Raw genomic sequence first — 127,150 nt, forward strand, 5'->3', positions numbered from 1 at the left:
CCAACTCTGATTTGTCGAATAGGTCCGTATTTCCCAAATAAATCATACATTTCCTCCGCTGTGATTTTATACGGCAGGTTCCGAATATAAAGGATCCGATTGACCTCTGGGGGCAGCCAGATGTTAGCTCGCTTGGCCGCTTGCATTGCCATGGCGCCGATCGGAGGGCGGGGGGTGGAGGGGGGGTGCCGCCTTGGAGAGAAACCGCGGCCGGGACGGGGCCTGCCGGGCCGCACGCCACCGCTCGCCGCTTGTTCCTTTTCAGGACACCAGGGTGGTAATTGCGCGACCATACCCCGTACAGCTCGATACGTGCGAGCCAAAGTCTTTACCCCCTTAGTCCCAACTTGCACAGATTCCCATAAGTCCTCTCCTACTTTCTTCCATGTTTCATTATTATATATATCTTGCGTAGAAGCAAGGTAACCACGGCGGCGACTCCAACATAGCAGATCAACTACTGCCTGCCGTGAGACTGGCGTTTCAGTTTTTTCTGCCAGTTTCATCAAACTGTCTACGATTGCTTTTTCCACCACTGATGCAGTGATTCCCATCCTGCTTAAATTTCCTGACTCACCGGTCAGCCGTGCACGTTCCGCCTTTCTTCGGGCGCCCAGCTCTCTCTCCGCTGGCAGCAGGATCCTCGCCGGCTCCGCAGCTTGTAACACGATCCTTAATGAATCTTCCTGACTTTTAACCGATCCTGTCGACCCTCATCGGATCACGTCGGGGGTCACCAGATGCTGCGGGCATTTCGGGCGAGCGGGAGTCAGATTCAAATACTCACAGAGTTCAAGATCTGATCCTTTTATTGTACAAACCAGGTAGACTTTTATAAGGCATTCTATAAGCGTGCAATAATGTGGTTGGCTATTTTACAAGCGTATAATAATATGATTGGTTAACAATTGTTTACTGGGAAGATTTCTGTTTCTGCTTTCTCTGGCACGTAGGCTCCTTTCTGCGGTTTCCCAGCTCCTCTTATCACGTCCCGTTGGCCTTGCTTTTGAGCAAACATCTGCAATTTGCTCCTTTTTCTTCATCCCACTGTTCTGGCCGTAACCTCGTCTTATTTCTTCAGTATTTTTCCACTTGCTTCAGAGTTCAGTATAATCATTCAATACAGCAAGAGCCCCAACACTCCTGCTTGAAAATCGTGTACTGGGTTTTCTAAAGACAGGTCTGTTCCACACAATCACACTGCGAAGCGCAGTTAGAGTATTTCCTAGAGAAAGCAGATAGTTATATACATCTTGATTCCCTTTTAAATGCATGTTTACATTTGGTTCAGGAGATTCATAAGGTTTTCCATATAATAGCTCATAAGGACTAATTGATGTCTCACTTTTTGGTTGAACCTGAATCCGTAAAAGGGCCAATGAAAGAACTTGAGGCCATTTTAAATTGGTTTCTTGACATATTTTATTAATTTGCCTCTTCAGTGTTTGATTCATTCTTTCTACCTTCCCACTAGATTGTGGCCTCCAAGGTATATGTAAATCCCAAGTAATTCCCAACACCTTATTAATATTCTGTACTACTTCTGTAATAAAATGTTGACCTCTGATGAAATTCCATTAGGTACTCCAAATCTCGGAATGATTTCTTGTAACAAGCATTTAATAACTTCTTTTGCTTGATTTGTCCGACAGGGAAAGGTTTCTGGCCATCCTGAAAAATTATTAACCCCTACCAGAATGTATCAATACCCATTTTGTCTGGGTAATTCTGAAAAATCTATTTGCCAATAATCCCCTGGTTCTGTTCTTGATCTCAGTGTTCCCATCTGTGGGTTTTTTCTTCATTAATGGATTATTTTTTTTAAACCAATTTCACGTTTTGCAGTTGTTTTCTTTGCCATTTCTAGCATCTTTACTGATACAATTTGCCTTTTCAGGAAGGTGATTAATGCTTCTGCTCCCCAATGACATTCCCTATGTTTTGTCTGTATAATTTCTCTCATTAAAAGTGGTGGGATCACTACTTGTCCTGTTGTTGTCACCAACTATCCTGTTAAATTCTTTTTTGCATTTAGTAATTTTCCTAATTTTTCATCTTCCTCTGAATACTTAGGTTTTTCTCTGGGTAGAGTAACAGTCTTAGCAGAAATTAATGCCATTTGAAAGGCATCTTTCTTTGTTACCCTTTTAGCTACTCTATCTGTTAGTTTGTTTCCCAATATTTCTTTTGTATTTCCTGTCTGATGTGCTTTACAGTGCATGATTGCCACATTAGTTGTCTTTTGAACTGCTTGTATTAATTTCAAAATTTCTTCCTTATATTTAATAATTTCCTTGTTCCCTGGAAAGATAGTAATCTTTCTTTCCCCAGAATTCTATGGACATGTATTACACCAAAGGCGTATTTTGAATCAGTCCAAATATTTACTCTTTTTCTTTGCTCAGTTCTAGTGTCCTTCTTAAGGCTATCAGTTCTGCCTTTTGAGCTGAAGTTGTGCAAGGTAAAGAATTTGCTTCTATGACAGAGTTTTCAGTTGTCACTGCATATCCTGCATATCGAATTCCATTCTCCACAAAGCTGCTGCCATCTGTATACAGCTCCCAGTCAGGATCCTCCAATGGTGTATCCTTTAGGTCAGGGGTCCTCAAACTACAGCCCGCGGGCCAGATACGGCCCCCCGGGGTCCTCAATCTGGCCCCCGGTATTTACAGAACCCCCCTGCCCCCTCCCCCACCCCCCCGCCAGGGGTTGGGGGGGGAAACCAAGCAGCCACAGATGACTTCCTGCCACTTAATCTGTGCACCAGCCCCCTGTTTAAAAAGTTTGAGGACCCCTGCTTTAGGTCCTCCCAACTGGAGTACACATGTTCGATGGTCGCTAGACAGTCGTGTTCTAGTTGTTCTTCTTCCTGTATAGAACTCAAAAATACTGCAGGATTGGTCAGGTTAGTTGTTTTCAGAATCACATCATCCTGTTCTGTCAGGACTACTTGATATTTCATCATTCTGCTAGGGGATAGCCAGTGACCCCCCTTTTGTTCTAAAATGGTGATTACCATATGAGGTACATATACTGTTATCATCCTTCCCAGGGTTAATTTTCGAGCTTCTTGTATCAATATTATTGTAGCAGCAACCGCTCAAAGGCAACTAGGCCACCTTTTACTTACAACGTCCAGCTGTTTGGAACTTCTAACTTCCCATCTTCTGGGTTAGCACCCCAAGTGCAAGATGCTGTCTTTCATGAACAAACAACTGAAAGTCTTTGGTTAGGTCCAGAAGTCCCAATGCTGGTGCTGTCATCAAAGCCTGTTTTAAGTCCCAAAAGGCCCTTTGTTGTTCTGGGCCCCACACAAATGGTATAATCTTTTGTACTTCATATAATGGCTTTGCTAACAAACCATAATTAATTATCCAAAGTTGACACCACCCCACCATTCTTAGAAAAGCTCTCAATTCATGTACATTTTTAGGTTAATGGATACCACATATTGCCTCCTTTCAGTCTGTTCCCAATTGACATTGTCCCTTAGAAATCTCAAAGCCCAAGTATGTTACAGTTTGGCTCGCTATTTGAGCCTTATCTCTAGATACTTTATAACCACTTAGTCCAAGAGAGTTTAAAAGGTCTATTGTTACCTTCACACAAGTAAATCTTGTTTCTGTAGTAATCAGGATGTCATCCACATATTGTAGAAGTAAATGTCCAGGCTTCAGTTCTGACTCATTTTGTTTCCACTGTTCAAGTTCCTTTGCTAACTGGTTACCCAAGATTGTCAGACTGTTTTTAAATCCTTGGGATAAGTTTGTCCATGTCAGTTGCATCTTCTGTCCTGTCTGTGGATTTTCCCATTCAAAAGCAAACAGTTTTCAACTTTCCTTCTCCAAGGGTATGCAAAATAAAGTATCTTTTAAATCAAGCACTGTAAACCATTGATAATTTTCTCTTAATGCAGTTAAGAGTGTATATGGGTTTGCAACAACAGGATGTATATCTTTAACTAATTGGTTTATAGCTCTTAAATCCTGAACTAGTCTGTATTCACCTGAAGGTTTCTTTACTGGCAAGACTGGAGTATTATATCCTGGGCGAATCTCACCTTAACAAAGGTATCGGACAATCTGGTATATATAAAAACTTATATGTAATTATTTTACTTCAAAATTTTAAATCTAAGGGTTGAAGGAATGGCCTGTTTTCCTCTTTCCCTGTTGTTCAATTATTCTTACAGTTTTATTTCCCAATTTTCCTTTATAAACATTTAAAACAGAATATGTTGCTCCAGTATCAACCAGAAATTTGACTCCTTCATTTCCCAGCTTAAAATCGTCTTTATATCTGGTGTTGATTGTCCCATGAACATTAAAGCCAATTGTTCTGCTTCTGACTCTAATTTCAAATCAGTAAACTTTCTGGCTGTTTCTTTTAGTTTCCCTAAAACCACTGAGGGTGATTAATTTTTGTCTTGTTTCACTTCATATAATTAAGACCAATTTAAAGCTCTTGGCATTGCATGCTTCATCCCATACAGCACCCACTTTTGGTACTGACTTAATCTCCTCCTGTTCTCTGGTACATTTGGATCCCATTGAGGGTCTCCTGTGGGAAAATTTTGCTCCATTGTTCTGGCAAGTAAACCATTGGTATGTGCAGTTTCTGCCTGTGTCTTTTCAGTTTTTCCTCCCTATACATTCCTGTTGTCTGTTTCCATACCATCAAATCCATAACAGAAAACGGCACTTTCATATATGCTGGCCCCTGCTGCCCTACTCCCTGTCTTAAAGGAGCTATTAATTGGGATTGTTGTCTAGTTCTTCAAGATCCTTGTGAATAAATTCCCGAAGGTCCTGCCTCTGATAAATCTTCTGCCTCTCTTTCCCTTCAACCACTACTATCTGGTTCAGCTATCCTTAATTCTGGTTCTTTCTGATTTCTCCCTGGGGGGCTACTTCAAGTTCCAATTCCATTTCATCCTCCCTCGGTACTGTACATCTAATACATCTCTTGCCAATGTCACAAGCAGAACAACAAGTTTTCCTTTTCCTGTTCTCTGAGGTTAATGTCATAACTAGATCATCCCAATTGATCAATTTACATTCCTTTTGCCAATCTGTTTGTTACCTCAGATAAAAGAACAAATCCACATATGGTACTTTATTCCATTTTCCTTCTCTCCTACAAGACAACATCAATTGCAATATGGTATTATAACTTAGTGTTCCATTAGTTGGCCACTTTTCCTGATCTTCTAAAACATACAATGGCCACCAATTATTACAATATTCTATCACTTGACGTTTTTGTAAATCTTCATGTAATTCACCCCAATGTGTTAACAAACATCCTAACGGCAAGTTTTCGGTATCTTTTCATCCAATGTTAAATTCCCCACAATTTTACTCTTAAATAATTTTACAAGTCTTGTTGCCATGTTACCAATTTTTTTATTATTTTATTATTATTATTATTACCTTATATATATAATGACCAAATCAAACACTTCATCATTCTCCAACGAAATCTCTCATGGGTCGTTAGAACAGCAGACTGGGACTCCACATTTGCTTTGTGCATGTCTCAATCGCCCACTCACACACTCAACAGAACAAATAATATTCAAATGGATATTGGCCTTGCCAAGCTGTCCAGTAACTCATCCTATACACAATAGAACCTAGGTGCTCTGGTTATGGTCTAGAGAATAAGGACTAAGGGTATTATGGTCTATAGCATAGGGACTTCAAGTAACAGTCTCGGATAACAAGCAGCACAGCGATTCATACGTCATTGGTTAAAAAGTGCTAACATAATTCTAACATGGAGGTTAACTTCTTAAAATCAAAATTCTCCTAGCTAACTGTTTCACATACACAAAATATAGAAGGATTCAGTAAAACCTTAAGATAATCTGCAACAATGAGAGTAGTAAAACACTGAAACACGGGCCCAGAGAGTTTGTGGAATATCTACCCTCAGAGATGTTCATGACTTGACTGGACAAAGCCCTGAGCAACCTGATCTAATTAGACTTTCTTTGAGCAGGGAGTTGGACTACAGACCTCCAGAGGTCCCTTCTACTCTAAATAATTCTAAGATTTAAGGAAGTACCAAACCCTTATTTTTACTGTCATAGTAGTTGAGTTTACATCCAGGCTAGAATCTATATTCTGTCCTAGACAATTTGCTAATTGCTAGCATCTCTTCACAGTTTTCTTAATGAATCTCTCTGATGTCATGTTTGCCACTGGCTGAGCTCTGTAGTTCATTGTATTTATATGCTAAAATACCACTAGATCTCATCTGAGCAAATATATAGAAGAGCGAGCAAGGGAGAAAGTAACATTGTGTGACTTTCAAGATAATATCATGTCATGGTGGATATTATTTCGCAAGTGTTCAAATGGAGTGAAGTACCTATGTACTTCTCTCTTCTGCACATTCCTGGTGGAATACGAGTGAAGAAAGCACCTATTCCATGGAAGATTATCAACCGTGACCCAAAGACTTTAAAATTGACTTTAAAACATGTCTAATTTTTTATATCATATTATAATTGTTTTTGGGATTTTATGTTGGTTGATAGTGTTGACAGTATCGTGGGCTGACTTGGTGGACAGGAACAAAAGACAAATAGAGACAGAACAAGTAATTGAAATTGCCAAACAAACGGCTGAGGAAAATTTGATGGTAGGATTGATTAAAGAATTTGCCAATTTACAAAATGTTACGCAAATCACTGCTTGTTTACCAGTACCGAGGGCAGCAGGTGAATCTATTCCATGGGGAATCTTAACCATGAATTTGACCAAATTAGAATATGGAAATGAGACTGTGGATTGTAAACAAGAACCTAGGGAAACTTGGAAATTGTAAAAGGTTAAAGTTGGAGAAGAATCACCAGTATATTCAACCATGTGGGAATGTAAAGGACGATTTGTAGCTAAACCGGGATTAGAGGGAGATTTAGGGAACAAGGGATGGTGTTATTATCCTAAAATGGCTACAACAAACACCAGTGTATGGGTAACCGAGATAAAATGTGAGAAAAAGAATCAAACCCTACAGGAAAAGGAAGTAGTTTGGGATTCAGTTTGGTCTATGACCTTATATTCCCATTTTCAGTATATGGCAAAAACTCCTTGGTGTTTTACATGGGAGGGAAAAGTGTTTTCAGTATTACCCTGGGTCAATGACAGATCAACTTCATTAGGAGAAAAAGAGAATAAAATAGTACCATGGTGGAAATGTGAAAAAGTATATGATTGCAACAATGTAGACTTAATAATTCAAAGAATCCCTCCTTTGGCTGCTGCTTTAAAATATGGTTGTTTTTGTCGAGGTCTAAAGAATACTCTCAATTTAACCAGCACTTTTACAGTTAGAAGAGGAACTTTGTTTAGTTGCAGAAAAGCTACTATTCAAAGTCCTGGACATTTAATTTGGGCATTGAGCGATGGAACCTGGACAACTCATCTACCATTAGATGGTAAAGTGAAACAAATTACTTTAGGCATGCCAACATTGTGTCCGATTTGGAAGAAATCACCATTTAGAGGATCCCTAGAAAATTTAGAACTGAAACGAATAAAGAGATCTGAGACAAATGATGATAATTGGAATGAACCATCTACAGGAGTGAAAATTGGCTGGGCACTTGAATCACTTTTAAATCCTATAGCATCATACAGGAACAGAGCATGGCTTTATAAGTTAACTGGTCAAGTGGAAAAATTAGCAAACGTTACTAAAAAGGGGTTTAAGGAATTGAACATACAATTACAGGTGACCTCTAGAATGACTTTACAAAATAGAATGGCATTAGATATGCTCTTACTTAAAGAGCATGGAGTATGTGGGTATCTCAAGGATAAATTGGACCACTGTTGTATCCACATTCCAAATGTCACTCAGGATGTGGAACATGATCTAGACCTATTAGGAAAAATTGAAAAAGAAACTGAAACAATTCAAAAGGATATGTCAGAAGATTGGCTTGGGAAAATTTTTAACAAACTGGGATGGAATTTGAGCTCTTGGATACAATCTATAATTAAAACTTTGTTTCTGTTACTAATTGTTTTTTTGATGAGCATGCTAGTATATGCATGTTTGAAGAAACAGTTTACCAATAGAATTGCAGTCAATCGTATGATTATGAGAGAAGTACCAACTATTTTATCAAGACATGATCCATCACCAAAATATGTTGAAACAAAAGATATATGTATAATGTGAAAGTATTGAAATAATGATTTTCAACACTTTCAAAGTGGGGAAATGTTACCGATTTGTTAATAAGTTAAGATTGATTTACTTTATTTAATTGATTAATTGATTTTATAAAATCATTTTATAAAATTGAAAAATAGAAGGATAAGAAATATTTTTAATGAAACTTATAGTTGCACAGTAAAAGCTGCTATGAGATCTTCTGTACATCTTGTACCAAGGCTAGAAGAAGGGGCTAGAACCATTGTTAAAACTTAGGTAATAACTTTAGGGTTTGAAAGGTTTCTTTGTATTTGACCAGTCTTCTGCATGTAGAAGTGTATTGAGATGTCAGAATATGAGATTAATGGAAACCGGGGAGAGTCGACTGGAACAGCTTGTAGTTACCTGCCAAGAAATCGTGAACTTTAGTAAAAGGTAATTCCGGCAGGGGGAGATCGCGACCACCGACTCATATACCACCTACCCAAATCGTACCCCAGACCCATTTCTGGACCTTTCTAAGCTCTACTGCGCAGAATCGGATATAGGAGGAGAATATGTTAATGATTTACGGGAAATATCATGGCTATGCATGAATACTTAATGAATATGTATGAATAAGTTCTATATATGGTGTCTGATTCTGAGACCTGGCGTGCGTTGATCGTAAGAGGACTCGCTCACGCACCCGGCCGTTAATAAAGAAGTGTCTGCTTATCTACATCACATTGGTGTCGATAAGTTCTTCATTCCGAGATTTCAGTAACATGATCATCTTCATGGCCCTCCTCTGGACTCGTTCCAACAAGTCCATGTCCTCCTTATGTTGGCAGCTCCAGAGCTGAAAGCAGTACTCCAGGTGGAGTCTCACAAAAATGGAGTAGAGGGGGAGAATCACCTCCCTTGACCTGCTGGCCATGCTTCTTTTGATGCAGCCCAGGATACAGTTGGCTTTCTGGGCTGCAAGTGCATTGACAGGCCATGTTGAGCTTTTCATCCACCAGCACCCTCAAGTCCTTCTCCTCAGGACTGCTCTCAATCCATTCTCCACCGAGACTGTATTGATACTGGGGGTTGCCCCAACCCAGGTGAAGGACTTTGCACTTGGCTTTGTTGAACTTCATGAAGTTTGCACATGCCCACCTCTCAAGCCTGTCAAGGCCCCGCTGGAAGGCATCCCTTCCCTCAGGCATGTCAACTGCATCACTCAGCTTGGTGTCATTGGCAAACTTGATGAGGGTGCACTTGATCCCACTGTCCATGTAGCTGCCAAAGATTTTGAACAGTGCTGGTCCCAGTATCGACCACTGAGGAACACCACTCATCACCAGTCTCCACTTGGACACTGAGCTGTTGACCACAACTCTTTGAGTGTGAACATTCAGCCAATTCCTTATCCACTGAGTTGTCCATCCATCAAATCCATGTCTTTTCAGTTTAGAGACAAGGATGTTGTGCGGAACAACGTCAAAAGCTTTGCACAAGTCCAGGTCGATGGAGTTAGTTGCTTGTCCCTTATCTGTCAATGCTGTAACCCCATCATAGAAGTCCATCAAATTTTTCAGGCATGATTTGCCCTTAGTGAAGCCATGTTGGTTGTCAACAATGACCTCCTTGTTTTCCATGTACCTCAGCATAGTTCTCAGGAGGATCTGCTCCATGATCTTGCCAGGCACAGAGGGGAGACTGACTAGCCAGTAGTTTATTGATTCTTCCTTATTTCCCTTTTTAAAAATGGGAGTTAAGTTTCCCCTTCTCCATTCCGTGGGAACTTCACCAGACTGCCACGACTTCTCAAATATGATGGAGAGTGGCTTAGCCACTTCATATCATATGCCAGTTCCTTCAGGACCCGCAGATGTCTCTCATAGGGTCCTATGGACTTGTGCACCTTCAGGTTCCATAGATGGTCTTGAACCTGATCTTCTTCTACAGTGGGTGATTCTTCATTCTCCCAGTCCCTGCCTTTGACTTCTGTGACTTGGGTAGTGTAGCTGGAGCACTTGCTGGTGAAGACCAAGGCAAAAAAGTCAGTGAGTACCTCAGCCAGAATTCTCCATGTCCCAGGTAACCAGGTCTCCCGTTTCCTTCCGGAGAGGGTCCATGTTTTCCCTAGTCTGTCTTTTATCACTGACATACCTATAGAAGCTTTTCTTGTTGCCCTTGACATCTCTGGCCAGATTCAATTCTATCAGGGCTTTAGCTTTCCTAACCTCATCCCTGGATGCTTGCACAGTTTCTCTGTATTCCTCCTAGGCTACCTGTTCCTGCTTCCACCCCCTGGAAGCTACCTTTTTGTGTTTGATTTTGTCCAGGAGCTCCTTGTTCATCCATGCAGGCCTCCTGGCTTTTTTGCCCAACTTCATCTTTGTTGGGAGGCATCGCTGATCCTTGAATATTAACCAGCTTTCTTGGGCACTTCTTCCCTCCAGGGCTCTATTTCACGGTACTCTACCAAGCAGATTCCTGAAGAGGCAAAAATCTGGTCTCCTGAAGTCCAGGGTAGTGATCTTGCTGTGCACCATCCTTGCTGCCCTAAGGATCTTGAACTCCATCATTTCATGGTCCCTGCAGTCAAGGCTGCCCTTGAGCTTCACATTCCCCACCAGCCCCTCCTTGCTGGTGAGAACAAGTTCCAGCATAGCAACTCTCCTCGTTGACTCCTCTAGCACTGGGAAAAGGAAGTTATCATCAATGCATTACAAGAACTTCCTGGATTGCTTATGCCCTGCTGTGTTCTCCCTCCAACAGATATTGTGATGGTTGAAGTCCCCCATGAGGACCAGGGCTTGTGAACATGAGGCTGCTCCTGTCTGCCTGTAAAGGGCATCATCTTCATGGTCTTCCTGGTCGGGTGGTCTGTAACAGATCCCCACTATAATGTCACCTGTCCCTGCCCCTGCCCTCCCTTTAATCCTGACCCATACGCTCTCAGTTGGCTTCTCATCCATGCCCAGGCAGAGCTCCATGCACTCTAGCTGGTTCTTGACATAGAAGGTGACACCCCCTCCTTGTCTCCCCTGCCTCTGCTTCCTAAAGAGCATATATCCTTCCATCTCAACACTCCAGTCATAAAAGTCATCCCACCATGTCTCTGTGATGCCAATCAGATCGTAGCCCTGCAGACGTGTGCACATCTCTAACTCCTCTTGTTTGTTTCTCATGCTACATGCATTTGCATAGAGGTATTTGAGTTGGGCCCCTGATGAAGCTGACTTACTGGCTGGAGTGGCTGGAATTTCTTTGTGCTGCTCTTCAGGTGCTCTCCTGCTGCCCTGCAATTCCTCTCTGGGCTCTGGGCATCTCTTGCTGGCACTGGTATCAAACTCATAGGAGTGAGATGGATTAAGGCTCCCATCTCCTGGCAACTTTAGTTTAAAGCCCTCTTCACCGGCTTGGCAAACTTATGACCAAAGATGCTCTTCCCCTTCTCTGACAGATGGACCCCATCATCCCCCAGTAGACCAGGTTTCTCAAAGCAAGTCCCATGGTCTAAGTAGCCAAACCTCTGGCTGTGGCACCAGTCTTGTAACCATTTGTTGATTTGCCAGATTCAGATGGTCCTTGGAAACTCCTTCCCTTTGACTGGGAGGACTCATGAAAAAACTACCTGTGCTCCAGAGTCCCTTACTGCCACTCCCAGAGCTCAGTAAACCTTCTTGATGTTCCTCAGACTACTCGTGGCTGTATCATTGGTGCCCACATGAACCAACAGCAGTAGATAATAGTCAGTGGATTGTACGAGACTTGGTAATCTCTCAGTAACATCCCTGATATGAGCTCCTGGTGAGCAGCACACCTCTCTAGAGAGCACATCAGGTCGGCAAAGAGGTGCCTCCATACCTCTCAGAAAAGAGCCACCTATTACTCTCGCCTTTTCTTAGTTGAGCTGGTTGTTATATGAAAGGCAGATTGGCCTGCCTTACTCAGCTCCAGCCTCTCTCCTGATGTGATGGGTCTTTCCTATTCAGTCTGCAGAGCAGCAAAGCAGTTCTGCAAGGGAACCTTCTATTTGTTTCTGCATGGGATAACGGTATTAACTGCCATTGTAATCTTTTTAATGATATTGGGCTGTGTGTGGAATTGCTTTGTGAGAATTATGAACAGAATAATAAAATGGGTCTGGATCACTCAAAAACAAAAAGGGGGATTTGTGGAATAGCTGGAAGACAACGGACATATTATGAGCAATCCAGACTAAGTAACTTTGTTGCAATAGCAGGCCGAGCAGGCCAAAGCTGTAACAAGCTGCAGCTGTTGTGAAGGACATATGCAAGGCCAAGAGAGACAAAGAAAGTGTGTACTGGCAGAAAGATAAGAAAGTTGGACTATTAAGGAACTGTATGTGGGAAAGAGATAGAGGAGTTGGGCTGAAAAATAAGAAAATAGAATGTCAAAACAGAATGTAGGTGAGGAGCATGGATACCACGCCGTGAGCAATCATAGAGTGCAGGAGAGTGAATAGACAAGCAGCTTTAGCCTATTAGCAATCTAGAAGCAATGCGTATGCTTTGTGCTAGTGTATAAATTGCTGTGTATGCCTTAATAAAGTGGCACTAATTTAATCACATTGGTCATATAAGTTGTGTCCGAGCCTTCTGCGTCCACTGGTGCACCATTGCTGTTTTCAAAATGTTCCCAGGCACAGCACAGTAAGATGATAAGCAGTATAGCAAGCAGCGGAAGCAAGAAGCAGCCACTAACAAGCAGTAGACTCTAATATACAGTAAGGCAAGGAAGCCCCATGTTAAGCACAGAAACATGCCCCTTAATAGCTAAACAGCAATAACAATTATAAATTCAAACTAACACATTCCAATCAAATCTATTGTTATCTTGAACCCTTCGTGCCCCACGTTGTGTGCCAAAAAAGTCTGTCGTGGTTTAACCCCAGCCAGAACCAAGCACCACGCAGCTGTTTGCTCACTCCCCCCCCCCAGAGGGATGGGAAGGAGGATCGGAAAAGAATGTAAAACTCAAGGGTTGAGATAAGAACAATAGGTAAAACAAAAGCTGCACACACAAGTAAAGCAAAGCAAGGAATTCATTCACCAGTTCCCAGGGGCAGGCAGGTGTTTGGCCATCCCCAGGAAAGCAGGGCTCCATCATGCGTAACGGTTACTCAGGAAGACAAACACCATAATGCCAAATGTCCCCCCATTCCATCTTCTTCCCCCAGTTTATATACTCAGCATGACGTCATATGGTATGGAATACCTCTTTGGCTAGTTCAGGTCAGCTGTCCTGGCTGTGTCCCCTCCCAGTTTCCCATGCCCCTCCAGCCCACTGGCTGGCAGGGCCCAAGGAACTGAAAAGTTCTTGACTTAGTATAGATATTTACCCAGTAACAACTAAAAACATCAGTGTCCTATCAACATTGTTCTTCACTTCTGAGCCAAAACACAGCACTGTACTAACTACTAAGAAGAAAATTTATCCCAGCTGAAACAAGGACACTGGGATAGAGTTTATTTTCTTCATAGGAGCTTGTATGGTTCTATGTTTTTGAATTGTGATGAAAACAGTGTTGATAACATACCATTGATTTAGCTATTGCTGAACAGTGCTTACACAGGGTCAAGGCCTTTTCAGTTTCTTATGCTGCCTCTGGGGGTGCCCAAGAATTTAGGAGGGGACAGAGCCCAGAGAGCTGACCCCAACCGACTAAGGTATATTCCATACTATATGACATCATTCTCAGTAATAAAAAATGTAAGGGGAAGTTTACCAGGGCTGCCATTGCTCAGGGACTGGCTGGGTGGTAAGTAATTGTTAGAGGGTTTTTTGTATCACTTGTTTTCTTGGTTCAGTTTTTTTCTTGTTTCTTTTTTTCCTAATTAAACTTGTTTTCCATTTTCTTTATTTATTAAACTGAATATCTTTATCTCAGCTCATGAGTTTTCCTGCTTTTGGCCTTCCAATTCTGTTTCCCACCCTGCTTTGGGGGGGAGGGAGTGAGCAGATGTGGGGTGCTTAGCTGCCTACCAGACTTAAACCACAACAGTTCTTTTTGGTGCCCAACATGGGGCTTGAAGGGTTTCAGATAATGACAGCTTTGACTAGAGTGTATTAGAAGGAACTTATAATTATTCTATCTGTTTAACAGTTGCTAGTCATGATGTTGACTTATTTATTCTCAACACTGGTTTTCTGTTTCCTTATCTGATCCGTGCCACCCTCCCTTTTTTTCTGTACATGAAATGTGAGATCTTGCTAAAGGCTTTTTTTGACTTTTGCATTTTGCTGTGCTGTTTCGCACTTGGTTGTTTTTTGCCTGGAAGATCTATGATAAAAGCACTGACCTTGAGCCTAACCTGGTATTTGGGGCCTTGTTGTCATTTAACTACAGCCAGCAACTAAGTACCACCCAGCTGATCACTCATTCCCTGATGCCCAGAGGGATGGGGAGGAGAATTAGGAAAAGGGTAAAAACTTGTCGTTTCAGATAAGAACAATTTAATAACTTAAATAAAATAAAATATACTACTAGTAATAACAGCAACAACACTTATAATGAAAAGGAGAGAGGGAATGAGTACTAAAGTCCAAAACGTAAAAAACTCCAAGTGATGCACAATACAGTTACTCACCACCCACTGACATATGCCAAGCCAGTCCCAGAGCAATGATCGACCAGCCCCAGCCAACTCCCCTCAGTTTATATACTGAGCATGACATCACATGTTATGGAATACCTCTTTGGCTAGTTCAGGTCAGCTGTCCTGGCTGTGTCCCCTCCCAATTTCTTGTGCCTCTCCAGCCTTCTCGCTGGCAGGACCAAAGAAACTGAAAAGCCCTTGACTTAGTATAAACATTACCCAGCATCAACCAAAAACATCAGTGTGTCATCAACATTATTCTCATACTAAATCCAAAACACAGCATTGTACCAGCTACTGAAAAGAAAATTAACACTAGCCCAGCAGAAATCAGGGCGATATCCACCCCTTATTCCATATCATTTATGTTAGGCCACACTTCCCAATACACTATCACCTTTCCTGTCTTTTGATATAAATACACAGATATCGTTCCCTTAGTCTATGGGCCATCCCTCTAAAAGTCCATTGAGTTCATTTAGTCCATGACATTGGGCTTCATCTGTCATAACAGTCCTTCAAGGCAAGAAAGGTGTTGGATTGCTGCATGTGGAAGCCAGTTCTGATTCTATTACTGCTGCATTGGTGTGGTTTCATAAAAGTTTGTTCTTCATTAATGTGGTGATCAGAAGGAAGTCAGGTTCAGCTCTCCAGACCCAGAATGGCAGAGATGGGTGCCACAAGCATATAGAAGTGACAATATACAGTGCTGAATAGCAATTAAGTTAATACAATTTGATTCATTGTCTATTTTCAGCCAAAATCAAATCCCCTTGAGGCACACATTGAACTTCCCCATGCTCCCACATTACCCACCAAGTACATCCAGGTTCTTGAGCAAAAGCAATCCCAGGAATGGGTTTGCCTTTGCCTGAGTGTGGGGAGATTAATTTGGGGGGGGGGGGGAATTAGAGAAAACTGGGACCTAACAGAAGCATAGTATTACAGAAAGCTTTCTAGGGTAAAAGACAGCTATCACTTTCAGGGTGGTTGGCATGCATGGAATCTACTTTACCATGGCTCCCTAAGCAACACATCCTGCCAGCTCAGCACATGCTCATAGGAGTAATGGCGAGTGTGTGGAGAGCTTTGTGGCAGGTGCTGGAGGCTGCAATGCCTGTGAAGGACCTTGAAGGCTAAAGAAGAAAGAAAGTAAGAAAATCTGAAAAGGCTGAATGCCTGGAAGAAAAACCGGATATGAGTGAGGCTGGAGTGGATGCACGATGCCACATCGGCAGCTGGCTGAGAACATGAAATTCACAGAGATAAGAAAGAAGAGAGAAAAAAAAAAAATGCAACAAGTTCAGTGTGTTTGTAACTCAGTAATTAACAAATTATATGTAGCCAAGAAGTGTGTGAACAGTATTGATTAACCAATGATATTTTAGTACGTTGCACGTGATCAACAAACGAGGATATATAAGCATGGATTTTGGACTAATAAAGGGTCTTCTGGGCAAATTCAGGAGTCCGTGCCTCAATCTCCTAAAGGGTGGAGCAGAGTGAAGACACCACGGTCAGGCTCTGTTGTACTCCCTTCAGGAAGGGGAACTTGATGATACCACACAGCTGATAAGCTGTATAGTAGTTGTCACATGAAGAATCCATGAGATGTCCGTGGCTGAGCCAACCATTGTGGCAAAATTACTTTCCTCAGATGAACTAATCTCACTGTAATACCAATGCACACCTCCATCCCACAGTTACCTGCCTTCAAGGTACTACCACACCTCACTGGGCACGTGATACCAATCAGTAACAAAAAATACATATGACTAGAGTCACTCAAGCTCCACCTAAATGTAAAGAAAATTAACTAGTCCTGGACTGAAATAAGTCCAAAGGGGGTGGGAGTGGGGGTGTGTTGTTGTCTAAACTCCCAGATTACCAAAACGATTTAGTGTTTAGCTATATGTTAAACACATCTGTGCACAAATTTAAGTCAAGCTGACTCACTCTCTACAAATGAAGGGACTTCTAATCAAGGGAGTCAGCCATGGGGAGGATGAGAAACAAAGAACAGATGATAAAAAGAACACCATTATCTAAGAAAGGAACATTCAAGTGAGGAAAGTTCTGGCTGCAAGAGGAAGCAGAATGATAAGGTGTTGCAATCCATTGACATCAACAGAAAATTAGTTGAAAATAGGACAAAGATAATTGTGGTAGTGGGAGATGGTGACCTCCGACTCAAATAGCTCCCTTGAAAGAGGGCAAAACCCTGCTTGGAGAGCATGCGTAGTTAGGAAAAAACTTCAGCAGTGCTATCGGAGGATGTGTGCTAATATACATTATAAGCAAGAAAATTGTAACCAATCCTGTGTATGATGAATGAATATGCAATGTACTATGAAGTATAAAAAGTGGACAGATGAGGGGAGAAGTTAGGGGAGACTCCATTGTAACTTCTGGGATCAGTCGATGGGCTGAACCTGTCTTCTCCCCCATAGGGATGCTTATTGGGTAAGAAATTTATTCTATGACTAATTCATGCTAGCTCTTATTAAGTGTATTGTTTTAAGCTTGCTTTGCAATCAGTGTATTATCACTGGCAATCTTTGAACCTTACTCTGTCACAAACTTGTATTTTGTATAATAAAATTTTTCAGCTGAAGTTTATTTTGTATAAGTCTCCAGAAATTTGAGTAATTATTTTAAGGGATTTGATTCAGTGATGCTGTCAGCGGGGGTCCTTGAATAGGTTAGTCAAATCACCCTCCGATACAGTGGGCTGTCAAAATGCAGGTAGCAGACAGGCTGGTCAGACACAAGGGTCTCATCTTTCTTGGGAAACTGACAGGCTGATCAAACATAAAGGGTTTGAGGAAAACCCCCTTCTTAACATGACATGTGAGGCATGAATAACCTGGACTGTTTTCCCAAGCATATTTTTAATGTGCACTACAGGAAATTTATCTCCTTATACAGTACATAAAAGCTTTGATTGAGCAATGATAGCGCGACTGGAAGATTCTCTAGTGTTGACTAACCAGGTGGCTTTTGCTAAATATGTATCCCAATGTTTGAAGGTCCCACCACCCATTGCTTTCAGTGTAGTCTTTAACAGTCCGTTACATCATTCGATTTTCCCAGAGGCTGGTGCATGATAGGGAATGTGATTTATCCACTCAGTGCCATGCTCTTTGGCCCAAGTGTCTATGAGGTTGTTTCAGAAATTAGTCCCATTCTCTGACCTTGGTTGGATGCCAGGTGCCCACCAAGCTGCTCTATCACTCCCCTCCTCTGCAGAATGGGGGTGGGGGGTAAGAAAATAAGATGGAAAAAAAAGTTGTGAGTCAAGATAAAGGCAGTTTAATGAAGTAATAACAAAAGTCACACGCGCAGAAGCAAAGGGAAACAAAAGATGTTAGTCTCTACTTCCCATCAGCAGGTGATGTTTGGCCACTTCCAAGGAAGCAGGGCTTAAGTATGCATAGCGGTTGCTCCGGAAGACAAACGTAATAAATAATAAATGCCCCACTTCCTCCTCCTTTCTCTTAGCTTTTTATATCTGAGCAGATGTCATATGCTATGGAATATTCCATTGGTCACTTTGGCTCAGCTTTCCTGGCTATGACCCCTCCCAAGATCTTGTCCACCCGCATCCTATTGCTGAGGTGGCGGGGGGGGGAAGGCTGGGGAGTTATCCTTGATGCTGTGTGAGCACTGCTTAGCAGTAGCCAAAACACTGGTGTGTTATCACCACCTCTATAGCTACCAATAAAAGCACAGCACTATGAAGGCTGCTATGGGGCTCAGTCAGACCCAATACACCCTATTTTGCTAAGCTTCGGAACATGTTAATAGAAATAATGGCTATGTGCTTTGCCCTGGCATTGATGGCTTTGCTGTACTGGGGGAGCTATGTTGTGGAGAAGATGAGGGAATACATCTCCCTCTCCCTGCCCAGGACTGATGTGAATGGTTTTGTTATGCAGGCTCCTGAGGTCCTTGTTCACCCTTATGTGAGCTGTTTAGTACTGTTAATTAATACTTTTGGCATATTATGGTGTTTGTGGAATTTGGTCTCATCCTGATGTAAGATGAGACAGCTTTTGGGTGAGGCAATACTGAAATGCACCTTGAGGTGGCTGGTCCCTGGGTGGCAGGGTGTGTGGAAGGATTTGGACAGATTCCTAGGATGGTTATCATCTCCCATAGCCTGGGACTTTACACCTGAACAGGCAAGCAACCCTGGCACACTGACAGAAGGGTGCCTTGCCTACCCCAATGAAAACCAACAGCTTCTAGCACTGTACTGGGGCCTGGCCTGTACCTATCAAGCCACAGTTAAGCACTCTCAGAGAACTGTGGTTGAGGCAGGGACCCAAACTGCATCTGAGGACACCATGGTTAAGTTAGGGATACAAACAACAACTAGAGTAATTGACCCAGTAGTGAAAAAGAAACAGTGGACAAGAACAATGGGGCCATATCATCGATTAGTAAGGGAGAAGGAAGAAGAAGAAAGTTTTGATCAAGAGACCAGTCCTTTGACAAAGAAACTGGAGGAAGGAGTCAAAGAATTTAGACAGGAAGCAGAAACTACCCAGTCCCTGACCTCATCAGAGCTTCAAGATATGTAGAAAAATTACAGCTGCCAGCCAGGTGAGCAGATTGCTGCCTGTCCGCTCCTATGGTGGGATAACAGGGCCAATAGTCAGCAACTCGAAGGCAAGGAAGCCCAACAGCTGGGATCCCTTGCTAGCAACCAGGGAACTGAGAGAGGAATTGGAAAAGTTGCAGCAATCTGCGGTCTCTGGAGATGGCTCCTCTCAAATGTGAGGGTGAGATATTCGTTCAAGGATGATCTTGTGAACTCCTCAGGAAAGTGGACCACTGCAGACAAAGGCATCCAGTACCTGAGAGAACTAGTGGTACTGGAAGTCATCTACATTGATCTAGACGATGGTGAGGTCTCCAAAGATCCAGAGGATGCCCTGTGCACATGGGCCATGGGGAGGAAGGTGATTCAAAGTGCCCCAACATCATATTCTAACATCTTGGCAGCGATGTAGTATTGCTAAGATATGGATACACCAACTGTGGAGAAAACATCTTCTTGGCTCCAAAACTTTGAAGAAAATCTCTGTACTCCCTTATCCCTATGGGCCAGCACCTTGGCTATCAGGGGCGCCCCAAGAAAACAGTCCTCTCCTGCTCCAGTCTGAGGGAAAGGGAGCCCCAGGACATGCCGCATGGTGCACTGTGGTTCTTCCTGAGTGACCAGGGGGAGGACATGAGAGAGTGGGATGGTGAACCCACCTTTAAACTGTAATCCCATGTACGTGAACTGAGAGGGAAGACAGCTGTTAAGAATGGGTCATCTAAAAAGTTTGTCAGCGTAGTGGCTGTAGAGACACAAGAAGGCAATCAATACTCTCCCAGACACAGAAGAACTGAAATCGCCTCCCTTGATCCTGGTGAGGGGACTTCTGGTCAGACAGTGAATACTCTGACCAGGAACAGGAATAGAGGCTCCCTGCCTTCAGCCAGGAAGACAAAAGGGATGATTAGGTATGCTGGACCATGTGGATTCGATGGCCTGACACATCAGACCCACAGAAGTATAAGGCTTTGGTAGACACTGGTGCACAGTGTGTGCTGGTGCCATCAGGGTATAGGGGCACAGAACCCATCTACATCTCTGGAGTGACAGGGGGATGCCAAGAATTGTCTGTATTGGAGGCTGAGGTGAGCTTAACAATGGACAAGTGGGAAAAGCACCCCATTGTGACTGGCCCAGAGGCCCTTCGTGTCTTTAGCATAGCCTACTTCAGGAGAGGGCACTTCAAGGACCCAAAGGGGTACTGATGGGCTTTTGGTGTAGCCACTGTGAATACAGAGAAGATCAAGCAGCTATCTACCCTGCCTGGCCTCTCAGAAGATCCCTTCCTTGTGAGGCTGTTGCAAGTTGAAAACCAGCAGGGGCCAATTGCTACCAGGACGGTGCACTGGCGGCAATATTGTACAAACCGAGACTCCCTGGATCCCTTCCATGAGCTGATGCATCAACTGGAGAGCCAATGAGTGATCAGCAAGACTCACTCACCTTTTAATAGTCCCATATGGCCAGGGTAAAAGTCTGACAGAGGGTGGAGGCTAACAATAGACTATTGTGGCCTGAATGAAGTGGCACCACCACTGAGTGCTGCTGTACTCAGACATGTTAGAGCTCCAACATGAACTGGAGTCAAAGGCAGCCAAGTGGTATGCTACAATTGACATTGCCAATGCATTTTTCTCAATCCCTTTGGCAGCAGAGTGCCAGCCACAGTTTGCTTTCACCCAGAGGGATGTCTAATACACCTGGAATCGACTGCCCCAGGGGTGGATGCGGCGAATGAAGAGACCGGACGCAGACTGATGCAAGCAAATGTCAATTTATTGTACAGAAGCACGAGTTTTTATTCGCTTTCAGAAGCTGCGCGTTTTAAACTAATTGGTTCTTGAAGCTAAGCCTTGCATACTAGGCAATCCCTGATTGGTGGTTAACTACCATCAATTAACAGCAAGGTGTTACCTTTCCTTGGCGCCATCCTTGGCGCCATCCATCTCCCACTCCCCTGTGCTCTGTAAACACATCTCATCATGTTAATTGTTGTCTAGACAAGCTCAAGCACATTCCCCTCAGCTGATTGCCATGCATGGTCCTAGTTTCCAGCCCGATCCTGCATCTCCCCCTTCCTGTTGCACAAAAAGAACCTTTGAAACCGAATGAGTAAAAACAAGGTATAAGTAATAGAACAAATAAAAAACCAACTGAGACATATTATTAGTCAAAATAACCCACAGTCTTTGTTCCGTAAAATTTTACAATTTCCCCTTTTTGTTTTTGAACAGCTAGTACCAGGTTTGCCATGTTCTGCAGGGCCCTTGCAAACATGACAGCAACCAAGGTAATACCAAACAAACAATACTGCCAATTGAGTGAATGGATGCCAAAAAGGCTGACATTTTCTCAGATTTTGATAACATGTTGCTGCAATGGGGCGCCTAAAATCCATTCAGCACATACCATCAAAATCCTCACAGCCATGTCCTTGAACCAACAACAAAAAGCAGTGGCAATTTTGACTCACATTCTGAACTACCTACCAAACAAGGTGATTTAACTCTTTAATGCTTTCCCTGCTGTTACTCTGGATAAGAGAAGAACCGCTGCGACAGGTTCCCATCATAGCCTCCTACTACATTAGCATCTACAGAAAGACAATTATCGACATTCAAAGTGTAAACAATATCATCTTTTGGATTAACATTATACATAGGTGGAAGGGCACACCAAACAACAACTGGTTCAGTCAAAAAGTTCCAAACATCACATGCCTTCTCTGAACATACCTCTGGGGTAATTCCCTTCATTCCCTCTTTTTTTGTGCAAAGAGAAACACTTTTACCGTAACAAAGAAGCCCCTATTTACATCTCTGAGCCCAGACACAAACCGCAGCTGTATGCTCCACCAGGCTCAGGGCAGAAATCATTCATGTAGTTACATAGCTATATATCACTACAAGCATGCAGACACCTATTAAACACTAGATAACCATGTTTATCTTTCCTATTCTCCTTCACAATACCTAGCTGCTCTCTCATCTCTTGTTAGGTCAAATATTCTCCAGCTTCCTCTCCTATCTCTCTTCAGACATTCTCTACCCTCTTCTTTGCTTGTTAATTGCGACGAGGCAAAGGGTGTGTGTAGCTGGGTGACCATGACCTGCTTTATGTTACAATAAACTAAACACTGAATACAGGAAAAAAAAAAAGGCATGGGAGACATAAGGCAAACATCAATAAGGTGGTTAAAGATAATTATAATAAATCCTGTAATACTTTTGAGTCATGGCCCAAAGTTTCCCAGCCATGAGAAGAGACCAAAGGCATCCCGCCCCTGGCTCTGCTGCAGGTCTTTGTTTAAGGCCTTTAAGTTTTGTATGCTTTTGTGAATTAATTCAGAGTGGTCACTCAGATTCACATAACGCATCCTATCAAAGTCTTCACACTTGTGTCCCTGTGCTAATAATAAAAATCAATAGCAACTCGGTTCTGTAGCAACATATGATGGACAGAATCAACATCTGTTAATAAGCCAGAAAAAAAAAGAACAGTATTTGTAGTATTACTTTGTTTAGCAAGCTAGCAGCCTAATTTACTATGATGTACGGAATTAGACTCTATAACTCGAAAGTTATAAAGTAGGTATGTTTATTGCGCACAGATGCACGGGGGATTGCTCCTCCACAAGCGTGCATCCCCGAAGTGGCGAACCATCTCACATTTATACAATAAAACAAATGAATTGGATGGTACCACTATACGACCATCCCTTAAATAAGTCCACTTACTTAATTTTATTTTATCATTCATGTCCTGAATTACCTTTAAGTTTTCTTTAGAATAGTTTGGCTCTTGATCTGTACTTACAGTTTGGATATTATCGTCTGTTATTAAGGATAATTCCTCCTTTCCTACCTCCTCTGTCACTCGTCTGGCCTCATGGTCGGCCAGGCAGTTTCCAATTTCCAAATCAGTGCCTCAGAGTGGGCCATTCCTCACATCAAGGTCTGGCATGGCATATGTTCCCACCGCTCAACACCTACTGGGTTGCAGCCAACAGCGGAGCTCAAGATTCTTCTTGGTGGTGTTATAAATTGAGACCACAATAGATCATAATCCAATTAAAATTTTTATTAATTACAGCAAGTAGAATACGAGCAAAGACAGCGCTGGACGGCAGGGGAGTCTGCGCTTCGCCAACTGCCGTACTGAGCAGTTCAAACAGTCCCTTTTTATACTTTTTTTTACTTTCGTGTTCATGAAGTAGTGGAGGTGTTGACCCTTCACTCAAATGTCCTTATATGGGGTTGTCTGTCCTGTTTCTGTCGGTTCCTGGACATCTGGCGGCATCCTGGACACCTGGCGGTTATCTTATCTTTCACAAGCGGCATCCTGGACACCTGGCGGTTATCTTATCTTTTGTTGCCTAATCTTTACATTGGGCTTAACATAAATCTTAATAAACAATACCCTAGTCCATAGTTTCTTACAATCCCCCCTTTTTTCTTTTTATCCTATTATTGTTTATTAGACGCTGCTTTCATTCTCGGCACTGCGAACAAACCTTTTTCCACAATCCCAACATTTATCATAACACTCACAAGGTAATACCTCACAATTACAATAGGCATAGTTTTCACGTGGCATAACGCATTCGCAACAATCTTCATCCTCATTAATAGATACAGTCTTATATTTTGCCCTAGACCTCGTAGTTAAAATAAGCAATTTAGCTATGTCAAACCGTTTTCTAATAAAGTGTAAAATATAGCGTAATATACAAGGCCCAAATATAAGTCCCAGAATCAACATAATAAGTGGTCCTGCTAAAGCAGACAACAAAGTGGTTAGCCAAGGTGAGATATTAAACCAGTTTTCATACCATGACCTGCCCGCCTCACGATCTTTCTTACGTTGATCTAACCTTTTCCGGAGTTCAGACATGGTGTCCTGGACTACTCCTGTATGGTCAGCAAAAGAACAACATTCTTCATTGAGAGCTGCACATAACCCTCCTTCCTTTAAGAACAATAGATCTAATCCTCTTCTATTTTGCAGCACTACTTCTGATAGAGACTTTACTGAAGTGGCTAAATTTTGGATAGATTGTTCTATTTTTGCTAAATCCTCATCTACAGCCATCTGCAAACTTTGTAATTCCTGACCTTTTACTAGGGAGGCTATGCCTGTACCTGCTCCAACTCTGCCCGCTATCAGCAGTGTAGCTAGGGTTACCACTGTAATTGGCTCTCGTTTTTGTCTATTCAGGTCTCCTTCAAAGTGGCGTAACACCTCCTCAGAGGTGTGATAGATCAGACGAGGAACAATAATCACCTGTACGCAAAACTGAGATTGATTAAACACGTTTAGGGATAGGCAAGGCGTTACTCCGATGTCTGAACAAACCCATTTAGCTCCTGGTGTCGGGATAGCCCATTTGTCATTTTGATTCTTGTGTTTCTCTATATTGGTGTTAGTGACTGTTCGGTTGCACAAAGGCTGATACTTTTCGGGCACTGTACCTATACATTTTCCTTGACCTGTTACTAATTGAATAGTAATTCCTTGCGTATGGTTCCTCTGGTCATCCCATGGGCATTCTCGTGGGTTTGAACCATTAGACCATTGAATCCTACCTGGTTTTCCAATTGCCTCAAAATATGGTGGTCTAACATTATAACATAACCAGCATTCCTTAGTTAAATTTGGTTTGCTTTCATTAAGGGCACGATAAGAGGCTTGCATGAGATTCCATAAGGGGTCTTTGGATTCTGACAACTCTAGATCCCTGGATAAGGAGAATTCAGTCACAGTGTCATTAGTTTTTTTTTCGAAAGGGAGTCTGGAGAAAGGGTTACGACAATTATGGGGGCAACCTTTTCTTCAGATGAAGTGGGTGGATTCAGGACCAGATTTGGTCCTACTGGTAAAGGATCGTGAGGTATCGGTTCCTTTTTGATAAGGAAATGTGCTCCCCTATCGGTTCCTGATTCCCAAAGTCTAGCCCCCCATGTTTTTCCTATCAACCAACCTGCATCTTCTGGGTGTGTCACATTAATGTAGATTTTGTCACATGTACCCTCATTCAAAAAACCTCCATTTCTTCCATGTTTCGGTGGGTCACATCCGAAAGGACCCCACCCTACACATAAATACTTGTCTTGGTCAACCTCCCAGTCTGAGGCTACTGTTTCACAACCCCAGTAGGCACAATAATAAAGTCTTGGGTAATTACAGTATCCTTTCTCATGGTTCGAACTAGGGCAAAAATAAAATCCATGTTTGTTCAGGCAGGGTTTTACCGGTATGAGATCACACAGCGCACAGAGAAAACTAGGGGCTCCTGGAGTAACTTGAGTCTGAATGGTTACTTGTCCTTCCCACCTGATTAAGGTCCATTTAAAAGGTTCATGAGGGTTTCCATTTGCTTGGGTTATTATCAATAACAAAACTAACGGTATACCAGGAAAAAGGGTGTCTGTCAATTTTGTCAATCCAAATATATTTTTACCAGTCCTGGGGAAGTTCGGCCATTGCTGCTTTTGCATCCCATTGTTCTGGTTCTTTTCTCCGCAGTATGTTCCTCCTCTGCCTTGCCCGTCGACTCGGTTGCTTCGAGCCACGAGGTGTACCATCTTCTCGGCAGCAAGGGAATTCTTCAGGAGAACAGCTGCTTTGGGCTTTCTGCCTGTTTACATAGGCTTCCCACTTTGCAGCTTTAACTAATGGGGCAAAGCAAGACACGGTTAATACTTCCCTTTTGCACTTTATAGCCAAGATTTCAGCTACAAAGGGGACTGGTTCGGTGGAGTGGTAACAATAATATTGAGGGTTTATTCCTTTGGCAAAAATTTCCCACCACTCATGGGATTCTCGAATAATTTCTTGTTTAGACTCTAATTGTTTTAATTTCCACCCAGTAAGAGTTCTTTGGATTTTCCAACACTGTGTGCAAACTCCTGTCGGAGGGTATCCGAATTCACAGTGTGTCCACCATTTATCCTGGCATACCTTACATTTAAAACAAGCAAATGGATAATAATTGCAGTTCAAATTATTACACCTAATTCGTATATCCAAAATGCATATATCATTAACATCAGCATATTTTCTATATTCAATATTGTGTGGCTGCATGAGCTTAGCAATTACACTTCTTACACTTCCATATATAATAGATAAAAAGCGAGATAACTATAGCAAATGTAAACAATAATACACACTTTATACCAAAAGGTAATGCGTCAAAATAATCAAATAAAATCTCTATCATAACTTTATCTTCTCAATGTTATCTTGGTGTCACCTGGTGTACTGATTACTTTCCAGTGGGGTCTCGTCACTGGGCCTTTAATGCGACTGGCATGAGTCCATCCACGCTCAGCAGTCCGGACAGCTGTTTCTGTTGTAAGCAAAACAAGATAAGGTCCCTCCCAATTGGGTTTTAGGGTTTCTTCTTTCCACGTTTTAACCAATACCCAGTCCCCAGGTTTAAGATTATGAATTTTTAAGTCCAACAGTGGTCGTTGTACAATCAGTCCATGTTCCCAAAGCTTGTTACGATATTTTGCTAATTGTGAAACATATTCATTAATCACACGGTCTCAAATTAAAACATTTGTTTGTGGACTTTCAATTCTATAGGACATTCCATACACCATTTCAAACGCTGATATTCCTACATCTGCTTGGGGTCTGGTTCTGAGAATTAATAGTGCCATGGGTAGGCACTTAATCCATGATAATTTGGTTTCTATCATTAATTTAGTCAAAATAGTTTTGATTTCTCCATTCATCCTTTCAACTTTTCCCGAACTTTGTGGATGCCATGGCGTATGGTATTCCCACTTAATACCCAAGCTTTCTGTTAGATCTCTAACAATTTTTGACACAAAGTGTGTTCCTCTGTCCGAGTCGATTACTTCAGGTACTCCATATCGAGGTATAATGTGTTCAAGTAACACTTTAGTAACTTGGTTAGCAGTTGCCTTGGAGGTAGGAAAAGCCTCAACATAATGTGTTAAATGATCCACCATTACTAATAAATATTTGTAACGCCCTACCCTGGGTAGTTCAGTAAAATCCACTTGTATGTGTGAGAAAGGTCTGTATGCTGGGGAACGTCCTCCAAGAGGCTTTTGTCTCATGTTGTTTCGATTAACCTTTTTACAGGTCTCGCAGGCTGCCGTGACTGTCTTTGCTATGTTATATACGCCTATACAGGCAAACTGTTGATTGAAATGATCAACTAACGCCTGGGTTCCCCAGTGTGTTTTACTATGTATTTTTGAAAATATTTCAAGTGCTATGCCCTTCGGCAAAACTTCTCTCCCATCTGGCAATATGTACTTACCATCCTGTTCCTTAGCTCCCATTTGTTCTAGTTTTTCCTTTTCTGCAGACTCAAAACTCAAATTTTTACTAACAGGTATTTGTTGTATAGTTAAAATCATACTATAATTGCCTGCCACTCGTTTTGCTTCTGTATCAGCTGCATTATTTCCCCTAACTTGGTAACTTGTACCTCGCTGGTGTCCCTTTATATGTACAACTGCTATTTTATTCGGCATTTTTAATGCCTCCAGAACTCACCGAATTAATTCCGGGTGTATCAGTTCTTTTCCCTGTGAGTTAACGAATCCTCTTTCTTCCCATATTTTCCCAAAAGTGTGTACTACTCCGAACGCATAGCGTGAGTCTGTATATATAGTTCCATCCTTTCCCTTCAGTGACACTAATGCTTTCCACAATGCATACAGTTCACAGGCTTGAGCCGACCAGCTGGCACTCAGGGGGCCTGATTCTATTGTCTTAAATTCTCCTTTTTCCAACTTAACGATGGCATATCCGGACAATCGTTTACCTTCCACTATTCGTGATGACCCATCTATAAATAATACTTCTCCACATTGTAGTTCTTCTTCTTCTAAGTCTGGCCTAATGCGTGTCTGCTGTTCAATTGTTTGAAAACAATTGTGCAATAGTTCATTACCTTCTCCTGGGTACAAAAATTCAGCGGGGTTAACTGCTCCAATAGTTTTCAAAGATAGTTTAGGGGATTCTATAAGTATTCCCTCATACTTTAATAATCGGCTATCTGTAAGCCATTTTTCTGCTTTTTGTTGTAACACTCCCCTGATATTATGAGGCGCATATAAGACAACTTCTCCATTAAAGGTAATGCGATTTGTTTCCTCAAGTAATAAGGCAGCAGCAACAATGATTTGTAAACAACTCGGCCAACCCCTGCTCACAGGGTCCAACAGCTTTGATAGGTATGCCACCGGTTTCTTTTGTCCGGCCCATTCCTGAGTTAATACTCCGAATGCCGTTCCTTCATGTATGTTAACAAATAAATGGAATGGCCGCTTAAAATCTGGGAGGCTTAAAACCGGTGCTTGGCTTAGCTCCCTTTTGAGACTGGCAAACTGCTCTTGATCCTGGGGGGTCCACTTGGGCATTTTGTCTTTAGACAGTTGTTCATATAAGAATTTAACTTCAAAGCTGTAGTTCTCTATCCATTGCCTACAATACCCAAATAGCCCTAATGCCTGCCGAATTTGCCTCTTAGTGACAGGCATAGGTAATTCCAGAATTCCTTTAATGCGCTCTGGATCCAATATCTTCTTGCCGTTAAACAAATAATGCCCCAAGTATTTCACTTTTTCCTCCACAAATTGTAACTTTTCTTGTGATACCCGTAGTCCCTTTTGTGCAAGAAAGTTTAGGAGTCGAATGCTTTCTTTCCTTACATCCTCCTTATTATTCCCTGCTATGAGCAGATCATCTACATACTGTAACAGCACGTTTCCCGTTTGTACCTGGTATTCTTTTAAGAGCTCTTCCAGGGCCTGTCCAAACAGATTAGGGGACTCAGTGAACCCTTGGGGGAGCACGGTCCATCTCAATTGCTGCCTACGGCCTGTCTCTATGTCTTCCCATTCAAAGGCAAAATAATCACGGCATTCTTCTGCCAGTGGACAGGCCCAAAAGGCATCTTTTAAATCAGCCACACTATACCAGGAGTTATGGGGTCCTAGCTTGCTTAGCAGTGTGTATGGATTTGCTACTACAGGGAACCGGGTGATAGTTCTTTTGTTTATTTCCCTTAAATCATGTACGAGCCGATATTTCCCATTTGGTTTCTTTACAGGCAGAATGGGGGTGTTAAAGGGTGACATACAAGGCTCTAAGATTCCTTGTGCTAACAATCGATCAATTTCTGGTTTTAATCCTCTCCGTCCTTCTAGGGATATAGGATATTGCCTTACCCTCACAGGTATGTGGGGTTCGGAAATTTGAATTTTAATCGGTGGGATTTCCAGTCTACTAATTGTGTCTGGAGAGTACCAGACATCGGGGTTAATTTGTTTTTGATCATCCACGGTCAAAGGATAAGCAGACACCGTTAGTTCTTGATTTTTTACTTTAATTTCTAATTGCAATTCAACAATTAAATCTCGTCCTAACAGATTAAATTCTGCTTCAGGGACGAGCAAGAGTTCACCCATTCCAAATTTATTTTCAGTTTCGAATACCACATTTTTGATTTTGCTTACTTTAAAGGGTTCTCCTTTTGCCCCAATTACTTGTACTTTTTCAGGGGAAACTTTACATCCCTCAGGTATTTGCTTAATAGTTGATTTTTCAGCCCCAGTGTCTACTAAAAAGGTGAACTCTTGTTTATGGGGACCTATTTTTAATTTTATCAAGGGCTCATGATGACTCCGGTCCCCTAAGATATAGAGCCCCTGACTCTCCTATTCCGTTTTCAATATTTCCTCATCCCTGATCCTTTCTCTGCAATTCTTCTTTATATGTCCCTTCTTTCCACAGTAAAAACAACATCTCTGTTCCTTCTTTACTACTACGTTCCCTTGTTTCGTTCTAGCAGACCTGTGTTCACCAGTTTGCCCTTTGCGATCCTCTCTGACCGCTGCTACCATCATTTTTACTTGTCGCTTGCTGCTCTCTTCTTCCCGCCTTACGTAGACTTTCTGAGCTTCCCTCAATAATTCATCCAACCCTCTATTCTGCCAGTCTTCTAACTTTTCAATCTTCTTTCTGATATCTTCCCATGATTTTGCCACAAACTGAGTTTTGAGGAGCGCTTGCCCTAAAAGGTCGTCTGGATTTACCCCAGAGTACAGCTGAAGGGCTTTCCTCAGTCGTTCCAGCCACTCAGTAGGGCTTTCATCTTTCTTTTGCATTTCATTAAATGCTTTATTGATATTCTGGCCACGGGGTACTGCTTCCCTAATCCCCTGAATTACTATAGTTCTCAGGTCCTGCATATGAGTTCTACGCACTGGATCCTGATTATCCCAATTAGGTCTTTGGAGTGGCCATTTAATATCTGCTTGGGGTCCCTGGGCATGCTGAGCATCCCACAGTCTCATTCCTGCTCGTCTAATCATATCTCTTTCCTCGGTAGTAAATAATTGACCAAGGATAGATTGCATCTCATCCCAAGTATAAAGGTTTGGTCCCAAAAATTGATTTAATCTTTCTGCCACTCCGAGTGGGTCCTCAATTAAGTTTCCCATCTCGGTTCTTTTAAAATCTCGTAGGTCAGCCGAGTTTAGGGGTACGGAAATATATCCGATCACAGGTTGAGGTCCCCCCATGGGTATTTCCCTTAGGGGGCACATCTGAGCTGCACCTTTCTGATTTCTAGTTACGTGTCTAGGAAGAGGGGGAGACCCTTGTTCCGACTCTGGTGGGGGAGTGGGCGCTCTGGGGACCTCTGCGGGAGCAGGAGGAGGAATGTAAGGAGGGGGGGTTAGAAGGGTTTCGTCCAACTCTTCCTGCTTTTTCTTTTGTTTAGTTTTTATTTCATTCAGTGGGTAAAGTCTAGCTCCCGGTCTTTCTAGCCACACTTCCGCATATTGAGTCTCCTCCGGGTTAAGGGGTTTTTTATTATTAACCCAGAGGTTTAATTGCTGTCTTACCCAATCTTCTTCTGACCCATAGACTGGCCAAAAGACATTTTTAGAAATTTTCTTCCCTCCCCATATCTTAGTACAATATTCTATCATCTTCTGCTTATCTTTCCCTAGAGTTCCAGGGAAATATCTCCAATTGTCTAAGATATATGCCAGAGGGGTATTCTTAGGTACAATGGGTACCCTTCCCATGGGAGTCGAAGGCTTGCTGCCCTTCGCCCCCATCTTCTGGAATATCCACAAACATACACTCACTCGCTCCCCTTGTTCCTGGCCCAGTCCCTCGCGGGAGATGGGAAACGCAGTACTTAACAGTCCGCACTCGCTTGGTTCAGTATATCAAACCTCTCACTCTTTATATTCCAGGAAACCCAATCCCACCCGAACGGCAAACCCGCGAACAAATTCGCAATATACTTACGCGTCCTGCGTCTTCGTCCGGACTCCCGTGCACAGAATTTTATGGGATTTTACCGGTTTCTCCTTTGCTCATTGTTCTAGAATTTAGGTTCGTCGGTAAGGTTGGAGTAAGCTGTTGGTCGCGGGGCCGCGAAATGTCGCGGGGCGCCTCCCCAGAGGACCAAAGCCCACCGTTCCTTATCCGAGTCACGGCACCAGAATTGTTATAAATTGAGACCACAATAGATCATAATCCAATTAAAATTTTTATTAATTACAGCAAGTAGAATACGAGCAAAGACAGCGCTGGACGGCAGGGGAGTCTGCGCTTCGCCAACTGCCGTACTGAGCAGTTCAAACAGTCCCTTTTTATACTTTTTTTTACTTTCGTGTTCATGAAGTAGTGGAGGTGTTGACCCTTCACTCATATGTCCTTATATGGGGTTGTCTGTCCTGTTTCTGTCGGTTCCTGGACATCTGGTGGCATCCTGGACACCTGGCGGTTATCTTATCTTTTGTTGCCTAATCTTTACATTGGGCTTAACATAAATCTTAATAAACAATACCCTAGTCCATAGTTTCTTACAGTGGCAAACACAGAGGCCAACCCAGTCTTGCCCTTGACTATGGTAGGAGGCACCTGACCAACCTTATTCCTTGTACTTCGTTGTCAATGCAGTTTCATCTGCACATCCCATAACAAGTCACTGTCATGGCAAAACACAGAGATTTACATTAGTAGATCTACTACAGAGTATACTTTATTTCACTTTTTCTGCCAATATCCCCACAGCCTTGCTGACCAAGGGATATTGTTTTATCTGAACTGGGCAAGCCTCCCCCTTATCATTTTTACTGTAACAGGTAAAGCATTTTTCACCTTTCCTGGAATTTATTTTCAGATACACCTGGTTAAAAATTTCTTTTACTTCAGGGAGGTCCTCTTTTCCTCTTTTCTGTTCAATTAAAGATAAGCTCAATATTTCAATTACTTGATCATATTTAACTTTTAATTTCATTTCCCCTTCTTTAAACGTCTAGATGTTCTAATAAATCTCATCCCAACAAAGATTTTGGTGAATTTGGCATTCTTATTTTATTTTTTTTTTAGTTTGTACTTTAAAGGTTGCAGGATGTTTTCCTGGTGGCCAGCAGCTCCCACAACTGTAACATTTTTTTTTATTTATTTATTTTTTTTTTACTGAAGTTTAACAAATAAGTTGTTTTTGTATTCACTAAAATTCCACCTCATACCCATTGCCTGCCCTAAAGGGGCCGTTACCGGTCCTGTTGTACTGCAAATGCTGCAGCAATTGGGGTGACATTGTCAGGTCCTTCTGCTCAATTGTCAGCAACAGCAACCCCCTCCTCCTTACCAGCAGAAGGGTTCGGGGCAGGAGATGCTCTTCCTGCTCTGCTGGTTACACAAGCCTGCCTCTGCAACAGCACTTCTGTTTTAACTCTTTCTTACCCTGAATGCAAATCTGCTCCTTGTTGCTTTAAGTCTGTGTTCTTACATATCATGCCTTTGCAGGCAAACAGAGAACATCCTGCCATGCATCCCAGCATGATTCAGTCGCACCTTCGAGGGGGTACGGGGGTTTGTACAAACTCACCCCAACACTTTCACAAGGTCTTTGATTCTCCACACACACACACACGCGCGCGCGCGCCTCAGGTTTTACATACGTTAGTACAAGTTTTTATCTTACAACGTGTTTCATTCTGGTTGCTCCACAGAAGGAACCACAACCCGAGCTTTTGAACACAAAAATTTCAACAAGAACATCTTTCTAGTTTAGGTCTCAGGGTTTTTTCCTATCCTTTTCTAGAGCCATAATCAAAGATCAGGTGATGTTAATCCCGCACTCTTTCTAGTGCTACTACCATAGGATCCCGAGGGGGTACTAATCCACAGTCCTTTTGCCACTCAGGTTTGTCCCGGAGGACGAAGAACATGTCTGCATATGATACTTCGTCCCATTTTCCCTCTCTTCTCAGAAACAACATTAATTGCAGGAGAGTGTTATAATCTAACGTTCCTCCCTCCTGAGGCCATTTCGCATCACTCCCCACTTTATACAAAGGCCACCACTGATTACAATATTTAATCAATTTCCTTCTATTTTCAGTACCACCCTGTCCTACGATATCCCTCCAATGTTTTAATATACAGCCCAAGGGCGATTTTTCACAGGGCTTAGTCCTTCCATTTCCTATTTTGCAATTTTAATTACTTTGCTTTTCTCCGGCTGCCTTAGCCACCCAAGGTCGGAAACGCGGATAGAGCTCCTTACTCGCTTTGCACTCAAACCCGCGTCTCAAGCACTCTTGCACTCACATTCAGTCAAAATAATTAAGCTATACACGGAAAATCAAAATGCGCATCTCAATCACACCATTCACACTCTCCGGGCAGCCCTCAGTCACACAAGCAATATGTTATACGGTACCATGCACTTATGTACAACTTTTAGGAACGCTGACAGTTCACAAAGTATGCATTTCAATGAGCAATTGCCAAAAAACAAACAACAAACAAAAAAACAAATTTTTCCTGGTCTTATGCAGAGTGTTAAGTTTTCCGCTATTTGCCTAGAATTACCAGAATATTATTATCTTTCAACATACATTTCATAACTCCAAGTTTGAACATGTAACAAGACAACACATAGAACAAACAAGACACAGAGCGCTATTTCAGTTGTTACATTCTAGGAATTCCCCAGTTCTTAAGACAACCTAAAGGAAGTTTTTAGCTCCCCCCCCCCCTTTTTTTTTTTTTCCTTTTTTTTCCTACACAAAAGTTTCCCTTTTGCTATGAGGTCCCTCTTGCTACTGTGAGATTCCGCCTTATTACGTCCCGCCCCCCGCTTTCCGTCACGAGGCCTCCGGGCTTTTAGGAATGGCAGTAACCTCGGGTTTGCTCGATCTGCCCTCAAGATCGCTAGCGGCCACCCCTTGGTCAGAAATCCCCCTCCCAAGGTACCTTTCCTCCTGGGGACTACGCTGCGCGCCGGACGTCTCCGTGCGTCTCACCAGCCGCCCTGTTACTAAACATACCGTTTTATCCGTGGATCCAGGGGTTTCTCTTCTGCTCCCGGGTGAACAGCTGAGAAGAGGAGGCTCCTCCGAGGAAATCTCCCAGGGCGCGCCTAGGAGTGTCCGCTCTGCAGCTGGTCCCTCAGCTGAGCAGAAATCCTCCTGCCTGGCTCGCCAAAATGACGTACGGAATTAGACTCTATAACTCGAAAGTTATAAAGTAGGTATGTTTATTGCGCGCAGATGCACGGGGGATCGCTCCTCCACAAGCGTGCATGCCCGAAGTGACGAACCATCTCACATTTATACAATAAAACAAATGAATATTCAATTAACGCCTATACATATTTGCTACCTAAACCGCTTACTCTCGCTTCGTATGTTAATTAGCTTATCAGTCCTTTGCCTGGAATGTGGTGGTCTTGCAGGTTTGTAGGTGATTCATGTTCTTGTGACCATCCGATCGTCTCCAGCGAGGAGACTTAGCACTCCCTTCCTCTAGATAGCCTTGGAATGTCTCTCATCCTTTTCTCATTCTTTTTTAAATAGCCCCTTTGTTAGAGGAAGAAGGGCAGGCGTCTCCTCAAAACTAGTTGTCTCCTCAAAGCTGTGTGCCTATGTGACCAGACACCGCACCCATGACCAGTCACCATACCCACATTCCCGAGCAGACGTATACAATCACAGTCTGTGTCCATTGTCCCCATTTCACACTATTTCTCCATATCAGCTAAGCAAGTTAAAAGCGTGTACTATTCTTACAGAAGAGATTAGAGAAGCAAAAATCTGTTATGCTGCATTCCAGAACTCAGCCTGAGAATTACAGTCTGCTGTGAGTTCTGCATTACAATCATTTGACACATGTTGGTGTTGCGATTGTGAAAGTTGCCCGTTTACAATTTTCATTGACATTATCACAGCTAGTTGTTTTAAAAGCAACCCTTGAGCTTCCTTATGTTCGACTTGTTGCAAAATATTCTGAAGCCAATCAATAAAGTTAGTATTAAAGTGAGTGACTCTCTAGGACCCTGCAAGACTGTGGCAAGACTCCCGCATCCTGACTGCTTTAATAGCCATCTCATTCATTTGCAAACAGTTGTCCCTGGGATACCTTGCCTGAGTCACAGAATCGGCACAATTATTTTCTCCAGCCAACTGCTCATAGTTAACAGCAATTCCCCGATTAAGGTTTTCAGTCAAGGCCACTACACATAGCTCACAAAAATCAAATAACCACATCATATACTGTATCAGTTAGTACCATACAAAGCAATGACTTCCAATCATGCAGTGTGAGCGTATAAGGCTCTGCCATCACTTCAAGAAGGGACATAGCAAATGTATTATGAATCCTCCCTTCCCACTTGCATTCCTGCCACCAATCCCTCAGACTCCCTTTCACCCGCCCCAAAAATACAATCAATGCATCAGGAGAGACGAGGGGGTGGGGAAAAGGTCTAGCTCCTTTTCCAGATCTATAGGACCTGGATCAAAAGGTTTATCAGTGTCAATGGAATCATTGTCCGAGTTGTCCTGTTCCCGTGCTTGGTCCTGTGTTGTGAGGGTCGCTGCAATCAGTGACAGAAGCTTTGGGGGCAGAGGAGGTGTGGACGGAATCGCCATCACTGACGGTGTCTTGAGAAGAGTGCGCGCTGTTGGTGGAATTTACAGCCTCCTCTGGTTTAGCACCGTTAGTAGAATTAGTCCACACTTGGCAAAGAGTAGTCAGAATTTGCCACCATGATGTTAAATGCATTCCCGACACGGAGTTCCCCTCCGCAGCAGCATCATACAATTGGCTGCTGTATGTACACACTTTCATTCTTTCAAAGTCTCTAAAGTTTCTTGGCTGCTCACCTGTCTCGATGAATACAGGTGTTATCCTCGGGGTTTAGGTTGTCCGCCTGGTCCAGACAGCAAGACGATCGTTCAGCCAAGACGTCTCCTCCGGAACACAGCCCTCTTCCACGAGCTGTCTTTTTTATCGACCAGTTCCGTCCTTATTCTTCCAAGGCTTCGGAACACCACCATAGGGGTCATCATTTGAGGAGATTGAGGCACGGACTCCCTGATCTGACTAGAAGACCCTTCATGAGTCCATATACGTCTCTTTCTGGGGACAAAGCCTGATTTCCCGTTACGGATTTCCCACAGCTCACCTCTCAACTCCAGAGGGATTTAAGGCCGGCTCCTGCTTCCTTTCAGCAGATCATTCAAAGTTCTGTGGGATTCGCTGCATGTCGCTCAGATAGGCGATTCAAGAGCCCTTCACGTTAGATCCTTAAACGCATCACGTCGGGGTCACCAATTTGCGGCGAATGAAGAGACGGGACGCAGCTTGATGCAAGCAAATGTCAATTTATTGTACAGAAGCACGCGTTTTTATACACTTTCAGAAGCTGCACGTTTTAAACAGATTGGTTCTTGAAGCTAAGCATTGCATACTAGGCAATCCCTGATTGGTGGTTAACTACCAGCAATTAACAACAAGGTGTTACCTTTCCTTGGCGCCATCCCTCTCCCACTCCCCTGTGCTCTGCAAACAATCCTCATCATGTTAATTGTTGTCTAGACAAGCTCGAGCACATTCCCCTCAGCTAACTGATTGCCATGCATGGTCCTAGTTTCCAGCCCGCTCCTGCAGGTGGAAGCACAGCCCTACCATTTGTCATGGACTAATCCAAACTACACTGGGAAAGGGTGATGCCCCTGAACATCTACAATACATCGACGATATCATTGTGTGGGGCAACAAGGCAGAAGAAGCATTTGAGAAAGGAAAAAGAGTAATTCAGATTCTTCTGAAAGCAGGTTTTGCCATAAAGAAAAGCAAGGTCAAGGGACCTTCACAGGAGATTCAGTTCTTGGGAATAAAATGGCAGGATGGATGTCATTATGTGCCTATGGATGTGGTCAACATGATAGCAACTATATCTCCAGCAGCTAACAAGAAGGAAACACAAACTTTCCTAGGCTTTGTGGGGTTCTGGAGAATGCATATTCCAGGTTATAGTCAGCTTGTGAGCCCTCTCTATCGAGTAACCCAAAAGAAGAACTATTTTGAGTGGGGCCCTGAGCAACAACAAGCCTTTGAGCAGATCAAACAGGAGATAGCTAATGTGGTAGCACTTGGGCCTGTCAGAACAGGACCAGCTGTGGAAAATATACTCTACACTGCAGCTGGGGAGCATGGTCTCACCTGGAGCCTCTGGTAGAAAACATCAGGAGAAACCCAAGGTCAACCATTAGGGTTTTGGAGCTGGGGGCATCAAGGATCAGAAACCCACTACATCCCAACTGAAAAAAAGATACTTTCAGCATATGAGGGGGCTCGAGCCACTTCAGAAGTTGTTGGTACAGAAGCACATCTCCTTTTTGGCAGTGCAATTGCCTGTGCTACACTGGATGTTCAAGGAAAACATCCCCTCTACTCATCATGCAACCAGTGCTACATGGGGTAAGTAGGCAGCGTTGATCACACAATGAGATCAACTGGGGAAACCCAACTGCCCAGGAATCTTGGAAGAGATCATGGACTGGCCAGAAGGGAGAGATTTTGGAACATTGCCTGAGGAGGTGGCTCATGCCCAAGAGGTACCACCATATCATGAGTTATCAGAAGATGAAAAGTGTTATGCTTTGTTTACTGATGAATCCTGTTGTGTTGTAGGAAACCATTGTGTTGTGATTTAACCCTAGCTGGTAATTAAGTAGATAATAGATAGGAGGCTGCTGCTGTTTCATTTCCAGGCCCAGGCACTTAGCAAGACTGGGTGTACAGGGCAAGGTTTTGGTATTTGGGGGTGGGATGTAGGGCTGCAGGGATGGCCTCTGTGGGAAGAGGTCAGGGGCTGCCCTGTGCCAGGGACAGCCAGTTTCAGTCAGCTCCACAAGAGACTCACTGTGGGACAAAGCTAAACCTATCAGCAAAGTTGGTGGTGCCTCTGTGAAAACATATTGAAGAAAGGGGAGAAAATGGTGGACAGGCAGAAGAGGGGGGGGAAAAAGTGTGCGAAACAACAGAGGGAACACCAAGGTGAGAAGGAGGAGGACCATGGAGCACTTCCCGCACATCCTGCAGCCCATGAAGGACCCATGCTGGAGCAGATGGATATTCCTGAAGGAACTGCTGCCCATGGAGAACCCACACTGGAAGAGATTTTCCTGACAGGACTGTGGCCCATGGAGAACACACAGTGGAGCAGAGGAAAGGCATGAGAAAAGGAGCGTCAGAGAGAAACTACTGTTACATACTGTTACATACTGACCATAAACAGCCCCCATTCCCCCGGTCTGCTTGGGGGGGGGGAGTGTAGAGGAGTCTGAAGTGAGGGAGTGAAGTTGAACCTGGGAAAGGGGGGAGGAAAGGTGGTGTTCTAATTTTTGTCTTTGTTTCTCATGATCCAAATATATTTTAATTGGCAATAAATTAAAATATTTTTCCACAAGTCAAGTCTGGTTTGCTTGCAACAGTAATTGGCAAGTGATCTCCCTGTCTTGATCTTAACCCATGAGCTTTTTTCATTCCTGTTCTTCCTATTTCCTTTCCCCCCCATCCCACTGGAGGCTGGGGAAGTGAGTGGCTAGGTGGGAGCTTGGCTGTTAGCCAAGGCTAACACACACAAAGGAATCATTCAAAAAATGCAATATATACACACAAACAAAGTATAGACACAACCAACCACACAGAGACCACAACAAGCAGACAGCAAATGCTTTACCAGCACCCACATAAGCACCAGCAGCACTCACATAAACAACACGGATCACTCCATCCTGTTCCTCCTTTCCAGTGTCAGAGAGGAGCAAGGGCCGTCAGTTCCATAAGGAATAGGGCACAGAAAACAGTAACAGCCAGCAGAGCAGGGGCCTCACCAGTTAGGGAACAGCCCCATAGTATGCAAGCAAAGTGAGCAGGGCAGACCTGGAGATGGAATCCAGATAAAACCAAGAGTCCAGATCATCAGGCAAGTTCGTGTTGATGAGCCAGATCCAAAGTACACCCAAAAGGTTAATCTACAGGCCAGGATCAGAATCAGGTTTGGTGAGGGTAAACAGGGTTAGATACAGCCCGATGATTACCAGGCAGGTCCACAGCAATAATATGTCTGATGCCAAACAAAGAAATCAGTCCACAAGTCAGGGTCCAGATTGATCCCAATGGATAGCCAGGCACAAGCAAAGCTGTAGTTGAGCTAGAGACCACTACTCCTGCAACATAGCTCAAACAGAAAGCAAGGGGCCCAGGCCTGAGCTTAAATGCAGCTCCTGGGGTCATAGACAGAGGCTGTAGGTGGAGGCAAATGGCGAGGCTGCTCGGGGCCCTGACAGGATTGATCAGGATTAAAGTTCAGTAGTGGAACCCTCATACTTTCATTTGCAGATCCCTTGAACAGTGGCTTGGACTTGAGGTCCACCCAGTAGCCATGCCCAGACCCTGGGCCCTTTACTTAGTCACGGGCCATGGGTATTTCCAGATGTTGTTCTCCTACTTGCTGGCTAAGCCCAACTTGAAATTTGCTAGCAGAACATATACGTATGCTTACAGACATACACAGAATAGAGGGTGAGCTCACACAGAAAACAGTTAGGAATAGAGTTTAGTAAGAAGATAGGACAGACTGCAGTGATTGGATGCAGGACTTGCTCACATAAGCATACAGAGCAGCAGCTTGCTCCTTTTATTCTTCCCTTCTCCATTTTCCAATGCTTGTTCATCCTCCACCCACCTTGATATCATGCCCCTGCTTCTGCTGCCTGTGCATTTCCTTCTTGACCTTTAGTTTGACCAGGAGGTCCTTACTCAGCCATGCTGGTCTCCTGCCTTCCTTGACTGATTTCTTACATACAGGAATCAATAGTTCTTGTGCTCTGAGAATAATGTTCTTGAAGAGATGCCAGCTCTGTTCAGCTCCTTTATCCGAGGGCAGTTTCCCAGGGGGTCCCATCCACTAATTCCTTAAACAACTAGACGTTTGCTCTCCTAAAATTCAGGGTCCTGACTCTACTCTTCACCTGGCCCTACTCTTCACCTGGCCCATATCCCTTAGGATCATGAACTCCACCAGGGCATGAGGCATGATTACTGCAGCCATAGCTGCCACCAGTCTTGACCTCTCCAATTAAATCATCTATGTTGGTAAGCAACAGGTCCAGTAACTCTTCTCCTCCAGTCAAGCTGTCTATCACCTTGATTAAGAAATTGTCCGCAACACACTCCAAGAGTCTCCTGGACTGCGTACAGCAGATGTCAGGGTGATTGAAGTCCCCCAGCAGGATCAGAGCCTGCGAGCGTGATGCTTCCCATAGTTGAAGTTAGCACGCTTTGTCAACAGGCTCCCCTTGATCAGGCGGCCTGTAGTAAACACCAGCCACAAGGTTTCCTTTGTTGGCTTGGGCCCTAATTTTTACCCGTAAGCTCTCAACCTGTTTGTTGCTGTTTTTCAAAGACAGCTCTGTGCCGTCACTCCATTCCTTTACATAGAGGGCAAACCCCCCACCCCTCATTCCTTGCCTTTCCCTTCTGAACAGTTTATAGTCATCGATTCCAGCTCTCCAGTCGTGCAATTCGTCCCACCACATTTCAGTGGCAACAATCAGATCATAGCTTTCTAGCCGCACAGTGGCTTCCAGCTCTTCCTGCTTGTTACCCATGCTGTGTGCATTGGTATTGAGGCACTTCAGCTGGGCTACCTACCTTGTCACCTTTTTAGTGTAACAAGCCCTAATTCCTTTGAGGTGTTCCCCTGTTGGTTCCTAATACATCAAAAGCCCCTGGCTCTTCTCTGCTGCTCAAAACCACACCCCCTCCCCCCACTAAATCTAGTCTAAAGCTCTCCTTATAAATCTGGCCAGCTTGTTGGCAAAGACCTTCTTGCCCCACTTGGTCAGGTGAATTCCATCAGCTCCCAACAGAGCCAGCTTCTGAAAGGTAGATCCATGATCATGGAAGCCAAAACCTTAAGTATGGCAACAGCCACACAGCCAGGCATTCACCTGTTAAATTCATCTCCTCCTTCCTGAACCCTTACTCTTACTGGGAGGATAGAGGAGAACACCACCTGTGCTCCTGATCCTTTTAACATTGTTCCGAGGGACATATAGTCTCCTTTGATGGTTCTAAGTTGCCTCGTCGCAGTATCATTAGACCCTACTTGGAATAGTAGGAGCAGATGATAATACGTAGGGTTCACCAGGCTCGGCAGCCTCTCAGCGACATCATGAATGAGGGCTCCCGGTAGGCAGCAAACTTCTCACACTGTTATCTGTCATGTCCAGCAATTTCTCATGTCACATTATTTTTCCATGTCCTGTTCAGTTAGCTGAACCTCAGGCCAGGGCCTAGTCATCTGCCTGCATACTTTAACATCTTATTTTATGTACAGAGTTTCTGCTCAACCTGAACAGAGAGGATGGAAAGAAAGCTTCCCAGAAACAACTGCTAACCCCCAGATATTTCAGAAGAACGTCATCAATGTAAAACGGGAATAAAGAAGTGATTGATCAGGCCCAGCATTCTCAGAACATTGTGTTGTTGCTAGTGCATTCTGTTATTTCACTAGCCTGTTTTTTTGGCCAATAAAGGCCAAATTTTCTTATAGGACTTGTTTACTTTATAGGTCTGCATTGACTCACAAATGTATAGGGTTTGTACTGAATTTGAAAGCAGCAAATTTGTTCCAGGAAGGCACTGCTCAATCTACTGTACTGGACAAGACCTAGGTCCTATCTGAAGCTGTAGAGTTGCGTCTAGTAGCAGCTGACACCATACTTGGGAAACAAAAAGTGAAATACCCTAACCATAAAATCAGAAGTGGCGTAAGGCAAATGCTTTCTGTCCTTGCTTTTTATTTTTCTCAAATTACAGTTTTATTACTTGTTTTAATACTGAAAACATTGTTTCAAAATTTGTTGAGCTTGGATGACCAGGATTGCTTCGGCATTTTCAATAAATTCTGTTTCTTTGTCAGTACTGCTCTCCTTAACCAACATCCTAGGCACTTGGAATGTCAGACATTAATACATTCCTACATGCACGTCTTTCAGTCTTACCACACGTTGCTCTGTATGGACAGTCTCTCCTCCCCTCCCTTCCCATCTTCTGGTCATATGCAAATCCCTCAGCCTTTACCAGACGTTCCTAGTCAATGATGAAAGAAGCAACAAGGAAGCTAGTGAAATAATGCACACTTCCTGCAAACTGCCGCGCTTCTGAGCAATTTCAGTGCTATTTCTACACTCTTGTCTTACCATATCTCTGATGCCTCAGTGTTTTGCACCAGGAGGTGCTGGTCCATTATCATCCCAGTAAGAAAGGCACTCAGATTCTGTAAAATATCATTTAAAATGCTATTTATTAGAGCTAACACTCTAAGGAGAGAACAGCACAGACACTCTTACGTCCCTCTACATGCTGGGAACCCTGAGCAGCGTAGCACTGAATGGGCTTCCAGCCCACGTGCAGCATTACTGGACAGACCCCATCCATAGAAGAGATTCTCCCCTTTCCGTCATTCACACTATTATAGGATTTTCTTGCAAGAAAACAGCTCTGTTTATCGTTTCTGCTGTCAAACAAAAAGAAGTTCTCATGAGAACGTCTTGCTGCACTGTTAAAGGCAAGGACACGCAGGTGGCTGAATCACCAGTACCAAGCCTGAGCTGCTTGCAGGCCCCTGTTACAATGAGCTGGCTGAGTTTATCCTGCGGCCAAAGGATTTGTGCAGCACAACACAGGCCTGAAAGCCATGCTGTATGTGTAGTATAGCAAGGTGCGGCGCAGCACAGACCTGGGCCTAATCAGGTTAGCTGTACTGTGGGTCACTAACTCCTCAATATACAATGTTCTTCTGGTCAGGATCACTACATTCCACCCCTTGATTCACATACAGTTTACCCTTCCCAAAGATATTAGAAGTTACAGAATATATTAGTAAACCGTTCAGCTAAGAAAGTTTTGTTTTGTTTTGTTTTGTTTTGTTTTTATTATACTGTAACCGCTTTTGGTAAGAGCCCTATGTAATCTATTTGCCATGTACGGCCAGGAACAGGGCCTCGTTGCATCTGCCCATAAAGCTGATGAGGCAACTTTTAAGCTTACAGACTGTACACCGCTGTACTAGTTCCCAAACAGCTTCTCAGGTACACGGGATCCCCTGGCTTCAAGTCCATCTATGTATGCCATAGACACCCAGGTGCTCAGATTTTTCATGGGCCCATTGAGCAAGGGCTTCCTCATCAGGAGACACAGCATCAAGGAACAGGGGATCAGGAAGTAAAGTAGTGCTAATAATTTGAGCTAAGTGATCAACTGTGGCATTGTGCTCCCTCTATTCCCCAATGCTCCAGGTGACACAAATATCAACATGTCAAACCCACAGGTATAAATTCACACATCTCATTGTACAGTTGTCTGTTTGCCACTTATTAACCCATGCAGTTAATCCCTTGTATACTGCCCAAGAGTCAGCATATATGTATAGCTCAGGAGCTGGGGATTCTCCTAATGTTTCTTATAGTTAAATTATTTTTCTGACAGCATTTATTCAAGATTTGTTTTCTCTTTGAGAGATGACTGGTGTCCAAAATAAATGCTGGTATTATAGGTAGCCATATGCACCCTAAAATCCTTCCCTATAGACAGATCTAAAAGTATAAAATTGGGAAATATGCAAGTAGGTAGTTATGAAATAGAGGAATCTAGCCTGGAAACAGTAAGACACGTGGGCTGTTTGTTTTTTTTTTCCTGTTTCACCTCTTCCCCCCTTCCCTCCAGAATGAAAAAAACTGGAACTTTTCTCTCAAGCTCTTTTGCTCTTCTCTCCAAGTACAAGCTTCTTTGTGCAATCCATCTCTTATTCTATCTCCACACAATGGTGTCTCCCACACTGTATGTGCTTCCTCTGTCTCATCATTCACCAACTAACTGCTAATTCAGGTACACTCTGTGTCTCAGTCCCTCAGCCCCATCAGTCTCTTCCAACACAGCCATCTATAAGCTCGAGTCCTGCTTTATACACTTTTTCCTCAGACTTAACTCCCTTCTTGAGTTGGAAGCCACTTTCTCAAACTGTGAGCTTTAACATACCTTAACTCTCCAAGGCTCAGCATACATTTGTTCTCTTCATTGACATAAACATTCAAGCACAGAACTCTTCTTTTTTGACACCACAACCGAGTCCAAAACTACAGCTGCCTATGTCCACTGTATGTTTTTCATTGCAATGATGCCTGTGCTGCTCTAAGGCACATTTAGTTTTGGTGAAGTACATAGAGATTATCAGGCAAAGGTTGCTATAAGAATACACTTGATTTGTTAGTAGGGAATTTTATATTTTTTACTACTATTAGTGAAACTAACGAAAATTCATTTACAATTCACTTTTAGTCTGTGAGCAACAATGAAATGTTTTATACTGACAGAAGACTCAAACCCAGTTCATTTTGACTTAGATGAAGATGGCCATCATGAAATATCAACCAAGGATTCACAGTCCCATGAAGGTATGGTTTACTTTTTATATCAAAACCACATCCACATCTACATAAGTAATATTATAGAACACTTGTTGAATGTACTCCTATACTTTCTGATAACATTTTATTGCACCTTTGTGAAATGCTGATAGCAATTTAATAACAAAATATTTTCAGCTTACAGGAGGTATGTTACATACTTGAAAAAGAGATAATCTTGTTCATTTCCATTTGAGTTAATGAGATGTCTACATCCTTTGTCTATAAAAAGAGGGAAACTAAGTAGCAGTAAATAAAAAGAGAGAGAATTACAGCTTTTTTTGGGAGTATTTTCTTTATTATGGAGGTCTTTGCCTATCTCAGATGGGACACTGATCTCTACCAAAAAATTATACCACTAGCACCCTTGAAACAGTTGTTAGCAGATATATGTTAGACAGAGAAAATGCAAATAATGATGACTGAACTTAGTCTAGATATACCTTTTCCAGAAATGTAGGGGGAAAAAGAAAACAAATACTTTTTCTTTAAAACTGAAATGTGGGGAAAAGTTGAAAACTCTATGATTGTTACTTGCTTGTCAAAACTTTATTTTCTTATAGAAACTGAACTTTTTTAAGGAATAAAATTGCATATGTTCTTTAGCTAATACATTAAAGGGGTTTTATAACTTTATGAACTAAATTATTATTATTCAAAATTTAATAGAATAAAAATTATGACGAATATACTGGAAACTAAGGTATTGAAGTGTGAGGTTTTTTTCTTTTTAAGTATTTCTAACATGGGAAGAAATAAAATACTGAAAACAGAAAGCATCAGTACTGCCAATTTATAAACAGTATCATATTAGGAACCAGTGGTAAAACTGGCCAGCGCCTAAGAAGGAAATTTAAGCCGAAGTGGGTAATGCCTTTCTCACACACTGCCTGACATAATTTGGGGCCTTGTTGTAAGAGCCAGATAACCCAAGCCATTTGCTATCTGTGTAGCACTGAACAGGGCTCTGACCCATGCGCAGCACACCACACAGACCCATCTGCAGAAGAAGATCCCCCCCTTCAGTCATCCAAGCAATTATAGGATTTTCTTGCAAGAAAACAACTCTATTAATAACTTCTACTGTCTCAATCCTTATCTTTGCTGCCACCTAACTGCATTATTGCTTAATATATCAGATAGCTCAGCCATCTGATCTGCCCGTCCTGTAATTTCTCTGCTGAGAAATTAGTCTCTGCTACCCTCATTCCAGTCCATAATGCATACTGTGCTGATCAATTAATTTTTCTTTTATCAGTACATAATTTTGTCACTAGCATACCCAATGCAGACATTATCACCTGCTAAATAACTAGCTCATTTTTCCTCTAACCTCCCCTTTTCACATTCTCTCACAGACTACCAGTCAAATACTTTTCACATTCCTTCTTTCCCTTTATATTCTAGTTTCTAATTCTACTTTGCATGTTACAAAACAGGCCACCTACAATCAGTCCATAACAATGTGATCTTTCGAATCAGTAACCTCCTGTGCCAGCAACTTGATCTCTGTTTCTTTACAACCCCGAGCAGGTAATGGATTTCCAGATATGGTTTTGTAGCAGGTTGATCCCCTTTCAGTCTCTGTCTCTCTAGCAAAAGGTGTTTCCTATTTCAGGAAGCTGATTCTGTGCTTTCAACATAGGCTCCCACAAAATATAAATTCTATTTCCTCAACCCATTAAAACTGACCCCATTTCAGAGCCCCTCTAGAACTTTTTTCTCCCTACTCCAGAAAAGAGGCACATTCTGTTGTTAGCAGTAGCTTCAAGAGAAACATTGTGATCTGCAAAACAGAAGACACTGCAAAGGGGTTATATTTGGACTCTGTTCCCTTTACTATGATGGTAGAGTGGAACTAGGGCAAAGCTGAAGACAGCTTGATTTATCTATTTTTAGTTATGACTATTAATCCACATTCCTACTGTATTCCTCTGCATTAATTATCTTTGAGTGTTTCAGGGAAGCCAAGAAGGCTGGCACACAAAGATTTGACTAGGTTATGTGCACTACGTTACTTGAATTGGAGCTTGTAACACCACCACCAAGCTATAAACCAAACTCTGAACTTGTGTCTCTTTGACATTCTGGTGTCGTGCTGTAGTAGGTATAGTTACAGGAAGGTGAGTGCTATCTCAGCAACAGAGATGAAGCAATGGAGATAAAAAGGCAGGGAACAGATTTCAGGAGCATTAAGCAACTCTCATTTATTTCAGCTGCCTTTGCAAGTGCTGGAATGCCCATAAATCAGGCCTTAAAAGTAACTCAACCAAGGCCACAATGGGAATTAGGTCAGACCTGAAAATAATATATAGGGATCACTGATATCATCCTGATACAAAAAAAGTCACAAAACCACATCTCTCTCATCTAGAACCTGTCAGTTTGTTATCTCAGTCTCTAAAGTTTTACTACTCAGGCAACAAAGCTGCTGCGAACTCTGCCCAAAAATGTAGGCTTCAATGCTCCCAGGGTATAATCACATCACAGAGACCTATATCCATAAGCTGAATCTCACCGGGTACTGCATCAGATATGTTTTTATAGTACCATTTTACCAGTATACATGAAAACTCCAGACTTTTTCAGTGTTACTCGGAGTCTTGAGCAAAAATGTAGCAAATAAAACCCACACATCTGATCTGTGTTAAAAATGGAAGCTTGATGTTTTTGTCCTGGCCCACATCTGCACTTTTCTAATATGATAAGAGCAGACAGAACTATTCTGGATTTATTAGGCAGAGCTAAATCTGGCTGAATTGAGGTTTTGATGGCACTTTTGTACTGGGAAACATTGGGGCCTAAATTTCATCAGTGGATGCAAAGCATTTTTACTTGCCTTTTATTTATGCCATCTCAGGTCCATGCTTTTGTGTCACTGTGACACCTGACATGCCGAGTCCTGACTCTGTGTGTGTCTGAAAGGTAAAGGTGGAAGAAAAAAGTCACTTCCTATGTCATTAGTATAATTTGCAGGCCTGAGACTAGAGACACTGTGCCCTGTGAGGGAACGAGAAGACGCTCCCGCTTGCCTCCCATAGGAACGATAATGGCCGCTTCTTTACGTGTGCGCTAAACTGCACCCCAGCCCACCCTGGCCTTGATACAACTACTGAGCAAGAAGGAAAAAAAAGATGACAGCCAGAGAACGCTCGAAGAGTGGGGCTGAGCTGGGCGTGACTTTGTGTAAAGCCGAATGCGGAAGGAGAGGTGACGATGCTATCTATCCGCCCCCGCCTTCTCAATGTTGTCTCTTTACGGCTGAGGGCTCTCGCGAGATCACTATTGGCGCCGTGACCACTGTACGAGAGCAGTAGCGGCTAGTAAACGCTCTCTGAGGGTTGGTGATGGCTCTCGGTGGTGTTCGTTAGACCTGCCTGTGGCGATTCCCGCCAGTCTTTGCTTCGTGTTGTGCTGGCTTGGAGAGCTTATGGTTCTGTTTGTGTGATTACGGAGTACACTTGGGGAGTAGATGAGGATTGGGTCAGGTCTCCTTTACCTCTCTGCGCATTTCTGAGCGAGGCCTGCGGGCGGGGAGGCTTGTGCCTGTTCGGCGGGATTCAAAAAACCTGCTTCCATTGAGCTGAACAAAGAAGTGAGGGAATCTGTCCTGTCTTCCGTTATCACACGCTTGGAGAGCAAGACTTCTCCTTCACCGTGGGTGGCTGAGCTCGTGAAAGACGCACACCATGTGGATCCAAGTTCGTACCATAGACGGCACTGAGACCCATACTATTGATGATCTGAGCCGTCTCACCAAGATTGAATGTTTGCGGGAGAAGATCCAGAAGACCTTCTGTGTGAGCCCTGACCGCCAGCGCCTCTTCTACAGGGGCAAGCAGGTGAGGTGGAGACCTAGTGGGTAGGGATGGAGGGGAGCTTCTCTTTTATGTCATCTTCCCCTTCTGATGTTCTGTTCTCTGTGACTGCATGCAAAGCTCCTTATCCCCTCCCATACTGGGATCTCTTGTTTTGGTTTTCTCTCCCCTCGCTGAGCCTAGGAGGTGTTGAGGGGCAAGGAGGGAAGACAAGCTGCCTGGCGTGACAAAAGGCTCTGGACCCAACTCTGGTTTCTTTCTATACTTTTCCTCCCCACTCCCCACAGTAGTGAGCAGGTACTAATGAGGTCCCTTTGTGTTTTTCTCCCCCCCCCCCCCCCCCCCCAACCGAGGGAGGCTCCTTCAGTTTATCGCACCTATAGTGACAGAGCAGACAATGGGGTATGAAGGGGAGGAAATCCCTTGCTTTACTTTTTTGACCAGGCAAGAGAATGCAGGTGTTTTCCTTGGGTTCCTGCCCTCTCGATGCCCCATCTGGGTATAAGGAAAACATTTTCTGTGTGTGCGTTGCAAGTGGTTTCCAAGGCCTAGGTGCCACATCACAGACTAAGGGTTTTCAGGGACTGTGGACTCTGAACTCTTTCCATCCACCAGAAGAGGACAGACAGAGGTCTCATTAGAATCCTTCCTGGAGGTGGGCTTTGGACTATGCCCAGGCACAGCGGCAGCCTGCATCTCCTTGCACTCCCGAGTGCCCTTGTATTGAAGTTGTGCATGAGTTTAGCGTTCTAGTCCTTTTAGGTGCTGCAAACAGCTTTTTACAGAGAAGGATGTCAGTTGTAGGTGATATCTCAAGAAGTGCTTAATCTACACCTGGTTCCAATGATAGTGGAGATCACTGGTTAAAAGTTTTTTTCTGTGATATTTTCTCACCTTATCAGTGTGGGGCACATCTCTATCCAAAGAGATTGTCTTGGGCTGTATTTTTGCTGATGAAAGGTGTAATGTCTTTTAAGCTGCTTTAAATAAATATGTACAGTGTTTGAGTATTAGAGTGAGGCGTAAGTATTATGTTAGGGGGGAAAAAGGAGTATCTGATGTGTTGTATTTTTAGGGAGCTTGACTCTTAAGATGAGACTTTTTACTATAAATGAGCATAGCAATGCTAGCTTAAGCTGAGCAATGTAAGATGGGGCAAGATTTCTGTCCTGTAACAAATGAAGCACATACCTGTATGAACAAGAATAACTGTGAGAAATAACAGTTTGCTATCACTAAGAGGTGATCATTCATGACCAGAGTGTGAACTTGCACTCTGAAATGTACTTAAAACCAGAAGGAAACAAATAGGTTTTGTGTCATGTTGGTTATGTTTTGCACAATCTTGTTACTGCCCAACAAGGCACATAAGGGCCAGGTTTTGTGAGGGTATGTCAAAGCAGATGGCTGCAGACAAACCCATGCTGCTCAGATGAAGTCGGATACAAACAGCATCGGTCTTGAAGTGTGAGTCAGCATATGTATGTGTTCTTGTATATTGTTAAGGATCTCATCACAGATCACTAATGGGAGTGTTTAGAAGCTTGATAATTCAGTTTAAAACAAAATTTGACTAGGCTGATGTACATTAACCACATTTTGTGGTAATGTCTAACTTTTTACTTATTACTACATATTTAAAGCAGGCAGTTCTTAACAAACATATTGTGCGTGTAAGTCAGTTGTGAGTATGCAGTACCATGAAGTTGATAGCATGTAATCCTCAGTGGTCTTAGTCATGAGGTGATCAGGCTCCAGAGCTCTGACAAGAGAAGCTGGAACAGAAGTAGGTGACTTGACTGTTGTCTGTCATCCCTCCCCTCCCCATTTCTGATCTTGTAGTTCTGTAAGATGTTTGGGTTTCTAGACAGACAGTTCTTAGCCTTTGGCTTCTGTCCCTGGTCTATGTACTGCCCAGTGCTGGGGGTGTGTGGGGCAGCAGAGGCAGGGACTAATTTCCCAGTAGTAGACACCTAATGCCAAGCTCTGGTTCACTCAGCTAGTTCTCATACCAAGTTGATAACAAGCCTCTGTGTGATCTTGCAGTTCACATAAAGCATGTGGTCTGTTACTACCAATGCAATACTGTTCTTCCTGGGTACAATAATACTTACATGTTTACTAATTATGCTATATAATTGTGTTTGAGTTTAAAACAGGCTGATATTAATTAAATCCTGCTTAGCGTGCTTCTACTTTTGTGAGTGCACAAGGTCTCTTCTCTGGCTATTTGTGGAAAACAGTTTACTTGAGAAGTAGAGAAAATGAGCCTGACTTCTGATTCTCGAAGTAGACTGTCAGAGGTCAAACAAATTAGTTATCTGTATTTCAGCCATTACGTTAGTATGGCATGTTTTAATTTCAAAAGTGGAATAACAAGATCTTATAGCTGAACTAGTCTGCATGGATGGGTGATAGTTTAGGGCACAGTTGGGATCATCAGTAAAGCTAGCTAGAGTTGTAGAGTCTTCATTAAGTTTGACTTTTTTTTTTTTTTTTTTTTTTTTTTTAATCTTCATAATGAGTTCTAAAACTTCCTTGATTTAGGTTTGGTTGATCTGGTAGCTGTTCTCATGGTACTTGCAACTAGAAGGGGGAAACTGAGGATTGCTCCCATACATTTAAAACTGGATGTAGAGGAAATACTAGCAGAGCGATATGTAAACCACTGCTGTAAGAGTCTCAGGGATGTGATGGAGATGTACAGGTGTAATGAAAACAGAAAGCAATGCTTTGTGCTAAAGGAATAAACTGTGAGGGGTTAGTCCTGAGATGGACTTAACCCCCCCTGTACATGATCTGGCTGGGATGGAGTTAACTTTCTTCATAGCAGGCTTGTATGGTATTGTACTTTGGTTTTGTGACCAAAGCAGTGTTGATAACACACAGGTGTTTTGGCTATTGCTGAGTGTTAATTGCACAGCATCAAGATCTTCTGTTTCCCGCTCTGTACCTGCAGCAAGTAGGCTGGGTGTGTGCAAGCAGTTTGGAGGAGACACTGCTGGGACAGCTGAGCCAAACTGACCAAAGGGATATTCCATGCCACATGACATTGTGCTGGGCAATAAAAGCTCAGGGGAAGAGGAGGAAGGGGTGGGGGATGTTTGTGGTTATGACATTTGTCTTCCCAAGCAACCTTTATTTGTACTGCAGCCCTGCTTTCCAAGAAGTGGTTGGATATCTGCCTGCTGATGGGAGTTAGTGAATGAATTCTTCTTTTTGCTTGGCTTGTGTGCACAGCTTTTGCTTCACCTTTTAAACTGTATCTCGATGCACAAGTTTTCTCACCGTGGGAAAATCACTTGGAGGGTGGAAACTATAGAAAACTGGGACCTAATAGAAGTTGTAGTATTATAACAACCTTTTTAGGGAAAAATACAGTTGCCACTTTCTCAGATGGTTGGCATGCATGGAATCTACTCCACCATGGTTCCCTAGGCAACACAACCTGCTATCCTAGAGGAGCAATGGAGGGTGGAGTGGAGACACCTCTCCAGGCTCTGCTGTACTCCCTGCAGGACTGGGAACTTGATGATACCATACAGCCAATAAGCTGCATAGCATCTGTCAAATGGAAAATATATGAGATGATGTCTGTTGCTGGGCCAACAACTGTGGTGAAACTATTCTCCTCTAGATGAACCTTGCTCATTATAATCTCGTTATAATACTAACACACACCTCCATCCCAAAGTTACCCATCTGTAAGGCACGACCACCCCTCACCGAGCATGCACTTTGTATTTCTTATAAACTATGTCTTTAAATGAAAGCGAGAGAAGTTTACACCAATCAATAATGAAAGAATGTATAACTAGACTCACTTAAGCTCCACCTGAGAGTAAAGAAGAGTATAAAATTGAATGAATGAGGGGGGAAGTTAGGGAAGACTCCATCGTAACTTCTGGGATCAGTCAACAGATTGAACCTGTCTTCTCCCCCATAGGGATGCCTATTGGGTAACAAGTTTGTCTTATGCGTGCTAAATAACTAACTCACACTAGCTGTTATTAGTGATTATAATTTAGTTGTATGTAGTTTGGTTACATATAATTTCAAGTTTGTTCTTGCAGACAGTCCCTATCACCGGCAATCATGAATCTTAACTTGTCACGATTTTATAATAGTGTTATTCCATAAACTGTTAGTGTGAGTCCTTTGTGGGTGCTAGTGGTTGCCAGCAGTGGGTAACACATTTAAACAAAGTGGGAAGACCTGCTGAGGGGTCCCCCTGATGCTATTGGCATGTTTCCCTGAACAAGGCAGTAGAATTGCCCTCCGATCCAGTGGGGCTGTTCAGTGAAAGGTCCCTGTAACGTGACGCTGACAGACTGGTTGGGCACAAGGGTCTTGGCTTTCCTGGGGCGCTAATAGACAGATCAAACACCTGGGGTTGAGAGGATTTCCCCCCACCCTTTCATGTGACACTCACCTTCTACTTTCTCCCTGTCCTGTAGGAGAGGGGAGTGAGTGAGCAGCTGTGTGGGTACTTGGCTGCTGGACAGGGTCAACCCATTATGTGACAATACAGGCTGAGGAGTGACTGGTTGGGTAGCAGCGCTGCAGAAAAGGATGTGGGGGTCCTGCTAGACAGCAAGCTGAACACGAGCCAGCAGTGTGCCCTGGCAGCAAAGGCGGCCAACAGCATTCTGGGCTGTGTCAACAGGAGCATAGGCAATAGTTTGAGGGAAGTGACTATTTCCCTTTACTCAGTGCTTGTTAGATCATATCTAAAATATTATGTCTGGTTTAGGTCCCTTAATGCAAGGAAGATGCTGACAAGCTGGCATTAGCCCAGTGGAGGGCTGTCAAGATGTGCTCTGTGAGGAGAGGCTGGGGAAGGCTTGTTCAGTCAGGTGAAGGAAAAGCTTGATGGGGGACGGTGGTGGTGGCAGCTAATAGCAGCCTTTCAATACCTACAAGGAGGTTCGTAGGACCTCTTAGCATGATCTCCACCCCCCCCACCCCCCCACCCCCAAAGAAAAGCACAGTCATGCTCCAGTATAAATAAAGCTGATTAAGGTTCTCAACTACAGAGGTGTGAGATATATTATGTTGGAGAGCATTCAACTTGCTCTTGAACTGATCATTGTCAATACTGATGGGAAAACAGGGAGAAAAATGGAGATCTAGAGCTGTTTCTTTCTAAGTGGAGACCTGTGGGATCTTTGGGGTTTGAAGACAGCTAGGAGAAATAGACCTGTACTAGGATGCTTGGTCTGGAGAATTAGATCTATGGCAGTGGAGGGCTTCATGTTGAGATCAAGGGTGAATTATTAAAACCAACAAAACTTGAAATCAATACTTCAAGTTTTCAAATTTTTCTTATCCTCAACCAGAATAATACTGAATATGCTTCTGTGTAAAGTAAATGTATGTTCCTTTACCTTTAATCTCACATGCCAAAGTGCAATATTTTTGTTGATCTCTGTAATAAAAAATTCTCATTGATGCCATTAGTTTAGAGGCTTAGTTAGCTGCTTCAGCAAATGAAGGCATCATTTAAAAAATAGGATCTGATTTATGTGAATACATCAGTGCAAAAGCTGGTGATGAGAAATCCCTGCAAATCCCACTGAGTTTACTGTACAAAGCCTCTACTCTAGCACATCTGTCATAGGTTCTGAAATTTGCTTGTACCACAGATTTAAAAAATAAAAAATGCCTTTGTACCCTCACTCCAGCTCAAAACTAGTTTTATGTTCCCAGTCACCAGATTCTCTACAAGAAACCTCTATGTGAAACACAGACCTGTCATCTCATGCATAAATATTACTTTTAAAACAAAATTTAAACAATTCAAGCACCAGAATTTGCTCCCATGAAACACTTGTTTAGACTTCAATGGAAGGAAGTGAATATGAGTAGAGTAGTTTTTAAAGAAAATATTAACTTATATTTTACATAGCAAAACAAGTACAGAAAAATCCAATGCATAGTTTCCTTTCCTTGGAGATAGGGATTCCGAGTTTCATAAAGTCAAGATAAAGTTAATACTTCACAGGAATTTGTGAATAAAAGAAAAAAAACAACCACCCTCAGGATATTCATTATATCTGACTGAAAGACGTTATGGCTTTTAAATATTTATTTCCTTGGTTGCAATATTGAACTTGCTCTCTTTGATTCCAAGTTTCTTCAACAAAATTATTTGTTTATACACACCAAATCATAACATATGATGTCCTCAAAATAATATCAGAAGCACTTACTCATCATACTTGATATGATAAATAGCTTCTTCATCGGTGTCCATGCAGTCTGAGTAAGATGTGGATGGTGTACTGTCCAAATAATTTGCATTCTCTCTAGAATGATCTTGACTTAAGTTTCCATTAGTCCTTTTGTAAGAATTGCCACTCTTTACTTGAGCTTTACCGTTCTTTTGTCCTTTTGTTGCTCGAGTAACATTTTCTATATGAGCTTCAAACCAGGCTCCAATGCTGACATCACGGGCATCCACCAATTCATTTATCTAAAAGGAAAATTTGATAATGAATATTTATTTCCTATGATCCTGGTTAAGAACAGAAAGGAAAACTGGCTAAACTATTTAACTGTCAGTGAAAAACTTCTACACTGTTAATTTCAACTGGTTTGGGCTTGGGTAAGTTAGAGCAATGTTCGGTCATTAAAGTGTTGTGCTTCAAGCATTTTATTCTTCTAATCTTAATAAGATCTGTTATGAACACAATTTGTAAAATAAAATAGAATTTAAAGTTGAGTCTGATTTTTTTTTTTTTTTTTTTTTTTTTTTACCTGCAAATTAGCTTAATCTGTCTTTCCACTGAACTTTTTCTTCAGGTAATTTTTCCTTATGACTAAAATAAGCATGTATACTTAAAATATTAGCCCACAACCAGATTTTAAGATTTCCCTGGACTTCCAAATTAGAATTATTACTTAACCCTGATTCTTTTTGACCTGCACTGCTGATGAATCCTTTGATATTTGAGAAAGGAGGGGGGAGGGAAATGGGCTCTCCAAGTCTAACAAGGCTGCTATCATAACCAATCGAGTCTGGTGCTTCCATCATTTTTTTGACTGTAAGAAATGGGAGTATCTCGTGACTCTTCTCCTTTCTGTGCTCACAATAGTGCTGGTAGTAAGTTATGAAACTACTCTGTTGTAGAGCATGTTTCATTCATTCATTATCCTCACAGATTTTCTCAAGCCTTCAACTAATTACATGCATATTACTCCAACAGTACAGGGGTTTTCCTGTGATTAGAGTTAAACCACTGAGGTATACATTGCTTCAGTTACGCAGTCATTCTTTTAACTACTGTAGTGTATAAACAGTTATTTTCTTTGAAATATTAACTGGAATAAAAAAAGTAGTAACCCCCCCCCACCCCACTTAAGGAACACATTTGTTCGTTGCACATCAAGTATAAGAAAACATTATTGCAATAGAACTGTTATGGAGTCATACCAAGTGAAGAAGGCATATGGAAGAGAACTCTAAGATGAAAAATTTAAAGTAAATTCTAAAAATGCTCTGAATAAGTTCAATTACTGTAAAATCAAATTGGGGGAACTACTTTTCATGCTCATTTTGGAAATAATATTTTAACAGGAATATTTCACAGATGTATTTTTAGTTTTACTTTATTTGCAAAGCATCCTTTTATTCTAATTTTTTTTACATAAAGAAGAGAATTTACCTTATAAAGACCATCTAAATGTCCCTTAAACAAACAAAAAACCCCCAAAAAACCACACACCAAAAAAAAACCCAGAAAAACTGAGCCCAAAAGATAACACATTGACATAGTGGCCAACCTCAGGGCATGAATAAACTTGTTTTACCACACTGTGATGCATACAAGAGAATTGTGCATTTCCAAAATGTTTAATAAGCAGCCTCTGTACTGATACATAGATAGAACAATTATAAAACTCATTTTTCTGGGATAAATTTATAAGGCTGAATTGCTTCAGGGGCTGTATTATGTGTTTACAGTTTTTTAAAATGAGGACAGCTTAATTTGCTACAGATGCGTATGGTTTAATTTATAGCCTTAATCAAGCAGCAAGACAGTGACAGAGATGGATATTTATTCCTACTACACTCAAACACCAGCATCTATAAACAAAACAACATGAATTAATTTAATTATCAGTATCTTAACTGAATCAATCATTAGGTAATTTGAAGTATAAACAAAAGCAATTCCTAAACTAACAAATTTACTGAGAGATAGAGGGTGAAAGGTAAGAATATAATGAATAAAGTACATATCATAGTGAGCTTATTTTTTCTTACTTTTCACATGCTTCCTTGAAAGAAAAAAAAAACATATAAAAAAAATCAACCTCCCCCCCCCATGTAAAAACCTGGCATCCAAGTTAAATCTTTATTCTCAACTCCCACAGTATTAAAAGTATACCTTTTAAAAAAGTAAAATTATAATAAACAAATGAAAGCTCTACCTTGTTTTAAGTCACTCTGTTGACTAATTTTGAACATAAGGAGCAGGTATTTCTAGAAGGAAACCTCAGGAAAACGTCCCTATGTAACCTTAGGCATTTCAGTTAGTTCTAGCTTTAAAGTGAATTGCAACTTCCTCCTCCTGAAAATGCAGTTGAGACACAGATGTTATTGAGGTTTCCCCATCTGCAGCTACTTCTTGAGACTAGCTACTAAGATAACAAAGAAGCCATGTTATTCAAGCCGAAAAAACATTAGAGCCAGAAAGAAGTCTCCTGTGATCGTTCCTCCCAAATGCATCTTTCTGTACTGTGATGCTCACACTTGGACAATAGACTTCCCAGCCTTGTAGAGAATAAAGGCAAATAATTATGAGTATAAACCCTTGAGGACTATATCACAGTTATTTTATATACCATCCTATTTATACCTGATGAACTAAAGATGTAGACAATAGCAGAGGGGTTCAAAGAAAAACTAAGGCATTCAGTAGAAGAATGTTAATCAAAGCCTTTCTAATCTGTAACTCTGTTATGAAAATAATTTTAATTGGTAAATCAATATGGACACTTTAAGCTTAAAGGCAGCCAATGATACAGAGCGCTTTAAACTAGACTTAGCAGGGGAAGGGGATGGATGCGGTTTTGAGGAACAGAGAAGAGCCACGGGCTTTTGATGTATTAGGAACAAACAGGGAAACGCCTCAAAGGAATTAGGGCTTGTCCCGCTAAAAAGGTGACAAGGTAGGTAGCCCAGCTGAAGTGCCTCAATACCAATGCACGCAGCATGGCTAACAAGCAGGAGGAGCTGGAAGCCTCTGTGCGGCTAGAAAGCTATGATCTGATTGTTACCACTGAAATGTGGTGGGACGAATTGCACGACTGGAGCGCTGGAATCCATGGCTATAAACTGTTCAGAAGGGAAAGGCAGGGAATGAGGGGTGGGGGGTTTGCCCTCTATGTAAAGGAATGGAATGACGGCACAGAGCTGTCTTTGAAAAACAGCAACAAACAGGTTGAGAGCTTACGGGTAAAAATTAGGGCCCAAGCCAACAAAGGAAACCTTGTGGCTGGTGTTTACTACAGGCCGCCTGATCAAGGGGAGCCTGTTGACAAAGCGTTCTTACTTCAACTATGGGAAGCATCACGCTCGCAGGCTCTGATCCTGCTGGGGGACTTCAATCACCCTGACGTATGCTGGAAGAGCAGCACAGCAAGCTGTAAGCGGTCCAGGAGACTCTTGGAGTGTGTTGAGGACAATTTCTTAATCAAGGTCTCTCCAAGGGATGTGAAGAATAACAAGAAGGGCTTCTACAGGTACGTTGGCCAGAAAAGGAAGACAAAAGAAATTGTACACACCCCGATCCCCACTCCCCAATAAATAGGACAGGATATCTCGTGACAACTGACATGGAGAAGGCAGAGGTACTCAACAATTTTTTTGCCTCAGTTTTCCCCGACTCTTCCCACATCTTTCGGGTCCCTGAATCTCAAGGCAGGCACTGGGGGAATGAAGTCCCACCCATCATGGGGGAAGATCAGGTTCAAGGCCACCTGAGGAACCTGAACATACACAAGTCCATGGGACGTGACGAGATACATCCCGGGGTCCTGAGGGAATTGGCTGATGTAGTTGCCAAGCCATTCCCCACGATATTTGAAAAGTCATGTCAGGTGAAGTCCCCAGTGACTGGAGAAAAGGGAAACATCACACCCATTTTAAAAATGTAGGCCCTGGGAACTACCGACCAGTCAGCCGCACCTCTGTGCCTGGTCAAAATGATGTAACAGATCCTCCTGGAAGTTATGATGAAGCATATGGAAAACAGAGATGTGATTAGGGACAGCCAACATTGCTTCCCCAAGGGCAAATCATGTCAGACTAGTCTGGTGGCCTTCTACGATGGAGTGACTGCATCGGTGGACAAGGGAAGAGCTACTGATGTCATCTACCTGGAGTTCTGTAAGGCCTTTGACGTATTCCCCCACAACATCTTTGTCACTAAATCGGAGAGAGGTGGGTTTGATGGATGGACTCTTAGATGGATAAGGAACTGGCTGGATGGCCGCATCCAAAGAGTTATATTCAATGGCTCAGTGTCCAAGTGGAAACCAGTAACGAGTGATGTCCCTCAAGGGTCCGTACTTTTATGATTGCTTCTCCATTTTGTTCTAACAGACAACACAGCAAGTTTGCAAAGAAATAAATAGGGTAAAACTAGAAAACCTCCCTGTGGCTTCAAATTCCCAATTGGCTTTATCTTTCTACAGGAAACCATTTCCGGCTCAGGGGTAAACTTATTTGAGAATACACAAAATGTTGCCAGCATTGCATCTGAGTATATGAACCCTCCTGAAATCTGCAACACTGGGTATCCCAGTGCAGAGACACTTTCAGTGATTCTATAGGAGTCAGCTTGGACAGAGCCCAGTTAAGAAGTTCTGCTTTGACACTGCCCCCAAGGTACTCCTACAAAATGAGATTATCCAATATGGGTAATTTCTCAAGCCTGTCAAGGTCCCTCTGGATGACATCCCTTCCCCCTAGTGAATCAACTGCATCACTCAGCTTGGTGTCATCTGCAAACATGCTGAGGGTGCACTCAGTCTCACTATGTCATGGATGAAGATATTAAATAGTATTGGTCCCAGTACAGACCCCTGAGGAACACCACTCGTTACTGTTTTCCTTTTGGACATTGAGCTGTTGACTATAACTCTTTGGATGCAGCCATCCTGCCAGTTCCTTATCCATCTAAGCCAAGATCTGAAAGTAATGAGCAAGAGAGATTACATTTGGTGGTGGGTTCACCTTGGCTGGCTGCCAGACTCTCTCACTCCCTCTCCTCAACAGGATGGGGGGAGAAAATAAGATAAAAAAGCTCATGGGTTGAGATAAGGACAGGGAGATCATTTACCAGTTACTGTTGTGGCCAAAACAGACTCGACTCTGGGAAAATTAATTTATTTTACTGCCAATTAAAATAGAGTAGGATGGTGAAAAACAAAGACAAAAACTAAAACACCTTCCCCCTGCTCCCCCTTCTTCCCAGGCTCACTCTTTTTGTTCCCAATTATTCTATCTCCTCCCACCCTGAGCAGCACAGGGGGGAGATGGGGAACATAGGGTTGCGGTCAGTCTCTGCTGCTCCTTCCTCCTCATGCTTTTCCCCTGCTCCAGCGTGGGTCCTCTCCATAGACTACAGTCCTTCAGGAAAAGACTGCTCCAGCATGGGCTCTCCACAGGTTTGTGGTTATGACATTTTTCTTCCCGAGCAACCATTACACATGCTGAGGCCCTGTTTTCCAGGAAGTGGCAGGACATCTGCCTGCCAATGGGAAGTAGTGAATAAATTCCCCTTTTTGCTTTGCTTGTGCATGTGGCTTTTGCTTTCCCTATTTAACTGTTGTTATCTCTATCTAGAAATCTTCTCGCCTTCCTTTGTGTAGATGCTCACATGCCCAAGAACCGCATCACTGAGGAACATCAAAACAACAAGCAGGTAGACCAGGCTGCCAGAATTGGAGTGACTCAGGTGAACCTGGGCTGAGAAAGTAAGAGTGAGCTATTCATAGCTTGGAGGGCCTATGACACATCAGGATATCTAGGGAGGGGTGCAATGTACAGATGAGCTTGTGATTGAGGGGTGGACCTGACTGTTGAGGCCATCACACAGGTCACCCATGAATGCAAAACACGTACCGCAATGAAGCAAGCCACATGAGTAAAGCGTCCCTGGAATAGCGGGCGGTGGCTGGCATATCAATATGTCAATTGCCTATACTGCCACAAACTTGCCAAGGCAAGTGCTGCGTGGAAGCAACTACTGGGTGGCTAGAAACATACACTGTAAACCATGCCACTGCTCAAAACACCATCCTGGGCCTTGAAAGGCCAGTTCTGTGGCAACAGGACACCCCAGAAAGAATCGAGTCAGACAATGGGACTCATTTCCAAAACAACCTCATAGACTCCTGGGCCAAGAAACACAGCCTTGACTGGGTGTATCACATCCCCTATCACCCACAAACCTCTAGAAAGATTGAATGATATCATGGACTGTTAAAGACTGTGTTGAGAGCATTGGGCGCTGGGGCACAGAAGCACTGGGATGTAAAATTAGAAACTACTTTGGCTAGTTAACACCAGAGGATCTGATAACTGACCTAGTCCTGCCCAAATACAGCCCCTACATATGGTGGGAGGAGATAAGACCCCTGTAGTGCACATAGGGAAGTGGCTGGGAAAGGCAGTGTGGGTTGCTCCTCCCATGGGAAAAGGAAAACCCATTTGTGGGATTGTCTTTGCTCGAGGACCTGGGTGTACTTGGTGGGTAACGCAGAAGGATGGGGAAACCCATGCACCCACCACCATACACAAAATCATCCATTCCTTCACGTGGCACATCCACCTTTAAATAACAGTAACTCAATGTTTAGCAGATTCTTAGGCCAATTGTCACAGAGTTATCTTAAAATATCATTTTACAATGAATTAGTGTTCTATTCTCTGCCCAAGTAATATTTTTTTTTTTTAAATCAGTCTTCTTTACAGGAGTATTCTATAGCTATAGACTATTCTATGGCTAGTAATGCCACATTTAAATCTGCAAGTAGAACACCAGAGAGGAGACTGCTGCAAGCATGCTTCTCTAATGATTTAAAAGGTGTAAAGCACTGTGTGGTATTCACCAGTAATGATACTCAGGGCAAGAATATCTGTTTCTGGTATGAGCAAAAAACCAAGTTCCTAGAATATCAGCAAATGTGCAAACTCAGAGCAAGTCAATTAATCTGCAACAGTGCCCATCTTTGGGGACAAAAACCTGAAAATTATCAAAAAATAAATTACATGCTCAAGTTATTACGCTACCTGATTTAACAGTAACTTATTTGTATATCCCTACCCATCGTTATTGCTTCATTAAGATTTAAAAGAATAACATAAGTTGGAAGACAATCAGTACTTGAGGTGCTCTACTTTGTTATAGGAGGAGAGAAAAGCTACAAGAAGGTGTGGTTTCTTGAAGTACACACACTATACTCAAGTTAACATTACAAGGGGCTCGTAACGAGTAAGGTTACATTCTCATAGCCAGCTACTGCAAGGAAGCAGCTATACCCACAACATAGTACCACTTTCTCCAGCATACCCTTCCCTCTGCAATTAAGATAACACCTTCTGGTCTGCTCCAACTTTCCAAGTTGTACTAAAGGAATGTCAGATACAGAAAATTCAGGATATAGCCCCAGGTCTATATATGAACAAACAAGGACAATCTGTGCACATTCAAAGGAAATTAATAGAATAGATGCTTTAAATCCTTGCTGAACACAATATTACTTATGAAAAAATTCTTCTTCCCAGTAGTCATTTCCTACATCACCAGAATTCATGAAAGCATTACTGAAATGAGTCACAAATCATCCTTCAGACAAATTAAGTATTCAACCTAAAAACCTGGCAATTTTCATCAAAAGAAGTACTGCAATTTGCCTCTGAAACAGCTTTGGGGAATGGGTGAACAGCAAGTCCCCCAATCAGCTTGATAGGACATTCAATCCAACAACAATTTAGATAGCAGATTGAGAAAAACTTTGCTCAAAGACAGCTCCCCCAAAATGAGGGTGCCTAGGCAAAGTATTAAACTAAAAGATATACATTTGGTAAATAATCTTACATGATATTTTTAAGAACATTTGTCGCCAGTTCATTATTTACATTTATGAAGTTGACAGGCAAATAATTAGTCAAGCTGTATTTCATATAAGTCAATAATGACTCTCTAAAGGGATATTAGAATATGTACTAAAGCAAGAGTAACTTGCTTTAGAGCAAGAATAACAGATTTTTTTATTTCACTAGCTCTTCTAACTCCAGTAATTTAGAAAACAGTCAAGTTACCTTAGTAAATGTCACTCCCATTTTTTCTTCCTGTTTAGCATGCTTCTAAAACTTAGGGCCTCATTAATATCTTTTGATTGATGCACCACCAATAAACAGCTACACCTGGTGCATCTGTCATCACTCTTTCAGTATACTGAGCATCTACAAGTACAAAAAAAAAAGATGACATCTTCCAAACACATAGAAATTCCTAGCCTCTACAAAGCATGCAATGATTTTGTTATTTAGTTGCTCCTTAGGGAGTGCAGCAGCCCAGAGCACTGCAAACAGAGGTGCAGCCACTCACTAGCAGGGGCAGTTTGTGGCGCAAAGCACCTGGGATGCTGCAGGGGCTGCTCTCAGTTTGCACGGCAGTTTGCACACAGAAAGGCTGACTCCTCATTAGGGAGGATCCGGCTCACAGAGAGCAGCAGATACTAACAACACGGCTGTGGTGCAGAGGGGACGCTGAGGACTGCATGGAGCTGCTTGGAGATTGTGCAGTGATGGTCTCAACATAAAGCAGGGCACGCTCCCTAGCACTGACTGGTGATAATGCCCTTGGCACACTGGAGGCCTTGATCCAAACAGAGTTGGGGTGGGGTGGGAGGATGCCACTTCCCAGATCTCGGGCTGCAGAGTGCGCCTGGGGCCTCTCTGTGGGACTAGGGGCAGTGGTGGCATCTCCTGTGAGAGAGGTGCTCTGGTTGAGGTGCTGAGCGAAGGAGGTGCAGGAAGAGGTGAGCAGGCTGCAAATCATCAGGGAGGACAATGAGGAGATTGACAGGGTCTTTGCAGAAACTCTGCAGAGACAACAGCCTGAGCCACACAGAGCAAGGAAGGAGGGACAGCTAGAGGCCATGGTCAAACAGGTAGCTGAGGGTGGCTGTCAAGGTGGAGAAGGCTGGAAGCTTGTGACTTTTGGCAAATGGAAGAAAGGTTCCTGCTCCACCTGCAGACTTGCAACTGCCCTGAGTATAGTGCCCTGGGCACTGGTGAGGACAAACAAGACCCTTCAGGGTATGCATCAGAGTCAGCTGAGCCCAAACCTTATGTCTGCACAAAGGGAAAAAGGAAAGGGACCCTCTCCTGTGGGGGACAGAGGCACCTACCTGCTGACCCAAACTGATGTCTTGGGAGGCTTTTTGCTTGCCAGGGGCCAGGATACGGGATGTTGCAAAGGGACTGCCAAGGCTTGTCTGGCCCTCAGACTATTACCATGTGGGCACCAATGTTACTGCCAGGGATAACCTGGAGTATTTCCACAAGTGACTACAGAACTCTGGGGGTGAGGGTGAAGGGCATGGGGACCCAGCTGGTATTCTCCTCCATACTGCCAGTAAGGAGGAAAGGCTCAGGTAGAAGTGGACTCATCCAGTGGGTCAAGACCTGGCTGTGTGGCTGGTGTCACAGGCAGGGCTTTGGCTCCTATGGCCATGGGACCCTCTTTGAGGAGCGAGGGCTACTGAGCAAGGATGGGATACATCTGACAAAGTGGGGCAAGAGTGTTTTTGCAAACAGGCTTGCTAACCGAGTGATGCGGGCTTTAAAGTAGATATGCCGGGGGAGGGTTTCCGTAACCTGAAGAGAAGTGAAGGCACAAGGGGCAGAACAAACATATCTGGGGGACAGCATGACAAGGGAGGCTCTCACACTTGCCCTGTAAAAGCAGCATGACTTGGGGCCCATCTCAAATGCCTGAACAGAAATGCGTGTAGCATGGGGAACAAGCAGGAGGAATTAGAAGTCTGTACACAGTTGCAGAGCTATGACCTCATTGGGATTATGGAGACGTGGTGGGATAGCTCTCCTGATTGGAGTGCTCCAGTGGAGGGATACATGCTCTTCAGGAAAGATAGGGTGGGCAGGCGAGGAGGAGGGGTTGAGCTCTACACAAAGGAGCGGCTTGAATGCATGGAGCTTTACCTTAGGACAGGTGACAAAGCAATTGAAAGCTTGCGGCTAAGGATTAGAAGACAGACTGGCACAGGTGATGCTGTACTAGATGTCTGCTACAGACCTGATCAAGAAGAAGAGGTAGATGAAGCCTTCTTTAGGCAGCTGGAGAAAGCTTCACAGTCACAGGCCCTGGCACTCATGCGGGACTTCAACCACCCCAGTATCTACTGGAAGGACAATACAGCAGGGTGCAAGCAATCCAGGAGACTTCTGGAGAGTATGGAAGACTATTTCTTGATGAGGGTGATCAATGAACCAACTAGGGAAAACGCACTGTTGGACCTGCTACTCACAAACAAGGAAGAACCGGTTGATGGTGTGAAGGCTGAGGGCAGCCTTGGCTGCAGCGACCACGAGACTGTGTAGTTTAAGATCCTGAGAGGCGTGATCAAGACAAACAGCAGAATTACAGCCCTGGACTTCAGAAGAGCAGACTTTGGCCTGTTCAAGGACCAGCTTGGCAGGATCCAATGAGAAATTGCCCTGGAGGGCAAGGGTGCCCGGGAGAGCAGGTTGATCTTCAAGGACAAACTCCTCAGAGCACAAGAACGGTCCATTTGCAATGTGCAGGAAGTTGAGCAAGTGTGGCAGAAGGCCAGCATGGATGAGCAGACAGCTCCTGACCGTGCTCAGACACAAAAAAGAAGTACACAGGAGGTAGAAGCAGGGGCATGCTACTTGGGAGGGATATAGAGACCGTGTGCACAAATAGAAATGCAGTCAGGAAAGCCAAAGCTCAGCTGGAGTTGAAGCTAGCAAGGGAGGTGAAGGGCAACAAGAAAGTTTTTTTTTTAAGTAAATCAGTAGCAAAATGAAGACTAAGGAAAGCATGAGCTCATTGTTCAATGGGGCAGGGGATCTCGTGGCAAGCGACAGGGAAAAAGCTGAGGTACTCAGATGCCCTTTTTGCCTCATTTTTCACAGTAAGGTATGCCCTCAGGCCTCCCAGTTCCCTGAGAATCCTAGCAGAGTGTGTGGGGGTGAAGCGGTAGCCACAGTGGAGGAAGAAAGCCTTAGGAATCACTTAACCCACTTGGACATACACAAGCCCAATGGGATCAGATGGCATGCATCTGGGGGTGCTGAAGGATCTGGCCAGTGTCACTGTGAGGCTGCTCTCTATCATCTGTGAAAAGTCATATAACAATTGGAAGAGGTTCCTCATGACTGGAAAAAGGCAGATATCACACCCATCTTCAAGAAGGAGGATCCAAGGAACTACAGGCCAGCCAGCCTCACCTCAGTCCCTGGAAAGGTTATGGAGCAAATCCTCTTAGAAGCCATTTCTAAACACATGAAGGACAGGAAGGTGACTGGGAGCAGCCAAAATGGCTTTACCAAGGGCAAATCATGCCTTACCAACCTCATTGCTTTCTATGACGTGGTGACTGGTTCTGTTGACAAGGGGAGGGGAGGGGATGTTGTGTACCTTGACTGAAGAAAGGCTTTTGGCACACTCTCTCGCAGTCTCCTTTCCACCAAATTGGTATGATATGGGCTGGATAAGTGGGTGATAAGACGGGTGGAAAATTGACAGGACTGCTGGGCTCAAAGAGTTTTGATCAGTGGTGCAAAGTCCAGCTGGGGTCCAGTAACTAGTAGGGTCCCTCAGAGATCAGTACTGGAACCAATACTGTTTAATGTCTTCATTAACAACCTGGATGAGGGGACAAAGTGCACTCTTGGCAAGTTTGCAGATGACACCAAATTGGGGGGAGCAGTCAATGTGCTGGAGGGCAGGGCTGACCTTCAGAGAGACCTGGACAGGCTGGAGAAATGGGCTGACAGGTACTTCATGATGTTCAACAGAAACAAATGCCAAGTCCCACACCTGGGCTGGAATAACCCTGTGCAACAGTACAGGCTGGAGGCTGACTGCCTAGGAAGCAGCTCTGCAGAAAAGGACCTGGAGTTCCTGGTGGACAACAAGTTGAACATGAGCCAACAGTGTGCCCTTGCAGCAAAGGAGGCCAACAGCATCTTGAGCTGTATTAGTAACAGTGCAGCCAGCAGTTCCAGGGAAGTGATCCTTTCCATCTCTTGTCTTGGCACTTGTGAGACCTTATCTGGAGTAGTGTCCGCTTTTGGTCGGTCCCCAGTACAAGAAAGACATGGGCGTACTGGAGCAAGCCCAGTTCCTTTGTGTGCCTGGACATGGCTTCCAGGAGGATTTGCTCCCCAACCTTCCCAGATTGACCAGTCTTCATCTCCTTGGATTCTCCTTCTTGAAGATGGGTGTGATGTTTGCCTTTTTCCAGTCATCAGGAACCCTCAGGGTCATCTTGTCTGGTTCCATGGACTTGTGTATGTCCAGTTGGCTGAAGTGCCCCCTAACTCAGTCTTCCTCTACCGTGAGTAATACTTCCCTGCCCCAGAGTCTGCCACTAGGCTCAGGGATCTGAGAGACCTGAGGGCCAACCTTACGGAGCTCCTTAGTCTTTTTGATGTCCTTAGCTATTAGATTACGTGCTCCAGTGAGCAGTGGGCAATGTGTTTTCCTTAGCTGATGCTGTACTTGTAGAAGGCCTTCTTGTTGCCCTTTACATTTCTTGCTAGTTCCAACTCCAGCCAAGCTTTGGCTTTCCTAACTAAATCCTTGCATGTGTCTCCATATTCCTCCTGGGTAGCCATTCCCTGCTCCCACCTTCTGTGTACTTCCTTTTTGTCTTTGAGCTCAGTCAGGAATCCCCTGTTCATCTATGCTGGCCTTCCGCCACACTTGCTCAACTTCCTGCATGTCTGAGTGGATTATTCTTGTGCTTTGAGGAGGTTGTCTTTCTGAGGATCAACCAGACCTCCTGAGCCCTTTGATCCCTTAGGACAGTCTCTCATAGTATCCTGCCAAACAGGTCCTTTAACAAGCTGAAATCTGCTCTCCTGAAGTCCAGGGTTGTAATTTTGCTGTGTGCCTTGCTCACTTCTTTCAGGATCTTCAACTTCATCCTCATCGTGGCTGCTGCCAAGGGTGCCATTGACCTTTATGTCCCCAACCTGTTCTTTGTTTGTGGGTGACAGGCCCAAGATCTTCCCCTAGTTGGCTTGTTATCTCCATCAAGAGCTTGTATTCAACACACTCTAAAAAATTCCTCGATCGTTTTTTGTCCTTTCATGTTGCCTTTCCATCAGATATTGGTGTTAGATATTGGTTAGAAAAAAAAACGGTCAAAGTCCCTCATGAGTACCAGGGCCTGTGATTGTGTGGGCTTTTTCCAGTTGCATAAAGAAGGCTTCCTCTACTTCCTCTTGATCAGGTGGTCTATAGCAGCCATCTCTCCAGTGTCGTGGTTTAACCCTGGCTGGCAACTAGGCACCACACAGCTGCTTGCTCAATCCCCACCCAGTGGGATGGTAAAAGTGAGAAAACTCGTGGGTCGAGATAAAGACAGTTTAACAGGTAAAGCAAAAACTGCGTGCACGAGCAAAAAGCAAAATAAGGAATTCACTCACTACTTCCCATCAGCAGGCAGGTGTTTAGCCATTTCCAGGAAAGCAGGGCTCCATCATGCATAACAGATACTTAGGAAGATACACCCTGTAATTCTGAATGTCGTGTGTCCCCCCCTTCCTTCTTCTTCCCCCAGCTTTATATGCTGAGCATGACATCATATGGTATGAAATATCCCTTTGGTCAGTTGGGGTCACCTGTCCGGGCTCTGTCCCCTCCCAACTTCTTGTGCACCCCCAGCCCACTGTCCTGGTTTCGGCTGGGATAGAGTTAATTTTTTTCTTAGTAGCTAGTGCAGTGCTGTGTTTTGGATTTGGTGTAAAACCAATGCTGATGGCACACTGATGATTTTAGTTATTGCTGGGTAGTTTTTGTGCTAGGTCAAGGACTTTTTAGCATCTCGGGCCTTGCCAGCGAGAGGGCTGGAGGGGCACAGGAAGTTGGGAGGGGACACAGCCGGGTCAGCTGACCTGAACTAGCCAAAGAGATATTCCATAACATGGGATGGCATGCTTGGTATATAAATGGGGGGCTCTGTGTAAATGGGGGGCTCTGTGTGTGTGTGTGTGTGTGTGTGTTGGCTGTGGCCTGCAGATTGTTGCTCGGGGACTGGCTGGGGATCGGTCAGCCGGTGGTGAGCAGTTGTATTGTGCATCACGAGCTTTCTTTTCTCCCTTCCCTTTGGATTTCATTCCTCTCCCCTTCCCCCTCCTTTCCATTATAACTGTTGTTGTTGTTATTATTATTTTATCTCAATTATTAAACTGTTCTTATCTCAACCCTCGAGTTTTACATTCCTTTCCAATTCTCCTCCCCACTCCCCTGGGTGAGGACAGAGTGAGCGAATGGCTGCATGGTACTTAGTTGCTGGCTGGGGTTAAACCATGACAGTCCTTTTTGGTGCCCAACGTGGGGCTCGAAGGGTTGAGATAACAACAGGTCCAACCAGACTGTGTTAGAATTAAATTGTTGTCAGTATTCATTGGACTGGGTTAATAATCATCGGCCGCAATGCCGACTTCCCTGCTCTTGAAGTTACTGCCCACGGTCTCAGGGTTGCGTTATTTAATTTACTTGCAGTAAGTGTTCCCCATTGTGCTGTTTGTTCTCCTTGGGACCTGGGCTAAAGTTATCATAGTGTTGTACTATATAGTACTGGTTTATGATATGATGCACTCGCTGGTCGTAAAACTAATCTGGTCTGTGTATGCGGTGTTGTTGTCACCCCTGTGTGTCGGGTGGCCCCTGGGGGGAGGGGAATGCCAACAACTGCACCTTTGGCTTTTTTTTCCCAGAGAGTCAGCCTATGGGTGGGGTAGACACCTCCCCCTTCTCCCCAGGGCTAATTACTGAAGCAGTTAGGAGTTTTGGAAATCTGAATATCTTTGGTCTATTGGAGGCACCGTAGCGCAGGTCCTGACCCTATTGCTAGGAATAATGAATGTGGTTTTCACCTCCTGGTCCTGGTGGAGATTTAAGCGACTAATTGTAACTACTCTAGCCTCCATGGCAGAAACAGCAGCTGCTCCAGCATCACCTGAGGCTACTCCAGCCCCCACCGCAGGTGCTGCGGCTGCTCCAGCCCCTGTGGCGGGCACTGCAGCTACCTTGGCCCCCGCACCGAGTGATGCAGAAGACCAGCCCATGTCAGTATCAGTGGCTCCTATACATAAGAAGAAATGGAAACAGAAGCAGCTCATTTGGGAAAGGGGGAGGATGAAGCAGGGACATCACAGGATCAGGATGAAGGCGGCGAACAAGAGGTAACCTCTCAATCCCTATCCCTGAATGAACTGTGGGATATGCGGAAAGATTATGCCCGTCAATCAGGTGAACACCTGGGTGCTTCGATGCTGGGATAATGGGGCTAATAGTGTAGAGTTGGAGGGTAGGGAAACCAAGCAGCTGGGAACACTTTCTAAAGAAGGGGACATTGACAAGGCAATTGGAAAAGGAACGGAAACCCTCAGCCTCTCAAAGCAACTCCTGTCAAGCGTTAAGGTATCCCTACAAGGAGGATATTACACATCGCCCAGGCAAGTGGACTGCAATAGAGAAAAGTATCCAGTACTTGAGGGAATTAACCATCAAAGGGATGATTTATTATGACCAGGATGATCCACAGTCACCCACGGATCCCAATGAAGTTCTGTGCACACGACCCATGTGGAGGAAATTGGTACAGAGCATATACCATCATCATATGCACGCTTATTGGCAATAATGGGTTGGAAAGATGACACACCACCAACGGTGGATGAAGTGGTTCGCCGTCTCCAGTACTATGAAGACAGCGTCTCTACCTCCATCATCTCAGCTGTGGAGAGGCTGGTCCAGCAACTCGACGAGGATATATCCTACTCTCGACCTGTACAGACCCACATCTCAGCTATCAACCGTAGACGCCCTTCTGTTTGGGAGGGAGTATACAGAAGATACGCACCATGAGGTACCCTGTGGTTTGACCTGCAGGACCACGGAGGGGACATGAGGAGGTGGGATAGAAAACCTACCTCAACACTGGAGGCACGAGTGCGTTGAATTACAAGGATAAACAATCATAAATAAGGATTCTTCCAGGAAGGTTGCTGCTCCAGTCTCCAGAGAACAGCTACCCAGACAGAGTGACAGGGCTGGCTTTACTCTTGATCCTGTGAAAAAGAATCCTAATCTATTCTGGCAAGATATAAGTCTGCAGAACTACTACATGCTACATCCATTTCGCACCACTTGCCGTCCCGGTGGGCAACCCTACGACCAGGATTAGGGGGACCCTGCCTCCAGTCAGGTGGAGGACAGGGATAACCAGGTTTACTGGACTCTGTGAATATGATGGCCTGGCACATCAGACCCACAGGAATATAAAGCTCTAGTAGGTACTGGTGCACAGTGTACTCTACTGCCATCAAGCTATGAAGGGGCAGAACCAATTAGTATTTCTGGAGTGACAGAGGGATCTCAACAGCTAAGTGTATTGGAGGCTAGAATAGGCGTGACTTGGAACGAGTGGCAAAAACATCCCATTGTGACCTGCCCAGAGGCTCCATGTATCCTCGGCATAGACTATATCAGGAGAGGGTATTTCAAGGATCTGAAAGGGTATCGGTGGGCTTTCTGTATAGCTGCCTTGGAAACGGAGGAAATTAAGTAGCTGTCTACTTTGCCTGGCCTTTCAGAAGACCCGTCTGTGGTGGGGTTACGGAAAGTCGAAGAACAGCAGGCGCTGATTGCTACTACAGCGGTGCACTGGCAGCAATACCGTACCAACCGAGACTCCCTGATTCCCATCCATAAGCTGATTCGCTGACTAGAGAGGCAAAGAGTGATTGGCAAGACCCGTTCGCCCTTTAATACCCCATATGGCCAGTGCAAAATTCTAACAGAGAATGGAGACTAACAGTGGACTATCGTGGCCTGAATGAAGTCACGCCGCTGTTGAGTGCTGCTGTACCAGACATGTTAGAACTTGAATATGAACTGGAATCAAAGGCAGCCAAGTGGTATGCCACCACTGATATCGCAAATGCATTTTTCTCAATCCCTTTGGTGGCAGAGTTCAGGCCACAGTTTGCTTTGATTTGGAGGGGCATCCAGAACACCTGGAATCGACTGCCCCAGGGGTGGAAACACAGCCCTACCATCTGCCATGGACTGGTCCAGGCTGCACTGGAACAGGATGAAGACCCTGAACCATCTGCAACACATTGATGACATCATCGTATGGGGCAATAAAGCAGAAGAAGTTTTTGAGAAAGGGGAGAAAATAATCCAAATCCTTCTGAAAGCTGGTTTTGCCATAAACCAAAGTAACGTCAAGGGACCCACACAGGAGATCTAGGTTTTGGGAATAAAATGTCAAGATGGACCTCGTGAAATCCCAATGGATGTGATCACCAGAATAACAGCTATGTCTCCATCAACTCATAAGAAAGAAACTCAGGCTTTCTTAGGTGTTGTGGGTTTCTGGAGAATGCACATTCCAAATTACAGTCTGATTGTAAGCCCTCTCTATCGAGTGACCCGAAAGAAGAGTGATTTTAAATGGGGCTCTGAGCAACGACAAGCCTTTGAACAAATTAAACGGGAGACAGTTGAAGCAGTAGCCCTTGGGCCAGTACAGACAGGGCAAGAGGCAAAGAATGTGCTCTACACTGCAGCCATGGAGAACGGCCCTACCTGGAGCCTCTGGCAGAAAGCACCGGGGGAGACTCGAGGTCGACCCTTGGGCTTTTGGAGTGGGCGTTATAGAGGATCTGAGGCCCACTGTACTCCAACTGAAAAAGAGATACTGGCAGCTTATGAAGGGGTTTGAGCTGCTTCAGAAGCGATTGGTAGTGAACCGCAGCTCCTTCTGGTGCCCCGTTTGCCAGCGCTGGGCTGGATGTTTAAAGGGAGGGTTTCCTCTATACATCACACAACTGATGCTACGTGGAGTAAGTGGGTCACGCTGATTACAGAACGAGCTCAAATAGGAAATCCCAGTCATCCAGGTAACTTGGAAATTATTAAGGACTGGCCGGAAGGTAAAGATTTTGGAATGACACCAGAGGAAGAGGTGACACGTTCTGAAGAAGCCCCATTGTATATAATGAACTGCCAGAACATGAGAAGCAATATGCCTTATTTACTGATGGGTCCTGCCGTATTGTAGGAAAGTGTCGGAGGTGGAAGGTGGCTGTATGGAGTCCCCTACAAGTTGCATAAACTGGTGAGGGAGAAGGTGAATCTTTTTGCAGAGGTAAAAGCTATCCAGCTGGCTTTAGACATTGCTGAATGAGAACAATGGCCAATACTTTACCTCTATATTGACTCATGGGTGGTGGCAAATGCCCTGTGAGCGTGGTTGCAGCAATGGAAGCAGAGCAAGTGGCAGCACAGAGGTAAGCCCATCTGGGCTGCTGCACTGTGGCAAGATATCGCTGCTCGGGTGGAGAACCTGGTTGTGAAGGCACGTCACGTAGATGCTCACGCACCCAAGAGTTGGGCCGCTGAAGAACATCTAAAGAACCAGCAGGTACATAAAGCAACCAAGACTGAAGTGGCCCAGGTAGATTTGGATTGGGAACACGAAGGTGAATTTTTTATAGCTCGATGGGCCCATGACACCTCAGGCCATCAAGGAAGAGATGCAACATATAGATGGGCCCGAGATCGAGGGGTGGACTTAACCATGGACACTGTTGCACAGGTGATCCATGAATGTGAAACATGCACTGTAATTAAGCAAGCCAAGTGGTTAAAGCCTCTCTGGTATGAAGGACAACGGCTGAAATATAAATATGGGGAGGCTTGGCAGGTTGACTATAACACACTCCCACAAAGCTGCGCAGGCAAACACCATGTGCTTACAGTGGTGGAAGCAGCCACCGGATGGCTGGAACATATCCTCTGCCCCATGCCACAGCCCAAAACACTATTCTGGGCCTTGAAAGACAAGTCTTGTGGCTACATGTCTCCCCAGAAAGAATTGAATCAGACAACGGAACTAGTTTCTGAAACAATCTCATAGACACTTGGGCCAAAGAGCATGGCATTGAGTGGGTATATCACATTCCCTATCATGCACCAGCCTCTGGGAAAACTGAACGATGTAACGGACTGTTAAAGACTTCAGTGAAAGCAATGGGTGGTGAAACTTTCAAACATTGCGATACACATCTAGCAAAAGCCACCTGGTTAGTCAACACTAGAGGATCTGCCAGTCACGCTATCATTGCTCAATCAAAGCTTTTACGTACTGTATAAGGGGATAAAGTTCCTGTAGTGCACATAAAAAATATGCTGGGGAAAACAGTCTGGGTTATTGCTGCCTCAGGCAAAGGCAAACCCATTTGTGGGATTGCTTTTGCTCAGGGACCTGGGAGCACTTGATGGGTAATGCAGGAAGATGGGGAAGATCAATGTGTGCCTCAGGGGGATTTGATTTTGGGTGAAAATAGCCAATGAACTGAGTTGTGTGATGTTAATTGTTGCACAATATTGTATATTGCCACTTCTATATAGATATTAGTACAGTGTGTGCCTTGTGACACCCATCTCTACCACATTGGATTTGAAGATCTGAACCTGATTCCTGGTCAATCGCCACACCAACGAAGAATGACTTTGGTGAAACCAGATCAGTGCAGCTGTAATAGAATCAGAACTGGCTTCCAAATGCAACAATCCCACACCTCATACCATCTTCCCTGCCTAGAAAGACTGTTATAATGGTTGGAGCCCAACATCATGGACTAAATCAACTCAATGGACTTTAGAGAGATGGTCCATAGACTAAGGGAATGCTCTCTGTGTATTCATGTTAAAGGACAGGAGAGGTGATTATGTATTGGAAAATGTTTCATGACATAAATGGTATGGAATAAGGGCTGGATACCATCCTCATTTCATCTGGGACAGAGTTAATCTTCTTAGTAGCTGGTGCAGTGCTGTGGTTTGGATTTGGTGTGAGAACAAGATTAATAACACACTGATGTTTTTTAGTTGTTGCTGAGTAGTTTTTGTACTAGGTCAAGGACTTTTTAGTGTCTTGGGCCTTACCAGCGAGAGGGCTGGAGGGGCATGGGAAGTTGGGAGGGGACACAGCCGGGTCAGCTGACCTGAACTAGTCAAAGAGGTATTCCATAACTTGGGGCGGCATGCTCGGTATATAAACAGGTGGGGTGGGGGTGGGGTGTTGGCCGGAGCCTGCAAATCATTGCTCGGGGACTGGTGGGGCATCGGTCGGCGGGTGGTGAGCAGTTGTATTGTACATCACTAGTTTTCTTTTCTCCCTTCCCTTTGGATTTCATTCCTCTCCCATTCTCCCTCCTTTTCATTATAGCTGTTATTATTATTATCATCGTTGTTCTTTTTGTTATATTTTATCTCAATTATTAAACTGTTCTTATCTCAACCCTCGAGTTTTATATTCCTTTCCAATTCTCCTCCCCACTCCCCTGGGTGAGAAGGGAGTGAGCGAGTGGCTGCATGGCACTTTAGTTGCTGGCTGGGGTTAAACCATGACACCCACTCGCTGGCTGGGTGGTGTGAGAAGCAGAAAAGGCCTTGATGCTGTGTAAGCACTGCTCATCAATAACTAAATCATCAGTGTGTTATCAACACCGTTGTTTTCATCGCAAATCCAAAACATAGCCCCATGCAGGCTACTATGAAGAAATTTAACTCTATTGCGGCCACAACCAGTATACTCGGACATCACCTGTGTTGGTCTGTCCTCCACTCTGTACTCACATTCTCTTGACTGTCTCCTCCCCCACTCCAGGGGAAAACTGTATGTTTGAGCTACTCCTTTTGCACAGAGCACAACCCATCCCTGCCTCTTGTCTAGCCTGTCCTTTCTGAAGGGCTTCATTCATCCATGGCTGCACTTCATTTATGTGACCTATCCCCCACATCTCTGTAATCCCAATGAGAACAGAGCCCTGCAACCGTGCCCAGAATATTGATTTCTCTTGGTTTTGTTGTGTGTGTCCCCCTCCATGCTGCATGCGTTTATGTGCAGGCGCTTGAGATGGGCTCCCACTTGTGCTGCTTTCACAGGGAAAGAGAGGGACTATCTATCCCCTGGGTACTTTCTCTATGCCCCTGTTCCTTTATTTCTCTTCAGGCTTTGGTCATCATGACCTGTCAGACCTAGTTCAAAGTCCTCCTCCCCAAATTGGCAAAGATGTCCCACTTTGTCAGGTGGTTCTTGTTCCTTCTCAGCAGTCCTCATCAATCAATTAGGATGCCATGGGCACTGGCTGTGCAGCCAGGTGTTAACCTATAGGATGCATCTGCTCCTACCAGAGCCTTTTCCCTTAACCTGCAGTATTGAGAAGAACACCTGGGCTCCCATGTGCTTCACCCTTGTTCCCAGACCTCTTTTGTCACTCACGATTTGCTCTAGGTCTCTTTTTTGCAGTGTTACCAGCATCCAAACAAATGAGCAGTAAGGGGTAATAGGTGAAAGGATTGGACGAGCCGTAGCAGCCTCTCTGTAGTATCCTGTATCTGGGCCTCCAGCAAGCAACAAACCTCCTGTGACAGATCCTTTCCTACAAGAAGACAGAACCAAGCTCTTCACAGTGGTGCATGATGGAAGGATGAGAGGCAATGGTCATAAGCTGAATCAAGAGAGGCTCTGACTGAATATGAGAAAACTTTTTCACAATGAAGTCAATCAAGCAGTAGAGCAGGTTGCCCAGAGGGGTTGTGCAATCTCTGTCTTTGGATGTTTTCAACACCTGACTGGATAAAGCCCTGAGAAACCTGGTCTGAATTCAGTGTTGACCCTGCTTTGAGAAGGATGTTCGACTGGGACCCTTCTGAGGTCCCTTCCAACTTGAACTATTCTATGATCCTATGTCTGGTCAGCAGATGGGTCCCCTGCAGAAGGGAGACTCCAACTGCATCTCACCCAATGTTCCCTCTTGGTGCTAATGCACAGTTCTATTGGGTGTACTGTGGCAAGGTTTTGGTAGCCAGGGGTGGGACTTCAGGGGTGGCTTCTGTGAGAAGAGACCAGGGGCTGCCCTGTGCCAGACACAGACAGTTCCACAGCGGACCCACCGCAGGCCAGAGCTGAGCCAATCAGCAAAGCTGGTGGTACCTCTATGAAAGCATATTTAAGAAAGGGCAAAACACCACATGGCAGAGAGAGGAGTGAGGAAAAAAAAATGTGAGAAACATCCCTGTGAACACCAAGGGTGGAGAAGGAGGGGGAGGAGGTGCTCCAGGTACCGGAGCAGATATTCCACTGCAGCCCATGGAAGAGACCACAGTGGAGCAGGGATTTCCTTGCAGCCCATGGAGAGGAGCCATGCTGGAACAGGGGAAAAGTGTGAGGAGGAAGGAGTGGTAGAGACAAAATGTTATTAACTGACCACAGCCCCCAAATATCCATATCCTTGTACTGCTCAGGGGGATGGGGAGGAGTCAGGAATAAAGGAGTGAAGTCGAGCCTGGGTGGGATGGGGTCAAGATGTTTTAATTTTTGTCTGTTTCTCACCATCCAACTCTATTTTAATTGGCAAGAAAATTAAATTTATTTTTTCCCCAAGTTGAGTCTGTTTTGCCTGTGACGATAATTGGTAAGGAATTTCCCTGTCTTTATCTTGACCCACGAGCTTTTTCATCTTATTTTGTCCCCCTGTCCTGTTGAGGAGGGGGAGTGAGAGAGCAGCTGGGTGGGTGGACATCTGGCAGCCAGGCAAGGTTAACCTACCACAACAGTTCGGGCCCAGCTGGCTCTGAAGCCTCCCTCAGAGCTTGTTTCTCCTCTTTGGCTACCAAGGTACTCTATTGGTTCTGTAAACCCAGATCTGCATGTAGAGAAGGAGCCTTTCTCCTGCTACCAGAAGTCACAAGCTTCCAGCTCCAATCCCACCCCCACCCCCCACCCCCCACTTGGGCGCATCCATCCTGCTCTCGTTCAAGCACGACTGACCGCTAGCCACCCCTCCTTCCTTGCATCATGTGGCTCAGGCTCTTGCCTCTATAGAGTCTCTGTGAGGACCCTGTCCATCTCCTGCTCATCCTCCTCGATGCTACACAGCCTGCTCCCCTCTTCCTATAGCTCCTTCACCTGCTGACTCAGTGGCTCAACCAGAGCATGTCTCTCACAGGTGATGCCACCATCACCCCCAGCCCCAGGGAGAGGCTCCAGACACTCCTTGAAACACCAGACCTGGGCAGCTGCATCCTCCCTCTAGGGCTCTGTGTTTGAGTCAAGCGCTCTGCCATACCAGGGGTACTTGCTCCACACAGTGCTGGGGACCAAGCCCTGTGGCTCGTCACTGCCATTGTCACACAACTTTAAGCTGCTCCTATACTCTCTCTGGAGCAGTTTCTGGGCCTCCTTTGTGCCCCCTGCTGTGCCAGCTGCCAAGACTCTTAGCTGTGCTCTGCAAATTTGCTTAGTGGTTAAATAGGTGCTCCCCTGTAGCAGATAAGTTTAGTCTGACCAACTTTGCTGTCATTTTAGTCTATCTATTTAGGGAGTTAGTTATCTTTCTCTTTTAGTCTTTGTTACTGAATTGGTCATCCAGGGATACACTTTGAGGTGTGCTTTGACAGCAAGTTTACTGCTTGACAAAATACACAATATCAGCAGCTTTGACATATGTAGTATGGCAATGAAGACATTTTTCTGATAGTCATGATGGCATATGTATCATCATGATTGCCAAATGAAATGACAGTACCTTCTGTATCTCCATTAGGTGGTTATACATCAGTCCAATAACTTGCTGTCGTGTTTTAACCCCAGCTGGTAATTAAGTACCACGCAGCTGCTCACTCCCTCACCCCTCACCCAGAGGGATGGGGAGGAGAATTGGAAAGGAATGTAAAACTCGATGGTTGAGATAAGAACAATTTAATGGGTAAAGCAAAAGCCATGAACGCAAGCAAAGCAAACCAATGAATTCACTCACTACTTCCCATCGGCAGACAAGTGTTCAGCCATCCCCAGGAAAGCAGGGCTCCATCACGCGTAACGGTTACTCGGGAAGACAAATGCCATAATGCCAGATGTCCCCCCTTTCTTCTTCTTCCCCCAGTTTATATACTCAGCATGACGTCATATGGTATGGAATACCTCTTTGGCTAGCTTGGGTCAGCTGTCCTGGCTGTGTCCCCTCCCAATTTCCTGTGCCACTCCAGCCCTCTGGCTGGCAGGGCCCAAGGAACTGAAAAGTCCTTGACATAGTATAAACATTACCTAACAACAACCAAAACCATCAGTGTCCTATCAACATTATTCTCACACCAAATCCAAAACACAGCACTGCACCAGCTACTAAGAAGAAAAATTAACCCCATCCCAGCTGAAACCAGGACACTTGCATAGAAAATATTAGACTCCTAGTCTAGACAATCAAGGATTAAGCCCTTAGGTGCTTTGAAATTTTGCTTGTCACTTACTTTGCCTGTGAATTAAGGCATATTAGCGCAAATATTTTTATCAACTACTTTTTCCTTAGCAAAAACTAAGAACGTTAAAATATTTGCCTTTTCTTGCATGATTTGAATATTTTCATTCCTGTCCAGCCCAGACAGTAGTAATCAAGCAACTTGGGAAGAGAATAAGTACTTCAAAGTATTTCTAAAAAGAAGAAATAAAAAAATATTAGCTGAAGTTTGAGACTGATATCTCTATTTAGTAGTCTTCCAAAGTATTTTGCTCTGTAGCACTTTCTAAATGGAGTAGTTCCCACTCATATATATGGGTGCCAAAGAATAATTATAATGACATGGTATCAGGAATTATCTAAGGTTCTGGGAGATGTATATCTGGACTACAGTAGCATTGTTCATTGGGTAATTAGCATCGCTGCCAGAGCTACTTAACTCTACTGGAAACGGCATTGCACTAATACAACTATATTGTTCTATTTCCAGCACTAAATTGGAATGTCTGTACTGTACTCTGTTGTGTGGTGGAGATGGGCTATATATTTTTTTATTTTTGCTTGCACCTTATATTTTTCTTTTGTGCAAGGAAGGCCTTCCTCAGATTAGACGGCTGTCTGGCATCATCTTTACAACATATGATCTTAATATGTTGCTTGCCTTAGTTTTGTTTTCTGTTCTGACATCTTTTTGAGTTTATTGATGTTTCTTTAATTTCTTTATTGTATGGCTCTTTGCATGTTAGTAATATGAGCTACTTAAGTATTTATTGTCTTTCCTCTTACCCCTCAGGCCCTTCTCATTTCAAGGTTCTCTTTCCTAAGAAATAAGATGGAGTCCGCTGGAACTTCTTCCTGTAAATATCTATGCGGTATACTTGCACATAATATTTTTATCTTGGTTCTGAATGTATGCTGGTTAATTTATTTGGTGATAATTTGTTCTGTATTCTTACCAATGAGTTTGCAGTAGTGGTTTGGGTTGAAATCTTGGAAGCATTTTTGCATGACTCACTTAAGCACACTTCCGTGGTAGCTGAATGTTATCCTGAACTGCATACCGCTACGTCTTTAAGTTTAGGTATTGGTAATGGCTTATTTCTTATGTAGACTGATAATAAACTTCTGTTGCAGTGAAAATAAGGGTATAGCTCCTCTAAACGTTTCAAAGGAAAGCAGACGTAATGTGACAGTAAAATAGCTCATAATGTTTCAAATTATCAAGGTCAAGCCCAGCAGAGGTCCACCAAGATGGTCAGGGGGCTGGAGCACGATATGCAGTGAGAGGCTGAGAGCTGGGTTTGTTGAACCTTCAGAAGAGAAGGTGCCAGGAGACGTTATTTCTGTCTGCAACTACCTGACCAGAGGATACAGAGAAAACGAAGCCAGACTCTTCTTGGAGGTGCACAGTGATAGGATGGGGGGCAATGGACACATGTTGGAACATGGGAAATTCTGATTAGATATTAGGAGTTTGTTTGTTTGTTTGTTTTAACCATGAGGGTGTTCAAATACTGGAAGAGGAGCACAGAGAAGCTCCTTTGATCTTTTTCTGAACCCCACCGCCACAGACAGACACAGACTCTCTCCCCCCCACCCCACCCCAATACCTGCATCTAACAATTAAGATGAAACTACATAGAGAGCGTAGTAGAGGGGGGGGGTTGTTTGTTTTTAAACTTGAGAAGAATAGATGATGGCAAATTTTAATCTGCCCGGGCCTTACATGCTCCCTAAAACAGAATTCTTGAATTTCTTTTGTCTTTTCTAAGACATTAGGATAGATAGCTTCAAGTTGAATAAGAAAACTTTGGTTAAGGATCCTTTATAGAAGTTATCCACACTAAATCCATCATAAATAATGTTATTTTGAATAAATTAATCTAGAAGTCCCATTGGGTGCCCACATAAGTGAAATTCAGTGGAGCTTTTAGAATTTCTACTATACTCAATCTCATGATTTATGTACAGAACTTGCTCTTCCTGCCATGCAAGAAGGTTGCTGGGATTGTTGCTTCCATCTAACCTTTTCCAGAAGTTAAGGAGTTCAGGATTTTTGATTCCTTGAGCACATAGCAGGAGAGTTCCCCGTTGAACGTGCTCAATGAAGGCTTTCCTCCGGTCAAAAGTTGCATCAAGTAACTGTCTTGTACAGAAGTGTAGCACTTGGCCAATGCATTTACCTGGCCAAGAGCTATATTTCTGTTCCTTTCAAGGGTGCTTCAGAGGAGCCCTAGAGTAACAGAGCTGCAATAAAGAATATCACCAGAAAACTAAATTAAAAAGTTGTCAGTATCCACCTATAGTATATAAACAGAGCATGATCCCAACATCAATTTGAACACCACAGGTCTAGTCACCTAGGCTATGTATTTGGACATACCTCCAAACAGCTTTTACAACTCAAAAAGTTAAGTGAAAAATTTAAACCAGCTTTTATGAATGTAACAGTCATTCTTGGAAGAAAAGAGCACCCTGTTAGGTTATGTGATAAAAAAAACTTGTCTCCAGAGGAACACTGGTAGGTGAGGGAACCTGAAGAATAACCTGCCACGGCCCATCGCAGGAGAGCCATCAGCCCATCAAAGGCTCATCTCCACACACACAGAAGGGAGCACAGAGGCACAATGGCAGTCAGGGGAACCCCAATAACACAGTCAGAGTAAGGGACACCCTGCCCCGGCTCCTCCCAGGGCTGTCTCAGGAGAGCCTCAGCCCCATTGTCATTGTCCAGGGGTGACACTCATCACGACAGTGTCAAGATGGTGACAGTTGGACTTGATGATCTTAAGGGCCTTTTCCAACCTAAATGATTCTATGATGCTAAGATGAGTCAATGGGAGAGGCTCTCTGGATCACCTCAGAGACTGGGGTGGGTGGGTGGTGGGGTTGGTGTGTGGGTACTGCCTAGGGAATATGGGACACATTATGGGATGCAGGGGAAGAGCATTTTCGGATCACACAAGAGTCATTATGGGATGCTTAGGGGAGGAAGCAAAGGCAGGGGAAGGGAGGGATATAGGTGGTTTGGGGAAAAACAAGCATGGGAAAACAGGGATAAAAGGGGCCAGTCACAGGTAAACAAGCTGCTGGTCAATATGCTTGTCTGGCCATACCCTGTACCTGATCAGCAGAGTCTGTCCTGTCTTTTCATTAAAATCCATTTAAACTCTTTTCCTGGATGAGGGAACTCTCTATTCTGTGTATACTTGTGTGCATGGAGGCCTAAATGCTAGCAACTAGAGTCAGACCATGGGTCATAGGGGCCTATGTGTCTGGGGTGCCAGCAACTGGAGCGAGTGAGGGTACGCATGTTGGTGCGTGACCACCTAACTAGCTAGCGAGTGGGTTAAGTGACTTGGGAGACAGGTGTGCATGTGTGCCCCTGGGGATGAGACAACCAGAGGAGTTGTCTACTGGAGGGACCAGGGTGTTCAGGCCAACTGCTGGAGAGAACATAGGGTCTGGGGGTTGACTAAGAGACCCCTTTATACACATGTCTGTGCATGAGGCAACTGGGGAGAGCAAGGATACAGCTGCTGGATGGACTGAGTGTCTGCCCAGTTACTGGAGAGATCCACAGCACATGTATCTGTGTTGGTGTGTGTTAAGGGAGGTCTGTACCAGCAGCTGGAGTAGGGCTATGGGTCTCGGGGGCTCATATGTCCAGGTACCAGCAACTGAGGAGACCAGGGATCCAGGGGCCAGCTACTGCATAGACCGAGTGTCTAAGCCCAGATACTGGAGGGATCCACATGGTATATACGTATATATTTCCTACTAACAGACCTTCATTCTGATCAGTTAGAGAGGGGAACAGGACGAGGCCATTGGTGTTGGTTGGGTTTATGTGAATGCTGAGTGGTTTTGCCTGTGTTGATCTGTGTGACCAGCCGTGTGTGCATGTATGCATGCTGTATATGTGTGAGGCCTACTGGGAATACAGGCTCAGTCTCGCTACTGGTTGGACCCAGGGGTATGGAGCTGTGGCAGCCTTGCCTCCATTAGATTATCAGATTCAGCAACCCCTAACACACAGTTTTAGGAAATGTCAAAAGCCTTTAGGTAAGCTATATTGGCCCATGACAAGTGTCCACAAGCTAAATGGCTAAACAGTTTTTGTTTATGCTTTCAACACTGAAGGGCACCTGACCTCGGTGCTGGGGAAGGTTATGGAGCAGATCATCTTGAGTGCCATCACATGGCACATGCAGGACAACCAGGTGATCAGGCCCAGTCAGTATGGGTTTATGAAAGGCTGCTTGACTAACTTGATCTTCTATGACAAGATGACCCGCTTAGTGGATGAGGGAAAGACTGTGGATGTTGTCTACCTGGACTTTAGTAAAGCCTTTGACACCGTTTCCCACGGCATTCTCCTGGAGAAACTGTCTGCTCATGGCTTGGACGGATGTACGTAAGCGTAGGCAAGTGAAAGGTCCTGCACCTAGAGAGGAACAACCCCACGCACTAGTACAGGCTAGGGGTTGACCTGCTGGAAGGCAGCTCTGTAGAGAAGGACCTGGGAGTCCTGGTGGACAGCAAGTTGACCATGAGCCAGCAGTGCGCCCAGGTGGACAAGAAGGCCAATAGCATCCTGGCTTGGATCAGAAATAGTGTGGCCAGCAGGACAAGGGAAGCGATTGTCCCCCTGTACTCGGCACTGCTGAGACCGCACCTCGAATACTGTGTTCAGTTTTGGGCCCTTCACTACAAGAAAGACATTGAGGTGCTGGAGCACGTCCAAAAAAGAGCAACGAAGCTGGTGAAAGGTCTAGAGCACAAGTCTTATGAGGAGCAGCTAAAGGAACTGGGGTTGTTTAGCCTGGAGAGGAAGAGGCTGAGGGAAGACCTTATTGCTCTCTACAACTACTTGAAAGGCAGTTGTATCAAGGTGGGTGTCAGTCTCTTTTCCCATGTAACGAGAGGAAACGGCCTCAAGTTGTGCCAGGGGAGGTTTAGATTGGATATTAGGAAAAATGTCTTCACCAAAAGGGTTGTCAAGCATTGGAACAGGCTGCCCAGGGATGTGGTGGAATCACCATCCCTGGAGGTATTGAAAAGATGTGTAGATATGGCACTTAGGGACATGATTTAGTGGTGGACTTGGTAGTATTATGTCAACAGTTGGACTCGATGATCTTAAGGGTCCTTCCCAACCTAAATGATTTTATGATTCTAAGGTAAAACTGGACGAATCAAGGCTTGGAATACAGTAGCTGAAGGGAACATTTTAGGATTCCAGGAGCTTTAAACATAAATATGAACCATATCTGTAGCACCATATACAATGTTAAGCTTTAAAACACATTTGTACCAGATCCATTTCCTGAAGTACAGTTATCTCAACTCTCACCAAACTGAAAAATAAATAAAAGGGAATTCAGGGGCTGACTATACGAGGGAAATTATCATCTTTACACGAATTACAGCGCTTAAGACATGCTCTTTTAATGTGTTCACAGTTCCAGGAGACCCACTATATCCTCAAGCAACACTACTTATGACAGATGTTCCAACTCCCATATAGGCTGCTCTATCAAAAAGCGTTTATCTCTAGATCCATTGTGCAGTCAAAAATAGATTCTTGTCCTATTGTTCTCTATTTGGCATTCATGATTGATTCCCCCTAGTTCTCCCATTCTCCTTGCTGCTGGGATTTCTTGCAAAAAAAAAGATTCTAACAACAACAGAGAATCATAAAATGGTTTGGGTTGGAAGGGACCTTTAAAGATCATCTAGTCCAACCCCCCTGCCATGGTCAGGGACATCTTTCACTAGATCAGGTTGTTCAAAGCCCTACCCAACCTGACCTTGAACACTTCCAATGATGGGGCATCCACAATTTCTCTGGCCAGCCTGTTCCAGTGTCTCACCACCCTCATCGTAAAGCGTTTCCTTCTTATGTCCAATCCAACTCTACTCTCCTTCAGTTTAAAACTGTTGCCCCTTGTCCTATCACTAACAGGCCCTCTCTGGTGAAAAGTCTCTCTTCATCTTTCTTAGAAGCCCCCTTTAAGTACTGAAAGGCCGCAATAAGGTCTCCCTGGAGCCTTCTTTTCTCCAGGCTGAACATCCCCAACTCTCTCAGCCTTTCCTCACAGAAGAGGTGTTCCATCCCTCTGATCATTTTTGTGGCCCTCCTCTGGACCTGCTCTAATGGGTCCATGTCTTTCTTGTGCTGGGGACCTCAGAGCTGGATGCAGTACTCCAGGTGAGGTCTCATCAGAGCGGAGTAGAGGGGGAGAATCACCTCCCTCGACCTGATGGCCCTGCTTCTTTTGATGCAGCCCAGGACACGGTTGGCTTTCTGGGCTGCAAATGCACATTGCCAGCTCATGTCCAATTTTTCATTTCACCGGTATCCCCAAGTCCTTCTCCGCAGGGCTGCTCTCAATCCATTCAGCCCCCAATCTGTATTGATGCTGGGGATTGCCCTGACCCAGGTGCAGGACCTTGCACATGGCCTTGTTGAACTTCATGAGGTTTGCACGGGCCCACTCCTCAAGCCTGCCAAGGTCCCCTCTGGATAGTATCCTTTCCCTCAAGCACCACTCAGCTTGGTGTCATCTGCAAACTTGATGAGGGTGCACTTGATCCCAATGTCTATATCATTGATGAAGATATGCAACAGTATTGGTGTCAGTATGGACCCCTGAGGAACACTGCTTGTTACCGGTTTCCATTTGGACATTGAGCCATTGACTGTAACTCTTTGGATGAGACCATCCAGCCAGTTCCTTATCCATCTAACAGTCCATCCATCAAACCCATCTTTCTCCAATTTAGCAACAAGGATGTTGTGGAGGACCGTGTCAAAGGGCTTACAGAACTCCAGGTAGATGACATCTGTAGCTCTTCCCTTGTCCACCAATGCAGTCAGTCCATTGTAGAAGGCCACCAGACTAGTCTGGCACAATTTGCCATGAAGCTCTCAACCTGTGTACTGCTGTTTTTCAAGGACAGCTCTGTGCAATCAATCCATTTTTTTTTTTACGTAGAGGGCAACACCCCCCCCCCCCTTTCCTTCCTTGCCTGTCCCTCCTCAACAGTTTATAGTCATCAATTGCAGTGCTCCAGTCGTGTGATTCATCCCACCAAGTTTCAGTGACAGTGACAAGATCAGAGGTTTCCAGCTGCACAGTGGCTTCCAGCTCCTCCTCTTCATCACCCATGCTACGTGCATTGGTATAGTGACACTTCAGTTAGACTGTCGACTGTCTCACCTTTTTGGTGGAAATATATTTAGAAGGGTTGGGGGGGCATTCCTCACTACTCCGGTAGGTGCGCTCATCCACCCTGTTGCTTGTGAGTACACAAGTGTCACGGCTTTGAAGCCCAGCCCCCAAGTTTGTTGGTTTAAAGCACAATTCACTAAGTCAGCCAATATGCCAGTGAAAATTCTCCTTCCTCTTCTAGATAGGTGGATCCCATCTCTCCCCAACAGGCCATATTCATTGAAGAATGTCCCATGACCAAAGCCCTGGTGATGACGCCAGTCACCAAGCCAGGTGTTGATCTGCATGATGCGTTGATTTCTGCCCACACCCCTATCCTTGACTCTCAAGATAGAGAAGATCACTTGTGCCCCCAGAACTCCGAAGTCCTGCTTGATCTTGCCCAGGCTATGCTTTACTGTGTCATTGGTGCCCACATGGAAAAAAGTAGGGGATAGTAGCCTGCACTTTTAACCAGTTGTGGCAGTCTCTTTGTGACATCCTGGATTTTGGCTTCTGGCAAGCAGCAAAGTTCCCTTGACTGTATATCAGGCCGGCTGATGGGTGCGCCTCTGTGCCTCTCAGCAGAGTTGCCCACTACTAGCACTCACCGCTTCCTTTTGCGACTTTCAGTGTGTGCAACTGGTGCGGTTTCCCCCTGTGAGTCTTGCACATTGGCTTCATTCACTGCCAAGACTTTGTATCTGTTGCTGGTTGGTACATATGAGGAAATGGGGGCAGAAGTGATATGTCATGCTGCCACAAGTTACCAGAGGCCATTGGTGAAACACTGGAACAGGTTGCCCAGAGAGGTTGTAGATGCCCCATCCTTGGAAACATTCACGGTCAGGTTGGACAGTGCTCTGAGCAACCTGATCTAGCTGAAGATGCTCCTGCTCATTGCAAGGGGGGCTGTGTGTGGACTAGAAGACCTTTAAAGGTCCCTTCCAACCCAAACCATTCTATGATTCCACGGTACCTTCTTCTCCAAGGTGCTGTCTGTTTGTTGTTGACACTCTTTGTCTGGTAGGCCTTGGAGGTCAGTGCCATGGAGCCCTAATATTTCTTCTTGCAATGCCTCAAATAATACTCTCTTTCTTGTTCCCCCTCCCTAATACAGCATAGCCTGCTGACTTCCTCCTGCAGCACCTCCACCCACTGCCTGAGTGATTCCACTGGAGGGCACCTTGCACAGGTGGAGCTTGCACCCTCCTCCACCCAGGAGTGTGGGGTACAGACTTTACAGTCCTTCACCTGGACAGCAGCTTCCCTGATAGGAAGCTCCATCTGGGTGGCTGCCTCCACTCATCCCAGGCTAGCCTGGCTAGATAGATGGGCTCCCAGCTGCTGCAGAGCACAGCCCTCCCCTAGTCTCTGCCACCATGCTTCTGACAATCTCAAAGTACTGCCTAATAAGCTCTTCTAATTCCCTGGAGACCTCAAGCTGCTGGGTAGGTTTACACAGCCACCAGCTAGCTGGGGTGACCATTGGGGCTGCAGATTAAGCTTGTGGGTGAGCAGAACAGTCAGCAGCCCGACAACTGGTAGAGTGCACCACCCTTCTCACGTGAAGCGCCACACCGCTCCCCTCAGGAGCTGCTCCCTGTTTGCACACCCTTGTAGCTAGCGCTCCGCTCCGTAGGGACTGGTTATATGAGGCTTCCCACGGTTTGAACTGGCCACAGGGACCGTCGGGACTGCCCAACTCTCGCCCGCCCCTCTCGCGAGACCTGTCACCTGCCAGCCAGTCCCTACACACACACAACCCAAGGGTACCGGGGCCCAGAAACTCCCTCAAACATCCCCCGGGGACCTCAGAAACCTCGCACTCATCTCAGCATGCGGCAACAACTGCTGCTGCTACTGCTAGCACTGGCTTCCCATGTTTTGAACTGGCCACAGGAACTGCCAGCATCCACATCTTTAACATCCATCAGTCTCTTACAAATATTAATTACAGCAAAGGTTTAGCTTCCTGAGGCAAAACAAGCTTGATCTTGCTGGATGAGAAATACTTCAGGTTGCTTGTCATCAGTGTTTTTCACCATTTACATACAGGGACAAAGCCCTGAATGAAAGCAGAGCCCAATCAGAGAGGGACTGACATTTTAACACCATGCATTTATATTGCTTGGCACTAGAAACACTTCTAACAAAACTCTGTGCAAATTGAAGTCCTGCCATCAATTACATGTTCACAAAGATTCAGGGTTAACTTTTTATTTCTCAAAAGCTTAGACTTCTTGGGTTGATGTTGAGACGACTGGATAGATCAGAATGACAGGTCATTCCCTTATTTTAAGGGGGATAATTTTCTTTCTGTTGTGCCAGCAACTGGACCAAGTGGGTGTCTAAGTGCAACAGGAGTGAGGAACATAGATCAGAGGGCCCATGTGTCTTTTTACGCTCTGGTTGATATAATTCTCATGGAGAACAAGATCTGTCCTGTATCTTTCCAACTCTTGCCATTACGCTTACCCTTTTTCTTAATTATCTGTAGTTTTAAAATTTGGGATAAATATATTAGTTGGTAATGTTTTCTTTTTTTAGTGGACTAAATTAGTAACAACAACTTCTTATACTTGTAATTGTACTGGGTTTGGCTGGGATAGAGTTAAATTCCTTCACAGTAGCCTGTATGTGGCTATGTTTTGGATTTGTGGTGAAAAAAGTGTTGATAACACAGGGATGTTTTAGTTATTGCTGAGCAGTGCTTACACAGTGTCAAGGCCTTTTCTGCTTCTCACACTGCCCTGCCAGTGAGTAGGCTGGGGGTGCACAAGAAGTTGGGAGGGGAAACAGCCAGGACAGCTGACCCCAACTGACCAAAGGGATATTCCATACCATATGACGTTACGCTCAGCAATAAAAGCTGGGGGAAGGAGGAGGAAGGGGGGGACGTTTGGAGTTATGGGGTTTGTCTTTCCAATTAACCGTTACACATGATGGAGCCCTGCTTTCTTGGAGAAGGTTAAACATCTGCCTGCCAATGGCAAATAGTGAATGAGTACCTTATTTTGCTTTGATTATGTGCGCAGCTTCTGCTTTACCTGTTAAACTGTCTTTATCTCAACCCATGAGTTTTCTTATTTTTACCCTTCCAATTCTGTCCCCCATCCCACTGGGAGGGGGAGTCTGTGAGGGGCTGTGTGGTGCTTAGTTGCCAGCTGGAGTTAAACCACGACAGCAATGCGTAAGGATTCTTATTAGAATGTTGTGGGGGACCATATCAAAGGCCTTACAGAAGTCCAGGTAGATGACATCCATAGCTCTTCCCTTGTCCAACAAAGCAGTCACTCCATCGCAGAAGGCCACCAGACTAGTCTGGCACAATTTGCCCTTGGTCACTGGGCACAGAGGTGAGGGTGGCTGGTATGTCGTTCCCATGGTCCTCCTTTTTACCCTCTTTAAGAATGGGTGTGATATTTCCCTTTTCTCCAGTCACTCAGGACTATGCCTGACTGCCACGACTTTTCAAATATGATGGAGAGTGGCTTGGCAATTACATCAGCCAATTCCCTCAGAACCCTGGGATGCATCTCGTCGTGTCCGGTGGACTTGTGCATGTTCAGGTTCCTCAGGTGGTCTTGAACCTAATCTCCTGTGATGGGTAGGACTTCACTCCCCCAGTGCCTGCCTTGGGATTCAGGGACTCAAGAGATGTGGGAAGAATGATTACCATCGAAAACTGAAACAAAAAAATTGTTGAGTACCTCTGCCTTCTCCATGTTGGTTGTCACCAGATTCCCTGCCCTATTTATCAGGGGGGTATGATTTCTTTTGTCTTCCTTTTCTGGCCAACGTATCTGTAGAAGCCCTTCTTGTTATTCTTCACATCCCTTGCCAAATTCAGCTGCAGCTGTGCCATAGCTTTCCTGATCCCATCCCTACACAGCCAGGCAGCGTCTCTATATTCTTCCCAGGATGCGTGCCCCTGCTTCCACTGCCTATGCATTTCCCTCTTGAGTTTCAGTTTGACCAGGAGGTCCTTACTCATCCATGCTGGTCTCCTGCCTGCCTTGCTTGATTTCTTGCACATAGGAATCAATAGTTCTTGTGCTCTAAGAAAAATGTCTTTGAAGAGCTGCCAGCTCTGTTCAGCTCCTTTATCCCTGAGGGCTGTTACCCAGGGAGTCCCATCCACTAATTCCTTAAACAACTGAAAGTTTGCTCTCCTAAAATTCAGGGTCGCCCATATCCCTCAAGACCGTGAATTCCACCAGGGCCCCCAATACTTGCTACTTTGTTCTCGAGCTTCAACTATATAAATAATTATGTATACACATAGCCACACATATATATTAACTTGCTCATTGTAGAATCATAGAATGATTTATGTTGGAAAAGACCTTTAAGATCATCAAGACCAACTGTTAACTCAGGACTGCCAAGTTGACCACTAAACCATGCCTCTAAGCACCACATCTACGTGTTTTTTGAACACTTCCAGGGATGGTGATTCCACCACCTCCCTGGGCAGCATGTTCCAATGCTTGACCACCCTTTCCGTGAAGAAATGTTTCCTAATATCCAATCTATACCTGCCCTGGTGTAATTTGAGGCCATTTTCTCTTGTCCTATCGCTTGTTACATGGGAGAAGAGACATACCCCCATGTGTTGGGTCTGGCTGAGCCCCATAGCATCCCTCATAGTGCTGTGCTTGTATTGCAAAAGCTAAGAGAAAGGAGGAGGAAGGGGGGGGGAGGGGGGGGGTGGCATTTATTATTTACAACACTTTTCTTCTGGAGCAACCACTACACATACTTAAGCCCTGCTTTCTGGGAAGTGGCCAAACATCATCTGTTGATGGGAAGTAGAGAATAACATCTTTTGTTTTCCTTCGCTTCCACATGTGTGACTGGCTATCGCTTCATTAAACTGCCTTATCTTGACCCACAAGGGTTTTTTCCATGTTTTTTTCTCCCCCCATGTTCTGCTGAGGAAGGGAGTGATAGAGCGGCTTGGTGGGCGCCTGGCATCCAGCCAAGGTCAACCCACCACACCCCAACTGTCTACAACCTCCTTTCAGGTAGCTGTAGAGAGCAATAAGGTCCCTCCTCAGCCTCGTCCTCTCCAGGCTAAACAACCCCACTTCACTTAGCTGCTCCTCATAAGACTTGTGCTCTAGACCTTTCACCAGCTTCGTTGCTCTTTTTTGGACGTGCTCCAGCACCTCTACGTCCCTCTTGAAGTGAGGGGCCTAAAACCGAACACAGTATTCGAGGTGCAGTCTCAGCAGTGCTGAGTACAGGGGGACAATCACTTCCCTTGTCCTGCTGGCCACACTATTTCTGATACAAGCCAGGATGCTATTGGCCTTCTTGGCCACTTGGGCGCACTGCTGGCTCATGTTCAGCTGTCTGTCGACCAGCATCCCCAGGCCCCAGGTCCTTTTCTGCAGGACAGCTTTCCAGCCACTCTTCCCCAAGCCTGTAGCCTCGCATGGAGTTGTTGTGACCCAGGTGCAGGACTCGAGGCACTTCTCCTTGTCGAACCTCATCATACAATTGTCCTCGGCCCATGGGTCCAACCTGTCCAGATCCCTCTGTAGAGCCTTCCTACCCTCAAGCAGATCAACACTCCCGCCCCCCCCCCCCCAACTTGGTGTTGTCTGCAAACTTACTGAGGGTGCACTCCATCCCCTCGTCCAGATCATCAATAATGATATTAAACAGGACTGGCCCCAATAATGAGCCCTGGGGAACACCACTTGTGACCGGCTGCCAATTGGATATAACTCCATTGACTACCACTCTTTGGGCTCAGCCATCCAGCCAGTTTTTTACCTAGCATAAAGTACACCCGTCCAAGTCATGAGTAGCCAGTTTCTACAGGAGAATGCTGTGGGAGACAGTGTTAAAGGCTTTACTAACTTCCAGGAAGACAACATCCACAGCCTTTCCCTCATCCACTAGGCGGGTCATCTTGTCATAGAAGGAGATCATGTTCATCAAGCAGAACCTGCCTTTCATCCAGCCATGCTGGCTGGGCCTGATCCCTTGGTTGTCCTGCACATGCTGTGTGATCGTAGTCAGGATGATCTGTTCCATAACCTTCCCCGGCACCGAGATCAGGCTGACAGGCCCGTAGTTCCCTGGATCCTCCTTCCTGCCCTTCTTGTAGATGGGTGTCACACTGGCTAACCTCCAGTGTTCTGACCTCCCTGTTTAGCCAGGAGTGCTGATAGATGATGGAGAGTGTCTTGGCGAGCATTTCCACCAGCTCCCTCAGTACCCTCGGGTGGATCCCATCCGGCCCCATAGACTTGTGCATGTCTAAGTGGAGCAGCAGGTCACTAACTGTTTCCTCCTGGACTATGGGGACTTCATTCTGCTCCCTGTCCCTGTCTTCCAGCTCAGGGGACTGAGTACCCTGAGGATGACTGGTCTGACTATTAAAGACTGAGGCAAAGCAGGCATTAAGTACCTCAGCCCTTTGTGGCAATGTTTCCCCCCGCATCCAATAAAGGATGGAGATTATCCTTGGCCCTCCTTTTGTTTCTAATGTATTTGTAGAAACATTTTGTTCTTATCTTTGATGGCAGTGGCCAGCTTAAGTTCTAGCTGGGCTTTCGCCTTTCTAATTGTCTCCCTGCATAACCCAATAACATCCTTATAGTCCTCCTGAACTGTCTGCCCCTTCTTCAAAGGTCCTAAATTCTCTTTTTTACCCCTGACTTCCAGCCAAAGCTCTCTGTTCAGTCAGGCTGCTCGTCTTTTGGTACATGGGGACGGCCTGCTCCTGTGCCTTTAAGACTTCCTTCTTGAAGAATGTCTAGCCTTCCTGGACCCCTTGGCCCTTCAGGACTGTCTCCCAAGGGACTCTGTCAACCACTCTCCTAAACAGGCCAAAGACTGCCCTCTGGAAGTCCAGGGCAGTGTTTTTGCTGACCCCCCTCCTTACTTCTCCAAGAATCAAAAACTCTTGTCATTTTGTTATCGCTATGCCCAAGACAGCCTCCGACCACCACATCATCCACCAGTCCTTCTCTGTTCGTAAACAGCAGGTCCAGCGGGGCATCTCCCCTGGTTGGCTCACTCACCAGCTGTGTCAGGAAGCCACACACTCCAGAACCTCCTAGAGTCTTTCCTATCTGCTGTGCTGTATTTCCAGTGGACATCTAGTAAGTTGAAGTCCCCCACGAGGACAAGGGCTAGCAATTGTGAGACTTCTCCCAGCTGCTTGTAGAATGTTTTGTCCGCCTCTACATTTTGGTTGGGTGGTCTGTAATAGACTCCCACCAAGATGTCCGCCTTGTTGGCCCTCCCCCTGACCCTTACCCATAAACATTCAACCTTGTTGTTACCATCATTAAGCTCTAGACAGTCAAAACACTCCCTAACATACAGGGCTACCTCACCGCCTCTCCTTCCCTGCCTATCCCTTCTGAAGGGTTTGTAGCCATCCATTGCAGCACTTCAGTCAGGCGAGTCATCCCACCATGTTTCTGTGATGGCGACTATGTCATAGTTTTCCTGCTACACAATGGCTTCCAGCTCCTCCTGTTTGCTGCCCATGCTTTGGGCATTGGTGTAGATGTACCTCAGTTGGGCTATCGATCTTGCCTCCAACACTGGCATGCTGCCCCCAGGCTCATCTCTAGCGAGCCTGGTTTTATCCCCTTCCACCTTCAAATCTGGTTTAAAGCTCTCTCAATGAGCCCTGCTAATTCCTGACCTAGAATCCTTTTCCCCCTTTTAGACAGGTGAACCCCATCTGTTGCCAGCAGGCCTGGTGCCGTGTAAACTGACCCATGATCAAAAAAACCAAAATTCAGCCAGTGACACCAGGCCCGGAGCCAGGTATTGATCTGTGTGATCTTCCAATTACTTGCACCATCAATACCCTGCAACTGGCAGGATAGAAGAAAACGCTACTTGAGCTCCTGATGCCTCAACCAGTTGCCCCAAGGCCTTGAGGTCTCTCTTGATTGCCCTCAGAATTCTTGTTGCTTGGACTTTATCGCTGCCCACCTGAAAAAAACAGTAATGGATAATAATCAGAGGGCCCTACTAGACAAAGGAGTTCTCTAGTAATGTCCCTTACCTGGGCCCCAGGGAGGCAGCAGACTTCCCTATGGGTTGGGTCTGGTTGGCATATCGGGCCCTCTGTTACTCAGAGTGGAGTCACCAATGACAACCACCTTTTTTTTTTTCTTAGCAGAGCTGGGTGTGACACATGGGGTTGAAATTATCTGTGGTACTTTAAATTTATTTCCATGATTAAAGCATCTTGATTCTCTAAAGATATGTTTATTTAAGAGCTGTCATTGGGCAGAAGTCATGAGTCCACTGTGCTTCATGAGTTGTTGAGTTCACTCAAGACATGATTTCTTAGATTTGCCTGAAATACATGTCTTTTTTCTATTGAAGTTTGAAGGAAATATGTTTTCTGAAATTATCCTCTCTAAGAGGAGGACTACATACTAATATCAAAGTGGAACTTTACCAGTATTCTGTTTTTTTCTTGACAGCTGGAAGATGGACACACTTTATTTGACTACGATGTTGGACTAAATGACATAGTTCAACTGTTGATACGCTCTGAATCTGAAGCTCCTACCACTTCTGTGACAAATCAGAGTGGAGAGGTCAATCCATGTGCTGTTTCCAAATGTAAAAACAAAGTCAAAATAGCAGCCAGTAGCAGATCACCGAATCAGCCATCTACATCAACTCACTTGTTTCTTATAGATCCTGGCATTGGATTGTACAAGGTATGTGCAAGTTTTGAAAGTAGGGGCCTTATCTTGCTTCTATCACTTTTTTTGCTTATACAGGCCTGTATCTTCAAGCAGTTTTCTTTCATGACCGGCTTTATGACAGTGGGACTGAGAGAGTCAATATTAGTTTGCATCGTGCAGTTTAAAATAAATCTTAAACTGTGTTAAAAAAGCATTTAATGTTTAGAAGCTAAAACTGGTAGAACACTGGAAAAGGTTGCCCAGAGAGGTGGTGGAGTCTCCACCTTTGGAGATATTCAAAACCTGACTGGATCATGGTCCTGGGCAACCCATTCTAGCTGACCCTGCATGAGCAGAGAGGTTATACTAGGTGATCTCAAGAAGACCATTTCAACCTAAATGACTCTGTGATTCTGTGAACAGATGCAATTGGAATATATTATTAGCTAACACATACTGCTTAATAACCTGTCCTGGTTTCAGTTGGGATAGAGTTAATTTTATTCCTAATAGATGCTACAGTGCTGTGGTTTGGATTTAGGATGAGAATAATGTTGATAACACGCTGATGTTTTAATTGTTGCTATGTAGTATTTCCCCTAAGTCCAGTACTTTTCAATTTCCCATACTCTGCCAGTGAGCAGGTGCACAAGAAGCCGTGAGGGAGCATAGCCAGGATAGGTGACCCGAACTAGCCAAAGGGATATTTCATACCATAGAACATCGTGCTCAGTATATAAACAGGGTGAGCTGGCCAGGGGTCACTGATTGCTGCTCAGGGACTGGCTGGGCATCAGTCCACGGGTGGTGAGCAACTATATTGTGCATCACTTGTTCTTTCCCTTCAGCTTTTATTCCTTTCTCTCTTTTTGTTATCTCTTTTCATTACTATTATTGCTATTATATTTTATTTCAGTTATTAAACTGTTCTTATCTCAACCCACGGGTTTTACCTTTTTCCGATTCTCCTCCCCATCCCACTGGGGGCAATGGGGTGGGGAGTGAGCGAGTGGCTGTGTGGTACTTAGTTGCTGGCTGCAGCTAAACCATGACAGTACTTTCTAGTGCCCAACATGGGGCTCAAAGGCTTGACATAATGACAGATCTGACCAAAGCATGTTAAAACAAATCTGTTATAAGCATTTAATATATTAGTTTAATACTTGCTGGTCACAATGTTGATGTATTTGTTCTCAGAGTTGTGGCGCTTGGTCTCAGAGTTATGTAACACCTTACAGCATATGCTTACTCTTTTGGTATTTATCGCCTTTGGGGCATGGGCTAAGGTTATAATTTTGTTGTACTTTGTAATACCGGCTTATGATATGACAGAATTGCTGGTTGTGAAACTAATCTGGTATTTGTACTCAGCATTGCTGTCACCTCTCTACTTCGGGAGCCATCTATTGGAAACTACTGATAATTACACCTTTTGACTTGTCTCCTTGGAGAGCCAACCTATGGAGACATCTTCCTACATCTTCCCCTTCTCCTCCAGTCTAATTACATTAGCATTTGAAAATTTTGAAAAAAATTAATATCCCTGGGATGTTGAAACCAGAGTGGTCCTATTGCTAGGAACCATGAATGTTGTTCAGTCTTGTTTAGGTTTAAGGAACTATTTGTGGCTACTCAGACCCAGGCAACAGGCACTGCAGCTATTCCAACCCCCGTAACAAGCACTGTAGCTACTCCAACCCCAGCGACAGGCACTGCAGCTACTCAGACCCTGGCAGTGGGTGATGCAGCTGAACCAGAGGACTAACCCATGCTAGTATCAATCTCCCCTATACACAAGAAGAAAGAGACACAAAAGACGGGTTGTTTAGTAAAGGAGGATGAAACAGGGACATAACAAGAACAGGAGGAAGAGGCAGAACAAGAGGTATCCACTCAATCCCTATCCCCAAGTGAGCTGTTTGATATTCAAAAAGATTTCAGCCATCATCCAGGTGAGCACATTATCACCTGGCTGCTCTGATGCTGGGATATGAGGCTAGTAGCCTGGAATTAGAGGGTAGTGAAACCAAGCAGCTGAGATCACTTTCTAGGGAAGAGAATATTGACAAGGCAATTGAAAGAGGGATGCAAGTCCTCAGCCTCTGGAGGTGACTGCTGTCAAGCATGAAGGAAAGGTATCCCTTCAAGGAAGATGTTATATGTCATCCAAGCAAATGGCCCACCATGGAGAGAGGTATCCAATACCTGAAGGAATTAGCTGCACTGGAGATGATTTATTATAACCCGAACAGCATGCAGTTACCCACAGATCCCAACAAAGTCTGATGCACACAACCCATGTAGCTGAAATTTTTATGGAGTGCACCATCATCATATGCCAACTCATTGGTAGTAATGACCTATAGACCAAAAGGCACCAATGGTGGATGAAGTGGGTTGCCAACTCCAGCAATACGAAGAAAATCTCTTCCTCCTTATGGAATTGCAACTCAGCTGTGGAAAAACTGTCTGAAAAGTGTGAATAACTGTTCCAGGAGTTCTAGCAACAAAAAGATGATAGGTCCAACTCCCCACCTGTATGGACCAGTAGCTCAGCTGTTAACAGCAAGTATTCCTTTGCTCAAGAGAGAGGATATAGAGGGTACACACCACGGGGTACCCTGTGGTTTTACACGGAGAGGACATGAGGAGGTGGGATGGAAAATCCACCTTGACCCTAGAGGCACAAGTACTTGAATTTCAAGGAAAAACAATCACAAATGGGGATTCTTCCAGGAAAACTACTGCTCCAGTTTCCAGTGGGCAGTTTCCCAGACAGAGTGGAAGGGCTGATCTTACTTCTGATCCTAGGGAAGTGAATTCTAATACGTTTTAACAAGAAGTGGAGAATCCTATGATCAGGGTTAAGGGGACCCTGCCTCCAGCCATGTGGTTTACTGGACTGTGTGGATCAGATGGCTGGCACATCAGACCCACAGGAGGATAAGGCTCCAGTAGATGCCAGTGCACAGTGTACCCTAATACCATCAAGCTATACAGGGGCAAAATCCATTTGTATTTCTGCAGTGACAGGGGGATCTCAACAACTAACTATATTGGAGGCTGAAATAAGCTTTACTGGGAATAAGTGGCAAAAATATCCCATTGAGACTGATCCAGAGGTTCCATGTATCCTTGACATAGACTACCTTAGGAGAGGGTATTTCAGGGATCTGAAAGGGTATTGGTGGGTCCTCTGGTTTCAGCCAGATAGAGTTAATTTTCTTATTAGTAGCTGGTGCAGTGCTGTGTTTTGGATTTGGTGTGAGAACATTGTTGATAACACACTGATGTTTTTGGTTGCTGCTGGGTAATGTTTATACAAAGTCAAGGGCTTTTCAGTTTCTTGGGCTCTGCCATCAAGAAGGCTGGAGGGGCATGGGAAATTGGGAGGGGACACAGCCAGGACAGGTGACCTGAGCTAGCCAAAGGGGTATTCCATACCATATGACACCATGTTGAGTATATAAACTGGGGGAAGAAGAAAGAAGGAGAGGACATTTGGCATTATGGCGTTTGTCTTCCCAAGTAACCGTTATGTGTGATGGAGCCCTGCTTTCCTGGAGATGGCCAAACACCTGCCTGCTGATGGAATGAATTCATTGCTTTGCTTTACCTATTAAATTTTTCTTATCTCAACCCTTAAGTTTTACATTCCTTTCCGATTCTCCTCCCCATACCTCTGGGTGAGGGGTGAGGGAGTGAGCAGCTGCGTGGTACTTAGTTGCTGGCCGGGGTTAAACCATGACAGTGAGTTTTTGGTATAGCTCCTTGGAGATGGAGGAAAATAAGCAGATGTCTACTTTTCCTATTCTATTAGAGGAACCTTCTATTATGTGGTTGCTGAAGGTCTGTCATGATTTAACCCCGGCCGGCAACCAAGCACCACACAGTAACATGCTCACTCCCCCTCACCCAGAGGGATGGGGAGGAGAATCAGAAAGGAATGTAAAAGTCAGGGGTTGAGATAAGAACAATTTAATAAGTAAAGCAAAAGCCACACACACAAGCAAAGCAAAGCACGGAATTCATTAATTACTTCCCATCGGCAGGCAGGTGTTCAGCCATCTCCAGGAAAGCAGGGCTCCATCACACATAATAGCTACTCAGGAAGACAAACACCATAATGCCGGATGGCCCCACTTCCTTCTTCTTCCCCCAGTTTATATACTCAACATGACGTCATATGGTATGGAATACCCCTTTGACTAGTTCAGGTCAGCTGACCTGGCTGTGTTCCCTCCCAATTTCCTGTGCCCCTCCAGCCCTCTCGCTGGCAAGGCCCGAGACGCTAAAAAGTCCTTGACTTAGTATAAACATTACCCAGCAAAAATTATTAGTATTATCCAGAAACAAGCATTACCAACCGAAAATTGGTTGAGGTTCCCCATGACTGGAAAAAGGCAGACATTACACCCATCTTCAAGAAGGAGGATCCAAGGAATTACAGGCTTTAGAGCAAGAATAACGTATTTTTTTTATTTCACTAGCTCTTCTAACTCCAGTAATTTAGAAAACAGTCAAGTTACCTTAGTAAATGTCACTCCCATTTTTTCTTCCTGTTTAGCATGCTTCTAAAACTTAGGGCCTCATTAATATCTTTTGATTGATGCACCACCAATAAACAGCTACACCTGGTGCATCTGTCATCACTCTTTCAGTATACTGAGCATCTACAAGTACAAAAAAAAAAAGATGACATCTTCCAAACACATAGAAATTCCTAGCCTCTACAAAGCATGCAATGATTTTGTTATTTAGTTGCTCCTTAGGGAGTGCAGCAGCCCAGAGCACTGCAAACAGAGGTGCAGCCACTCACTAGCAGGGGCAGTTTGTGGCGCAAAGCACCTGGGATGCTGCAGGGGCTGCTCTCAGTTTGCACGGCAGTTTGCACACAGAAAGGCTGACTCCTCATTAGGGAGGATCCGGCTCACAGAGAGCAGCAGATACTAACAACACGGCTGTGGTGCAGAGGGGACGCTGAGGACTGCATGGAGCTGCTTGGAGATTGTGCAGTGATGGTCTCAACATAAAGCAGGGCACGCTCCCTAGCACTGACTGGTGATAATGCCCTTGGCACACTGGAGGCCTTGATCCAAACAGAGTTGGGGTGGGGTGGGAGGATGCCACTTCCCAGATCTCGGGCTGCAGAGTGCGCCTGGGGCCTCTCTGTGGGACTAGGGGCAGTGGTGGCATCTCCTGTGAGAGAGGTGCTCTGGTTGAGGTGCTGAGCGAAGGAGGTGCAGGAAGAGGTGAGCAGGCTGCAAATCATCAGGGAGGACAATGAGGAGATTGACAGGGTCTTTGCAGAAACTCTGCAGAGACAACAGCCTGAGCCACACAGAGCAAGGAAGGAGGGACAGCTAGAGGCCATGGTCAAACAGGTAGCTGAGGGTGGCTGTCAAGGTGGAGAAGGCTGGAAGCTTGTGACTTTTGGCAAATGGAAGAAAGGTTCCTGCTCCACCTGCAGACTTGCAACTGCCCTGAGTATAGTGCCCTGGGCACTGGTGAGGACAAACAAGACCCTTCAGGGTATGCATCAGAGTCAGCTGAGCCCAAACCTTATGTCTGCACAAAGGGAAAAAGGAAAGGGACCCTCTCCTGTGGGGACAGAGGCACCTACCTGCTGACCCAAACTGATGTCTTGGGAGGCTTTTTGCTTGCCAGGGGCCAGGATACGGGATGTTGCAAAGGGACTGCCAAGGCTTGTCTGGCCCTCAGACTATTACCATGTGGGCACCAATGTTACTGCCAGGGATAACCTGGAGTATTTCCACAAGTGACTACAGAACTCTGGGGGTGAGGGTGAAGGGCATGGGGACCCAGCTGGTATTCTCCTCCATACTGCCAGTAAGGAGGAAAGGCTCAGGTAGAAGTGGACTCATCCAGTGGGTCAAGACCTGGCTGTGTGGCTGGTGTCACAGGCAGGGCTTTGGCTCCTATGGCCATGGGACCCTCTTTGAGGAGCGAGGGCTACTGAGCAAGGATGGGATACATCTGACAAAGTGGGGCAAGAGTGTTTTTGCAAACAGGCTTGCTAACCGAGTGATGCGGGCTTTAAAGTAGATATGCCGGGGGAGGGTTTCCGTAACCTGAAGAGAAGTGAAGGCACAAGGGGCAGAACAAACATATCTGGGGGACAGCATGACAAGGGAGGCTCTCACACTTGCCCTGTAAAGCAGCATGACTTGGGGCCCATCTCAAATGCCTGAACAGAAATGCGTGTAGCATGGGGAACAAGCAGGAGGAATTAGAAGTCTGTACACAGTTGCAGAGCTATGACCTCATTGGGATTATGGAGACGTGGTGGGATAGCTCTCCTGATTGGAGTGCTCCAGTGGAGGGATACATGCTCTTCAGGAAAGATAGGGTGGGCAGGCGAGGAGGAGGGGTTGAGCTCTACACAAAGGAGCGGCTTGAATGCATGGAGCTTTACCTTAGGACAGGTGACAAAGCAATTGAAAGCTTGCGGCTAAGGATTAGAAGACAGACTGGCACAGGTGATGCTGTACTAGATGTCTGCTACAGACCTGATCAAGAAGAAGAGGTAGATGAAGCCTTCTTTAGGCAGCTGGAGAAAGCTTCACAGTCACAGGCCCTGGCACTCATGCGGGACTTCAACCACCCCAGTATCTACTGGAAGGACAATACAGCAGGGTGCAAGCAATCCAGGAGATTTCTGGAGAGTATGGAAGACTATTTCTTGATGAGGGTGATCAATGAACCAACTAGGGAAAACGCACTGTTGGACCTGCTACTCACAAACAAGGAAGAACCGGTTGATGGTGTGAAGGCTGAGGGCAGCCTTGGCTGCAGCGACCACGAGACTGTGTAGTTTAAGATCCTGAGAGGCGTGATCAAGACAAACAGCAGAATTACAGCCCTGGACTTCAGAAGAGCAGACTTTGGCCTGTTCAAGGACCAGCTTGGCAGGATCCAATGAGAAATTGCCCTGGAGGGCAAGGGTGTTGGGGCTCTTGCTGTATTGAATGATTATACTGAACTCTGAAGCAAGTGGAAAAATACTGAAGAAATAAGACGAGGTTACGGCCAGAACAGTGGGATGAAGAAAAAGGAGCAAATTGCAGATGTTTGCTCAAAACCAAGGCCAACGGGACGTGATAAGAGGAGCTGGGAAACCGCAGAAAGGAGCCTACATGCCAGAACAAGCAGAAACAGAAATCTTCCCAGTAAACAATTGTTAACCAATCATATTATTATACGCTTGTAAATAGCCAACCACATTATTGCACGCTTATAGAATGCCTTATAAAAGTCTACCTGGTTTGTACAATAAACGGATCAGATCTTGAACTCTGTGAGTATTTGAATCTGACTCCCGCTCGCCTGAAATGCCCGCAGCATCTGGTGACCCCCGACGTGATCCGATGAGGGTCGACAGGATCGGTTAAAAGTCAGGAGGATTCATTAAGGATCGTGTTACGAGCTGCGGAGCCGGCGAGGATCCTGCTGCCAGCGGAGAGAGAGCTGGGCGCCTGAAGAAAGGCGGAACGTGCACGGCTGACCGGTGAGTCAGGAAATTTAAGCAGGATGGGAATCACTGCATCAGTGGTGGAAAAAGCAATCGTAGACAGTTTGATGAAACTGGCAGAAAAAACTGAAACGCCAGTCTCACGGCAGGCAGTAGTTGATCTGCTATGTTGGAGTCGCCGCCGTGGTTACCTTGCTTCTACGCAAGATATATATAATAATGAAACATGGAAGAAAGTAGGAGAGGACTTATGGGAATCTGTGCAAGTTGGGACTAAGGGGGTAAAGACTTTGGCTCGCACGTATCGAGCTGTACGGGGTATGGTCGCGCAATTACCACCCTGGTGTCCTGAAAAGGAACAAGCGGCGAGCGGCGGCGTGCGGCCCGGCAGGCCCCGTCCCGGCCGCGGTTTCTCTCCAAGGCGGCACCCCCCCCTCCACCCCCCCCCCCTCCGATCGGCGCCATGGCGATGCAAGCGGCCAAGCGAGCTAACATCTGGCTGCCCCCAGAGGTCAATCGGATCCTTTATATTCGGACCTGCCGTATAAAATCACAGCGGAGGAAACTGTATGATATTTTTGGGAAATACGACCTTTCGACAAATCAGAGTTGGAAACTCTCCTGAAACAAGAGGAACAGCTTAAGCTTCTCAAGGAAAAATACGTGACTTGATTACAAACCCCTCCCCCCCCCCCCCAAAAAAAAAAAAGAATAAAAAAAAAAAAAACAAAAAAAAAAAAAAGAAAAAAAAAGTTAAAAAAAAAAAAAAAAAAAAAAAAATAAAAAAACAAAAATATAAAAAGAAAGAAAAAAAAAGAAAAAAAAAAAGGAAAAAAAGTGCTTCAGATGTCACCTACAAGAAATGCGTTTCTGCTTTGAACTAGCTTTTGAGCCTTTGGGAGTAAACTATACGGCTATAAATCAATCATATTGGGGTTGGTTAGATAAGAAGTATAATGACACGAATTTTGGCTTTAGTGATAACTGTACCTGGTGGAATACTACACTTGTTAAAAATATGTATTTTTTGCAACAGTTGATTTACCGTTTAAATGTATCAATTTATTTACCTCAACAAGAATTGAGGGTGGTTGAGGGATTTATTGAAACAAGGTCTGTCTATATTGTTGTTTGTTATTCTTTTGTTACTTTTAGTGCCTTGCCTTTTACAATGTTTTCAGAGCTGTGTGGAACGCAGTATTAATGCTGTATTTAAAAAGAAAGGGGGAGGTGTTGGGGCTCTTGCTGTATTGAATGATTATACTGAACTCTGAAGCAAGTGGAAAAATACTGAAGAAATAAGACGAGGTTACGGCCAGAACAGTGGGATGAAGAAAAAGGAGCAAATTGCAGATGTTTGCTCAAAACCAAGGCCAACGGGACGTGATAAGAGGAGCTGGGAAACCGCAGAAAGGAGCCTACATGCCAGAACAAGCAGAAACAGAAATCTTCCCAGTAAACAATTGTTAACCAATCATATTATTATACGCTTGTAAAATAGCCAACCACATTATTGCACGCTTATAGAATGCCTTATAAAAGTCTACCTGGTTTGTACAATAAACGGATCAGATCTTGAACTCTGTGAGTATTTGAATCTGACTCCCGCTCGCCTGAAATGCCCGCAGCACAAGGGTGCCCGGGAGAGCAGGTTGATCTTCAAGGACAAACTCCTCAGAGCACAAGAACGGTCCATTTGCAATGTGCAGGAAGTTGAGCAAGTGTGGCAGAAGGCCAGCATGGATGAGCAGACAGCTCCTGACCGTGCTCAGACACAAAAAAGAAGTACACAGGAGGTAGAAGCAGGGGCATGCTACTTGGGAGGGATATAGAGACCGTGTGCACAAATAGAAATGCAGTCAGGAAAGCCAAAGCTCAGCTGGAGTTGAAGCTAGCAAGGGAGGTGAAGGGCAACAAGAAAGTTTTTTTTTAAGTAAATCAGTAGCAAAATGAAGACTAAGGAAAGCATGAGCTCATTGTTCAATGGGGCAGGGGATCTCGTGGCAAGCGACAGGGAAAAGCTGAGGTACTCAGATGCCCTTTTTGCCTCATTTTCACAGTAAGGTATGCCCTCAGGCCTCCCAGTTCCCTGAGAATCCTAGCAGAGTGTGTGGGGGGTGAAGCGGTAGCCACAGTGGAGGAAGAAAGCCTTAGGAATCACTTAACCCACTTGGACATACACAAGCCCAATGGGATCAGATGGCATGCATCTGGGGGTGCTGAAGGATCTGGCCAGTGTCACTGTGAGGCTGCTCTCTATCATCTGTGAAAGTCATATAACAATTGGAAGAGGTTCCTCATGACTGGAAAAAGGCAGATATCACACCCATCTTCAAGAAGGAGGATCCAAGGAACTACAGGCCAGCCAGCCTCACCTCAGTCCCTGGAAAGGTTATGGAGCAAATCCTCTTAGAAGCCATTTCTAAACACATGAAGGACAGGAAGGTGACTGGGAGCAGCCAAAATGGCTTTACCAAGGGCAAATCATGCCTTACCAACCTCATTGCTTTCTATGACGTGGTGACTGGTTCTGTTGACAAGGGGAGGGGAGGGGATGTTGTGTACCTTGACTGAAGAAAGGCTTTTGGCACACTCTCTCGCAGTCTCCTTTCCACCAAATTGGTATGATATGGGCTGGATAAGTGGGTGATAAGACGGGTGGAAAATTGACAGGACTGCTGGGCTCAAAGAGTTTTGATCAGTGGTGCAAAGTCCAGCTGGGGTCCAGTAACTAGTAGGGTCCCTCAGAGATCAGTACTGGAACCAATACTGTTTAATGTCTTCATTAACAACCTGGATGAGGGGACAAAGTGCACTCTTGGCAAGTTTGCAGATGACACCAAATTGGGGGGAGCAGTCAATGTGCTGGAGGGCAGGGCTGACCTTCAGAGAGACCTGGACAGGCTGGAGAAATGGGCTGACAGGTACTTCATGATGTTCAACAGAAACAAATGCCAAGTCCCACACCTGGGCTGGAATAACCCTGTGCAACAGTACAGGCTGGAGGCTGACTGCCTAGGAAGCAGCTCTGCAGAAAAGGACCTGGAGTTCCTGGTGGACAACAAGTTGAACATGAGCCAACAGTGTGCCCTTGCAGCAAAGGAGGCCAACAGCATCTTGAGCTGTATTAGTAACAGTGCAGCCAGCAGTTCCAGGGAAGTGATCCTTTCCATCTCTTGTCTTGGCACTTGTGAGACCTTATCTGGAGTAGTGTCCGCTTTTGGTCGGTCCCCAGTACAAGAAGACATGGGCGTACTGGAGCAAGCCCAGTTCCTTTGTGTGCCTGGACATGGCTTCCAGGAGGATTTGCTCCCCAACCTTCCCAGATTGACCAGTCTTCATCTCCTTGGATTCTCCTTCTTGAAGATGGGTGTGATGTTTGCCTTTTTCCAGTCATCAGGAACCCTCAGGGTCATCTTGTCTGGTTCCATGGACTTGTGTATGTCCAGTTGGCTGAAGTGCCCCTAACTCAGTCTTCCTCTACCGTGAGTAATACTTCCCTGCCCCAGAGTCTGCCACTAGGCTCAGGGATCTGAGAGACCTGAGGGCCAACCTTACGGAGCTCCTTAGTCTTTTTGATGTCCTTAGCTATTAGATTACGTGCTCCAGTGAGCAGTGGGCAATGTGTTTTCCTTAGCTGATGCTGTACTTGTAGAAGGCCTTCTTGTTGCCCTTTACATTTCTTGCTAGTTCCAACTCCAGCCAAGCTTTGGCTTTCCTAACTAAATCCTTGCATGTGTCTCCATATTCCTCCTGGGTAGCCATTCCCTGCTCCCACCTTCTGTGTACTTCCTTTTTGTCTTTGAGCTCAGTCAGGAATCCCCTGTTCATCTATGCTGGCCTTCCGCCACACTTGCTCGACTTCCTGCATGTCTGAGTGGATTATTCTTGTGCTTTGAGGAGGTTGTCTTTCTGAGGATCAACCAGACCTCCTGAGCCCTTTGATCCCTTAGGACAGTCTCTCATAGTATCCTGCCAAACAGGTCCTTTAACAAGCTGAAATCTGCTCTCCTGAAGTCCAGGGTTGTAATTTTGCTGTGTGCCTTGCTCACTTCTTTCAGGATCTTCAACTTCATCCTCATCGTGGCTGCTGCCAAGGGTGCCATTGACCTTTATGTCCCCAACCTGTTCTTTGTTTGTGGGTGACAGGCCCAAGATCTTCCCCTAGTTGGCTTGTTATCTCCATCAAGAGCTTGTATTCAACACACTCTAAAAAATTCCTCGATCGTTTTTTGTCCTTTCATGTTGCCTTTCCATCAGATATTGGTGTTAGATATTGGTTAGAAAAAAAAACGGTCAAAGTCCCTCATGAGTACCAGGGCCTGTGATTGTGTGGGCTTTTTCCAGTTGCATAAAGAAGGCTTCCTCTACTTCCTCTTGATCAGGTGGTCTATAGCAGCCATCTCTCCAGTGTCGTGGTTTAACCCTGGCTGGCAACTAGGCACCACACAGCTGCTTGCTCAATCCCCACCCAGTGGGATGGTAAAAGTGAGAAAACTCGTGGGTCGAGATAAAGACAGTTTAACAGGTAAAGCAAAAACTGCGTGCACGAGCAAAAAGCAAAATAAGGAATTCACTCACTACTTCCCATCAGCAGGCAGGTGTTTAGCCATTTCCAGGAAAGCAGGGCTCCATCATGCATAACAGATACTTAGGAAGATACACCCTGTAATTCTGAATGTCGTGTGTCCCCCCCTTCCTTCTTCTTCCCCCAGCTTTATATGCTGAGCATGACATCATATGGTATGAAATATCCCTTTGGTCAGTTGGGGTCACCTGTCCGGGCTCTGTCCCCTCCCAACTTCTTGTGCACCCCCAGCCCACTGTCCTGGTTTCGGCTGGGATAGAGTTAATTTTTTTCTTAGTAGCTAGTGCAGTGCTGTGTTTTGGATTTGGTGTAAAACCAATGCTGATGGCACACTGATGATTTTAGTTATTGCTGGGTAGTTTTTGTGCTAGGTCAAGGACTTTTAGCATCTCGGGCCTTGCCAGCGAGAGGGCTGGAGGGGCACAGGAAGTTGGGAGGGGACACAGCCGGGTCAGCTGACCTGAACTAGCCAAGAGATATTCCATAACATGGGATGGCATGCTTGGTATATAAATGGGGGGCTCTGTGTAAATGGGGGGCTCTGTGTGTGTGTGTGTGTGTGTGTGTTGGCTGTGGCCTGCAGATTGTTGCTCGGGGACTGGCTGGGGATCGGTCAGCCGGTGGTGAGCAGTTGTATTGTGCATCACGAGCTTTCTTTTCTCCCTTCCCTTTGGATTTCATTCCTCTCCCCTTCCCCCTCCTTTCCATTATAACTGTTGTTGTTGTTATTATTATTTTATCTCAATTATTAAACTGTTCTTATCTCAACCCTCGAGTTTACATTCCTTTTCCAATTCTCCTCCCCACTCCCCTGGGTGAGGACAGAGTGAGCGAATGGCTGCATGGTACTTAGTTGCTGGCTGGGGTTAAACCATGACAGTCCTTTTTGGTGCCCAACGTGGGGCTCGAAGGGTTGAGATAACAACAGGTCCAACCAGACTGTGTTAGAATTAAATTGTTGTCAGTATTCATTGGACTGGGTTAATATCATCGGCCGCAATGCCGACTTCCCTGCTCTTGAAGTTACTGCCACGGTCTCAGGGTTGCGTTATTTAATTTACTTGCAGTAAGTGTTCCCCATTGTGCTGTTTGTTCTCCTTGGGACCTGGGCTAAAGTTATCATAGTGTTGTACTATATAGTACTGGTTATGATATGATGCACTCGCTGGTCGTAAAACTAATCTGGTCTGTGTATGCGGTGTTGTTGTCACCCCTGTGTGTCGGGTGGCCCCTGGGGGGAGGGGAATGCCAACAACTGCACCTTTGGCTTTTTTTCCCAGAGAGTCAGCCTATGGGTGGGGTAGACACCTCCCCTTCTCCCCAGGGCTAATTACTGAAGCAGTTAGGAGTTTTGGAAATCTGAATATCTTTGGTCTATTGGAGGCACCGTAGCGCAGGTCCTGACCCTATTGCTAGGAATAATGAATGTGGTTTTCACCTCCTGGTCCTGGTGGAGATTTAAGCGACTAATTGTAACTACTCTAGCCTCCATGGCAGAAACAGCAGCTGCTCCAGCATCACCTGAGGCTACTCCAGCCCCCACCGCAGGTGCTGCGGCTGCTCCAGCCCCTGTGGCGGGCACTGCAGCTACCTTGGCCCCCGCACCGAGTGATGCAGAAGACCAGCCCATGTCAGTATCAGTGGCTCCTATACATAAGAAGAAATGGAAACAGAAGCAGCTCATTTGGGAAAGGGGGAGGATGAAGCAGGGACATCACAGGATCAGGATGAAGGCGGCGAACAAGAGGTAACCTCTCAATCCCTATCCCTGAATGAACTGTGGGATATGCGGAAAGATTATGCCCGTCAATCAGGTGAACACCTGGGTGCTTCGATGCTGGGATAATGGGGCTAATAGTGTAGAGTTGGAGGGTAGGGAAACCAAGCAGCTGGGAACACTTTCTAAAGAAGGGGACATTGACAAGGCAATTGGAAAAGGAACGGAAACCCTCAGCCTCTCAAAGCAACTCCTGTCAAGCGTTAAGGTATCCCTACAAGGAGGATATTACACATCGCCCAGGCAAGTGGACTGCAATAGAGAAAAGTATCCAGTACTTGAGGGAATTAACCATCAAAGGGATGATTTATTATGACCAGGATGATCCACAGTCACCCACGGATCCCAATGAAGTTCTGTGCACACGACCCATGTGGAGGAAATTGGTACAGAGCATATACCATCATCATATGCACGCTTATTGGCAATAATGGGTTGGAAAGATGACACACCACCAACGGTGGATGAAGTGGTTCGCCGTCTCCAGTACTATGAAGACAGCGTCTCTACCTCCATCATCTCAGCTGTGGAGAGGCTGGTCCAGCAACTCGACGAGGATATATCCTACTCTCGACCTGTACAGACCCACATCTCAGCTATCAACCGTAGACGCCCTTCTGTTTGGGAGGGAGTATACAGAAGATACGCACCATGAGGTACCCTGTGGTTTGACCTGCAGGACCACGGAGGGGACATGAGGAGGTGGGATAGAAAACCTACCTCAACACTGGAGGCACGAGTGCGTTGAATTACAAGGATAAACAATCATAAATAAGGATTCTTCCAGGAAGGTTGCTGCTCCAGTCTCCAGAGAACAGCTACCCAGACAGAGTGACAGGGCTGGCTTTACTCTTGATCCTGTGAAAAAGAATCCTAATCTATTCTGGCAAGATATAAGTCTGCAGAACTACTACATGCTACATCCATTTCGCACCACTTGCCGTCCCGGTGGGCAACCCTACGACCAGGATTAGGGGGACCCTGCCTCCAGTCAGGTGGAGGACAGGGATAACCAGGTTTACTGGACTCTGTGAATATGATGGCCTGGCACATCAGACCCACAGGAATATAAAGCTCTAGTAGGTACTGGTGCACAGTGTACTCTACTGCCATCAAGCTATGAAGGGGCAGAACCAATTAGTATTTCTGGAGTGACAGAGGGATCTCAACAGCTAAGTGTATTGGAGGCTAGAATAGGCGTGACTTGGAACGAGTGGCAAAAACATCCCATTGTGACCTGCCCAGAGGCTCCATGTATCCTCGGCATAGACTATATCAGGAGAGGGTATTTCAAGGATCTGAAAGGGTATCGGTGGGCTTTCTGTATAGCTGCCTTGGAAACGGAGGAAATTAAGTAGCTGTCTACTTTGCCTGGCCTTTCAGAAGACCCGTCTGTGGTGGGGTTACGGAAAGTCGAAGAACAGCAGGCGCTGATTGCTACTACAGCGGTGCACTGGCAGCAATACCGTACCAACCGAGACTCCCTGATTCCCATCCATAAGCTGATTCGCTGACTAGAGAGGCAAAGAGTGATTGGCAAGACCCGTTCGCCCTTTAATACCCCATATGGCCAGTGCAAAATTCTAACAGAGAATGGAGACTAACAGTGGACTATCGTGGCCTGAATGAAGTCACGCCGCTGTTGAGTGCTGCTGTACCAGACATGTTAGAACTTGAATATGAACTGGAATCAAAGGCAGCCAAGTGGTATGCCACCACTGATATCGCAAATGCATTTTTCTCAATCCCTTTGGTGGCAGAGTTCAGGCCACAGTTTGCTTTGATTTGGAGGGGCATCCAGAACACCTGGAATCGACTGCCCCAGGGGTGGAAACACAGCCCTACCATCTGCCATGGACTGGTCCAGGCTGCACTGGAACAGGATGAAGACCCTGAACCATCTGCAACACATTGATGACATCATCGTATGGGGCAATAAAGCAGAAGAAGTTTTTGAGAAAGGGGAGAAAATAATCCAAATCCTTCTGAAAGCTGGTTTTGCCATAAACCAAAGTAACGTCAAGGGACCCACACAGGAGATCTAGGTTTTGGGAATAAAATGTCAAGATGGACCTCGTGAAATCCCAATGGATGTGATCACCAGAATAACAGCTATGTCTCCATCAACTCATAAGAAAGAAACTCAGGCTTTCTTAGGTGTTGTGGGTTTCTGGAGAATGCACATTCCAAATTACAGTCTGATTGTAAGCCCTCTCTATCGAGTGACCCGAAAGAAGAGTGATTTTAAATGGGGCTCTGAGCAACGACAAGCCTTTGAACAAATTAAACGGGAGACAGTTGAAGCAGTAGCCCTTGGGCCAGTACAGACAGGGCAAGAGGCAAAGAATGTGCTCTACACTGCAGCCATGGAGAACGGCCCTACCTGGAGCCTCTGGCAGAAAGCACCGGGGGAGACTCGAGGTCGACCCTTGGGCTTTTGGAGTGGGCGTTATAGAGGATCTGAGGCCCACTGTACTCCAACTGAAAAAGAGATACTGGCAGCTTATGAAGGGGTTTGAGCTGCTTCAGAAGCGATTGGTAGTGAACCGCAGCTCCTTCTGGTGCCCCGTTTGCCAGCGCTGGGCTGGATGTTTAAAGGGAGGGTTTCCTCTATACATCACACAACTGATGCTACGTGGAGTAAGTGGGTCACGCTGATTACAGAACGAGCTCAAATAGGAAATCCCAGTCATCCAGGTAACTTGGAAATTATTAAGGACTGGCCGGAAGGTAAAGATTTTGGAATGACACCAGAGGAAGAGGTGACACGTTCTGAAGAAGCCCCATTGTATATAATGAACTGCCAGAACATGAGAAGCAATATGCCTTATTTACTGATGGGTCCTGCCGTATTGTAGGAAAGTGTCGGAGGTGGAAGGTGGCTGTATGGAGTCCCCTACGACAAGTTGCATAAACTGGTGAGGGAGAAGGTGAATCTTTTTGCAGAGGTAAAAGCTATCCAGCTGGCTTTAGACATTGCTGAATGAGAACAATGGCCAATACTTTACCTCTATATTGACTCATGGGTGGTGGCAAATGCCCTGTGAGCGTGGTTGCAGCAATGGAAGCAGAGCAAGTGGCAGCACAGAGGTAAGCCCATCTGGGCTGCTGCACTGTGGCAAGATATCGCTGCTCGGGTGGAGAACCTGGTTGTGAAGGCACGTCACGTAGATGCTCACGCACCCAAGAGTTGGGCCGCTGAAGAACATCTAAAGAACCAGCAGGTACATAAAGCAACCAAGACTGAAGTGGCCCAGGTAGATTTGGATTGGGAACACGAAGGTGAATTTTTATAGCTCGATGGGCCCATGACACCTCAGGCCATCAAGGTAGAGATGCAACATATAGATGGGCCCGAGATCGAGGGGTGGACTTAACCATGGACACTGTTGCACAGGTGATCCATGAATGTGAAACATGCACTGTAATTAAGCAAGCCAAGTGGTTAAAGCCTCTCTGGTATGAAGGACAACGGCTGAAATATAAATATGGGGAGGCTTGGCAGGTTGACTATAACACACTCCCACAAAGCTGCGCAGGCAAACACCATGTGCTTACAGTGGTGGAAGCAGCCACCGGATGGCTGGAACATATCCTCTGCCCCATGCCACAGCCCAAAACACTATTCTGGGCCTTGAAAGACAAGTCTTGTGGCTACATGTCTCCCCAGAAAGAATTGAATCAGACAACGGAACTAGTTTCTGAAACAATCTCATAGACACTTGGGCCAAAGAGCATGGCATTGAGTGGGTATATCACATTCCCTATCATGCACCAGCCTCTGGGAAAACTGAACGATGTAACGGACTGTTAAAGACTTCAGTGAAAGCAATGGGTGGTGAAACTTTCAAACATTGCGATACACATCTAGCAAAAGCCACCTGGTTAGTCAACACTAGAGGATCTGCCAGTCACGCTATCATTGCTCAATCAAAGCTTTTACGTACTGTATAAGGGGATAAAGTTCCTGTAGTGCACATAAAAAATATGCTGGGGAAAACAGTCTGGGTTATTGCTGCCTCAGGCAAAGGCAAACCCATTTGTGGGATTGCTTTTGCTCAGGGACCTGGGAGCACTTGATGGGTAATGCAGGAAGATGGGGAAGATCAATGTGTGCCTCAGGGGGATTTGATTTTGGGTGAAAATAGCCAATGAACTGAGTTGTGTGATGTTAATTGTTGCACAATATTGTATATTGCCACTTCTATATAGATATTAGTACAGTGTGTGCCTTGTGACACCCATCTCTACCACATTGGATTTGAAGATCTGAACCTGATTCCTGGTCAATCGCCACACCAACGAAGAATGACTTTGGTGAAACCAGATCAGTGCAGCTGTAATAGAATCAGAACTGGCTTCCAAATGCAACAATCCCACACCTCATACCATCTTCCCTGCCTAGAAAGACTGTTATAATGGTTGGAGCCCAACATCATGGACTAAATCAACTCAATGGACTTTAGAGAGATGGTCCATAGACTAAGGGAATGCTCTCTGTGTATTCATGTTAAAGGACAGGAGAGGTGATTATGTATTGGAAAAATGTTTCATGACATAAATGGTATGGAATAAGGGCTGGATACCATCCTCATTTCATCTGGGACAGAGTTAATCTTCTTAGTAGCTGGTGCAGTGCTGTGGTTTGGATTTGGTGTGAGAACAAGATTAATAACACACTGATGTTTTTTAGTTGTTGCTGAGTAGTTTTTGTACTAGGTCAAGGACTTTTTAGTGTCTTGGGCCTTACCAGCGAGAGGGCTGGAGGGGCATGGGAAGTTGGGAGGGGGACACAGCCGGGTCAGCTGACCTGAACTAGTCAAAGAGGTATTCCATAACTTGGGGCGGCATGCTCGTTATATAAACAGGTGGGTGGTGGGGTGGGGTGTTGGCCGGAGCCTGCCAATCATTGCTTGGAGACTGGCTGGGCGTCAGTCAGCTGGTGGTGAGCAGTTGTATTGTACATCACTAGTTTTCTTTTCTCCCTTCCCTTTGGATTTCATTCCTCTCCCCTTCTCCCTCCTTTTCATTATAGCTGTTATTATTATTATTGGTTTTGTTTTATCTCAATTATTAAATTGTTCTTATCTCAACCCTCGAGTTTTATATTCCTTTCCTAATTCTCCTCCCCACTCCCCTGGGTGAGAAGGGAGTGAGCGAGTGGCTGCATGGCACTTTAGTTGCTGGCTGGGGTTAAACCATGACACCCACTCGCTGGCTGGGTGGTGTGAGAAGCAGAAAAGGCCTTGATGCTGTGTAAGCACTGCTCATCAATAACTAAATCATCAGTGTGTTATCAACACCGTTGTTTTCATCGCAAATCCAAAACATAGCCCCATGCAGGCTACTATGAAGAAATTTAACTCTATTGCGGCCACAACCAGTATACTCGGACATCACCTGTGTTGGTCTGTCCTCCACTCTGTACTCACATTCTCTTGACTGTCTCCTCCCCCACTCCAGGGGAAAACTGTATGTTTGAGCTACTCCTTTTGCACAGAGCACAACCCATCCCTGCCTCTTGTCTAGCCTGTCCTTTCTGAAGGGCTTCATTCATCCATGGCTGCACTTCATTTATGTGACCTATCCCCACATCTCTGTAATCCCAATGAGAACAGAGCCCTGCAACCGTGCCCAGAATATTGATTTCTCTTGGTTTTGTTGTGTGTGTCCCCCTCCATGCTGCATGCGTTTATGTGCAGGCGCTTGAGATGGGCTCCCACTTGTGCTGCTTTCACAGGGAAAGAGAGGGACTATCTATCCCCTGGGTACTTTCTCTATGCCCCTGTTCCTTTATTTCTCTTCAGGCTTTGGTCATCATGACCTGTCAGACCTAGTTCAAAGTCCTCCTCCCCAAATTGGCAAAGATGTCCCACTTTGTCAGGTGGTTCTTGTTCCTTCTCAGCAGTCCTCATCAATCAATTAGGATGCCATGGGCACTGGCTGTGCAGCCAGGTGTTAACCTATAGGATGCATCTGCTCCTACCAGAGCCTTTTCCCTTAACCTGCAGTATTGAGAAGAACACCTGGGCTCCCATGTGCTTCACCCTTGTTCCCAGACCTCTTTTGTCACTCACGATTTGCTCTAGGTCTCTTTTTTGCAGTGTTACCAGCATCCAAACAAATGAGCAGTAAGGGGTAATAGGTGAAAGGATTGGACGAGCCGTAGCAGCCTCTCTGTAGTATCCTGTATCTGGGCCTCCAGCAAGCAACAAACCTCCTGTGACAGATCCTTTCCTACAAGAAGACAGAACCAAGCTCTTCACAGTGGTGCATGATGGAAGGATGAGAGGCAATGGTCATAAGCTGAATCAAGAGAGGCTCTGACTGAATATGAGAAAACTTTTTCACAATGAAGTCAATCAAGCAGTAGAGCAGGTTGCCCAGAGGGGTTGTGCAATCTCTGTCTTTGGATGTTTTCAACACCTGACTGGATAAAGCCCTGAGAAACCTGGTCTGAATTCAGTGTTGACCCTGCTTTGAGAAGGATGTTCGACTGGGACCCTTCTGAGGTCCCTTCCAACTTGAACTATTCTATGATCCTATGTCTGGTCAGCAGATGGGTCCCCTGCAGAAGGGAGACTCCAACTGCATCTCACCCAATGTTCCCTCTTGGTGCTAATGCACAGTTCTATTGGGTGTACTGTGGCAAGGTTTTGGTAGCCAGGGGTGGGACTTCAGGGGTGGCTTCTGTGAGAAGAGACCAGGGGCTGCCCTGTGCCAGACACAGACAGTTCCACAGCGGACCCACCGCAGGCCAGAGCTGAGCCAATCAGCAAAGCTGGTGGTACCTCTATGAAAGCATATTTAAGAAAGGGCAAACACCACATGGCAGAGAGAGGAGTGAGGAAAAAAAAATGTGAGAAACATCCCTGTGAACACCAAGGGTGGAGAAGGAGGGGGAGGAGGTGCTCCAGGTACCGGAGCAGATATTCCACTGCAGCCCATGGAAGAGACCACAGTGGAGCAGGGATTTCCTTGCAGCCCATGGAGAGGAGCCATGCTGGAACAGGGGAAAAGTGTGAGGAGGAAGGAGTGGTAGAGACAAAATGTTATTAACTGACCACAGCCCCCAATATCCATATCCTTGTACTGCTCAGGGGGATGGGGAGGAGTCAGGAATAAAGGAGTGAAGTCGAGCCTGGGTGGGATGGGGTCAAGATGTTTTAATTTTTGTCTGTTTCTCACCATCCAACTCTATTTTAATTGGCAAGAAAATTAAATTTATTTTTCCCCAAGTTGAGTCTGTTTGCCTGTGACGATAATTGGTAAGGAATTTCCCTGTCTTTATCTTGACCCACGAGCTTTTTCATCTTATTTTGTCCCCCTGTCCTGTTGAGGAGGGGGAGTGAGAGAGCAGCTGGGTGGGTGGACATCTGGCAGCCAGGCAAGGTTAACCTACCACAACAGTTCGGGCCCAGCTGGCTCTGAAGCCTCCCTCAGAGCTTGTTTCTCCTCTTTGGCTACCAAGGTACTCTATTGGTTCTGTAAACCCAGATCTGCATGTAGAGAAGGAGCCTTTCTCCTGCTACCAGAAGTCACAAGCTTCCAGCTCCAATCCACCCCCACCCCCCACCCCCCACTTGGGCGCATCCATCCTGCTCTCGTTCAAGCACGACTGACCGCTAGCCACCCCTCCTTCCTTGCATCATGTGGCTCAGGCTCTTGCCTCTATAGAGTCTCTGTGAGGACCCTGTCCATCTCCTGCTCATCCTCCTCGATGCTACACAGCCTGCTCCCCTCTTCCTATAGCTCCTTCACCTGCTGACTCAGTGGCTCAACCAGAGCATGTCTCTCACAGGTGATGCCACCATCACCCCCAGCCCCAGGGAGAGGCTCCAGACACTCCTTGAAACACCAGACCTGGGCAGCTGCATCCTCCCTCTAGGGCTCTGTGTTTGAGTCAAGCGCTCTGCCATACCAGGGTACTTGCTCCACACAGTGCTGGGGACCAAGCCCTGTGGCTCGTCACTGCCATTGTCACACAACTTTAAGCTGCTCCTATACTCTCTCTGGAGCAGTTTCTGGGCCTCCTTTGTGCCCCCTGCTGTGCCAGCTGCCAAGACTCTTAGCTGTGCTCTGCAAATTTGCTTAGTGGTTAAATAGGTGCTCCCCTGTAGCAGATAAGTTTAGTCTGACCAACTTTGCTGTCATTTTAGTCTATCTATTTAGGGAGTTAGTTATCTTTCTCTTTTAGTCTTTGTTACTGAATTGGTCATCCAGGGATACACTTGAGGTGTGCTTTGACAGCAAGTTTACTGCTTGACAAAATACACAATATCAGCAGCTTTGACATATGTAGTATGGCAATGAAGACATTTTTCTGATAGTCATGATGGCATATGTATCATCATGATTGCCAAATGAAAATGACAGTACCTTCTGTATCTCCATTAGGTGGTTATACATCAGTCCAATAACTTGCTGTCGTGTTTTAACCCCAGCTGGTAATTAAGTACCACGCAGCTGCTCACTCCCTCACCCTCACCCAGAGGGATGGGGAGGAGAATTGGAAAGGAATGTAAAACTCGATGGTTGAGATAAGAACAATTTAATGGGTAAAGCAAAAGCCATGAACGCAAGCAAAGCAAACCAATGAATTCACTCACTACTTCCCATCGGCAGACAATGGTTCAGCCATCCCCAGGAAAGCAGGGCTCCATCACGCGTAACGGTTACTCGGGAAGACAAATGCCATAATGCCAGATGTCCCCCCTTTCTTCTTCTTCCCCCAGTTTATATACTCAGCATGACGTCATATGGTATGGAAATACCTCTTTGGCTAGCTTGGGTCAGCTGTCCTGGCTGTGTCCCCTCCAATTTCCCTGTGCCACTCCAGCCCTCTGGCTGGCAGGGCCCAAGGAACTGAAAAGTCCTTGACATAGTATAAACATTACCTAACAACAACCAAAACCATCAGTGTCCTATCAACATTATGCTCACACCAAATCCAAAACACAGCACTGCACCAGCTACTAAGAAGAAAAATTAACCCCATCCCAGCTGAAACCAGGACACTTGCATAGAAAATATTAGACTCCTAGTCTAGACAATCAAGGATTAAGCCCTTAGGTGCTTTGAAATTTTGCTTGTCACTTACTTTGCCTGTGAATTAAGGCATATTAGCGCAAATATTTTTATCAACTACTTTTTCCTTAGCAAAAACTAAGAACGTTAAAATATTTGCCTTTTCTTGCATGATTTGAATATTTTCATTCCTGTCCAGCCCAGACAGTAGTAATCAAGCAACTTGGGAAGAGAATAAGTACTTCAAAGTATTTCTAAAAAGAAGAAATAAAAAAATATTAGCTGAAGTTTGAGACTGATATCTCTATTTAGTAGTCTTCAAAGTATTTTGCTCTGTAGCACTTTCTAAATGGAGTAGTTCCCACTCATATATATGGGTGCCAAAGAATAATTATAATGACATGGTATCAGGAATTATCTAAGGTTCTGGAGATGTATATCTGGACTACAGTAGCATGTTCATTGGGTAATTAGCATCGCTGCCAGAGCTACTTAACTCTACTGGAAACGGCATTGCACTAATACAAACTATATTGTTCTATTTTCCAGCACTAAATTGGAATGTCTGTACTGTACTCTGTTGTGGTGGAGATGGGCTATATATTTTTATTTTTGCTTGCACCTTATATTTTCTTTGTGCAAGGAAGGCCTTCTCAGATTAGACGGCTGTCTGGCATCATCTTTACAAACATATGATCTTAATATGTTGCTTGCCTTAGTTTTGTTTTCTGTTCTGACATCTTTTGAGTTTATTGATGTTTCTTTAATTTCTTTATTGTATGGCTCTTTGCATGTTAGTAATTAGAGCTACTTAAGTATTTATTGTCTTTCCTCTTACCCCTCAGGCCCTTTCTCATTTCAAGGTTCTCTTTCCTAAGAAATAAGATGGAGTCCGCTGGAACTTCTTCCTGTAAATATCTATGCGGTATACTTGCACATATATTTATCTTGGTTCTGAATGTATGCTGGTTAATTTATTTGGTGATAATTTGTTCTGTATTCTTACCAATGAGTTTGCAGTAGTGGTGGGGAAATCTTGGAAGCATTTTTGCATGACTCACTTAAGCACACTTCCGTGGTAGCTGAATGTTATCCTGAACTGCATACCGCTACGTCTTTAAGTTTAGGTATTGGTAATGGCTTATTTCTATGTAGACTGATAATAAACTTCTGTTGCAGTGAAAATAAGGGTATAGCTCCTCTAACGTTTCAAAGGAAAGCAGACGTAATGTGACAGTAAATAGCTCATAATGTTTCAAATTATCAAGGTCAAGCCCAGCAGAGGTCCACCAAGATGGTCAGGGGGCTGGAGCACGATATGCAGTGAGAGGCTGAGAGCTGGGTTTGTTGAACCTTCAGAAGAGAAGGTGCCAGGAGACGTTATTTCTGTCTGCAACTACCTGACCAGAGGATACAGAGAAAACGAAGCCAGACTCTTCTTGGAGGTGCACAGTGATAGGATGGGGGGCAATGGACACTGTTGGAACATGGGAAATTCTGATTAGATATTAGGAGTTTGTTTGTTTGTTTGTTTTAACCATGAGGGTGTTCAAATACGGAAGAGGAGCACAGAGAAGCTCCTTTGATCTTTTTCTGAACCCCACCGCACAGACAGACACAGACTCTCTCCCCCCACCCCACCCCCATACCTGCATCTAACAATTAAGATGAAACTACATAGAGAGCGTAGTAGAGGGGGGGGGTTGTTTGTTTTTAAACTTGAGAAGAATAGATGATGGCAAATTTTAATCTGCCCGGGCCTTACATGCTCCCTAAAACAGAATTCTTGAATTTCTTTTGTCTTTTCTAAGACATTAGGATAGATAGCTTCAAGTTGAATAAGAACACTTTGGTTAAGGATCCTTTATAGAAGTTATCCACACTAAATCCATCATAAATAATGTTATTTTGAATAAATTAATCTAGAAGTCCATTGGGTGCCCACATAAGTGAAATTCAGTGAGCTTTTAGAATTCTACTATACTCAATCTCATGATTATGTACAGAACTTGCTCTTCCTGCCATGCAAGAAGGGTTGCTGGGATTGTTGCTTTCCATCTAACCTTTTCCAGAAGTTAAGGAGTTCAGGATTTTTGATTCCTTGAGCACATAGCAGGAGAGTTCCCCGTTGAACGTGCTCAATGAAGGCTTTCCTCCGGTCAAAAGTTGCATCAAGTAACTGTCTTGTACAGAAGTGTAGCACTTGGCCAATGCATTTACCTGGCCAAGAGCTATATTTCTGTTCCTTCAAGGGTGCTTCAGCGGAGCCCTAGAGTAACAGAGCTGCATAAAGAATATCACCAGAAAAACTAAATTAAAAAGTTGTCAGTATCCACCTATAGTATATAAACAGAGCATGATCCCAACATCAATTTGAACACCACAGGTCTAGTCACCTAGGCTATGTATTTGGACATACCTCCAAACAGCTTTTACAACTCAAAAAGTTAAGTGAAAAAATTTAAACCAGCTTTTATGAATGTAACAGTCATTCTTGGAAGAAAGAGCACCCTGTTAGGTTATGTGATAAAAAAAAACTTGTCTCCAGAGGAACACTGGTAGGTGAGGGAACCTGAAGAATAACCTGCCACGGCCCATCGCAGGAGAGCCATCAGCCCATCAAAGGCTCATCTCCACACACACAGAAGGGAGCACAGAGGCACAATGGCAGTCAGGGGAACCCCAATAACACAGTCAGAGTAAGGGACACCCTGCCCCGGCTCCTCCCAGGGCTGTCTCAGGAGAGCCTCAGCCCCATTGTCATTGTCCAGGGGTGACACTCATCACGACAGTGTCAAGATGGTGACAGTTGGACTTGATGATCTTAAGGGCCTTTTCCAACCTAAATGATTCTATGATGCTAAGATGAGTCAATGGGAGAGGCTCTCTGGATCACCTCAGAGACTGGGGTGGGTGGGTGGTGGGGTTGGTGTGTGGGTACTGCCTAGGGAATATGGGACACATTATGGGATGCAGGGAAGAGCATTTTCGGATCACACAAGAGTCATTATGGGATGCTTAGGGGAGGAAGCAAAGGCAGGGGAAGGGAGGATATAGGTGGTTTGGGGAAAAACAAGCATGGGAAAACAGGGATAAAGGGGCCAGTCACAGGTAAACAAGCTGCTGGTCATATGCTTGTCTGGCCATACCCTGTACCTGATCAGCAGAGTCTGTCCTGTCTTTCATTAAAATCCATTAAACTCTTTTCCTGGATGAGGGGAACTCTCTATTCTGTGTATACTTGTGTGCATGGAGGCCTAAATGCTAGCAACTAGAGTCAGACCATGGGTCATAGGGGCCTATGTGTCTGGGGTGCCAGCAACTGGAGCGAGTGAGGGTACGCATGTTGGTGCGGTACCACTAACTAGCTAGCGAGTGGGTTAAGTACTTGGGAGACAGGGTGTGCAGTGTTGCCCCTGGGATGAGACCACCAGAGGAGTTGTCTACTGGAGGGACCAGGGTGTCAGGCACAACTGCTGGAGAGAACATAGGGTCTGGGGGTTGACTAAGAGACCCCTTTATACACATGTCTGTGCATGAGGCAACTGGGGAGAGCAAGGATACAGCTGCTGGATGGACTGAGTGTCTGCCCAGTTACTGGAGAGATCCACAGCACATGTATCTGTGTTGGTGTGTGTTAAGGGAGGTCTGTACCAGCAGCTGGAGTAGGGCTATGGGTCTCGGGGGCTCATATGTCCAGGTACCAGCAACTGAGGAGACCAGGGATCCAGGGGCCAGCTACTGCATATGACCGAGTGTCTAAGCCCAGATACTGGAGGGATCCACATGGTATATACGTATATATTTCCTACTAACAGACCTTCATTCTGATCAGTTTAGAGAGGGGAACAGGACGAGGCCATTGGTGTTGGTTGGGTTATGTGAATGCTGAGTGGTTTTGCCTGTGTTGATCTGTGTGACCAGCCGTGTGTGCATGTATGCATGCTGTATATGTGTGAGGCCTACTGGGAATACAGGCTCAGTCTCGCTAACTGGTTGGACCCAGGGGTATGGAGCTGTGGCAGCCTTGCCTCCATTAGATTATCCGATTCAGCAACCCCTAACACACAGTTTTAGGAAATGTCAAAAGCCTTTAGGTAAGCTCTATTGGCCCATGACAAGTGTCCACAAGCTAATGGCTAAACAGTTTTTGTTTATGCTGTCAACACTGAAGGGCACCTGACCTCGGTGCTGGGGAAGCGTATGGAGCAGATCATCTGAGTGCCATCACATGGCACATGCAGGACAACCAGGTGATCAGGCCCAGTCAGTATGGGTTATGAAAGGCTGCTTGACTAACTTGATCTTCTATGACAAGATGACCCGCTTAGTGGATGAGGGAAGACTGTGGATGTTGTCTACCTGGACTTTAGTAAAGCCTTTGACACCGTTTCCACGGCATCTCCTGGAGAAACTGTCTGCTCATGGCTTGGACGGATGTACGTAAGCGTAGGCAAGTGAAAGGTCCTGCACCTAGAGAGGAACAACCCCACGCACTAGTACAGGCTAGGGGTTGACCTGCTGGAAGGCAGCTCTGTAGAGAAGGACCTGGGAGTCCTGGTGGACAGCAAGTTGACCATGAGCCAGCAGTGCGCCCAGGTGGACAAGAAGGCCAATAGCATCCTGGCTTGGATCAGAAATAGTGTGGCCAGCAGGACAAGGGAAGCGATTGTCCCCCTGTACTCGGCACTGCTGAGACCGCACCTCGAATACTGTGTTCAGTTTTGGGCCCTTCACTACAAGAAAGACATTGAGGTGCTGGAGCACGTCCAAAAAAGAGCAACGAAGCTGGTGAAAGGTCTAGAGCACAAGTCTTATGAGGAGCAGCTAAAGGAACTGGGGTTGTTTAGCCTGGAGAGGAAGAGGCTGAGGGAAGACCTTATTGCTCTCTACAACTACTTGAAAGGCAGTTGTATCAAGGTGGGTGTCAGTCTCTTTTCCCATGTAACGAGAGGAAACGGCCTCAAGTTGTGCCAGGGGAGGTTTAGATTGGATATTAGGAAAAATGTCTTCACCAAAAGGGTTGTCAAGCATTGGAACAGGCTGCCCAGGGATGTGGTGGAATCACCATCCCTGGAGGTATTGAAAAGATGTGTAGATATGGCACTTAGGGACATGATTTAGTGGTGGACTTGGTAGTATTATGTCAACAGTTGGACTCGATGATCTTAAGGGTCCTTCCCAACCTAAATGATTTTATGATTCTAAGGTAAAACTGGACGAATCAAGGCTTGGAATACAGTAGCTGAAGGGAACATTTTAGGATTCCAGGAGCTTTAAACATAAATATGAACCATATCTGTAGCACCATATACAATGTTAAGCTTTAAAACACATTTGTACCAGATCCATTTCCTGAAGTACAGTTATCTCAACTCTCACCAAACTGAAAATAAATAAAAGGGAATTCAGGGGCTGACTATACGAGGGAAATTATCATCTTTACACGAATTACAGCGCTTAAGACATGCTCTTTTAATGTGTTCACAGTTCCAGGAGACCCACTATATCCTCAAGCAACACTACTTATGACAGATGTTCCAACTCCCATATAGGCTGCTCTATCAAAAAGCGTTTATCTCTAGATCCATTGTGCAGTCAAAAATAGATTCTTGTCCTATTGTTCTCTATTTGGCATTCATGATTGATTCCCCCTAGTTCTCCCATTCTCCTTGCTGCTGGGATTTCTTGCAAAAAAAAATTCTAACAACAACAGAGAATCATAAAATGGTTTGGGTTGGAAGGGACCTTTAAAGATCATCTAGTCCAACCCCCCTGCCATGGTCAGGGACATCTTTCACTAGATCAGGTTGTTCAAAGCCCTACCCAACCTGACCTTGAACACTTCCAATGATGGGGCATCCACAATTTCTCTGGCCAGCCTGTTCCAGTGTCTCACCACCCTCATCGTAAAGCGTTTCCTTCTTATGTCCAATCCAACTCTACTCTCCTTCAGTTTAAAACTGTTGCCCCGTCCTATCACTAACAGGCCCTCTCTGGTGAAAAGTCTCTCTCATCTTTCTTAGAAGCCCCCTTTAAGTACTGAAAGGCCGCAATAAGGTCTCCCTGGAGCCTTCTTTCTCCAGGCTGAACATCCCCAACTCTCTCAGCCTTTCCTCACAGAAGAGGTGTTCCATCCCTCTGATCATTTTTGTGGCCCTCCTCTGGACCTGCTCTAATGGGTCCATGTCTTTCTTGTGCTGGGGACCTCAGAGCTGGATGCAGTACTCCAGGTGAGGTCTCATCAGAGCGGAGTAGAGGGGGAGAATCACCTCCCTCGACCTGATGGCCCTGCTTCTTTTGATGCAGCCCAGGACACGGTTGGCTTTCTGGGCTGCAAATGCACATTGCCAGCTCATGTCCAATTTTTCATTTCACCGGTATCCCCAAGTCCTTCTCCGCAGGGCTGCTCTCAATCCATTCAGCAGCCCCAATCTGTATTGATGCTGGGGATTGCCCTGACCCAGGTGCAGGACCTTGCACATGGCCTTGTTGAACTTCATGAGGTTTGCACGGGCCCACTCCTCAAGCCTGCCAAGGTCCCCTCTGGATAGTATCCTTTCCCTCAAGCACCACTCAGCTTGGTGTCATCTGCAAACTTGATGAGGGTGCACTTGATCCCAATGTCTATATCATTGATGAAGATATGCAACAGTATTGGTGTCAGTATGGACCCCTGAGGAACACTGCTTGTTACCGGTTTCCATTTGGACATTGAGCCATTGACTGTAACTCTTTGGATGAGACCATCCAGCCAGTTCCTTATCCATCTAACAGTCCATCCATCAAACCCATCTTTCTCCAATTTAGCAACAAGGATGTTGTGGAGGACCGTGTCAAAGGGCTTACAGAACTCCAGGTAGATGACATCTGTAGCTCTTCCCTTGTCCACCAATGCAGTCAGTCCATTGTAGAAGGCCACCAGACTAGTCTGGCACAATTTGCCATGAAGCTCTCAACCTGTGTACTGCTGTTTTTCAAGGACAGCTCTGTGCAATCAATCCATTTTTTTTTTTACGTAGAGGGCAACACCCCCCCCCCCTCTTCCTTCCTTGCCTGTCCCTCCTCAACAGTTTATAGTCATCAATTGCAGTGCTCCAGTCGTGTGATTCATCCCACCAAGTTTCAGTGACAGTGACAAGATCAGAGGTTTCCAGCTGCACAGTGGCTTCCAGCTCCTCCTCTTCATCACCCATGCTACGTGCATTGGTAGTGACACTTCAGTTAGACTGTCGACTGTCTCACCTTTTTGGTGGAAATATTTAGAAGGGTTGGGGGGATTCCTCACTACTCCGGTAGGTGCGCTCATCCACCCTGTTGCTTGTGAGTACACAAGTGTCACGGCTTTGAAGCCCAGCCCCCAAGTTTGTTGGTTTAAAGCACAATTCACTAAGTCAGCCAATATGCCAGTGAAAATTCTCCTTCCTCTTCTAGATAGGTGGATCCCATCTCTCCCCAACAGGCCATATTCATTGAAGAATGTCCCATGACCAAAGCCCTGGTGATGACGCCAGTCACCAAGCCAGGTGTTGATCTGCATGATGCGTTGATTTCTGCCCACACCCCTATCCTTGACTCTCAAGATAGAGAAGATCACTTGTGCCCCCAGAACTCCGAAGTCCTGCTTGATCTTGCCCAGGCTATGCTTTACTGTGTCATTGGTGCCCACATGGAAAAAAGTAGGGGATAGTAGCCTGCACTTTTAACCAGTTGTGGCAGTCTCTTTGTGACATCCTGGATTTTGGCTTCTGGCAAGCAGCAAAGTTCCCTTGACTGTATATCAGGCCGGCTGATGGGTGCGCCTCTGTGCCTCTCAGCAGAGTTGCCCACTACTAGCACTCACCGCTTCCTTTTGCGACTTTCAGTGTGTGCAACTGGTGCGGTTTCCCCCTGTGAGTCTTGCACATTGGCTTCATTCACTGCCAAGACTTTGTATCTGTTGCTGGTTGGTACATATGAGGAAATGGGGGCAGAAGTGATATGTCATGCTGCCACAAGTTACCAGAGGCCATTGGTGAAACACTGGAACAGGTTGCCCAGAGAGGTTGTAGATGCCCCATCCTTGGAAACATTCACGGTCAGGTTGGACAGTGCTCTGAGCAACCTGATCTAGCTGAAGATGCTCCTGCTCATTGCAAGGGGGGCTGTGTGTGGACTAGAAGACCTTTAAAGGTCCCTTCCAACCCAAACCATTCTATGATTCCACGGTACCTTCTTCTCCAAGGTGCTGTCTGTTTGTTGTTGACACTCTTTGTCTGGTAGGCCTTGGAGGTCAGTGCCATGGAGCCCTAATATTTCTTCTTGCAATGCCTCAAATAATACTCTCTTTCTTGTTCCCCCTCCCTAATACAGCATAGCCTGCTGACTTCCTCCTGCAGCACCTCCACCCACTGCCTGAGTGATTCCACTGGAGGGCACCTTGCACAGGTGGAGCTTGCACCCTCCTCCACCCAGGAGTGTGGGGTACAGACTTTACAGTCCTTCACCTGGACAGCAGCTTCCCTGATAGGAAGCTCCATCTGGGTGGCTGCCTCCACTCATCCCAGGCTAGCCTGGCTAGATAGATGGGCTCCCAGCTGCTGCAGAGCACAGCCCTCCCCTAGTCTCTGCCACCATGCTTCTGACAATCTCAAAGTACTGCCTAATAAGCTCTTCTAATTCCCTGGAGACCTCAAGCTGCTGGGTAGGTTTACACAGC

The 127,150-nt window shown here is 45.0% G+C and overlaps 1 protein-coding gene across 1 annotated transcript; it reads left to right on the forward strand.

Moving 5' to 3' along the window:
• Nucleotides 1-48,526: 48,526 nt before the first annotated feature.
• Nucleotides 48,527-96,018, forward strand: LOC119140737 (E3 ubiquitin-protein ligase UHRF2-like). Its single transcript, XM_037372269.1, has 3 exons — nucleotides 48,527-49,072; nucleotides 95,359-95,601; nucleotides 95,992-96,018. Exons 1-3 carry the CDS (start codon nucleotides 48,920-48,922, stop codon nucleotides 96,016-96,018), a joined length of 423 nt encoding a protein of 140 aa, XP_037228166.1. The 5' UTR covers nucleotides 48,527-48,919.
• The last annotated feature ends 31,132 nt before the right edge of the window (nucleotides 96,019-127,150 follow it).

This window comes from Falco rusticolus, chromosome W, assembly GCF_015220075.1.
Source record: "Falco rusticolus isolate bFalRus1 chromosome W, bFalRus1.pri, whole genome shotgun sequence".
NCBI classification, from domain to species: domain Eukaryota; kingdom Metazoa; phylum Chordata; class Aves; order Falconiformes; family Falconidae; genus Falco; species Falco rusticolus.

Coding starts and splice junctions, on each gene's coding strand:
- LOC119140737 (XM_037372269.1), top strand. CDS start 48,920: ATGTGGATCCAAGTTCGTACCATAGACGGCACTGAGACCCATACTATT. Junction 49,073..95,358: donor TCTTCTACAGGGGCAAGCAG/GTGAGGTGGAGA, acceptor TTTTCTTGACAG/CTGGAAGATGGACACACTTT. Junction 95,602..95,991: donor CTGGCATTGGATTGTACAAG/GTATGTGCAAGT, acceptor TTCTGTGAACAG/ATGCAATTGGAATATATTAT.